This window comes from Pelophylax lessonae (assembly GCF_965119305.1).
Source record: "Pelophylax lessonae genome assembly, chromosome: 7".
Classification (NCBI taxonomy): Eukaryota; Metazoa; Chordata; class Amphibia; order Anura; family Ranidae; genus Pelophylax; species Pelophylax lessonae.
Window position 1 is genome coordinate 20,746,333 of NC_138774.1, and position 144,179 is coordinate 20,890,511.

Genomic DNA, 144,179 nt, shown 5'->3' on the forward strand with positions numbered 1-144,179 from the left:
CCTTTTTTGTCATCATTATCTACTCGGTTAAAGTGCTGCGTATTGACATTTCCCGTAATGGTTAAAGACAAATAACGTTGTAACCAGGAACGTAGCCAATTCTCAGGAAATTTAATAAACAGAAAAAAAAAGTCCATTAAATCAATAATAAAATTCTGCTAGTCTGTGAGATTACAGATTTAAATCACTTTCGGGTTTTTCGTTTGTGTCCTTATTTTAGTTGTTTTTGGATTTTTTTTTTTTTTCAAGCAGACCCAGTCCCAGTTTGGCCTACACAAGTATGTGCTTATTTTTAGAGTTAAAACATAAAAATTCTCCTGCGCTCAAGTGGTATGTGACAGAGGCGTAACTAGAACCTTCAGGGCCCCGGTGCAAGAAACCATGAAGGGCCCCCCCCCCGGACCCCTGGCCGGGGCCCTTCCCTTCAAGCCCGGGGCTCTTCCCACTGATCCTGGGGCCCTTTACTCCCCTTGCGGGGCCCTTTATTACGGTCCCACAGCGGGTCTCTTTCACAAGTTTTGCAGTGGGCCCCCTTCCTGCCATCTTGGGGCCTCCCCACGGTGGTGGAATGCCAGGGCCGGTCGCAAGTGTGACCTTTGTGATCCTGGAAGTTCACCCACTGCTGTGAGTAGTTTTTATTTTTTGGTATTTTAATTGTATTATTTTTTATTATTTTATTTTATTTTTTTACAATGTCACTGACTATGACTCTGTCCATTTAGAGAAGCAAGGAGCTGGTAAATTACATATTTACCGACCCCTTCCTGGTTCTCTATTGTGACACATCCCCTGCAGCTGCCGGCAGGAGAGGGGAGGGATCACAGTGGGGGGAGGGGGGACCAGGGGAGCACACAGGGGCCCAGAGACAGCAGAACACAAGTGAACTGGATAGGAGGAGTAGCGGGGGCAGCATACAGAGGATCCAATCTCCTCCATTTTCGTTCTGCAGCTACAGGAGGAAAAAGGAGGACAGTGATTTCTCTACATGCTGCCCCCGCCGCCCCTCCTATCCAATGCTGGGCCCCCTGGAGCATTGGGCCCGGTTGCAATTGCAACCCCTGCAACCCCTGTAGTTAAGCCCCTGGTATGTGACAAAGGGTAAATAATATTAGATGGTCTTAGTTGGCATCACTTGTGGTCTTACCGCCCCCCTCAGGACCAAGGGTATCCAAAAACACTAAAAAACAGCAACAAGAGAGGGGCGCACCGACCTTGTGCATTACCACTAAAAAGGTTTATTAACCGCTTTATGATCGCCCGCCGCAGTTATGCTGCGGCAGGCAGCCGCTCCTGGGCAATGATGTAGCTATACGTCGGTCACGTGCAGGATGATAGGGGGCGAGGACAGCGGGGAGGCGATGCATTGGCCAGGCGGCTCTGATTGCCACCTGACACCCGCGATCGCTCCCCGCTGAGAGAGAAGAACGGTCAGCTGTTGTAAACACAGCTGACCGTTCTTCTCTCTGGAATGATCATAGAGCCCCTGTGATCCTTCTATATAGGAACACAGGTCTCTATGGTCACTTCACAAGCCACACCCCCATACAGTTAGAATCACTCCCCTAGGCTCACATTTAACCCCCTTGATCACCCACAATGTTAACCCCTTCCCTGCCAGTGTCATTATTACAGTAACAGTGCATATTTTTAGCACTGATTACTATAGTAATGTCACTGGTGCCCCCAAAAGTGTAAAAAACGTCAGGTAGGAGTTCGATCTGTCCGCCGCAATGTCGCAGTCCCGCAAAAAATCGCAGATCGCCGCCATTACTAGCAACAAATAAAAATAAATAAAAATGAAATAAACCTTTCCCCTAGTTAGTAGACACAATAACCTTTGTGCAAAGCAATAAAAATACGTTTATTGCGATTTTTTTTACCAAAAATATGCAGTAGAATACAAATTGGCCTAAGAGGATGGAAAAACGTTTTTATTTTTTTTTTTTTTTTGGGAATGTTATATAGCAGAAAGTGAAAAGAATTGTTTTTTTTTTTCAGAAAAATCGCAGATTGCCGCCATTACTCGTTAAAAAAAAAACACCAAAAATGACAAAAATCTTTCCCTTTGTTAGTAAATGCGATAACTTTTGCGCAAACCAATCAAAATACGCTTTTTGCGATTTTTTTTACCAAACATATGCAGCATAAAACAAATTGGCCGAAAATGTAAAAAAATTTTGATTTTTACATTATTTTTTTGGGGAATTTCATATAAAAAAATATGAAAAATATTGTTATTTTTGCAAAATTTACGCTCTTTTTGGTTTTTTAGCGCAAAATAAAAAAATTGCACAGGTGATCAAATACCCCCAAAAGAAAGCTCTATTTGTGGGGAAAAAAAGGACATAAATTTTATTTAGGTACATCGTCGCACGACCGCGCAATTGACAGTTAAAGTAACGCAGTGCCGAATCGCAAAAAATAGCCTGGTCATTAACCAGTTTACGACCGCCCGCCACAGATGTACATATATGACCCCAAAAGTGTCAAAAATGTCAGTTAGGGGTCCGATCTGTCCGCCGCAATCCCACAAAACATCGCAGATCGCCGCAATTACTAGTAAAAAACAAAACAATAAAAATGAGATAAATCTTTCCCTTAGTTTGTAGACGCGATAACTTTTGTGCAAACCAATTAAAATGCGCTTATTGCGATTTTTTTTTTACCAAAAATATGTAGCAGAAGACAAATTGGCATAAATGTAAAAAAAATTTAGATTTTTACATTTTTTTTTGGGGGGGGGGGATGTTATATAGCATGAAAAGTGAAAAAAGTGTGCGCTAACCTAAATAATAATGCAGAAGCACTAAAAATGATATTTGATCATGGAAAAGTGAAATTAGAGCGCTTAGCTAAAAAATCGAATACATAAAAGTATAAATAAGGCAAACATACAAACATATGTAATAAACAATACACCTCACAAAAGTAATCAGATGAACAATCCCCCAAAGGAATGCGTGGATGTGCTTAAAACTCAAATAATCAAAAGTCTATGAATAAAAACGGAGTGTCTTCAGATTTGGCCACTATAATGGCACTTTTCCACTGCAAGTACCGGCTCGTACTGGCTCGGCTCTACTCGGCCCGGTTTGCTTTTCCACTGCTGGTACCGCATGGTACGGTGTCGGAACGGTTCGGTATGGTACGGTATAGGTTTGCTTTTCCACTAAAGTAGTGCTAAAGTTAAGTGGGTGGGATAACAACGGGGTGGGTGGGATTCTCTGACCAATCAGTGGCTAGTAGTGACTGCATGCAAAGGATTGTGGGATATGGTACCAGTTTGGTACCTGTTGGAACCACAATCGAGTAGGTACTGTTTTTTCAGAGCCGTACCGTACCGTTCGGTTCCATGCAGTGGAAAAGCAAACCTATACCGTACCGTACCGTACCATTCCGACCCTATACCATGCGGTACCAGCAGTGGAAAAGCACAAAAGCGTGCCGAACCGGTACGGTTCCATGCAGTGGAAAAGCGCCATAAGACAACATATTCGTGACCCACAAACTGGTGAAGTGACCCCTTACCAAATGGCAACAGGAATCGGATGTAATGTGATCACAACCTCCACTCGTGAAGAAATGAATGCATATCTGGTGTCACCCAAGTGATATTACAAACTTCTTACCAGAATGGCTTTTTAAGCAACACCCATCTTCTGCTGAGCTTCAGCTGGTAGACAGATGGCCTTAAGTTCTCCCGCAAAATGTCTTGATAAACTTGGGAATTCATTTTTCCTTTGATAAAAGCAATCCGTCCAGGCCCTGACGCAGCAAAGCAGCCCCAAACCATGATGCCCCCACCACCATACTTCACAGTTGGGATGAGGTTTTGATGTTGGTGTGCTGTGCCTCTTTTTCGCCACACATAGTGTTGTGTGTTTCTTCCAAACAACTCAACTTTGGTTTCATCTGATCACAGAATATTTTGCCAGTATTGCTGTGGAACATCCAGGTGCTCTTTGCAAACTGTAAACGTGCGGCAATGTTTTGTTTGGACAGCAGTGGCTTCCTCTGTGGTATCCTCCCATGAAATCCATTCTTGTTTAGTGTTTTACCTATTGTAGATTCGCTAACAGGGATGTGTGACTTTTGTAAGTCTTTAGCTGACACTCTAGGATTCTTCTTCACCTCATTGAGCAGTCTGCGCTGTGCTCTTGCAGTCATCTTTACAGGACGGCCACTCCTAGGGAGAGTAGCAGCAGTGCTGAACTTTCTCCATTTATAGACAATTTGTCTTACTGTGGACTGATGAACAGCAAGGCTTTTGGAGATACTTTTATAACTCTTTCCAGCTTTATGCAAGTCAACAATTCTTAATTGTAGGTCTTCTGAGAGCTCTTTTGTGTGAGGCATCATTCACATCAGGCAATGCTTCTTGTGAAAAGCAAACCCAGAACTGGTGTGTGTTTTTTATAGGGCAGGGCAGCTGTAACCAACACCTCCAATCTCATCTCATTGATTGGACTCCAGTTGGCTGACATCTCACTCCAATTAGCTCTTGGAGATGTCATTAGTCTAGGCCAGTGATGGCGAACCTTGGCACCCCAGATGTTTTGGAACTACATTTCCTATGATGCTCATGCATTCTGCAGTGTAGTTGAGCATCATGGGTAATGTAGTTCCAAAACATCTGGGGTGCCAAGGTTCGCCATCACTGGTCTAGGGGTTCACATACTTTTTCCACCTGCACTGTGAATGTTTACATGGTGTGTTCAATAAAAACATGGCAAAATTTCATTCTTTAGGTGTTATTAGTTTAAGCAGACTGATTGTCTATTGTTGTGACTTAGAAGATGATCAGATCACATTTTATGACCAATTTGTGCAGAAATCCATATCATTCCAAAGGGTTCACATACTTTTTCTTGCAGCTGTATATACAGCAACCATGATCAACTCCAAAACGTGAAAGTAGAGATTTCCTTCCCTTCACTGACAGTGTCAAGTCACATATGAAGCTTAAGATGGCTGTCCCTTGTATAGCTCCCCAAAGATGAAATAAAAATGGCAATAGTGCATTACCCTTGATAAACACTTTATTAACCACTTTACCACCGGAGGATTTTGCTGTCTTATGTCCAGGCCACTTTTTGCGATTCGGCACTGTGCGACTTTAACTGACAATTGCACGGTCGTGCAACGCCGCACCCAAACGAAATTTACGTACTTTTTTCCCACAAACAGAGCTTTCTTTTGGGGGTATTTGATCACCTGTGCAATTTTTACTTTTTGTGCTATAAACAAAAAAAGAGCGACAATTTTGAAAAAATAACAATATTTCTCACATTTTTTTATATGAAATCCCCCCCCAAAAAATGTAAAAATCAAAATTTTTTAAAATTTTTGGCCAATTTGTTTTATGCTACCTATGGTTGGTAAAAAAAAAATCGCAATAAGCGTATTTTGATTGGTTTGCGCAAAATTTATTGCGTTTACTAACTAAGGGAAAGATTTCTGTCATTTTTGGTGGGGTTTTTTTGGCGGCGATCTGCGTTTTTTTTTTGCGGGACAGCGACATAGCGGCGGAAAGATCGGACCCTTGACTGACATTTTTGACACTTTTGGGGGTACCAGTGACATTACTACAGTAATCAGTGCTATAAATATGCACTGTTACTGTAAAAATGACACTGGCAGGGAAGGGGTTAATTTTTATTGGTGATCAAGGGGTTAATGTATGCCTGGTGCTTACTGACGTGTGTGGGGGGAGGGGACTATGTGACACAAGGACAGATTGCAGGTTCAGCTATGCTGAACCCTGCAATCTGACCCTGTCTGTCACTTAGGAGATCCGCCCGCTTTGTTTACACAAGCAGGCGGATCTCCACACTCGATTCCCCGACGATCGGGGAAGAGCAGCGGCGATCGCCGCCTCTCCTCCCCTGGCCCGACTCCCGCTGTGACTGAGTACAGCGGGAGCGAGCCTCAGGCGGCGCGCGCGCGCCGCCGAGGGAAGGGAATGTCTGTTGACGTAGGTCTACGTTGCCAGACGTTATCGAGCCACTTTGCTGCAGTAGAGCTCTAGTGAGCAGTGCGGAAGTGGTTAAAACAAGATGAAACACTTACATAGCATCAGATGGAAAATATACAAACAGTGGTTCCTGTTAGGAAAGCGTGGCCGCCTTCAGTGCAGTCCACGTGGCGTGACGGCGTGGCAGCTCCCCCCTGGTCATAAAGGGGGCAAATCATTTCGGTCCAGGAGTAGTTAAAAGCCAAAGTGTAAGCAGGTTTGTCCCTTTATGTTCCTCGGAGGCAGGGCCAAAAATTAAAACATTTTCTACATTTTAAAATGCTGTGGATAAACTATTCAAATTAATAATGATTTTTTTTTTTTTTTTTTTTAATTGGTCTCACATATTCAGTTCCTGACACCTCAAAGCTGCTTGTTTGAATTTATTAATATTTATTTAGAAGATGGGAAAAACAAGAAAAAAAAAACTCATCAGACCAGCACTTGTCAATTGCTGAAAAACACAGGGTTTCTGGAGAGCCCCGTTCTTTGTAAATGTCATGCTAAATGCAAGTTCTGAGAGCATTTATTTGTCTCTGAGAGTTCCAAAAACCTTTCTTGTCACATAATTACACACTGCAGCATCCGGGGGATTCGCAACTCGGGAATATTGTTATGCCAACTGTTTGAGATGGGAAATTTCAGCCAGCTTTGCTTTTTAAGAGATATGAAAAAATAAATGTTTATTTGCCGTCGAGGTGCGGTAACTATTGTGTGCTGAGAGTTTTATGTGAAAATTGGTATTGAGCTATTTTTTATTTATTTTTTTAAAAACCATAAAGCAATGTATGACCTTTGAACTTTTACCAGCGGGTTTAGTAGGGCTAATAATGGGGTTAAATCAGTCTCTCATTATAAAAAGGAGAACAACCAGCAACCATGGGGGTCAATTCACTGAGAGTTAACCACTTCCAGCCCAAACCAATTCTAGCACTCCTCTCTTACATGTAAAAACCTTCATTTTTTGGGGGGTTTTATAAAATTACTCAGAACCCCCCCCCCAACAATATATATATATATATATATATATATATATATATATATACATACATATATATATATATAAATATACATATATATACATATAAATATACATATATATATATATATATATATATATATATATATACATATACATATATATATATACACACACACATATATATATATATATATACACACACACATATAAACATATACATGTAAAAATCTGCATTTTTTTTAAAGTTACTCAGAACCCCCAAACAATATATATATATATATATATATATATATATATATATATATATATATATATATATATATATATATATATATACACATCTACATATATATATATATATATATATATATATATATATATATGGTTATATGTGTGTATATATATATATGTATATGTATATGTATATATATATATATATATATATATATATTGTTGGGGGGGGGGTTCTGAGTAATTTTATAAAACCCCCCAAAAAATGCAGATTTTTACATGTAAGATATATATATATATATATATATATATATATATATATATATATATATATATATATATATATATACAGGGCTTTTTTCAGCAGGAACGCGGGGAAAAACGCAGTTCCGGCACCTCCAGGGCTGACTGTATGTAATGGCAAAGGGTGGTGGGGTGTGCTGCAGGGTCTATTGATAATAACTGCTGGGGGATCTATTCTAACTGGAAGGGATATCATTTTTGCAGGGGGGTCTGTTGTTACTGAGGTCTATTGTTGCTGCTGTGGGATCTATTGTTGCTGGGTGTGGGTCTTATGTTGCTGGGGGGTCAGCTGTTGCTGGGAGAGATCTACTGTTGAGGGAGGGGCCTATTGATGCTGGCTGTAGGGAGATATGTTGTTGTTGCTGCTGGGAGTCTATTGTTGTTGAGGGGGAAATTTTGTTGCGGGTGGTCCATTGTTGTTAGAGGGATCTATCATTGCTGGCTGCAGGGGATTTTTTTTACTGCTTTTCTTGTTATCATTCCCAAATTCCATACACATTACTTAACACCACAAAATGATACGTGGTTCTGTATTATCTTAAAGGGCAGTAATGGGAGGTGGGTAAGGGATGGAACCAAGGAACGGTGCTTTGAGGTGGGCGGAAAAAAGAGGTACCTCTAAAAGAGGGAGTTCCTGCACCTATTCTCTGAGAAAAAAAGCCCTGTATATATATATATATATATATATATATATATATATATATATATATATATATACATATCTTTTTTTTTTTTTAAGCAGAGACCCTAGGGAATAAAATGGTGATTGTTGCAATTTTTATGTCACACAGTATTTGCGCAGCAGTTTTTTAAACGCCATTTTCTTGGAAAATTTATAAAAAATAAAAAAAAAACTAAGGTTAGCACAGTTTTTTTTTTGCATAATGTGAAATGTTACACCAAGGAAATAGATACTTAACACGTCAAACTTTAAAATTGCACACACTCGTGGAATGGCGCCAAGCTTCGGTACTTAAAAATCTCCATAGGCTACACTTTAACCACTTCATTTTCCCCCTTAATGACGAGGCCATTTTTTGCAATTATTTGCATTCATTTAATAGACAATTGCGCAACCGTTCTACCTAAATAATATTGATGTCCTTTTTTTTCCCCACAAATAGAGCTTCCTTTTGGTGGTATTCTCCTATGCGATTTTTATTTTTTGCACGGTAAACAAAAAAAGAGCGACAATTTTGAAAAAAAAAAATATATATATATATATTTTTTACTTTCTGCTATATAACATTCCCAATAAAAAAAAAAAAACATTAAAATCTATTTTTTTTCATAATTGTAGGCCAATTTGTATTCTGTTACATATTTTTGGTAAAAAAAATTCCCAATAAGCGTATTTTGATTGGTTTGCGCAAAAGTTATTGCGTCTACAAACTAGGGGAAAAATTGATGTCATTTTTATTTATTTATTTATTTTTTCTAGTAATGGTGGCAATAAGCAATTTTTAGTGGGACTGCGACATTGCGGCGGACAGATCGGACCCCTAACTGACATTTTTGACACTTTTGGGGGGACCAGTGACATTACTACAGTAATTAGTGCTAAAAATATGCATTGTTACTGTAATAATGACACTGGCAGGGATGGGGGTTAACCCAGAGGTGATCAAAGCGTTAGGTGTGAGCCTAGGGGGTGTTTTCTAACTGTGGGGGGTGGGCTTGTAATATCAACACAGAAATCTGTGTTCCTAAATAGCAGGAACACAGGGGCTCTGTGTTTATAGCAGAGAGAACAACGGTCTGCTGTGTTTACAACAGCAGACTGCCATTCTCTCTTCACAGGGAGTGATCACTGGTGCCTATCATCAATGGTGGCCCCTGCGCCTCGGCTTCCCCACTGGTGAGTGGGCACGGGCGCGCACCCACAGGATTTTTTTTCAGTTTATGCCAATTTGTATTCTTCTGCATATTTTTGGTAAAAACAATTCCCAAAAAGCGTATTTTAATTGGTTTGCGCAAAAGTTATAGCATTTACAAACTAGATAGATGTTTGGACTTTTTATATATATATATATATATATATATATATATTTATTAGTAATGACGGTGATCTGCGATTTTTAGCAGGACTGCGACATTGCGGCCGACATTTCGGACCCCTAACTGACATTGTTGAAACTTTTTGGGGACCAGTGACACTAATACAGTAATCAGTGCTAAATAATATGCACTGTTACTGTATAAATGACACTTGCAGGGAAGGGGTTAATACTGGGGGTGAGCAAAGGGGTTAAATGTATGCCTAAAGTGCTTACTTACTGTGTGGGGGCAAGGGTTCTGTGACAGGCATAGAGAGATCGGGGTTGTAGCTTAGCTGAAACTGCTGATCTCTCCCTTGCCTGTATGACAGAAGACTCGCCTGCTTTGTTTACATAAGCAGGCGGGTCTTCTGTCAGTTTCTCGGACGATCATGGGAGGACAGCGGCAATCGCAGCCACTCCTCCCATGGCCCGCCTCCCGCTGTGTCTAAACACTGCGGGAGCGGGGCTCCGGCAGCGCATGCACCGCCGAAACCACATGCACTCCAGTCACGTAGTACTACATGACTGGACGCAGCCAAACTGCCCTGCTGCAGTAAAAAGGCAGCGGGCAGTCGGCAAGTGGTTAAAAGGATTATAAACATCCCTTGTAATAGGAATAGGGCATGACAGGGCCTCTTTACAGAGAGATCTGGGGTCTAAAAGGCCCCACATCTCTCCTCTAGACTCAAAATCCTGAGATAAAAAAAAGCAAAAAAAATGTCATCTGTTAGAGCCAGAAGTAACGTCATTATGTCACATCCAGCCTCCAAAGGTCATAGAGATGGCCGGCTACCATCTGGTCCTCAGTCAGCTTTATGGTAAACGGCCGCCGGCGGCTGATTTATTCTAGGGCTCGCTGATCGCACAGATGAGCTGCTAGAAGCACTTGAGGGGGGTGGGAGGGGGAAGTCCCTTCCTGCCGCCTGTAAAAACAATCAAGCAGCTGAACAGTCGCTATGATTGTTACATTGCAGGGAGTCGCTTGCAGCTGCAGGCATTATTCTATTCAACCACTTAACCACTTCCATACCGGGCCTATTCTGGCACTCCTCTTCTACATGTAAAAATCATAATTTTTTTGTAAGAAAATTACTCAGAACCCCCAAACATTATATATGTTTTTTTTTTTAGCAGAGATCCCCTAGGGAATAAAAGTTGCCAGCCCGCCCGCCCGAAAAATAGAAAAAAAAAAAAAAAAAGGAAGCTCCTGCTTCTACAGACTCTTCCCACGCTCTAAGCTGTTATGAGTTTGACAGCTCTTCTATAGGGACCTGACATCACAAGCCTCCCCACAATGCACTGCTCAGGTGTAGTGAATAAATTACTGACATCATATAATTTATTCACTGCACCTGAGCAGTGCATTGTGGGGAGGCTTGTGATGTCAGGTCCCAATAAAAGAGCTGTCAAACTCAAAACAGCTCAGAGCGCGGGACGCATCCGTAGAAGCAGGAGCTTCTTTTTTTTTTTCTATTGTTCAGGCAGACGGGCGACTGATCATTGGGGGACACTATTTTTTTTATTTTTTAATAATGGACTTTTCCAAAACTAGCTTTTGTCTTTATTTTTTTTGTACACTTTTTTGGGTGAATGGGTAGGGGTACGATGTACCCGATATCCATTCACATAGGGGGGGCGGGATCTGGGGCCCCTCATGTTAAAGGGGGCTTCCAGATTCCGATAAGCCTCCCACCCACAGAGCCCACGGTTGTCGGGAAGAGACCCCTGTCTCCATCAACATGGGCAAGGTGTTTTTCTTTTGGGGGTCAGCGTTGTGCCGAAAGAAAGAGAAGGTGTCGATAATGGCTGACAAAAACGCCCATGATTTTGCAGCAATTTTACTGCAATTTTTTCCAAGCTTATGGTGTGTTTTTCATAGGTCATGTGTGTGACGGTGGCGGGTATCAGACCCCTGGCCTTCTCATCCAACTCGTGACCAAAGACCAGGCAATCTCACACCCTGCCGTCACTTGCGTAACAATGCCACTCTCAGGTGCACCCAGCACACAGATTGTCCAGCTTGCGGGACCACAATCTAGATGCCAGCAGGCTGAGAGCGATTGTCACCGGGCTAATTAAGCAATTAACCCTTTCTCTGCCACCACCGCTACGTTAGGATGAGCCCAGCGGATGCTCGTAATTTTAGAAATACCAATTATGACTTTAGAATAATCATCCGTAACACACACTGTCACAGCCGACAGGAATGTCCGGAGGATTTATCCTAAATAGTAGCGCTCTTCCAAGAGGCAGGTTTTTTGGTTAGCTTGCGTTTAAGCGCTTAGAGACAAAATTAACACTTTTCAAAATAAGGTTTAATTATAAAAAGGTTAAAATTGGTGCAAAAAAAAAATATTTACAGAAAAATGGGTTACATAGAAATAGAGACACAATTTCAGCAATTTAAAAGAATAGATAAAGAATTAAAAATGGAAATACTTGCATTCAAAAGTCCTGGGTGTTTCAGAGTTTCAGAAGCTGAACATATGTGATCGGTTCTTCAGCGATGTTACTGCTTGATGTTAAAATTTTCTCTGACCCCCAGGGGGTGTCACCAGAAGTACTTGACCAATTAAACACTGGGCCATGGGTGGCCCCGGAAGCTTAGCAAAATGCCAAGACACCTCCCGCTTAGACAGATTACTAACAGAATTCATATCTCGAAATATGTAATGGTTACATTCTTGAAACTGATATTTTATTGTCCGGCATTAAATTTATAATCCACAGACACTAAACATGGGTTATCTCGGAATAACCTCTGACCCGTAAGGCATCTGATCGCTAGCTTGTCTTTTCTAGGATCGAATGTGATCATGTGTGATCTTAATTTGATCGGTATTTTATTTGCCATTCAAATATATACTTTCTAGAGACATGTCATGTTTGGGTAAAAAGTTATGAATCGGGTATGGAGTTGTGAGATGTAGGTGTTACCTTTTAATTAACAACTGGGCTTGTGGAATTTACAAGACAGCCTCACTGGCCATCTGCTCAGACCTCGGTCTGCGTTTGAGATAAGATCTGCTCGTTTATGACCCCATGCTGTTCTTGAAGACACAACTTCTGCTAGAATGTGCAGATAAGGCTTTTGCTTGAAGCTGGTATGCTGATTAGGGGAAGGTGGGGGCTACTTTAGCTCGAGTGAGAGAGGGGGGGAAAGGAAAATCTAAACGAACTGGTCGCCTGTGTCACTGGACAACATGGATGCCGTGATGACAAAATGGTGTCCTAACGCACGACACCATTACAATGTGACTCAAAAAATTCATCAAAAATGCGGTACGGGTGCATTTTTGATGCATTCTTTCTGCATTTTCAGTGCATTTCAATGGGGAGGTTCATTTTTGGTTTGTTTTAATTTTTTTTACTGCCCAAATATGCACCAAAATTGCAGCAAACAGTACGAAAACGAAGCTAATATTAAAAGAAAAAAAATGAATTGCTTTTCTAATCTCAAGGAGACATTAACATATTAATGTAATTTTAAAAATCACTTTTAATCTTTTTAAATCTGCAACTTTTCTTAAAATAATCAACACTTGTCACCGATGTGGAAAATAATGAATGGACACTGATGGAATATGGATTTTTTTACATAGTTTACATTAATAAATTGGATTTATTTAGAACGTATGAATTTGCATTAAACGTATATTGATTTATGTTTTTTTCATTATTTATTGATTTCATAAGTTTTGAGAGATTCTAAATTGATTATTGATTAGTGGATTGGGTATCATTGCAATTTTGTGTGCTATCTTTTATTATATTAATAGAATAATGATACAATGTAAAAATAAAAGCAGTTGTACCCACCGAGAAATCCCCTGCAACTGTGTAATGAATGTAGATAGGGAAAGGGTTGATTTACTAAAACTGGAGAGTGCAACATCTGGTGCAGCTCTGCATGGTAGCCAATCAGCTTCTAAATGCAGGTTGTTTACTCAGGCTTTGACAAAAAAAAAATTGGAAGCTGATTGGTTTATTTTCAGAGCCGCATTAGATGTTGCACTCTCCAGTTTAGTATGTCAACCTCAAAGTGTCTGCAAAGTGGATGGGGGAAGGGAAAAATAGAAGAGAAAGAAGGAGAGGGGCAGAAGAAGAAGAGATAAGGATAAGAAGGCAACAAAGGGCAGGGAGGGTGAGAGAGAGAGGAACCAAAAAATTGGTTCAAATAATTACCGTAATTTTTCTTTCCTGCTGTCTATCTATGGCAGCCGAGTAGAGCATTTTTTTGTGGTATTTAATCATCACTGGGTTTTTTATTTTTTGCAATATAAGTGAAAAAAGAGCGAACATTTTGAAAAAAAAAAAAAAAACTTTGATTTTAGCTTCTATTGTAAAATTTTGCAAATGAGTAATTTTTGTTCATAAATTTGGGCCAAAATGTATACTGCTACATATTTTTTGGTAAAAATATAACCTAAATTAGTAGATACTATTTAGACTGTGTGATAGGCACCAAGAAAGGAAAAGTGGAAATACTGAAGGTCTCCCTTTCTTTTTATAGAAATAAACTGGTCCTGTAGATAGAGATAGGGATGGGAATCAATCATAAGTATGCTGGACGTCTTCAGAAGCTCAGGGAGGGGCGAAACGCATCAAGCGGGGAGAGACTAGTGACGTTAATATGAGAGTTGGAACGCAAGCCATGGCGGCGATCCCTAACCACACACATGCTGGAACTTGTATACCTTTTTTTAAGTGTATTTGCTTTAAATATTTTAAAGAATTAAATCGGTATCATGCTATGGATATCTCTATTTTCATTGGATCACACACCATAATTATTCTGAAAGTCTGTTAACCGAAGGAAAAGGAAGGAGTCATAATCATCTATTTGAGAAGGACACATACCATGCTGTTTTGAATCATATCGCTGGTAAGTGGGGAACTCAGGAGGGGAGCATGGAATGGCACCTTGGATTTTCACCACAAAGAGTCTTCAACGTTAGCACTTTATTTGCACTGATGGACTTTTTTAAAAAATGCCCTAGCACTTTTTATGCATAAATGCACACATTTCAAATATAGTGTTTAATAAGTGAAAGCAGCACTGAGTTACATTTTTGTGGATAGCTTATGAGGTCAATTGACTTTTCATTTTAGCAGCAGCGTCATTCACATTTATATTTGTAATTATAGCTTATGTTTTGGATTTGTATCTTTGTTTTTGTAGAACAGATGCACTGTTAAGATTAGAGCATATAAAACATAGCCATTGTGCGAGTATACTCACTTTTATACAATCCTCTCCAGAGCTGCATCATGGACCACGCAAGCGTCTGGTCTGGCCACGCCGTATATGGGGGGACTTTGTGGTGAAACAGCATCTTGTTATATTTTCTATCTTTATCTGTCATTACTTTTAATAAATGTTATACTTTTAAGTGTTTGTGTGATCTCTCTTTGCACATATCGAACATAACTAAAAAAACGTGACTAAACATCCATTCACACTTGTATGACTCCAAAATTGCAAAGACTGGATGGGTGCGATTTGGATGTGACTTTGGCTTTGACCAGTGATAATGGACAACTGTTGCACAACTGTTGCATTGTATAACATTCAGGTATGATTTTCATGCAACTTTTAAGAGTGAACATTGAAGTCTATGGCCCTCAAGTTGCATGAAAGTCAGACCAAAGTCTTGCATGAACTACTTTGAAGCCGCTTCAACTTTAAGTCACACATATACAGTATATGAATGGTTATCACTGAAAAACATGATGTTCAAATTTGCATGACAAATCGCACAAGTGTGAATGGAGCCTTTCTCTCTTTATAGATTTAAACTGATCTTAAAGTTAGGGACAGAGCTCTATCCTTACTACAGTGCCCTTGAAAAAGTATTCATACCCCTTTTCCACATTTTGTCACGTTACAACCAAAAACCTAAATGTATGAAGGCTTCAGAGAACAGCTGTATTTATACTGAGATTAAACTACACACAGTCTATTTACTAATTAGGTGACTTCTAAAGGCAATTGGTTCACTAGATTTTAGTTAGGGGTATCAGAGTAAAGGGGGCTGAATAAAAATGCCCCCCACACTTTTCACATATTTATTTGTAAAAAAAAAAAAGTGAAAACTGTAATGGAACCGCGACCCACACTGTGTTTGTGGGCTTCCGCCAGTATACCGCTTCCTCTAGTCTGAAATAGATATCAGATATTTTAGCAGTACCCCATACAAAACTAGATGGAACTTAGTTTTTATAGAGCTGGAACCAACAAATTTATTGAACAGTCCCACACACAATATATACAGCACAGGGAAACATCCCCCTCCTGATCAAATTACCACACCAGGTCAGGTGCCTGATTACATTATCATATGCAGATGAAATTGTGTACAGAAATATAGTTAATACATCTAAAGAACAACCAACCCAAACAGTATTCTACTTTCCCACCAGTAACTAATAGATGACAGTGATTCAATCAACCTGAGCCAATTACTAGCAGACTGTCATCCTCGAGCTCCAGAAGTACAATACACATTATCATAAGTGTAAACACAGAACCCAAGGTAGATAACAGGTGAGTAAATCAGCATATTCAACAATGTCTGAAAGACAGATGATTGAGCTGATGACATTAGCATCTGCTATGAGTCTGACTGTGTGAAGCAGTCTCTTATTGGCAATAGGCAGCTAAGCCTTAATATGAATCCTAGAGTCTTCATATGTTCCTTGAGATATATTGTTAACAAATATTACTGTCCCATTTGAATAATTCAAACCATATTCTCAGTGTTCTTTATTTTCTTGGTAAACCTGTGCCCCTAATAGACACGGGGTGACTTACACATAACAGGGGCCAGGGGGAAGCTGGACAAAGAGTTTCTCCACCTCTCATTGAGTTAGTGACTATATGTAGCCCTGTCCTTCTCCCTTACCAATAGCTTATGAAGCTCCGCCCAGTGGGACGTAACACGTGTGAAGGGGGAGGGGGCGGTGACGTCACCCGCCATCCATTGCGGTCGAGACCGCTGTGTGTAATACGATCTGCTCATCACATGCACTTGTATAGTGCTTTACAAGGTAATTTTATGATTTTATGCTATGTTCAATAAAGTCATTTATTGCGGTAATGCACTATGTCCGGACCTTTGTTTTCCTATGGACCTGTGACCCGCTTTATGGACCTGTGATCTGTTACCTGTGAGCCTTATTTTGTGATGAAGAGGAATACTGATCTGATCTATATTGGTGATATCCTTGGAGAAAGTTTATGTCTTACTAGCCTGTCTGGTGACACAGGGGCTAAGTGTGAGGTGAGAGGCTAATAAGACTGGGTGGAGGATTACCAGCACATTGAAGAGCACTGAACGTTTATATCTTGTGCATGCTTCACCATAATTTGCACCTGGGGACTGCTCTCCTCAATATCATCTTCATAATCCATATTTGATAGCGCTGCACTTTTTGTTGTATATTTGTTATTGGGACTTTTGGTTTATTGAACCTTTAGTGCAGGGGTGGGGAACCTTTTTTTCTGCCAAGGGCCATTTGGATATTTATAACATCATTCAGGGGCCGTACAAAATTATAAACTTAAAAATTAGCCTGTAATATTTGGTCAAACAATTAATTCACCCCTAATGTGATGGCTGGAACTGCGTCTCTTTGGTGAGGAGTGTGATGTTAGCAGGTATGCTGCTACTCCCAACTGGTTTTCCAGGTTTGTGTAGGTCAGTCTGGTGCGCAGTCAACTCTTTGTGGTGGTAAGTTTTGAAAAGAACTGTTGGTGGGTACTGCTGACTGAAACTGTTGGTGGGTAAAGCTGGCTGGTTGTAATGTTCTGGTACCTTTGGGTACCCTAATTACTCTTTCATAAGTGTATGCGCCCCACCATTCTCTTTTGGTAAGGTGCGCATACACCTTTAAGACTGATGCTGTCATCACTGAGCGCCGGACTGGATGGCTATTAAGATCGCCGGCTCTCACTCACATGTGTTCGTTCAAACTGCTTTGTGCCTTGATGCTAACCTGTCTTGAAGCTCTCATGCTTGCAAGCATACCTCGCTGTCGGAACCACGCTGCGCTGATCCCTGTATCCTGCTACCGGATCATCCGCTCTTGCCGAACCTCTCCTCTGCTACATTGCTATTAGTGATAAGTACCCCACAGGGGAAACCTCTATAACTTTCATACTAAAGCTTACACTATCTAGCTCTGCATACTAAGGACTATTACTACATCTGCATTATCTAAGATTGCTAGCTCTTGAGCCTACTACCACCTGTTCTTGCACTGGGTTGATCTCTCTTGTATGTCCACCTGCTACTCTGTCATCTGCTACCATACATGATTGCTAAACCTATCTGCATCCCATCTGCTACTATCTTACTTTCAAGAACATTTCCTTTCAAGTGTCTGTCATCTACCATCTCTACCCAACCTGTATCTTCAGCCTATCATCACTGTGTTACTATATACATAAGTCACTCTAGGAAACATCTTATTGAGTGTGTGTATTTACTTGCTGAATTGAGATCATCCACACATGATGAGTCATTGAGAGTTGGGAATGGTGTCTCAGCGTTTCTCTACATGACTACTGAAGTGAAATATTTCTGCAGCTGAAAATCCACATCATACATAAAACGCAGGAGCGTTACACTGGTACTGCTGGTACTGCTCTGGATACTGCTGGCTCAGGCTGGTACTGCTGGCGGTAAATGCTGGCGTGAGACTCAGGAGCAGCGCCGTGCTGGAGGAAGATAGATGCAATGCTTCCTGTATTGGTCACAGGTGGAGTGCATTTGAAATTACTCTGTCTGTGACTCTGACTGTCAGGACGGAGCCCGAACTATACAGGAAATATCGTCTCCATTCTGACAGCTCAGCTGAGAGACACAGACTCAGTGGCAGCCTGGGGGGCCGGACCAAATTATTTCGCAGGGCCGCATACGGCCCTTGAGCCATAGGTTCCCCACCCCTGCTTTAGTGCATAGCAGCTTTCTATTATTATTTTATACAGTTGCGCTGATTTTTTTATTTATTATTACAAGACAGCCGACCATTGGCTATGGATGCCGGTACCGGGCTGATGCCTCTAGCTGCAGGCATCACTCCAGTACAGCACTTTCCTGAAATATCGGCAATATCAGTAACCTCAGGGGCTGATTCCGATATATAGGGTAAAGTGCAGATCGGCCCTAGATATATCGGCATTGCCGATAATTGGTCGATCCCTACTTAGAATATGCTACAGTATATTGTCAAGTTGCTGCTATAGGTAACCCAGGGGAATCCATAACCAGCAGTTACCATAGGAGTAGTGCTACAAATACATTTACATTTTTGGTTGTAACATGGCAAAATGTGGACAATTTCAGGGGGTATGAATACTTTTTCAAGACACTTTATGCCTATACGTAGAGAAAAAAAAGGGAAAGAACAAGAGTGAGCGTAAATTGAAAAGAGGAAGAAGTGGAGATTGAAAAAAAAAGAAAAAAGGAAGACAGAAAAACACAAGAGACCAGAATTAAAAATATATATATTTTACGCACATTATTACATGAAGCTCATTTCATCCATCCACTCTAAATGCAGTATCAGGGTATGTAACCTGCTTCTAATGCAATCAATGTGACACATTACTGTACAACCACACTACATTCCGGGAGGATGAGAAGACAATAGGGCAACGGTTAGAAGGAGCCTGCAGCCAGCTAAGGGAACCACGGACGCTTCCACCTAATTAAATAAGACTTGATCAATCCGCATCCACCGCCTTTTCCGTTCCTCTAATGTGAGAAGCATTAAAACTTGCCTGCTGACAGATTATTCAGAAAAGATTCTTCTGGGGATATCTCCAAGTATCCTTCTTTTTAAAAAAAAAAACGAAAAAAAAACAAAGCTATATTGCTTTGTGTCAGGCAAATCCCTATCAAACGACATGCCTCTAATTACATTGTATGCAACTTTCTTTTTTTTTTTCTCCTCCTCTCCCTCCTTTAATTCGATCGCTCCCATTTGATATTTCAGAACACTGTGTTGATTGAGCATGTTGGGTTGTTCACTGGATGTTTAAATTTTAATCCTTGTCTGCTCCAGAGAATTTCATTCTCTCTCTATCTGTCAGCAATTTTTTACGACGCTCTATGGGGAGTTTTCTGCAAGTTCAGTTGAAACCCATCTGTTTTGTTCATTACGCCAATCAGGAAGTCACTTCCAATGGCACGAAGACAGTTACACGACAATTTTAGGTCACTTGGTGCTGGAAACAAATGAAGACTAAAGTGTGTGTGTGTGTGTGTGTGTGTGTGTGTGTGTGTGTATATGTATGTGTGTGTGTGTGCATGTATGTGTTTGAATGGCTCCATAGCAGCTAAGCCTTACTCTTTTGAACACAAGTCCATCTGTCCATATTTGTCTACAAGTGTCCCTCTATTACATGTGATGTATGTATTTCTATAATTAAATATAAGATTTATAACTGAAGCTTAACCACTTCTGGACTGGAAGGATTTGCCCCCCCCCCCCCCCCCAGGCCATTTTTTTGCGATTCGGCACTGCGTTAATTTAGCAGGCAATTGCGCGGTCGTGCGATGCTGTACCCAAATAAAATTGATGTCCTTTTTTTCCACAAATAGAGCTTTCTTATGGTGGCATTTGAGCAACTGTGCTATTTAATTTTTTTGCGCTATAAATAAAAGTGGTGTGTACTGATAAACTGCACTGATGGGCACTAATGAGGCAGCAACGATAAGGCAGCACTGATATGCTGCCCTAATGGGCACTGATGAGGCTGCACTGATGGGCACTAATGAGGCAGCAATGATAAGGCAGCACCGATATGCTGCACTAATGTGCACTGATGAGGCTGCACTGATGGGCACTAATGAGGCAGCAATGATAAGGCAGCACCGATATGCTGCACTGATGGGCACTGATGAGGCTGCACTGATGGGCATGAGGTGGTATTGATAAGTTTTACTGATGGAGCTGCACTGATATGCTGCCCTGATAGGCACTGATATGTTTCATTGATGGGCACACTGATGGCCAGTAATGTGGCTGCGCTGATGGCCTCTGATGAGATGGCACCGATAAGCTGCACTAATAAGGCCGCACTGATAGGCACTGATATGATGCACTGGTGGCCGCTGATGGGGCTGTACTGATGGCCTCTGATGAGGCCCCACTGATACGCAGCACTGGTAAGGCTGCACTGATGGGCAGTAATGAGGCTGCACTGATGGGCGCTGATGAGGCTGAACTTATGGGCACTGATAGACTGTGGTTGTGGTATGCGGTTTACAGATGACAGGAAGGACAGGAAGGGTCATAAACAGGAAGGGGTGTGGCCTTTACATGAAGGGGTGGGTTATATTTAATTTAGGGGGTGCCCAAGTTTAGTCAGGCTTAGGGCAGCACAAAACCTAAACACACCACTGGTTTGGGGTCATTATCCTGTTGCAATACTGCCCTGCGGCCCAGTCTCCGCAGGGAGGGGATCATGTTCTGCTTCAGTATGTCACAGTACATGTTGGCATTCATGGTTCCCTCAGTGATCTGCAGCAATGCTGGAAGCACTCAAACGTCTGTTTCCCAAAGACAACCTCTGAATATGATGCTGAGCACGTGCACTCAACTTCTTTGGTCGACGATGGCCTGAGTGGAACCTGTCCTGTTAAACCGCTGTATGGTCTTGGCTACGTGCTGCAGCTCAGTTTCAGGGTCTTGGCAATCTTCTTGTAGCCTAGGCCATCTTTATGTAGAGCAACAATTCTTTTTTTCAGATCCTCAGAGAGTTCTTTGCCATGAGGTGCCATGTTGAACTTTCAGTGACCAGTATGAGAGAGTGAGAGCGATAACACCAAATTTACCACATCTGCTCCCCATTCACACCTGAGACTTTGTAACACTAACGAGTCACATGACACCGGGGAGGGAAAATGGACAATTGGGCCCAATTTGGACATTTTCACTTAGACCCCTAGTACTCACTTTTTTTGCCAACGGTTTAGACATTGATGGCTGTGTGTTGAGTTATTTTGAGGGGGACAACAAATTTACACTGTTATACAAGCTGTACACTCACTACTTTACATTGTAGCAAAGTTTCATTTCTTCAGTGTTGTCACATGAAAAGATATGATAAAATATTTACAAAAATGTGAGGGGCGTACTCACTTTTGTGAGATACTGTATATACCCTGTTTATGTACTGTGCAAATGATGAGAGTTAAGATGGAAGTGTTTGATGGGTAGGAAGCCCCCTCGAAAGTCAGCCAATACTGGGGTCTCTTGTAGCATGGCCTATGCTCGGATGTAAGTCAGTTTTAAGTCTGTTGCCCAATCTGTCTCCACTCCTCATGCCGTCCCTCTCCTCCACAGGAGTCACAAACATGGGCATTGTATCTAATTGTAGGAGACCCTTGTACCAGGGGATCAATCACAGTCCGAGTAGAAAAACCATTCCCCTGTTAGCTTGGAGCAGGGAAGGACCCTTACTCCAGCAGTGTTCTCTCTGAAGAGGTCCACCATGTCCCTCACTAAGAGGTAGAGCTCTTCATTGAGCAAGGAACATGTATTTTGCTGATTGGAGAGCTCTGAATATCAACATGCGGCAAAGTCATGCAAAATCATGCGAAGGTCCTTCAAGTGTCATTTCTTCGGTGTTGTCAAATGAAAAGATATAATAAAATATTTACAAAAATGTGAGGGGTGTACTCACTTTTGTGAGATACTGTATGTTACAATGTTACTCAACCCCAACGTATCTTTTTGGGAAAGGACAGAGAGGGAATGGTGATATGTAAGGTTCTGTAGTCCAGAAGATAGGGCTAACAACAATGATGACATTTCACCCTTTTGCTGCCAGAGCCATTTGTGCGTTTTTTTGCAAACATGTTTAAAAAATAATTTTTGGCCTGAAGATTATCCGTTGAGAATACTAGGCAGTTGAGAAACTCTAAATATACATGTTGGCTTTACACACAGGTTAACTGCTTCCTGACCGCCGCACGACTATTTACGGCGGCGGTCAGCCCCTCACAGGCAAAGCGATGTAGGGCTACGTTGCTAGCCTGTGAGGCTCTAGAGAGCGAGCAAACGCCGCCGGAGGCGCACTCCCACTCCCACACGGTCACGGACTCTCTCGCGCGTGTGCCCGGTGTCCGCCGGTCACTCGCGATCTTCCGTTACACCGGGAGAAAGGCAGGCGGCTAATGTAAACAAAGCCGCCTGTCATTCTCCCATGTGTAAGAATGGTGATCATACGGTTCTACATTGTAGGACCGTTGATCACTGTTCTTACACATCAAGCCACAGCCAATCACAGTTAGAAACACGCCCCTAGGGACACACTTAACCCCTCCCTCTCAAAAAAGTTAACCCCTTCACTGCCAATGTCTTTTTTACAGTAACAGTGCATATGTATAGCACTGATTACTGTAGTAATGTCACTGGTAACCCCAAAAGTGTCAAGAATGTCAGTCAAGGGTCCGATCTGTCTGCCGCAATGTCACAGTACCGCAAAAAAAATCACAGATCGCCGCCATTACGCGTTAAAAAAAACAACAAAAATGACAAAAATCTTTCCCTTTGTTAGTAAACGCAATAACTTTTGCGCAAACCAATCAGAATACGCTTTTTGCAATTTTTTTACCAAGCATATGGTAAAAAAAAAATTGGCCTTAAATGTTTTTTTGGGGGGAATTTCATATAAAAAAATTTGAAAAATATTGTTATTTTTGCAAAATTGACGCTCTTTTTTTGTTTATAGGGCATGATCAAAAAATCGCACAGGTGATCAAATACCCCCAAAAGAAAGCTCTGTTTGTGGGAAAAAAAAGGACGTCAAATTTGTTTAGGTACAGCGTCGCACGACCGCGCAATTGTCCGTTAAACTCACGCAGTGCCGAATCGCAAAATAGGCCCTGGTCAGGAAGGGGGTAAAATTTTCCGGGGCTTAAGTGGTTAATGTGTGTTACCTTTCTTTTTATTTTTTTCCCTATGAGAGACAATATGGAGAACTGGAAAAAAAAATTTCAAAATGCAAATTTAATTTCATGAATAATTATGCAACTCTTGTCAACTTAAGCTTTTAACTTTTAATTAGTTATCGTAAACAAAATGCCAACTTTTGCTGTGTTGGGGAGGGGATGGGTATTTCTGTTACTGATATGTCAATTAAGAAGAAGACGTTTATTCCATTAAAGTGGGGACTAATTTAATTCCACCGCATGGTGCCTGGGTTATTTAAAGCCTGATTGGCTTAAAAATGGCTTAAAAAAATAGCGACCTGCCTCTTTAATTACAAACCACTTGTTTGCCATTATTGCTTATTGCCTGGCATTGATTTATTAATTAAATTTTGTTTTTTTGCCTTGACGAAGAAGAATACTCCGTGTGCATAAATTGATTTCATTTACATCAGGAAACAAAATAATTAACAGCTTGTTAAGTGTTGCTAAACATAAAGCCGTGGTTGAGTTATTAAGCTCCGCCATTAAAAAGTAACCAGAGGGTAGAGTCTGCAGATTGCTAGTTTTGGTAAACATCCAGCACCGGATAATAAAGAAACAATGCATCGAATATGCTGCCGTAGACACTTTTCATGTGCTCTTCTTAAAAACCTTAAAGGGAAAATTCAGACAGACAGTTAAAGAGGTAGAGTTTTAAATATTTATCGCCAGCAAAGCTCTTTAGGAGGCTTCAGACTTGGCTGGGGAAGAAAGTTATCTCAATGCTTTTTCTTAAATCCAATTGCTGGAGTGTAGCAGACACAACTCATCTTATTAAGGGAAATTCCAGTTTATTTTATTGGCTTGTTTTATAACCACACAAAGAAGTGAAAGCAGCCATGTTTTATAGAAATATATATATATATATACTGCATTTATACACACATTACTGTGCAGATGTGAAGAAAGGCTGGAAATCTGAGTTTCTCAAACTTTTTACCTTTGGGGAACCCTTGGCAAAAAGTCTGAGAGCTCGGGAAAACCCTGATATAATGTTCAGATCTACAGCTCACGGAACATCGGTGTGATCAGCGAGCTGTGATATAACAACAATTATTCTAAGGAGGAAGGGAGACCCATGGGACCTCATCAATTGCATTGATCTGGAGAGTCTCCTGGATCTCCCTCCTTCCCCTTCTGAACATGCCCATGTCCAGACATTTAAAGAGGAAATAAACCCTCCTCTGCAACTTTTACCTATAGGTAAGCCTATGATAAGGCTTACCTATAGCTACTGTAAATATCTCCTAAACATGTACCGTTTAGGAGATATTTACCTTACATGCAGCCAGTGACCTCACTGGCGCATGCTCTCTGAAGGAACGGCCGCTGGTGCCATTCCTTCAGAGCCCCGTACCGTGACCGTCGGCTCCCGCGCGTGTGCGCGGGAGTGACGTCACCGCGGCTCCGGCCAATCAGATGGCCGGATGCCGCGATCCTGGAAGATGGGCGACTGAACATGTCGCCCGTCATAGAGGTAAGCGGGCGACATGGCGGGGGGCTCGTTCTAAGGTAAGTATTTCATAATGAGCTAGTATGCAATGTGATTATGTGTTTCTCTTTCAGGTTAAAAAAAAATAGAAAATGTTTGGGTTTACAACCTCTTTAAGAAAAAGTCACAAAAATTTCCATCAGTATATTCCAATCCTAATCTGGCTGCATTTCTTCAATGCACCACCAGGGCCATAGAGTCGTTCCAGATTTCCCCTCTATGCGACACCAATTTGTCGCCGTAACATTGCAGAGCATTAGACTCTTTGGCCAGAGATAGGTCAATAGTTATAAAACCAGCGGATAAGGGGGGAAACACCGTAGTCATGGATGCCGATCAATAAAGGACTATGTGCCTAAAGAGCTTGAACAATCAGGAATGGTACTGTCCCATCAGCACTGATCTTATTACAAATTTTTATAAGAAATTCTACAAAATAGTGTAACAGTGTAAATTTGCTGTCCCCTCAAAATAACTCAACACAGCCATTAATGTCTAAACCGCTGGCAACAAAAGTGAGTACACCCCTAAGTGAAACTGTCCAGATTGGGCCCAGTTAGCCATTTTCCCTCCCCGGTTTCATGAGACTTGTTAGTGTTACAAGGTCTCAGATGTGAATGGGGAGCAGGTATGTTAAATTTGGTGTTATCGCTCTCACTCTCTCTTACTGGTCACTGGAAGTTCAACATGGCACCTCATGTCAAATAACTCTCTGAGGATCTGAAAAAAAGAATTGTTGCTCTACATAAAGATGGCCTAGGCTATACGTAGGTTGCCAAGACCCTGAAACTGAGCTGTAGCAAGGTGGCCAAGACCATACAGCGATTTAACAGGACAGGTTCCACTCAGAACAGGCCTCACTATGGTTGACCAAAGAAGTTGAGTGCTCAGCGTCATATCCAGAGGTTGTCTTTGGGAAATAGACGTATGATTGCTGCCAGCATTGCTGCAGAGGTTGAAGGGGTGGGGGGTCAGCCTGTCAGTGCTCAGACCATACGCCGCACACTGCATCAAATTGGTCTGCATGATAGTCGTCCCAGAAGGAAGCCTCTTCTAAAGATGATGCACAAGAAAGTCCACAAAAAGTTTGCTGAATACAAGCAGACTATTACTGGAACCCTGTCCTGTGGTCTGATGAGACCAAGATAAACTAATTTTGTTTAGATGGTGTCAAGCGTGTGTGGCAGCAACCAGGTGAGGAGTACAAAGACAAGTGTGTGTTGCCTACAGTCAAGCATGGTGGTGGGATGTCATGGTCTGTGGCTGCATGAGTGCTGCCGGCACTGGGGAGCTACAGTTCATTGAGGGAACCATGAATGCCAGCATATACTGTGACATACTGAAGCAGAACATGATCCCCTCCCTTCAGAGACTGGGCTGCAGGGCAGTATTACAACATGATAACGACCCCAAACACCTCCAAGACGACCATTGCCTTGCTAAAGAAGCTGAGTAAATACATGTATCTTGGTGATGGACTGGCCAAGCATATCTCCAGACCTAAACCCTATTGAGTATCTGTGGGACATCCTCAAATGGAAGGTGAAGGAGCACAAAGTCTTTAACATCCACATCCACCAGCTCCGTGATGTCGTCATGGAGGAGTGGAAAAGGACTCCAGTGGCAACCTGTGAATCTCTGGTGAACTCCATGAGGTTAAGGCAGTGCTGGAAAAATAATAGTGGCCACACAAAATATTGAGACTTTGGGCCCAATTTGGACATTTTAACTTATAGGTGTACTCACTTTAGTTGCCAGCGGTTAGACATTAATTGCTGTGTGTTGAGTTATTTTGAGGGGACAGCAAATTTACACTGTTATACAAGCTGTACACTCACTACTTTACATTGTAGCAAAGTGTCATTTCTTCAGTGTTGTCACATGAAAAGATATAATAAAATATGTACAAAAATGTGAGGGGTGTACTTATTTTTGTGAGATACTGTATGTAACCTAACCCCAATGTATCTTTTTGGGAAAGGACAGAGAGGGAATGGGGATACGTAAGGTTCTGTAGTCCAGAAGGTAGGGCTAACAACAATGATGACATTTCACCCTTTTGCTACCAGACCCATTTTTGCTTTTTTTTTGCACACATGTTTAAAAAATAATTTTTGGCCTGAAGATTACACACAACCCTCAAATATTATATAATATCTGAAGGCAGACACCCTAGAGAATAAATTACTGGTAGTTCCAATTTTTTAAATTGCGTTATTACCGGGAATGCAACATTTCAGTAACAAACACACTAAAGTGAATTTTAGGGCCAACAGACGCAATAAACTACCCACATTTTTGTAAAATTATAAAAGACGATTAAATAGATACCCAACCTGTTCAACCTTAAATTTTTGTGCTTCTGTGAAATGGCGACAAAGTTCAGTATCCTATATTTTCTATTGGTAACGTTTCAAAAGCCCCCTATAGGTATCAGTTTAGTGTTACGGAGGAAATCTTGTGATAAAATTATTGCTCTCCCTCTGGTGTGCGCGGTGATATGTAACATGTGTATTGCAATCAACGTTTTCACGCTTAGGCGCCCCCGACGCATGCGTTTGCGCTCGTATGTGCGTATATGTGGGCAATCAGTAAAATCCCACGAGCAACCAGGATAAGATTAATTGCTGCAAGCACTCCACTATCTCACAAGTGCAATCACAATATATCTAAAAATGCTATGCAATTAATAGTGAACCAACCAGTGGTCAAATGCAAATGTGGATTAATAAATTAATAAATATAATAAAAGTGAAGAAGTTGTGATAATAATAAAAATAATAATAATATTAATAATAATAATAATAATATTTTTTAAATAATTTTTATTACAACTTCTTCACTTTTATGATATTTATTCATTTATTGATTCACATTTGCATTTGACCACTGGTTGGTTCACTATTAATTGCGCAGCGTATATGTGGGGGTGGGGGGGCCCTAAAAGTTTTGGGGTGATTTTATGTGCTTGGGTGTAACTTATTTTTTTTGCAAAAAAAAATATATTTTTTTTTATGTAACTTTTTTTTTTTTTCATTACAAAGGGGACAAAAAGCCCCCTATGTGATGATTTTTCACCATGTACTCTTTAACCACCTGCGCAGTTATACGTCGCTACTTTGAAGTTAAATACTGGGGTTATGGCAGCAGATAGCAAATAGCTGCCATAACCCCGGTATTTTTTTACTGGGCGGGCGGTCCTCTTTCTCATAAAAGTGGTCCCAGCCACGGATTCACTACGGGATCACTTTTATGGGCGGTTTACAACAGCAGACCGCGGTTCTCTCTTCACAGGACACGATCGTAGGTGCCCAGTGGCAATCGCGGCCCCCCGGCCCGGTGGATCAGTTTCCCCGCTGGCAAGTGGACGTGCCCCCAGGATCGCTCCCGCTGTACAGGTATGGGGATTCGCAGGAACCTGCCGACCACAGTGGCTGGTTCGCAAGTGGTTAACAGACACTGGAATATATCAGCATTTTATTGCATGCTCTCACTCTGCAGATGGTATTAAACGATTTCTCAACTATGCATTCTTTGGGTGATGGTGTGCTTTTAGTGCCCTTGAAGTCACCCCCCACCCCCCATGACGGGGTTATTAATTGTCCTCCCTATCATCAGTGAGTGAACCTCAATATAATGTTAAAAATCACACTTTACACTTTATTCTTGAAAGACGTACGCTGCATTACATCAGGAAGATTAATAGCTTGTAACTTGCTGGCCAGTCTACGGGAATGAGAGATGCATTTCTGGGTTAACTGCCAACTGGAAATGATTCCTTTGGTCATACAATACGCTTATTGTAAAGGTTCAGCCACTTTTCTCAAACATTGCTATAGGATAAAAATGCTTTCTTTTTTTTTTTCCCATAAACTATAAAAGGTAACAATTTGTCAAAAGGGAACATTCTATAAGCAGCAAGTACAGTCAATGTTCTCATGTTGGCATTAAAGTTACACTTTAGATATTTGCTCTGGCTTGGATTCTTTTTATCGGACATCAGAGTTACCTTTGAGACTTTTAAAACAGCAAAAACACAGAATACCATAAAAAAAAGGTTAGTACCTTTGTCATGTACAGCTGTAGCCTTGTAAAAATAAAAGTTATATCCTTAAAGTGATACCAAAGTCTCATTTTTTTTCTTAAAAAATAACAAACATATTATACTTACCTCCTATGTGCAGTTGGATTTGCACACAGTGGCCCAGATTCTCCTTTTCTGGGGTCCCTCTTCAGCTGTAAAAGAGTTAAATCTGATAGCTACATTTGTTTTATTTTTTTAAGGATTTGTTTTCCTTTATTTTCTCCTGCTAGTAACATAATTTCTCTATTGTCCATTGACAGATGCAGCTCCATATCTTCTTAGACCATTGGGTTATGCTCCTCCCTTCAGGAATAGGACACTAGGCAGGAAAAAGCTTTACCACGACTATGGGGCTGTCCCTGCTGGCATAACTTGGAAAAATAAAAGTTTTATTCTTAAAGTGATACCAAAGTCTCAGTGTTTTCTTCTTTAAAAATAACAAACATATTATACTTACCTCCTATGTGCAGTTGGATTTGCACACAGTGGCCCAGATCCTCCTTTTCTGGGGTCCCTCTTTGGTAGTAAAAGAGTTAAATGTGATAGCTAAATTCGTATTATTTTTTGAAGGATTTGTTTTCCTTTATTTTCTCCTGCCAGTAACACAATTTCTCTATCGTCCATTGACAGACGCAGCTCCATATCTTTTTAGACCATTGGGTTATGCTCCTCCCTTCAGGAATAGGACACTAGGCAGGATAAAGCTTTAACACGCCTATGGGGCTGTCCCTGGAGGCATAACTTTGAAAAATGAAAGTTATATTCTAAAAGTGATACTAAAGTCTCAGTGTTTTTTTTTATTTAAAAATAACAAACATATTATACTTACCGCCTACGCACAGTTGGATTGGCACACAGTGGGCCAGATCCTTCTTTTCTGGGGTCCCCCTTCGGCAGTAAAAGAGTTTAATTTGATAGCTACATTCGTTTTATTTTTTTTTAAGGATTTGTTTTCCTTTAATTTCTCCTACTAGTACCATAATTTCTCTATCGTCCAGTGACAGACGCAGCTCCATATCTTCTTAGACCATTGGGTTATGCTCCTCCCTTCAGGAATAGGACACTAGGCAGGAAAACGCTTTACCACGTCTATGGGGCTTTCCCTGCAGGCATAACAGTGGACTTAACGCTTACAAGAACAGGCGTTAAGTTGTCACTGAGGCTTTGGCAAATCTGCACGGTGAAAAACGGACACTGCTATGCGACCCAAAGTTGTCGCTGAATACAGCACAGCAGATGTATGTGACACACAGTAGCAAAGCCTTTTGCACAGTGGACTTAACACTTAAAAGAACAGGTTTTAAGTTGTCACTGAGGCTTTGGCAAATCTGCGCGGTGAAAAATGCACACTGCTATGCGACCCAAAGTTATCGCTGAATACAGCACAGCAGATGTGTGTGACGCACAGTAGCAAAGCCTTTTGCACAGTAGACTTAACACTTACAAGAACAGGCTTTAAGTTGGGACTGAGGCTTTGGCAAATCTGCGCGGTGAAATTAACCTGCAAAACGCACACTGCTATGCGACCCAAAGTTGTCGCTAACTACAGCAGATGTGTGTATCGCTGCAATGTATTTTACTGACTAGCAAGCACGTATACCTGCTGTAGATATATCAGCAGTGCAACGTGCTCACTAGACGGAACCCTGACACTTTTACTATCCCTACAAAAACTAGATTATTGAATCTAACTATAGTGGTATATAGTACCCTAACTACACTGCATATCCCTTTCCTCACACTTAAAGAACAGCTCCATACAGCAGAAGACAATTTCTAACTGACACTGTCCCTTTTAATTTTTTTTTTTTCTAACTCAAACAAACAGCACAATCGCTGTATTTCTAACTACACTGACTGTCTGTAAGCTGAATGCTCTTCTGCTGATATGGAGCTTTAGAAGCACTCGGCTATGCACCAAACGTTGTGTAACAAAGTAGGAGTAAGAGAAATGCTTCCACTCTCTTCCACAGACTCTGTATCACTGTGCTACCGTAGAAGTTAGGCGGGGCTATGTTATATACTGGGGCGCGTATTCACTCCTGATTGGCCTCTGGTCCCCAAAGTCACTCCAATCACATTCCTAGCAGATTCCTGCCCCCTCATTGGCTTTTGCTGACGTTTCTGGGCCAATCACTGGCTTTTAAAGCCCACTTCCTGTCCCTTTGCATTTTGGACAGTTCTGGTGGCCGAATACCGAACTTTTACCGCAAAAAGTTCGGAATTCGGCCGAATTTTGAACACCCAATGTTCGGGTCGAACCGATGGTCGACCCGAACCGTTTGATCATCCCTACTTGAGAGGAGTGTAATAAACTGCAGACCTGCTGAGTCCTGAGGTGCCACAGATTGGGCACCAGGGGTCTAGAGGGGGGGAATATTTATTTACACGATTCTCTGCTCCCCCCCTGCAACTAGACCAATCCCATCAGTGTCTTCTCCCCAATGCTCCAGCGGTCTAATGTAATCAAGACCAAAGCAGCGTCCACAGCCCTTTTTTGATGGCGAGAGGCAGTCCACCTCCAGAGAATGTGGGGTTGCCAACTGGCAGGGGAGTAGAGGATCAGGTACTTCGGTTTGGGGTAATTTTCTGAAGTATGCAATTTAGGTGGCTACCTAAGGTGCCACCAACTGGAGAGGCCATCAGGGAAGAATAAAAAATAGGATCTGAGGTCAGGTAATATTGTACTGAATCAATTAAATCTCAACTCTGGGCAACTAAAAGAGTATTTAATAAGTAGCCATACTCCCTGCAGCTACCACCAATTGTGGCAGAGAATTCCACATTCTCACCGCCCTTACAGTAAAGAACCCCTTACACAGCTTAAGTTTAAACCGCCTCTCCTCTAATCTCATTGTGTGACCATGTGTCCTCTTGCACTCCTTGAGACTATATTGTTTTTTTCCTATGCTGGGATCACCATTGAGGCATTTGTAAATCGCTATCATGTCCCATCTCAGTCGTCTCCTCTCTAAGGAAAATAAATTAAGCGGTTGTAATCGCTCCTCATAATTAAGGTCCTCCAATCCCCTAATTAGTTTAGTTGCCCTTCTTTGGACTCTTTCCAGTTTCAACACATCCTTTCTGAGGACTGGCGACCAGAACTGGACAGAGTACTCCAGATGTGGCCAGACCAGGGCTTTGTAAAGTGGAAGGATTATACTTGTATCTCTGGAATATATCCCCTTCCTTATATATATGCAAATATTTTGCTGGCTTTGACAGCTGCGGCTAGACATTGCATGCTATTGCTAAGTCTATCTTCTACTAGAACCCCCAAATCCTTCTCCATACTGGATTGCCCCAAAGGTTCCCCCCCTAGAGCATAATTTGCGTTTATGCTTTTTTCCCCCAAGTGCAATACCTGACATTTCTCTACATTAAATCTCATTTGCGATGGTTCCTGAAAGGATTGATGCCAGGACTGACCGGAGGCATAAATATTTGTAAAAGTCCCTGGTAGGGATGTTATATACCTTACATAAAGTTGCAAAAGGGAGCAGTGAGGTGTATTCATTTTTTGATGTCGTGCTTTTTGATTGGGATACATTGTTGTAATTTATAAGGGGGAAATTTTTGGTGTCTCAAGCCAAAAGGAAGGGTGGGACTTTTACGGGCAAGTAGGTTAGAATACAATTTTGTAAAGAAATAATCAAATTTATTTAAGGGAAAGAAAATAAGTATATAACAGTTCCCATTTAGGGATATAAACAATTCCCATTTAGGGTACACTTAGTATATATAATCCGTGCACAGGTGTTTGGGTTATAGACCCAAGGTGTGATTAAAGAAAGAAAGAAAAGGTTTTGGAATATATCCGTGACATAAGTGATAAGGTGACTTTTATCTATTGGACAGTGTTCTCTGTTTTTCCAGGCTGGTTGCTAGGAAAAAATCCAGAGATCAAGCTGTTGGTCCAAAGCGTTTTATCCGACGCGTTTCGGCTACAAGGTAGCCTTTTTCAAGGATTTTAGGGTGTCACCAGTTCTGTGGAGATAGTAGTAGGTATTATTGGTTTTTACTGTACGTTTTTACACAATAACATTTTCATTGTTATTAGTTCGATATATACATACTTTTTGGTCTATTCATGTAGAGCCTCTTTTTGTCTGAGCGGACACGCGTCAGGAACCACTGTGGTGCAACCTAGAGGGTATATATATATATATATATATATATATATATATATATATACACATTATATATTTTGTATTCAGTAGATTTGAATAGTTTTTTGTGAGGAGTTTTGAAGATATGACAACTTACTGTGAGGTTGTCTTTCAATTCTGGGTGTTCTTGTGTATGATCCTATTCTTGTAGTGAATGGATCTGTGGGTACATATATTGTTTTGTTAATGACTGTGCAAGATGTTAGGCATAGGTTTTTTACTGTATATAGAGAGACTTACAGTATATGTAGTCTTGTTCACCTTCAATATAGGATATGTTTTTGGAGGTTTTTCAGTATTTGTCAGGCTGTAAGAAATCCCAGTTTAAGATATTAATTGTAGGTTCATATATTTATGAGTATATGTATATATACTAATATATATATAGGTTCTAATTGTGGGAGTGTAAACTTACTGTATTATAGTCAGAAAAAACAACCCGTTCCTCTTGCACAGTCATGGATGGTAGCAGGGGGTAAATAGGAATCATACATTCGGTCCTTTGGAAAAATGTGCAAATGCACTACAGGGGACTCCTCCTATATCCACTTGATGGTGGACACTGATTGAGTACAGGTGTATGTGGGGGGTGGGGAGGGCTGCTCAACCACGATAATCTGGTCAGACCGAATACATAATAAACAGGCAAAAAATTTGGGGGAGCATACCCATGTATTTCCAAAGCTGCTGCAGCTATGAACCAAAAGACATTGGTTGAGCTGCCCTCCCCACCCCCACATACACCTGTACTCAATCAGTGTCCACCATCAAGTAGATATAGGAGGAGTCCCCTGTAGTGCATTTGCACATTTTTCCCAGCAAGGAGTATTATCTCCAAGGGTTAGAAAGGCTGGATTCATCTCTTTTTCATGGATAGTGTAGGACCCACTGATAATGGGGTACTTTGACGCAGTAGTGGGCTTGAGCACGATATGGCCATATGGTGGGACCAAACCCCCATTTTTATTGATGGACTCTCTTCAGATTTGGTAGTAATTTCTTTTGCATTTGCGCGCTATTCTTTTTTAATATACATGTCTTTTGGTTCATAGCTGCAGCAGCTTTGGAAATACATGGGTATGCTCCCCCAAATTTAAGGTCCTTTATTGCTCGGAGTTTGGCTGCTGTTAGATTAGCTGGTTGTTCTGTAGTTGTAGGTTTGCTATACATAGCTTTGAACAGGAGATTCCTGGCAAATAGATTAATGTCTTTGATTATTTCAAACTTGTCTGATATTCTGTTGGGACAAAAGGATAAACCTAATGTCAAAACTTCCATTTGTGCTTGGGTTGGTATATGGGATGATAGGTTTATGATGGTTAAACCGCCTTGGTTTATGGTCTCGAGTGTTGTGATGTCTTGGTTTGTGTTTTGGGATTTGGTACCCCTAAAAAAACCTTAGGTGGTTTTAGTTGGTCTTTTTTTAATCTTGTAAATATCTCATGTTGTTTGGGGGGTGGCCTTGTATCTTCTTCATTTGGTTCTGCTGTTGGACTGTGAGTTCCTTCTTCTTTATCTTCTATTTCAAGTGGTGTTGGGGTTGGTTTTTCTCTTCTTTGGTCCATTCTATATTGTTCTGTTCCTGATGCATGTGATGATGAGTCCGATGAGTAGTATGGTCCTGTATTGGGGTTTTGTCTGTAGTTGGTTCTTCTGTTTTGTCTAGTATTTGACCATTTATAGGCTCTATTCTGACTGAATGAGTTTTTGTCTCTCCAGTACTTTTTTTCTTTTTTCTTTAGGATTTCTTTACTGTAGTCTTCTATATGTTGTTTTAGCCTTTTTTCCTGTTCGCTGTAAAGGGTGATGTTTTTGAGGGGTGTAAGTTTTTCATAGATGAGTTTGATGTCATTCTCTAGAGCTTTAATTTAGCGTAGGTATTCGGCTTGTAAAATTATCATTAAGTTTCTAGAACATTCGTTCAGGGCATCTTCCCATTCTTTTTTCCATGGTTTTGGGTTAGGTAGTTCCACTTCTAGCGCTGCAAAATTGTGGTTTATATTTATATTATAGCTTTCATTTAGGATAACTATTTCTGATATGTATTGCAGACCTCTGCCTATACATATTTGCATATTTATCCACACATTGTGACGTATTGTGTGGGTCAATATCTGCATTACAAATCAACAGGGGCATATACCGCACTAGACATAGGTACTCCTGAGTGCACCGCCTATCTCTGTCCAGCTTCGGCAGTTGCCCGCTTCTCATAGAGTTTGGCAGGCTGCTGACAGCGGGGCTGGGCAGTGCACCTGTGCCCTCCACCCGTGGTTAAATGCTGGTCACCGTCACTAAATTCCAAGTGTCCATGGGGCCCTAATCTGGCTTTTGAGTGCATTGTAATCATTCATATATATTGAGCTAAAACCACCTGTGAAAAAAGGTCCTTTCACAATATCCGCACCATCCACCACCTTAAAGTGTGTGATCCTTGAACTATCACCTCCCCCATAAAAAGTGCTCGCTTACCAGCTTACACAGACCTCCTATCATGGAAGGTCAGTGACACTTGTGGCTATAAACCAAGCCAAGGCCTTCATCATACAAGGAACCTCTTAGGGCATGAAGATCCACTTGACGTTTCCCCGGTGGTCTGTTGTCCATAATATTATGTGCTGATATTAGAGCTGAGCTGTGAGTATATTGGATGGGGACAATCCAAATTGGGATTGTTACTAGGGATGATCGAACGGTTCGGGTCGACCATCGGTTCGACCCGAACATTGGATGTTCGATATTCGGCCGAATACCGAACTTTTTGCGGCAAAAGTTCGGTATTCGGCCACCAGAACCGCCCAAAATGCACTGGGACAGGAACTGGGCTTTAAAAGCCCGTGATTGGCCCAGAAACGTCTGCAAAAGCCAATGAGGGGGCAGGAGTCTCCTAGGAACGTGATTGGAGTGACTACGGGGACCAGAGGCCAATCAGGAGTGAATACGCCCCACACTATATAAGATGGCCCCGCCTAACCCCTAGCACAGTTATCCAGAGCCTGTTGAAGAGAGTTGAAGCAGTTCTGTCTGACTCCTGCTTGCTACACTACATTTCCTACATATCGAGTGGTTCTAAAGCTCCATATAGCAGAATTGTATTTAGCTTACAGCCAGTGTAGTTAGATACAGCGATTGTGCTGGTTCTTAGAGTTAAAAAAAAAAAAAAAAAAACTTAAGGGACAGTGTCAGTCTTCTGCTGTATGGAGCTTTCTATTTAGTGGAAAGGGATATCTAGTGTAGTTAGGGAACTTTGTACTACATTAGTTAGATTTGAAAATTTAGTTTCTGTAGGGAAAGTGTGAGGGTTCTGTTTAGTGAGCACGTGGCACAGTGCTGCTGTATCACAGCAGGTATACGTGCTTGCTAGGCAGCAAAATACAGTGACAACTTAACGCCTGTTGTTCAAAGCGTTAGGTGCACTGTACAAAAGCCTTTGCAACTGTGCGTGACACGCAACTGCTGTGCTGTATCCAGCGACAACTGTGGGTCGCATAGCAGTGTGCGTTTTTCACCGCACACAGTTGCCAACGCATCAGTGACAACTTAACGCCTGTTGTTCAAAGCGTTAGGTGCACTGTACAAAAGCCTTTGCAACTGTGCGTGACACGCAACTGCTGTGCTGTATCCAGCGACAACTGTGGGTCGCATAGCAGTGTGCGTTTTTCACCGCACACAGTTGCCAACGCATCAGTGACAACCTAACGCCTGTTGTTCAAAGCGTTAGGTCCACTGTGCAAAAGGCTTTGCTACTGTGCGTGAACCGCAACTGCTGTGCTGTATCCAGCGACAACTGTGGGTCGCATAGCAGTGTGCGTTTTTCACCGCACACAGTTGCCAACGCATCAGTGACAAATATGCCTGGTAGACCAAGAAAAGGCATACGTGGCCCTGCTGCGGAAAGGGGCACAGCTTCTAGGGTGTCTAGAGGCAGGGGTGGACGTGGTGGTCAGTCCTCAGCCAGGCCACCATTTGGATTGTTCTCCGGCAGTGGCCAAGCTATACGTCCACAGTATGTACAGGAGGTGGTGGACTATATGAACAAACCCTCATCATCGGCATCATCTGCAACTACAGTGACCCAGGCAGAGAAAAGTGGTCAGTCTTCTGCAGTTGTCAGAACAAATACAGATGAGTCCATGTCCACCTCATGTCCTCCCTTAGACCCAATTTCAGACATGGCAGAGGAGTCAGCTGAGCTGTTTGACCACAGTGTCGGCCATCTACTCCAGCCTGATGCTCAGTCCTTTATGGAGTCTGATGTTGGGTCTGAGTTTGAGGAGGAGGCAGAGCAAACAAGAGGGGAGAGCAGACGGCCCGCTCCATCTAAGGCCGCACCTGTTGTCTCCCAGGCCAGGCCTGATGCTCAGTCTTTGATAGAATCAGATGTTGGGTCTGAGGTTGAGGAGGAGGCAGAGCAAACAAGAGGGGAGAGCAGACGGCCCGCTCCATCTAAGGCCGCACCTGTTGTCTCCCAGGCCAGGCCTGATGCTCAGTCTTTGATGGAGTCAGATGTTGGGTCTGAGGTTGAGGAGGAGGCAGAGCAAGCAAGAGGGGAGAGCAGACGGCCTACTCCATCTAAGGCCGCACCTGTTGTCTCCCGGGCCACTATACACACCTCATCTTGCTGGGCCTTTTTTGAGACATCCCATGCAGATAAAACAGTTGCGATCTGCAAGATTTGTAAGAAGGGTATAAAACGTGGCAAAAATGTCAACCACCTGGGTACAAGCTGCCTAAACAGGCATTTGACAACCCACCACTCGGCCCGTTGGCAGGAGCATTTAAAGAACCCACAAAAGGGCCAAAGATTGGTCAGTCGGCCTCCTAGTTCTCCTCGCGCTCCTCCTCATGCTCCATCTGCTCCACCTGCTCCACCTGCACATCAGTCTGTTCCTGGCCCTGCTATAGTCACTCGTCACCTGTTGGCAGCCTCCACTGGCAGGGATGATGATATAGCAGGCAGTGTCGCATCTACCTCCAGCACACCACCAGCTGTATCATCTAGACGCCAAATTTCGATTCCACACATGCTGGAACGAAAAAAAATGTATACTCCCCGCCACCCACATGCCCAGCGTCTAAACAGTAGTTTGGCTAAACTACTGGCTCTGCAACTATTACCATTTAACCTGGTAGAGTCTGCTCCCTTCCGTGACTTCGCAAAATGTGCAGTTCCACAGTGGCAGGTGCCAAGTCGGCATTACTTTTCCCGTAAGGCCCTGCCATCCCTATACCAACATGTGGAAGGCAATGTAGTGTCATCCCTGGCCAAGTCAGTCAGCCGTAAGATACACTTGACGGCTGACACTTGGTCAAGCAAACATGGGCAGGGACGGTACATTTCTGTCACTGCTCACTGGGTGACACTGCTTGCCAGTGGAAGGGATTGTAGCCAGGGCTCGGTGCTGCAGCCAGTGTTGCCCCCACGTCTGCAAACAGCTGGTGGTGTCGCTGATCCGGGTAGATCGATCACTTCTACCCCCTCCTGCTCCTCCTCCTCTACCTCCTCCATGCCCTCCTCTGCAGAATGGTCCTTTGAATATGATGAGATACCACGTAAACGTTCAAAGGGCTATTCTATGTCTCAGGCCAAAAGGTGTCACGCAGTGCTGCAGCTTGTGTGTCTAGGGGACAGGCAGCACACTGCCCCTCAGATTCTTGGGGCTCTGCAGGCACAGGCCCAGAGGTGGTTGACACCACGCCAGCTGCAGCCAGGGATGGTGGTTACTGATAATGGGTCAAACCTCCTGGCCGCCCTTCGTCAGGGAAAGTTAACCCATGTGCCATGCCTGGCGCATGTCCTGAATCTCGTGGTACAGCGGTTTTTGAACTCGTACCCGGGAATGCAGGATGTGCTAAGGATGGCAAGAAGGGTGTGCAGTCACTTCAGGCGGTCGTACAGTGCCACTGCACGTTTGGCCGAAGTGCAGCGCGCATTTCACCTGCCGGTACACCGCCTCATCTGTGACATGCCCACCCGCTGGAACTCCACCTTGGCTATGCTGCAGCGCCTGTACACGCAGCAGAGGGCCCTCAATGAATACCTATGCGAGTACGGCACCAGCACTGGCTCTGCGCGCCTGGGCTTCTTTTCACCACGGCAGTGGCTTTTGATTAAGGATGCATGCGCTGTCCTCTCGCCATTTGAGGAGGCCACAAGGATGGTCAGCCGGGACAGCGCATGCATCAGTGACACCCTACCGGTACTGTTTTTGTTGGAGCACACTCTGCGTGGCATTATGGACAGGGCACTGGAGGCAGAGCAGCAGGAGGAAGAGGAGGACTTCCTTGCCTCTCAAGGCCCCCTTTATCCTGAGAATCCTGACCCCATTATGCCTAGCTCCCAGAGGCCCGAGCAGGATCCAGGGGTGGAAGAGGAGGAGGAGGACGATTCTGCGGGAACTTTTGCAGGGTTTGAGGAGGAGGAGGAGGAAGACATGCGGCAATCTGCAAGGTCTAGTTTGACTCCCTCGGGACACTTTGGAGTAGTACGTGGCTGGGAGGAGGAGGAGCCCGTTGAAGATAATGTCGTTATGAGTGACCCCGAGGAGTCAGCTTCTCAGGCCTTCGCTAATTTGCGACGCATGGGAAACATCATGCTCCAGAGCCTGCGAAAGGACCCCAGAATCAAGGCCATTAAAGAGACTAACCACTATTGGTTGGCCACCCTACTTGACCCCCGGTACAAGTGTAAAGTCTCGGAGCTTTTCCCATCCACCCATAGAGTCCACAGGATCAAATCCCTTGAGGACAGTCTCAAGAGGAATCTGGTGAACATGTTCCCCGACTCCCGTAGGGTGCAGGGGCGGGGACAACCTACCATGGATTCTACTGGTGGTCACGAGAGGAGCGTTGGAGAAGGCGTGCGGTTGACGGATGCCTTTCGGTCTTTTTTTAGTCCTCACCGCCCAGGCCTCTCAGCTGCCACATCGCATCGACAGCGTCTGCATCACATGGTGGACGATTACGTGAGGGCACAAAGTGACACAGAGGGCTTTTCATGTGACGAATCCGATCCACTGGCATACTGGGTCTTAAGATTAGACCACTGGCCAGAACTGGCCCAGTATGCCATGGAGTTGTTGGCCTGCCCTGCTTCCAGTGTCCTATCGGAACGGGCATTCAGCGCAGCAGGAGGATTCGTCACAGACCATCGAACTAGACTCTCCACCGACTCAGTCGACCGTTTGACATTCATTAAGATGAATCAGTCGTGGATATCAAGCTTTGATGCACCTGATGCAGACCTTGTAGACTAGGCTATCGTTGTGATGTGGCAGTTGAGCCTCAGTTTAAGCCTGGACCATGGTGCCACCCTCAAACCCTCCTCTCATTCTCTTTACGTTCACAGAACCTCATTTTGGTTATGACAAAAACGACAATGTTTGCGCACCTGTTCCACAGGTGCACACCTTTACAATTTTTGGGCCTCCTTCAACACCAGCTCTTTGGGGTTAAGGTGGGGAGGCTATGCTAAAACAAAAACGACAATGTTTGCGCACCTGTTCCACAGGTGCACACCTTTACAATTTTTGGGCCTCCTTCAACACCAGCTCTTTGGGGTTAAGGTGGGGAGGCTATGCTAAAACAAAAACGACAATGTTTGCGCACCTGTTCCACAGGTGCACACCTTTACAATTTTTGGGCCTCCTTCAACACCAGCTCTTTGGGGTTAAGGTGGGGAGGCTATGCTAAAACAAAAACGACAATGTTTGCGCACCTGTTCCACAGGTGCACACCTTTACAATTTTTGGGCCTCCTTCAACACCAGCTCTTTGGGGTTAAGGTGGGGAGGCTATGCTAAAACAAAAACGACAATGTTTGCGCACCTGTTCCACAGGTGCACACCTTTACAATTTTTGGGCCTCCTTCAACGCCAGCTCTTTGGGGTTAAGGTGGGGAGGCTATGCTAAAACAAAAACGACAATGTTTGCGCACCTGTTCCACAGGTGCACACCTTTACAATTTTTGGGCCTCCTTCAACACCAGCTCTTTGGGGTTAAGGTGGGGAGGCTATGCTAAAACAAAAACGACAATGTTTGCGCACCTGTTCCACAGGTGCACACCTTTACAATTTTTGGGCCTCCTTCAACACCAGCTCTTTGGGGTTAAGGTGGGGAGGCTATGCTAAAACAAAAACGACAATGTTTGCGCACCTGTTCCACAGGTGCACACCTTTACAATTTTTGGGCCTCCTTCAACACCAGCTCTTTGGGGTTAAGGTGGGGAGGCTATGCTAAAACAAAAACGACAATGTTTGCGCACCTGTTCCACAGGTGCACACCTTTACAATTTTTGGGCCTCCTTCAACGCCAGCTCTTTGGGGTTAAGGTGGGGAGGCTATGCTAAAACAAAAACGACAATGTTTGCGCACCTGTTCCACAGGTGCACACCTTTACAATTTTTGGGCCTCCTTCAACACCAGCTCTTTGGGGTTAAGGTGGGGAGGCTATGCTAAACAAAAACGACAATGTTTGCGCACCTGTTCCACAGGTGCACACCTTTACAATTTTTGGGCCTCCTTCAACACCAGCTCTTTGGGGTTAAGGTGGGGAGGCTATGCTAAACAAAAACTACCATGTTTGCGAACCTGTTCCACAGGTGCACACCTTTACAATTTTTGGGCCTCCTTCAACACCAGCTCTTTGGGGTTAAGGTGGGGAGGCTATGCTAAAACAAAAACGACAATGTTTGCGCACCTGTTCCACAGGTGCACACCTTTACAATTTTTGGGCCTCCTTCAACACCAGCTCTTTGGGGTTAAGGTGGGGAGGCTATGCTAAACAAAAACTACCATGTTTGCGAACCTGTTCCACAGGTGCACACCTTTACAATTTTTGGGCCTCCTTCAACACCAGCTCTTTGGGGTTAAGGTGGGGAGGCTATGCTAAACAAAAACTACCATGTTTGCGAACCTGTTCCACAGGTGCACACCTTTACAATTTTTGGGCCTCCTTCAACACCAGCTCTTTGGGGTTAAGGTGGGGAGGCTATGCTAAACAAAAACTACCATGTTTGCGAACCTGTTCCACAGGTGCACACCTTTACAATTTTTGGGCCTCCTTCAACACCAGCTCTTTGGGGTTAAGGTGGGGAGGCTATGCTAAACAAAAACTACCATGTTTGCGAACCTGTTCCACAGGTGCACACCTTTACAATTTTTGGGCCTCCTTCAACACCAGCTCTTTGGGGTTAAGGTGGGGAGGCTATGCTAAAACAAAAACTACCATGTTTGCGAACCTGTTCCACAGGTGCACACCTTTACAATTTTTGGGCCTCCTTCAACACCAGCTCTTTGGGGTTAAGGTGGGGAGGCTATGCTAAAACAAAAACGACAATGTTTGCGCACCTGTTCCACAGGTGCACACCTTTACAATTTTTGGGCCTCCTTCAACACCAGCTCTTTGGGGTTAAGGTGGGGAGGCTATGCTAAACAAAAACTACCATGTTTGCGAACCTGTTCCACAGGTGCACACCTTTACAATTTTTGGGCCTCCTTCAACACCAGCTCTTTGGGGTTAAGGTGGGGAGGCTATGCTAAACAAAAACTACCATGTTTGCGAACCTGTTCCACAGGTGCACACCTTTACAATTTTTGGGCCTCCTTCAACACCAGCTCTTTGGGGTTAAGGTGGGGAGGCTATGCTAAACAAAAACTACCATGTTTGTGAACCTGTTCCACAGGTGCACACCTTTACAATTTTTGGGCCTCCTTCAACACCAGCTCTTTGGGGTTAAGGTGGGGAGGCTATGCTAAACAAAAACTACCATGTTTGCGAACCTGTTCCACAGGTGCACACCTTTACAATTTTTGGGCCTCCTTCAACACCAGCTCTTTGGGGTTAAGGTGGGGAGGCTATGCTAAACAAAAACTACCATGTTTGCGAACCTGTTCCACAGGTGCACACCTTTACAATTTTTGGGCCTCCTTCAAAGCCAGCTCTTTGGGGTTATGGTGGGGAGGCTCCGCCAACACCAAAACTACCATGTTTGCGCACCTGTTCCACAGGTGCACACCTTCATAATTTTTACGCCTTCTTCAACACCAGCTCTTTGGGCTTACAGTGGTATGGCTCCGCCAACACCCAAACAACAATTTTTGCGCACCTGTCACACAGATGCATATCATTGTAATTTTTTTCCTTACAAAGGCAATTATTGCTTTCATTACCAGCACTTTCATAGGGATATGGTGTCAAGGCATCGTCCGCACCACCAAATGCCCAATTTTTAAGCATCCTTTACTTCTATTCAAAGTCAAGAGACAACAGTATTCATCCAAAACATCTCTAATCTTGTTCACTCTGCACTACATTGTGGCCCCTACCCCTAACCCTCAATGTATCCGTGCATATATGTCTGTTTCTTGTGAGATTTCAAGTTAAAGTGCACCAAACACCATTTTACATGAAATAAAGTGCAATTACATACATCTTTGGACTTCTTGAAACATTTGGTAATAAAAGCCCCATTGTGGAAATACACCCGTTAATTATATGCACATTTAAAGAGACAGCACCTTTTTCCAAAAAAACCTCTAATCTTGTTCCCAGTGCACTGCATTATGTCCCCATCATACACATTGGCTGAGCCGTTGATTAGGAGCAAAAGAAAGGTGCGGTTAAGCAAAAAAGTCATTTTTGAAGGTTTGGTATGCTGTAATTCTGGTTCTGGACATGCTACAGAGCTGAAACTTCACAGGTACAACTTTTAGACCCCCCAGACACTAAATCCAAAGAAATCTCTTTTTTTTTTTTTTTTTTTATTTTTTCAATAATTGGCTATCTATCAAAAACGACAATTTTTAAGAACTTTTTTTTGTGTGATTAATAGTCCCTGGGGCATGACCCAGAACCCTAGGCACTTTTTAGGGGCATTTATTGGGTTTTAGGGCTTAAAAATGGTGTTTTTTGATTACAGAAGTTCGGGTCCCATTGATTTCAATGGGGTTCTGAAATCCGAACCGAACTTTCGTGAAGTTCGGGTGTTCTGGTCGAACCGAACTTTTCAAAAGTTCGATCATCCCTAATTGTTACACCCTTCCCTCACTTTTCTATACATATTATTATTTTTACTCCATTGTTGTCTGTAATTTTTTTCTCTTTTACAGTGGCATATGATGCATTCGCTCCTAAAGAAGTGGAACATATTCAATTAAACGCGTACAGCGTGTTTCTGATGCATTTTTTACTTTATCATATGTTTGATTTTTCATATGAAATTTTGGTACCTATTGCTTCATCCCAGTATATGTCTAGTCAGCTCTTATTTATATGACATGTTATTTTTTAACTGCACCATTGACCCATTTATCACTTGTATGTATCAATGCCATTGTGTATTCTTGTATGTGTCGATGACATTTGTCAATTAAATTGTTCTTTACAATGTTATCATGTTGTGGACCCGCCTGTATATATTTAGATACTTATCACGTCATATTATGTGCCAATCGCCCTGACGCACCTCATGTAAAGTCCCAATCCCCCCCCCTTTTTTTTTTCTTTTTTTCCCTTTAGGGATGGAAGCAATTGGCCATTTTTTATAATGTTAATAAGTTGTGGGCCCGCCTATATATTATTCAATTTTTCCTACGCTATATTATGTGCAAATTGTCCTCACGTACCTATTTTAACCACTTCCCGCCCGCCCTATAGACAAATGACGGCGGGAATGTGGTTGTGTTATCCTGACCGGATGTCATATGACGGCGGCAGGATAACACAGCTCTGGGCGCCCCCCGGGGGCGCGCAGAGCGGCGATCGGTGATGCGAGGTGTCAGTCTGACACCCTGCATCTCCGATCTCGGTAAAGAGCCTCTGACGGAGGCTCTTTACCATGTGATCAGCCGTGTCCAATCACGGCTGGTCACATAGTAAATAGGAACAGCCGTTGATTGGCTTTCCTTAGTTCGTGCCTGACAGGCACGAGTAAAGGAGCGCCGATCGGCGGCTCCCCTGACAGGGGGGGGGTCGGCACTGGTAATCAGATCATCGATTACCAGTGCAGACCCTCGGGGGGGGGATGTCACTAGATCCACCAGGGATGCCCACTATGACCCCAGGGATGCCCACTATGACCCCAGGGATGCCCCCTATGGCCACCAGGGATGGCAATCAGGGCTCAGGGAGCCCCCCATTGCCCTCCCCATCAGTGCTGCCCACCAGTGCCCTCCCTATCAGTGCTTCCCACAAGTGCCCATCATTGCCATCCTTTAGTGTCGCCCACCAGTGCCCATTATTGCCCACCGGTGCTGCCTATCAGTGCCCATTAGTGCCCATCAAAGCCGCCCGTCAGTGCCGATCAGTGCCGCCCATCAGTGCCCACCAGTGCCGCCTATCAGTGCCCATTAGTGCCCGTCAGTGCCACCTATCAGTGCCCGTAAGTGCCACCTATCAGTGCCCATCAATGCCGCCTATCAGTGCCCAGCAGTGCCGCCTATCAGTGCCCACCAATGCTGCATATCAGTGCTACCTATCAGTGCCACATATCAGTGCCTATCAGTGCCGCATATCAGTGCCGCCTATCAGTGCCACCCCATCAGTGCCACCCCATCAGTGCCTCCTCATCAGTGCCTGTCAGTGCAGTCTCATCAGTGCTCATCAGTGCAGGAAAAAACTTATTTATTTACAAAATTGTATAACATAAACAGAAAAACTTTTTTTTTTTCCAAACTTTTCGGTCTTTTTTTATTTGTTTAGCAAAAAGGAAAAAACCCAGAGGTGATCAAATACCACCAAAAGAAAGCTCTATTTGTGGGGGGAAAATGACATAAATTTGGTGTAGGTACAGTGTTGCATGACCGCACAATTGTCATTCAAAATGCAACAGCGCTAAAAGGGGAAAATTGGCCTGGGCGGGAAGGGAGGGAAGTGCCCTGTATTAAAGTGGTTAAGTTCCAATTCCCCTCCCCCCCCACTTTTTCCTTATTAATAGGGATGGAGACATTTAGCCCTAGATGGGCACTGCCTCATTTAAAGTCCCAAAACTTTTCTTTTTCGCATGAAGATCCACCATCAAGGTAATGTTGTCTCAGGAGATCCCCAAAGTACGAAAAGGCTCGTCATAGTGTGAAATCTTTAAAAGCTTAATTCATAACATTAGATAATTGCACTTACATTAAGGAGAGTTTAAAATTGCATTGCTATCAAAAATCAAATCTGAATCACAACAGCCTGTCCTTCTGGGATTCAATAAGCGCAGTGACATCAGCATGTCACTCCGCCCAACGCATCTCGTCAAAAGATGACGTTCTCCGGGCCCTGGGGGAGGGGATAGTTCAAGGATCACACATTTTAAGGTGGCGGATTGTGCGGATGTCGTTAAAGGACCTCTTTTCTCATCACATTTGGATGTTTTTTCACTGGTGTTTTTACTGGTGAGTCAACTCTATATATGGATGCTTACCTAGGACTGTGCTATATCTCACAGTAGAGTTTTCTGCTTTCTAATGTCTACATTCAATTCGATTTTTAGCGCAGTTTTTCACCCTTTTTAACATTTTGAGTGCATTGGCCACACGATACCCGAAAGATTTGGAACACTGTGACAGTAAGCCAAGATTACTAATAATTTCAAGTAAAAAATATTTTCTAATTAATAAAAGGTTTATTACCTCATCATAGTGGCATTTTCTAAATTAATTTTTTTTCCGGCCAATGTTTGCAAAAGTCAGAAAAATAAATCCTTTTAAATAAATGTCTAAATGCATCCTTTTACTTAATTAACTTTTTATTTGCACTTTGAAACATCTAAATATTTTTATTTAACTTTTATTGGTTTCTTTTTCTCTGCCTTTAAAAACACAGATTGATAGAGTGACTTTTAATAGATCTAACCCCAATCACTAAATTCTCCTAGAATGGTTAACATGCTAATGTCATTTCAAAAACAGGTTTTAATCTTTTTAAAAGTGCAGCTTTCATTAAAAGGATACCCGGTGAAGGTTCTTGTTTAGACACTTCCGGTTTTTGGGGTTGTGCTGTTCCCACTTCCAGACCAAGGATGTCCAGACCAAGGATGTCCAGACCAAGGACGTCCAGACCAAGGATGTCCAGACCAAGGATGTCCAGACCAAGGACGCCCAGACCAAGGATGTCCAGACCAAGGGCATCCAGACCAAGGATGTCCAGACCAAGGACGTCCAGACCAAGGATGTCCAGACCAAGAACGTCCAGACCAAGGATGTCCAGACCAAGGACGTCCAGACCAAGGATGTCCAGACCAAGGACATCCAGACCAAGGACGTCCTGTACTTTGAGTGGGGATATCTGAATGATGGGCGCAGCTGCAGGCATCAGATATCATCCTTTGCAGCCGGCAATTCCCTGCACCATAAGAACAATCATAGCGGCATTTCAACTGCTTGATCGTTTTTAGAGAGACCCCCCCCCTGCCTCCTGCCCCACCCTCCGGTGCTTCTACCTGCTTGCTCGTGCGATCGGAAGTTCCTAATAGAGAATACAGAGGACAAGATGGTCCCTGGCAGTCTCTATGACTCTCTGAGGGCCCGTGCGCAACGTTATGACTTCATGTCTGGCCTGGCAGTTGTAAATACTGCCGAGATCTTGGCTGACACTTTTTTTTTTCTTTTTTTTCTTTTTTTTTTATCTCAGTCTTTGCTGCCTAGAGGAGAGATGTAGGGACTAAGGCCTCATGCACACTGGACGTTTTTGGAGCTGCTGTTAGCAGCGTCAGACGTTTTTTTTTTGCAGCTGCAGAACACCCATCCATGTTATTCTATGGCCTCATGCACACATAGAGCTTTTAGAAGCTCTAAGTGGCATAGGCGTTTTACAGCTCCAAAAAAAAAACAGGAACTGTGCATTCTGGAGCTTCAGCATCAAGCTGTAAAAACGTCTGACACTGCTAAAGGCTGAATAACGTTGCTTAACGTGCGTTTAGCCACGTTATACGTTCTTTTTCTTCCATTAAAAATCAATGGTTCCCTATGGGAGCCTATTGATTTGAATGGAAGGCGCACCGCAAGTTAGATCAGGATGATCCGACTTGCGGTGCGACTTGCGCTGTGAGAATCTTGAGGGGGAACTCCACGCCAAAATGGGGAAAAAAACGGCGTGGAGTCTTTGGGTCTGGTATGGAATTTGAGGGTAGCCCCACGGCGTGGGGTCCCCCCCAAAATCCATACCAGACCCTTATCCGAGCATGCAGCCCGGCAGCCCAGGAAAGGGGAGGGGATGAGTGAGTGGCCCCACCCACCCTGGACCATACCAGGCCACACGCCCTCAACATGGGGGGGTGTGGGTGCTTTGGGGCAGGGGGGGTTCTGCACCCCCCCCACCTTATAGCACCTTGCCCCATGTGGATGAGGACAAGGGCCTCATCCCCACAACCCTGGCCGGGGTTGTGGGGGTCTGCGGGCAGGGGGCTCATCGGAATCTGGAAGCCCCCTTTAACAAGGGTGGCCCCCCAGATCCCGGACCCCCTCCCTATGTGAATGGGTATGGGGTACATTGTACCCCTACCCATTCACCCCATAAAAGGCAGTGTATGTAAATAATGACAGGAGACGTTTTGAAAAGTTTATTAAAAATCTTCATCCAGTCTTCTCCGCTCCGGGCTTCTCCTCTCCGCTCTTCTCCCCTCCGCTCTTCTGCTCTTTTATTCATGAAACCATTTTTTTCCCCAAAAAAAACATGTTAAAAAAATGCTGCGTAAATACCGTGTGACAAAAAAAAAGTTGTACTGATTTTATTCTATAGGGTCTCTGAAAAACATATATATAATGTTTGGGGGTTCTGAGTAATTTTCGAGCAAAAAAATTATGATATTTATATGTAGGAGAGAAGTGCCAGAATAGGCCCGGTATGGAAGTGGTTAAATAACTCCTAAGACCTTCTAGATGCAATGAATAAATCCACCTTAACAAAACATAAAATAATGTGAATAAAGTTAAAAACACAAAAAAAACTCGCAATATAAAGTTCATTCAGTAACTACTGTGCTCGCAAATGTATAATAAAATGTCAAATGTGATGACTCTGCTCCGGGAAACAATATGCACTTTAATAAATTTACAAAAAAAAAAAAAGACAGCCCAATTCTGGTAGTGGATAGGGAAGAAGTCTTTCCTAAGGGTGAAGATCCACTTTAACCACTTCAGCCCCGGAAGGTTTACCCCCCTTCATGACCAGTCCATTTTTTGCAATATGGCACTGTGTTACTTTTACTGACAATTACGAGGCCATGCGACGCTGTACCCAAAAAAAAAAATCTTTTTTTTCTCCCGCAAATAGAACTTCTTTTGGTGGTATTTGATCACTTCTGTGTTTTTTGTTTTTTTTTTGCGCTAAAAACTAAATAATGGCCAACAATTAAAAAAAAAATTTATATATATATATATATATATATATATATATATATATACATATACACACACATATATATATAATATATATATATATATATATATATATACATATATATATATATTATATATATATATTATATATATATATATATATATATATATATATATATATATATATATATATATATATATATATATATATATATATATGCTATAAAACATATCTAATCAACAAATGCAAAAAATCAAATTTTTTCATCAATTTAGACCAATATGTATTCTGCTACATGTTTTTGGTAAAAACAAAATCCCAAAAAGTGTATATTGATTGGTTTGGGCAAAAGTTATCGCGTCTACAAACTATGGGATATTTTTATGGAATTTGTATTTATTTATTTTTTAGTAATGGCGACGATCTGCATTTTTTGGCGGGACTGCGACCTTGCGGCGGACAAATCTGACACCTAACTGACACATCTGACACCATTTTGGGGACCAGTGACACTAAGACAGTGATCAGTGCTAAAGAATATATGCACTGTCACTGTACTAATGCCTCTGGCAGGGAAGGGGTTAACATCAGGGGCGATCAAAGGGTTAAATGTGCTCCTAGGGGGTGCTTTCTAACTGTGGGGGAGATACTTTGACTGGGGAAGATAGAGATCCATGTTCCTGCTTAGCAGAAACACAAGATGTCCATCTTCCCTTCTCACAGAACGGCGGGCTGCCTTGTTTACATAGGCAGACCACTATTCTGACTCTCATGAGAACTATCCGCTGTACCTAATGATCAGGCCATTTTTTGCGATTCGGCACTACGTTACTTTAACGGAAGCTTGTGCAGTCGTGCGACGCTGTACCCAAATAAAATTGATGTCCTTTTTTTCCCACAAATAGAGCTTTCTTTTGGGGGAATTTAAAAAAAGGACTTCAATTGTATTTGAGTACAGCGTTGCACGACCGAGCAATTTTCAGTTAAAGTAACGCAGTGCTGAATTGCAAAAAAATGGCCTGCTCATTAAGGGGGAAAATTTTCCGGTCCAGAAGTGGTTAAAGTTTAGGTCCTATTTTTCCCACAAATAGAGCTTTCCTTTGGTGATATTTGATCACCTGTGCGATTTTTTTTTTTTTTTTTGCGCTATAAACAAAAAAAAAAGTGGCAATTTTGAAAAAAAAAAAAAAACTATATTTTTTACAATCTGCTATATAACATTCCCAAAAAAAAAAGATGTAAAAATCAAATGTTTTCATCATTTTAGGCCAATTTGAATTCTGCGACATATTTTTGGTAAAAAAAAATCTCAATAAGCTACAAACTACGGGAAAGATTTATGTCACTTTTATTTATTTATTTATTTTTTACTAGTAATGGCGTCGATCAGTTATTTTTAGCGGGACTGCGACATTGCGGTGGACAGTTCGGATCCCTGACTGACATTTTTGACACTTTTGGGGGCAACAGTGACATTACTACAGTAATCAGTGATAAAAATATGCACTGTTACTGTAATAATGACACTGGCAGGGAAGGGGTTAACCCAGGGGCCATCAAAGGGTTAAGTGTGAGCCTAGGGGGTGTTTTTCTAACTGTGAGTGGGATGGGCTTGTAATATCAACACAGAGACCTGTGATCCTAAATAGAAGGAACACAGGGGGCTCTGTGTTGATAGCAGAGAGAACAACGGTCTGCTGTGCTTACAACAGCAGACCGCCGTTTTCTCTTCAGAGGGGAGCGATTGCGAGTGCTGGACGGCAATCGCGGCCGACGGCCCTGCGCCTTAGCTTTCCTGCTGGTGAGTGGGTGTGGGCGAGCGGCGTCAGCGGCGTGGGTGAAAGGCGTGGTTGGCATGGGCAAGCAGCGTCAGCAGCATGGGTGAGCGTCGGATTGGGCGAGTTGCGTGGGTGGCATGGGCGAGCGGTGGCAGCAGCATGGGCGAGCGGCGTCGGCGGCGTGGGCGAGCGATGTCGGCAGACCGCCATTTTCTCTTCAGAGGGGAGCGATTGCGAGTGGTGGACGGAAATCGCGGCCGCTGGCCCTGCGCCTTAGCTTTACTGCTGGTGAGTGGGTGTGGGCAAGCGGTGTCAGCGACGTGGGTGAGCGGCGTGGGCAGCATGGGGGAGCGGCGTCAGCAGCATGGGCAAGCGGCGTGGGTGATTTTCGTGGGCAGCATGGGCAAGCAGTGTCAGCAGCATGGGCAAGCGGCGTCGGCGGCATGGGCAAGCAGCGTCTGTGGCGTGGGCGAGCGGCGTCCGTGGCGCTCGAGCACCCACAGGATTGCTCCTGAGAACTGCCGTACAGGTACGGCAATTCACGGGAACCTGCCGACCTGCCACCGTATAACTGCGGCAGTTGGTTGGCAAATAGTTAATTTGGTACAACGTCACACAACCGCGCATTTGTTAGTTAAAATAACGCAGTGCCCTATCACAAAAATGGCCTGGTCAGGAGGGGGGGGGGGGTAAACCTTCCGGAGCTGAAGTGGTTAAGCAAGTGCACCTATCTTTTTACCAAAAGAACAATGGCAGGTATGGAAAAAGATTTTGCTCAAATCCTAGCATTGCATACAGCTGGGGTGATTATTTCATCTGTATAAACCTGAAATTTCACATAATAAGAATAATACATTTCCTAAAAATATAGGCCAGCTGTAGTAGCATTCAGAGAAGCATTAGGGAAAAGCAAAAGGTCATTTGCAGGCTTCTATGCGATTTTCATTCAGAAAAGGTTGCACCAGTTACAGTATAATTTATAAACCAGGCACTGCTGAATTCACAAGAGGTTCAACCTCACCAATATATGACTGGACTACCCCGAGGTCCTATCTGACGCATTGCTCTGAACAGGCCAGAGCTGCTTAAGGGAATAATATTTCAAATGTCAGATCGGATTTTATTCTCCTCTATCTTTCTAGGAAACAGAGAAGAAAACAGAAAATAAAACACACTTATGTATATAAGATGCTCTCATTCTTCAAAGCAATAGAATTACTTGAAAATAGAATAAAAAAAAAAATAGCATATAAATTTAGAGATCCATTTATTAAAGACAGAAGGGGTCACTAAGAATAGAGAACTTTGACATGTGGGAAGTTGGATAAGGGAAGATCTTTAGCTGTGTTCTACAGAGATTTATAGAAATGATTTCAGATATTAGAGAGCTGCACATAATACCGTCATGAGTGATGTTCAGGATGGGCAGCCTGGCAGCTTTTTAGAAGGAGAGGCTCTATATAGAATTTCAAGCCCGGGAAATAATGATGACAGAGGCCAACAACAAAGTTTGATCTTCAATGAGATGTCAACCAGAAGGCCTTCATACTTCTACAACCAACCAGCAGGCCATTATAATTATGTAATCAACCCAGAGGTGTAACTAGAACTTTCAGGGCCAACCTGCAAGAAACCATGAAGGGCTCCCCAGACCCCTGGTCAGAGCCCTTCCCTACAAGCCTGGGGCTCTTCCCACTGACCCTGGGGCCCTTTACTCTCGTTGTGGGGGGGGGGGGCCTTTATTACGGTCCTGCAGTGGTTCTGCAGTGGGCTCCCTTCCTGCCATCTTGGGGCCTCCCCACGGTGGTGGAATGCCAGGGCCCGGTTGCAAGTGTGACCGTTGCAATACTGGAAGTTCACCCACTGGTGTCAGTAGTTTTTATTTTTTGGTATTTTATTTGTATTATTTTTTTAGCATTTTATTTTTTTTTTACCAAGTCACTGACTATGACTCTGTCCATTCTGAAAAGGAAGGAGCTGGTAAATTACATGTTTACCGACCCCTTCCTGGTTTTCTATTGTGACACATCCCCTGCAGCAGCAGGAGAGGGGAGGGAGCACAGTGGGGGGGGGGGGGCAGCACAGTAGGAGGGGAGGGAGCACAGTGGGGAGGGGGGCGCACAGTAGGGGGGGCAGGGGAGCACACAGGGGCCCAGAGACAGCAGAACACAAGTGAACTGGATAGGAGGAGTGGCGGGGGCAGCATACAGAGGAACCAATCTCCTCCATTTTTCTCCTGAAGCTACAGGAGGAAAAAGGAGGACAGTGATTTCTCTACATGCTGCCCCCTGCCGCCCCTCCTCTCCAGGTGTACAGGGGAGCCACACAGGCATGGGGCCTGGTTGCAATTCCAACCCATACAACCCCTGTAGTTACACCCCTGAATCAACCAGAAGGCTCCTATATTTTTACAACCAACCAGAAGGTCCTTATCCCTTTCATGGCCAGCTAGAAGGCCCTTATACTTCCAAAACCAACCAGTAGGCCCTTATGTAATCAACCGGAAGGCTTTTTTGCTTACACAATCAACAAAAGACCCTCCTTATACCCACAATCAAACAGAAGAAACTTGTACCTTCACAACCAACTAAAAAGACCCTATACATTGACAGCAAAGCACAAGGTTCTTATATTTCTAACCCAGTGGTGTAATTTTGAAGAAGAGGGGTGCCAGTGTAGATCACAGATAGACATGGGTACCTACGTCCTATAGAAAGGGGGGGGGGATGTATTGAGGCTAATGTGGAGTTTCATGGTACCATCACAACCACTGCAGCCACTGATCCAATCCCCCCACCACTCTAAGTGGACTGATCTCTTCCCCTTCACCGTCACTGATCTCATCCAACCACTGCCACTGATCCCATCCCACCACTGCCACTGATCTTGACATATTCATTGAGTAAAATTAGACTTAAAATCATGCTAAAACATATACAGTACTTATCTAAAAAATAGACACAAGACACTGTGTCTTCAACATTTGGCTTTATAAAATCAAATCACAGATGGGGGTGACCTTGGAAAAATAACCATTGTCAGTTTTAGTAGGTACCATCTGAGTGTTGGGCGCTCAATGTGTTTCGCGGGGAGACCACCGCTTCTTCAGGAACTCATAGCACAATATTTTAGGGCAATAATCACATTTAATGCTGTAATGTAATATGAAATGTTCATATCTTTCACCCTCCCTATATCTACTCTATAACGTAAAGTTTGGATATATTAACACTCCTTGGGAGTTTTTGAGTGTATCAGTGACAATTATTATCAAGCATCTTATTTATGGATGTTTTTCATCTTATTTTGGCAGTATACTGCTATTATAGTAAGAAAACCTCCTGGCACGATTTATATCCAGCCTTGAGAGGATCTGGCTCAATTGTTCAGCACTTGTTATCACGGTTCGTTATAAGAAACATATATTTATATAGGCAATTATCTTATTAGAGATTTTTTCTGTTTCAATTTACCACCCCTATTACTTTTTTGCTAGATAAGGGACTTTGTGCCCCCTATTGGGGGGGGGGGATTCCCGCATTTGCTGGGGAAGACTTGTGCCTCTTTTTTCCCTCACTTTGGGTAAGAGCATGCATGGGTTTGCACCACAATGTAATCCTAGTCTTACAATTTGTTTATAATTTTAACAAATTATTGTTATTATTTTACATTACAACATTAAAGCGGAGTTCTACCCCCCCCCTCCCCTCCCCTCCCCTCCCCTCCCCTCCAAAAATTAAAAGACAGCAGCTACACATACAGTAACTGCTGACTTTTAATATTAGAACACTTACCTGTCCTGGAGTCCAGCGATGTTGCTACCGCAGCCAATGTTTCCATTGGTTGTCGGGTGCTGCCGCCGCCACTGCCGGTAAGGGAACCCGACAGTGAAGCCTTGCAGCTTCATGGCCAGGACCCTACTGCGCAAGCGCGAAGCGGGCTGTGCTCTGTAATTGTCCAGGAAGCAGAGGGAAGAGTAGAGGGCCGAACTTCTTACGAACCAATGGAAGTAGGGACATGGTACATGTCAAAAACAGGTACCTGCTCCCCCCTGAAAGGTGCCAAATGGGGGGGGGGGGGGGAGGAAACAGATAAGTGGAATTTCCGCTTTTAAGAGGAACTCCGCCTTAAATGTGATTATTACTCTATAATACTGTGCTATAAGCTCCTGAAGAAGCGGTGTACTCCCCGCAAAACATGTTGAGCGCCCCGACACTCAGATGGTACCTACTTAAACTGACAATGGTTATTTTTCCAAGGTCACCTCATCTGCGATTTGATTTTATGTAGCAAAATGTTGAATACACAGTGTCTGGTGTCTATTTTTTGGATATGTATATGTTTTAATATGATTTTGAATAAAGTCTAATTTTACTCAATGAATATGTCAAGTCTTTGTATGGTACCATGAAAGTCCACATTAGCCTTAATACATTCCTCCCCCCAGTGGTGGAAATAATCAGGGTCGCGGCAGTCACACTTGCAACCAGGACCTGGAGTTCCATCATTGTGTGGGCCCGTCTGCCCATTCTGCCACTGTGGGGGGGCGCCCATCCATTCCGCCACTGTAGGGGGCCCATCTGTTTGTTCACAACTGTAGGGGGCCTGTCCATCTGTTCCGCTACTGTGCCCTCTCGCTGCTGAGGGGAGGCTGAGCACTGTCACAGAGAACCATCCCACCTATCCTTTCCACCAATTGCTGCTGCAGAGAGAATCCAAGTAGGGAGGTGGAAACTGAAGGACAAAGTCAGCTGATGACCGATAGAGTTAAGGGGAGATCTCTGCGAGGAGACCCGTGCCAGCAGAGCCATCACTGGAGGAATGGGAAAAGATAAACTGAGGGGGAATCCATCAACTTAGAAAGTGAGTGAGTAATTGCTAGTGAAATTGTTCTCTTCTTCCACCACTGTTCCACTGTTGCCTTGTACTAATCCCATCCCCCTGCCCACACGCCAAAGGTCTCACTCCTATCCCCCCCATCACCACTGCCACTGATCTCATCCCTCCCCCCCATCACCTCTGGGGCAGAGGTGATAGGGGGATAGGGATGAGATCAGTGGCAGTGGTGATGTGGGGGGGGGTGAGATCTTTGTTGGTGGTGATGGAGGGGGAATAGGGATGAGATCTGTGGTGGTAGGGGGAATGGGATCAGTAAGAGGCAGTTCTTATCCCCCCCTTCACCTCTGCCACTGATCCCACCCCCCTCACCACCACCGCTGCCACTGTTCCTACCCCCCACCACCACTGCTGCCACTGATTTCATCCACCGCTACCACTGATCCCACCCACATATACAACTTTCTCTTCTCCTCTATCTTCCCCCACAGTTTATTATCTTTTGTATCTGTTTGATTGTAAGCCCTAATGGGCAGTGCCTTCTGATTTCTCCTGTATTGAATTGGATTGTAACTGTACTGTCTGCCCTCATGTTGTAAAGCACTGCATTGTTTTTTCACGTTTTTGGGTTTGTGTTCGAAATGTGCAAAGAGAGATCACATGAATACCTAAAAGTATACCATTTATTAAAAGTAATGACAGATACAGATAAAGATAAAGAAACTATATCAAGAATACTTTTACTATTACTACTAATGCTGTTTCCCGCCATGGAGTCTAGTTTGCTGTTACGCAACATTGCACAGGCAATCAGGACCAGACACTTGCCTCATGGCTGTTCTGGGTGAGACTAACCCACATGTTCTAGCTAGGATATATAGGTCTTGTATGTAGGAAATGGTCAAGCCCACCTTCAGAGCAAAATGACCTTCTAAGGAAAATGGCAAATTCCTGAAGGAGAGGGGTCTGGCTTGTCCATATAGGCAGTTCACATTCCAATAGGATGAGTCATTCAAGGCAACCAGAATAACCAGGATATTAGAGGCTTTCTGAGATAATTGTGAGGCCAACCTTAATACGGAAATTAAATCTGCAATATCTCTGTTATGCGCAAACTGTTGGCGCTATATAAATCCTGTATACTAACAATCTGAAAGTGTTAACAAACAATATGGGGCTATAACAGAGATAATTGTCTGTAAATTCAGGAGGCCATTTGTCCATTTGAATATACTGTATATACCAGTCAACCACTGCCCCCCCCCCCAAAATTAGGAGAAAAGAGAGGAAACAACTAACAGTGAATGAACTATGGAAGCTTGGGAATCAAGAGTCAAAACTATTCCCATAAACATATCCCCTTATTGTAAAGATAGGGTTCGGTCATTTTTTGCAGAAATGGAAGAAGTTAACTTACATAGCCATTCAAAAATATAAGAATGGGAGCACCAAACTCCATAACATAAGTCTATAAATGGAGGTTCGGTTAGGTTCTAGAGAGAGGGAATAGGAAAGAAGAGGTAGGAAGTAGTGATCGATTTTTTTATTGCCGATACCGATATTTTGGTCATCGCATATCTGTATCGGCCGATATTGGCCGATATTTTCGTACATTAAAAATGTTTTGGGACGGGTACTCTTGTGGAGGGATCTGGGGGTCTAAAAGACTCCAAACCCCTCATCTGCACTTAACCGCCTTAGCGGTATTCCCGAGCGTGACTCGGGGTAGGAATTTTCTGCTATTAACGGTATCCCCGAGTCACGCTCGGGGTCAATGGGCAGAGTGTGCAGACAGCACAGCGGAGCTTCTCTTACCTTATCCTGGCGATCCAGCGATGAGCTCTCATTGCTGTGACCGCCAGTGAGATCTCCGCTGCTCGTCTGTCGGTAGGAGGACTTCCTAGTTCCGTTCCCTGCAGCAGCAATGCTGCATGGGAGCGGAACTAGGGAGGGAAATTCAAAAAAAAAAAAAAAAAAAACGTTGCACAAAACACATAACACATTTTATATATATATATATATGCAAATATATATACCTATATACACACACACACATGTATATGTATATATATAAAATTATATTATTGATTCGATTATAATTCATGCGTATATATATATACACACACACATATATATATATATATACACACACATATATATATATATAATATATATAATATATAACGCATGAATTATAATCTAATCAATAATATAATTTTATTATATATATTATATATTAAATAATAAAATTATATTATTGATTCGATTATAATTCACTTGTTTGTGTTTCAAATTTATCACATCTGGGATGTCTACTAGAGTCTTGTTTTGGTCAGGTTTAAGTCAGTAATTACTAAGAATTGTAGGCCTATAATACATAACGCCAAATTTCCATGAAAAGAATTGTACCGCTTTTGGAACAGAATTCCTGACAGAATCATACCGCCAGGGAGGTTAAAAGCATTCAAAACGCCAAGTTTGGCTGTTTTGAATGCTGTAATTATTTTGAATTTGGCGCCGAGTACCCGGAAGTGATGTCATGACATCGCTTCTGGGTTTTTACATGGAGACCTGATCAGAGCCTAATGCGACTTTGATCGGGTCTTCTCTTCGGTGGACATGCAGGCTGGTTGCCCGGGTCTCCTGGTGGGATTGGAGACCCGGGCGAGCCACAGAAGGCGGCGGGAGGGGGGGGCATCCCCTCCCGCTCCTTGTAATGACAGCCGAGCAGCTTCTCAGCCTCATTGGTTGTCATTACAAGACAGCCGACCGTCGGCTATGGACGCCGATACCATGGTGATGCCTCTAGCTGCAGGCATCACTCCGGTACAAGCACTTTCCCAAAATATCGGTAATATCAATAACCTCAGGGGCCGATTCCGATATATCAGGGAAAGTGCATATCGGCCCTCGATATATCTGCTTTGCTGATATTTGGTCGATCCCTAGTAGGAAGAAATCTGAAAATTAGGAAATAAGGAAGAAAAAGGGAGAAAAACACACCCATCCGGGAGCCCGATCCCGTACGGCCACACACCCATCACTAGTCCAAAGGTAATTGTAAATATGAGAACCAGGGATTCCAGACTTTGTCAAAGAGTGAATGTTTATCCTGTAGCACACTAACTATCTTTTCAGTAAGCATGATCCAAGTGAGTTTACACTTTTGCAATGATAAGTCAATCATAGGACTCTTCCAGGCCGTTGTGATTGATATCATAGCTGCCAGCAATGTGAAATGGATCAAACGTTGGGTATGTTTAGGAGTATTTTCAACTGGCTCATTTAGAAGGGCAACCCAGGCATTCTTGGGGATATTTACCATAGTTACTGAGTATATTATCAAGTTATGGACTGACCTTCGGGCACGTCCACCACATGTAGTATAGTTCCCACCTGGCCACATCTTCGAAAGCATAGAGAAGATGTTCCAGGTTACTTTTAAAAGCCGTTCAGAGACTAAATACCACCTAGAACACAGCTAATAACCAGCTTCTCTTTTTACACTTGTTGATGCATTTTCATAAGAATCAAACCATGGGCCCTATAAACTGGAGGGCTCCCATCTGATAAACCCCTATATCAGACAGCATTCCCAATTGATACATTGACCTATTCCCAGTGTACTATACCAGCGTTCCACAGTTCAACCTCCCTACTAAGCTGGCAATAAAAACCTGATAGAGGTTCTGTGCCTTCTGCTCTCCATCCAAAATAAAATAAATATTTGGCTAGGTTGGGCTTTAAACAATGAGAAGACTGCAATGAATTATTGCCAAGCCAAGCAGAAGACAGATTTCAATACTGTTCAAGCCAAAATCTGATCTCTTCTCTGGTTTATTATACTTTGCCTGGCCATCAAAATTGTTCTGTTTAGCTGTGTTTCTTTTTGAAATTTAGGATATTTTTCTTTTCTGTTTTGTGTTACTGTGACTTTCCAGACGCTTGTCCTGATGTTCTCGTTACCAATGTACAGTAAGCCTAGCTATTGATTAGCGTTATTAATAATTTTACTTTTATTGCAACAGGACTGCATTAGTATATTTTAATGATGCTTAATATTGTATGACATTGATCCGCCTTCCCATTAAGATCATTGTAATTTTATCTAATGCAGCAAATTAGAGCAGGGATACTCAAGTACTAATTATAATACTTATATTATATTATATTATACTTATATTAAAATTCTATTTTAAAGGCATGAATACGGCAGTTTTTTTTTTTTTTTTTTTTTTATTAGAATAGCTGTACTTTCTTTTTTTTTTTTTTTCTTTTTTTTAATTATCAGCCTAGAAATAGTTAAAGTATTTTCTGTAAACCTATATATGCAAAGCTAGAGCTTCAATGCAGGGAACTTCCATTTTAGAATTGCCCAGAAAGTACTGCATTTCCTGAACAGAGGGGAGCAGAATAATTTGGGTTAAAAATAAATGGCACCACAAAATTGTTGTTCTTCCAGTTGCTAATATTTTTCCTAATTTAGAGGGTGTGTTTTTTGGGTATATTTAGAATAATTTAGTCAATTTAATTAATTTATTTATACATGTTTTTACGTAAGATTCACACAACTTCCACCCAGGATGCATACCTTTCCAATTGAATCCAATTAGAAAAAAAATAGGGAATCTCCTGTGGAAGTTGCTCTTACAATTGCTAACATTTTTCTTAATTTAGAGTGTGCATTTTAGTCTATTTTATTTATTATTATTATTATTATTATTATTATTATTATTATTATTATTATTATTATTATTATACATGATTGATCTATTTATCTATTTATATTTATCTATTTATACATGTTTTCATGCAAACATCACACAGCTTTCACCCTGGATTCACACATTTCCAATTGAATCCAATTAGAAAAAAATAGTGAATCTCCAGTGAAAGTTGGTATTTTTACAATTGCTAACATTTTTCCTAATTTAGAGGGTGCATTTCTGGGGTATATTTTTAGTCTATATGATTTATTATTATTATTATAATACAGGATTAATCTATTTATTTATTTATATTTATCTATTTATACATGTTTTCATGCAAACATCAACCAGTTTTCATCCTGGATTCACACATTTCCAACTGTATCCAATTAGAAAAAAATAATAAATCTAATGTGAACATTTATGAATCTTGTGTGAAAATAAAAATTATAAATAGACCCTGTGTTTTTTTTCCCTTTTGTTTTCATTTCTTTTTTTTTTTTTCCTTTTTTTTTTTTAACTGCTTTTTTTTTCTTGCTGTACAATAAAATTTAACTAAAGGCAACACTGTTTTTTTTTTTTATTTTGGAAAGAGTGGAGAGATGTCAGTTTTTAGATTGCTGTCTGTGCCCCCGTTTGGGAGATCCACCCAATTGTCATGTTTATCGGTATCATGAAAAGTGAAAATAAGAGAAAATCACAAATTTTGGGTTGTCCCTAGAACAGTAATAGAGGGGAATTCTTTCAATGAGGACACTAGTTCTGGTGACCTGAGGGGCCCAAATCCCTAACTTTTGCAGGGATTTCCTTTCACTTCCTGTTTTGGCTATGGGACCCTGTCACCCTTTAGGAGTGACACTTATAAAGCTCACTTTATTGTTTCCCTTCCCCCATTGATACCAAAGCATTTCACCAAAATTGTAAAATTTTGCCAAAACCTCCGAATTTTTTTTATTTATTTTTTTTACTTTCAATATTTTTATCATTTATACATGTTTTTATGTAAGATTTACACAACTTCCACCCAGGATGCATACCTTTCCAATTAAATCCAATTAGAAAAAAATAGTGAATCTCCTGTGAACATTGCTATTACAATTGCTAACATTTTTCTTAATTTAGAGGGTGCATTTTTGGGGTATATATTTAGTCAATTTAATTTATTATTAGTAGTATTATTATTATAATTATTATTATTGTTGTTATTATTATTATTACTATTATTATGAAGATAAATATGATCGAGTCTGTCCAATGAATCCACTTCACATCCCTGTAGTCATATCAATTGTTTGGAAAGACAAAATGATTGGTCCCAGTATCCAACCTGTGTCTTTGAATTATAAAGTCCCATAATTCAAAGACACAGGTTGGATACTGGGACCAATCATCTTGTCTTCCCAAACAATTGATACTATTATTATTATCATTATTATTATTATTATTTTACAGGATCGATCTATTTATCTATTTAAACCTCCAAATTTTTTTTACTTTCAATATTTTTATTTACATTTTAGGAAAAAAAAAATGTAAAAATACAGTTGAGGCTTGGATTATATATTGTTTAGCCTCTATAATATTTAATGGTTTTATAAAAAAGTAAATGAAATGTCCCATTTTTACATATAACTACTCCTCAAGCCATTCTGCACCTCTGCCTTAAGTCTTCAGTTGATATTTGGGGAGGTGGCAGTATGTACGATTGGCTCGTAGAGAATAATCTGAAAATTTGCCCCTTTTTTAGTTTTTTTTTTCAGTTTCGCAAGGCAGTGCAAACAGGAGCCATGAGATCATTTTAGAAGAACGCTTACGAAACAAAAATTGCAAGGCCCACTCAACAGGGTTTTTGTTGCATACGTTTGTAAATTTTTGTGAAGCCACACTGGCATGTGAACACACCTCTACAAAGTGTAACCTGAAATCCAAACTATCTAAGCTCTTAGGCCCCTTTCACACAACAGACCGTTCAGATCCGCCTGTCCATTTTTTTGGCGGATCTGAACGGATGCCCCATGCATCTCTATGGGGCATCGGATGTCATTGGAGACATGTCCGCTGACATCCGATTCGATTCGTCAAACCCTATTTTCCATCTGTCCAGCGGATCGGTTCAGATGAGAACGGACAGATGGTCCATTCCCATCCGATTCCCCCATAGAGAACAGCGGGATCTGACAGCTCTGTCTCAGCACACACAGTGCGGAGACACAGCTGCCATCCGCCTTCTCAGCGGGGGATCGGCGGAATGATCCCCCGCTGAGAAAAACAGAGTCCGCCTGATGGACTCCCTGTGTAAAAGGGGCCTAATGCTGTTTCTTTTCTAGGAGTGAAAAATGTTGACTCACTGCTGCAGTCAGGGTCTGCCGCTAGCTGGTCCTGTTAACACCCCTTGTGGTTATGTCAACTTGTTTTTGCTGGAGTCTTCAGGACCCTGTAAGAACCCTCACAATAGACCCAATAGGTAGAACCCTTATCACACACCCAAAAAGTGGTCATATGAAAAAGTATCCTATTACTTTGCAGTAAAAAAAAAAAAAAAACTTTGGAGCCAAGGGGTCACATGGATTAGGCTTTTTTTTACGGGGGTAGGGCGGGAGGAAAAGTGGAAGAGCCTTTTTATTTATCAAACATTTAGGTTTTTTAGGCAGATATGTTGCATGTATAATATATTTAGAAGACATATGGTCCAACTTCCTGTATTAACTTTTTCTGTATGAGAACAACATTTTCACACCCCTTTGTTTGCAAGATTGCTTTATCTGCCCTGTTCATTTGTTTTCTTAAAGCGGTGTTCAAGCCTCAGCCCCTCCAAAAATTAAAAGTCAGCAGCTACACACATTGTACAAATACTGTAGCTGCTGACTTTTAATATCAGGACACTTACCTGTCCTGGAGTCCAGCGATGTCGGCACCGCAGCCGATGTTTCCATCCACTGTCGGGTGCTGCCGCCGCTATTGCCAGTCAGGAAAATCGGCAGCGAAGCCTTGTGGCTTCACGGGCGGGCCCCTAATGCACATGCGTGAAGCGCGCTGCACATTCGGATTGGCTCGTCGGCGGGGGAAGGAGGAGGGAGCCAAACTTCCATGTAACAGCACTGTCTTTCAGAAGTGGGGAAGGGTAGCTATCAAAAACAGGTACCCGTTCCCCCCTCCCCCCTGAAAGGTGCCAAATGTGGCATCGGAGGGGGGGGAGGAAGCAAATGAGCGGAAGTTCCACTTTTGGGTGGAACTCCGCTTTAAGGAACTACTGGAAGTAACATGGCTGTGTGAATGTCCAGGACCATCTCAATGAATCCCACCAGATACACAGAAGGAACTTCAAAGAAAATAAGAAACTTCCCACCCATCTTAGGACATATATACTGTGTTAGATTTCCAAGCTGGTTAGAGCAATACTCTTGAATCCAACACTATGCATGGCGCTGCTCTCCATGCATGTAGGACTAACTACATGCTTGTATAATAAATACATCTACTTTTCAATTTGGTATCAACAGTCAAAATGTTACGGAAACCCATGAGTTTTGGGTTTCCCTATCATAGGGGTTAATGTTTAGTTGGGGGTATAACCTTGACCAGAGATGCACTCTAAGGGTAGAGCAACATTCCACAAGCCCAGACTCGCTCAAGGCAACTGAAGAACTCTAGGATGTATCCAGCAAACACATATGGCAAACTGTAAAAAATCCAAAAAAGGTAAGCGCTAGAAAAAATTATGTGTATGGCAGCTGGAACAAGAAAAAGGAGAATATACAACCTTCAAAAGACAATATTGAAAAAAGTATGTTCAGCACTAATAATTTAGTGCCTAAACAAGTTTAAATATCCAAACAGTAGAGCTAAAGTGGGGTACACACTAGTAGAAAATCTGCCGAAAATTCCCGCCTGATGTGAAATCATCAGATTTTCGGCTAGTGTGTACACAGCTTTCAGCAGCCGATCCCGACATTTTCAACAAAAATAAAAAATGGAGGGACAGCCCCCAAATTGTGATCAAAAGTACAATAGCTTTTAGTAAAAGAAGTCCAAATGGTGAACATAAACAAATAATTAGCAGTCAGATAACAGTTGGGTTATCCAGTAAATCCAAAGAACTCCTCCAATGGTAAGTATGGAGTGTCAGAACACTCACCAGACATCAATCAAGTATCAGCATTGAAAAAGGGGGTCAATACACCCAAAGTGTTGTTAGTTGCTTCTCCACAATGAGATTCCCTCCACCAATCTGTGCACTCACCGGAAGATGAACCAAGATGAGCCTTGTATTGCTGTTAGGCGGTATGGTGATAATGTAGTCCACTGTGCTGGTTCTGCGATCAATTCCAGTAGGATATATCTTGTGTAACCACTTGCCGACTTCCGCACGACTATTTACGTCGGCAGTCAGCCCCTCACAGGCAGAGCGACGTAGGGCTACGTCGCTAGCCTGTGAGGGTCTAGGGAGCGAGCGCGCGCCGCCGGAGGCGCGCTTCCGCGCAGTCACGGACCCCCCCCCCGCGTGTGACCGGCGGACCCGATGTCCGCCGGTCACTCGCAAACGTCAGGTGGAGAGGGAGAAAGGCAGGCGGCTAATGTAAACAAGCCGCCTGTCCTTCTCCCCTGTGTATGAATGGTGATCATACGGTTCTGCTATGTAGGACCGTTGATCACTGTTCATACAGCTCAAGCCACAGCCAATCACAGTAGAAAGCACGCCCCTAGGGACACACATAACCCCTCCCTCTCAAAAAAAGTTAACCCCTTCACTGCCAGTGTCATTTTACAGTAACAGTGCATATATATAGCACTGATTACTGCAGTAATGTCACTGGTAACCCCAAAATTGTCAAAAATGTCAGTCAAGGGTCCGATCCGTCCGCCCCAATGTTGCAGTCCCGCAAAAAAAAAACCCCGCAGATCGCCGCCATTACGCGTTTAAAAAAAACAACAAAAATGACAAAAATCTTTCCCTTAGTTAGTAAACGCAATAACTTTTGCGCAAACCAATCAAAATATGCTTTTTGCAATTTTTTTTACCAAACATATGTAGCAGAAAACAAATTGGCCTAAAATGTTTTGATTTTTACATTTTTTTGGGGGGAATTTCATTTAAAAAAATGTGAAAAATATTGTTATTTTTGCAAAATTGACGCTCTTTTTTTGTTTAAAGCGCAAAAAGTAAAAATCACACAGGTTATCAAATACCACCAAAAGAAAGCTCTGTTTGTGGGAAAAAGAGGACGTCAAATTCGTTTGGGTACAGCGTCGCACGACCGCGCAATTGTCCGTTAAAATCACGCAGTGCCGAATAGCAAAATAGGCCCTGGGCAGGAAGGGGGTAAAATCTTCCGGGGCTTAAGTGGGTAAAGGAGCTTACCAACGGGAGCCAAAGTAGTGCTCATATAGTGTATGTACAGTATGTAATAAATAAAAGAAAGGTAGATGTACATACGCATAAAAATGGCCATAAAAACGTACAGAGAAAGCCTCTGCTCCTACCACGAGGACGCGGCGATGGCGACGTCAGCGCTTAGGCCCCTCCCTGACAAACTGCTTTAATTAATTCATAATTTGCCATAGAGAAGGTAAATATGGGTGAGGCAAGTCACAATCCAAAAATTCCTCAAAACTCATCATTTCAGTTTCCTGTCCAAGTTGAGTTTTCTCTGCTATGGATCCAACAAAGTGCGACCAAATTCACTGTACTTTTATAAATGTAAAAATGAGACAGTTATTAGGATGGAAAGGTTTTAGCATTTATGGTTATAGACAGTTTTCTCACAGATATTCTTGTTCCTTTGCTGATAATCTTGAAAATCCTAAACAATTGAATTGACCTTTTATTGTGCTAACATCCGTAAATCAGAATTAAAATCATATCAGAAATATTTTTGCTACAATTTGTCACAGTATCAATTTCAGATAAAAATTTCAGCATCGATTATGTTAAGCTCAAGCTGGGGAAAGCAGATGGAGTATAATTGCTTCTGAGACAAAGGCCATTCTGTAAAAGCAGTTAACTACTTAAGCCCCGGAAGATTTTACCCCCTTCCTGACCAGGGTTTTTTTTGCGATTTTTTACTGCGTGACTTTAACGGACAATTGCGCGGTCGTGCGACGCTTTACCTAAACGAATTTGACGTCCTTTTTTTCCCACAAACAGAGCTTTCTTTTGGTGGTATTTGATCCCCTGTGCGATTTTTTGATCATGCGCTATAAACAAAAAAAGAGCGTACATTTTGCAAAAATAACAATATTTTTTAAATTGTTTTAATATATGAAATTCCCCCCCAAAAAAAAATGTAAAAATCAAATTTTTTTAACATTTTCGGCCAATTTGTTTTATGCTACATATGTTTGGTAAAAAAAAAATCGCAAAAAGCGTATTTTGATTGGTTTGCGCAAAAGTTATCGAGTTTACTAACAAAGGGAAAGATTTTTGTCATTTTGGTGTTTTTTTTTTTTAACGAGTAATGGCGGCGATCTGCAATTTATTTTGCGGGACTGCGACATTGCGACAGACAGATCGGACCCTTGACTGACATTTTTGACACTTTTGGGGTTACCAGTGACATTACTGCAGTAATCAGTGCTATACATATGCACTGTTACTGTAAAAATGACACTGGCAGGGAAGGGGTTAACTGTATTGAAGAGGGAGGAGTTAAGTGTGTCCTAGGGGCGTGCTTCTAACTGTGATTGGACATGGCTACTAGTGTAAAAACAGAGATCAATGGTCCTACATAGTAGAACTGTCTGATCTCCATTTTTACACAGGGGAGAATGACAGGCGGCTTGTTTACATTAGCCGCCTGCCTTTCTCCCTCTCCACCGACGATCGGCGAGTGACTGGCGGACATCGGGTCTGCCGGTCACACGCATGGACTTCTTAGGGAACGAGCCAGGGCGGGCGCGCGCCTCAGCGGGCGCGCGCTTGCCCTCTATTGGCTCACAAGCCGGTGACAGGCTAGTGACGTATATATACGTCACTTTGCCTGGCCGGGGCTGACCGCCGCAGTATATGTACTTGCGGCGGTTGGCAAGTGGCTAAAAGGGCAATTTTAGGAAACAAGTTTCAGCTTTCCCCGAACTGCTGATTGTGTCCAGCAAACACTGCAACCAAGTCAAAAATGGTCACACGCTGGAACTTAAAGCGGTAGTATCTGAGTATACTTAACTGTTACCTACAGGTAAGCCTATAATAAGACCTATAATAAGGCTTACCTGTAGGTAAAAATTAATATCTCCTATACCTACATTGTTTAGGAGATATTCGCCCTGCATGTAGCCGCTGACACCAGCGGTGCATGCGCTCCGAAGGTCCGGCGGACCTTCAGAACTCCTTGCTGGCTCCTTGCCGGAAAGTGACCTCCTGAGGCACATGCGCGGGAGTGACGTCATCGTGGCTCCGGCCACTCACAGCGCCGGAGCCGATGAACCCGGAAGAGACGCCGAGGGAACATGACGGCTCCCTCAGCGGTGTCCAGGCGACCGTGTGGGGGCTTCGTTCTAAGGTAAGTATTTCATAATGAACTAGTATGCGATGCATACTAGCACTTTATGCCTTTGTCTTGCAGGGTTTGTTTTTTTTTTTTATTTGTGAGGATACAACCGCTTTAACTGTTTCTGAGTACCACAAACTAAAAATGTTATTTAATTCATTTTTATTACTCAAAGCAACATTTTTGAGAAATCACTTTGGACCTCCCCCCAAAAAAAATGTTTTCTAGCTTCAGCCATCTTGATGAATAAATTAGCATTTACTTACTGAAATTAATCTGCCCTGAGCTCAGGCATGCAGGAAGGAGGGTGTGCTTAGCTGACAAAGCTCCCCTCCCATGAAGACTCCAGGGATGTATTACATCATTTTGGCCTAGGCCAGGAAGTAACTAAATAAATGTAAAAAAAAAAAAGTAAAAAAAAAAATAAAAACAAGTAAATACAGGTACATCTCGTAAAATTAGAATATCATCAAAAATTCAATTCAGAAAGTGGAACTCATATATTTTATATAGATGAGTTACATACAGAGTGATATATTTCAAGCATTTCTTACTTTTAATTTTAATGATTATAGCTTACAGCTGTGGTGACACCCCAAAATTCAGTATCTTTGAAAATTAGAATATTACATTAAACTAATAAAAAAAAAAAAAAGGATTTTTAAAACAGAAATGATGGCTTACTGAAAAGTCTGTCCATGTACAATATAGTATGCACTCAATACTTGGTCGGAGCTCCTTTTGTATGAATTACTGCATCAATATGGCGTGGCATGGAGGCGATCAGCCTGTGGCACTGCTGAGGTGTTATGGAAGCCCAGGTTGCTTTGATAGCGGCCTTCAGCTCATCTGCATTGTTGGGTCTGGTGTTTCTCATCTTCCTCTTGACAATAACCCACAGAGTCTCTAGAGGGTTTAGGTCAGGCGAGTTTGCTGGCCAATCGAGCACAGTGATACCATGATCATTAAACCAGGTATTGGTACTTTCGCCAGCATGGGCAGGTTCCAAGTCCTGCTGGAAAATGAAATCAGCGTCTCCATAAAGCTGGTCAGCAAAGGGAAGCATGAAGTGCTCTAGAATTTCCTGGTAGAGGGCTGCGCTGACTTTGGACTTGATAAAACACCATGGGCCAACACCAGCAGATGACATGGCTCCCCAAATCATCACTGAGTATGGAAACTTTACACTGGACGTCATGCAACTTGGATTCCGTGTCTCTCCACTCTTCCTCCAGACTCTGGGACCTTCATTTCCAAATGAAATGCAAAATGTTCCACAGACCGTGATGATTTGGGGAGTCATGGCATCTGGTGTTGGTCCACTGTGTTTTATCAAGTGCAAAGTTAGTGTAGCCCTCTAGCAGGACATTTTAGAGCACTACATACTTCCTTCTGCTGATCAACTTTATGGAGATGCTGATTTCATTTTCCAGCAGGACTTGGCACCGCCCACACTGCCAAAAGTACCAATACCTGGTCACATGATCATGGGATCACTGTGCTTGATTGGCCAACAAACTCGCCTGACCTAAACCCCATAGAGAATCTGCGGTGTCTTGTCAAGAGGAAGATGAGACACCAGACCCAACAATGCAGATGAGCTGAAGGCCACTATCAAAGCAACCTGGGCTTCCATACCACCTCAGCAGTGCCACAGGCTGATCGTCTCCATGTCATGCCACATTGATGCAGTAATTCATGCAAACGAGCCCCAGCCAAGTATTGAGTGCATACTATATTGCGGGGGCAGTTGATTTTAACTAGTTCTTCCCCAATGAGTGTAGAGGCTGCCTGTCCATACAATCAACAGTCCATTCACATTGACTCTAATGAGCAGTCCTTGGGATATCTTTTTAAGGTTTACGGCTTGAAAGAACTTGCACCAGGAATGGGGTCAGGGCATTGGGTACTTTAAAATGCTTAGCAGTAGCTAGTACTTAGAGGACAAACTCTTCTAGTAGCTGTAGTAGCTAATGGTGAATAATCTAAGGCCCCACAGCTGAAGACCTTGTGGCAAAATGTGGGCATCTGGTTACCTAGTGCTCAACTAGTGGTATCCAGTGCAGCTTCCAGCACACAGTCTCATGGGTCAACTTAAGGTCACTACTCACAAGTCCCCAGTACAGCTTCCTCCTTGCAGCTTTCTCTGGACACAATCTAGTGAGTAATGTTGCACCTCTCAGGACCAGGTCCCTGGTGATGTGCTTTTGCAATCAGCTCTGAGCAAAGTTAATTTAAGTCCTCAGTCCTGGCACCTATGAGGCCTCTGAAGCAGTTGTACAGTCCATGGGCTGCCTGAAAGCTGAAGCCCCTGCAACTCTGTAACCCACCTGGGGAGAAGGAACCCTGCTCCTCAGTGCCTCAGACCATTTATCTACATTCCTGCCCTCTTCTAGATACTTCCCCTCCAGGGAATGGCCAGAAACTAATAAATATTCAGCCTGGTCAATTTTAATCTCCTGCCCTAAGCTCCAGAAGCTTCTTCCAGAGGCAGGGGGAAGTAATCCTATGAGACCCTGAGCAGGTCAAAACAACCATTTACTGTACCTCTCACTTGATTACAGAAGGAGCAAAAGCTAAATTTACCGAACATCTTACGCTAGGAGGGTGCTACATCTTTATGGATTTTGACAAACAAAATGACTGCTTCTCCTTACACTCCCTCCTAGCCTTCTGTGCGCTGGTCTGTTTTTGTTTTTTGGTTGGGAGTATCCACGGATAGCAACCGCAAATGGTTCATAATTTTGTAAGTAAACTTTTGATAGATAACAAATATAAATACGTACATTAACCACTTTACCACTAGAGGATTTTGCTGTCTTACGTCTGGGCCACTTTTTGCAATTCGGCGCTGTGCGATTTTAACGGACAATTGCGCGGTCGTGCGACGCTGTACCCAAACAACATTTGCGTCCCTTTTTTCCCACAAACAGAGCTTTCTTTTGGTGGTATTTGATCACCTGTGCAATTTTTACTTTTTGCGCTATAAGCAAAAAAAGAGCGTTTATTTTGAAAAATTAACAATATTTTTAACATTTTTTTATATGAAATTCCCCCCCAAAAAATGTAAAAATCAAAATTTTTTTACATTTTTGCCCAATTTGTTTTCTGCTACCTATGTTTGGTAAAAAAAATCACAATAATATTTTGATTGGTTTGCGCAAAAGTTATTGCGTTTACTAACTAAGGGAAAGATTTCTGTCATTTTTGGTGTTTTTTTTTTTTAAATGAGTAATGGCGGCGATCTGAGATTTTTTTTGCGGGACTGCGACATTACGGCGGACAGATTGGACCCTTGACTGACATTTTTGACACTTTTGGGGGTACCAGTGACATTACTACAGTAATCAGTGCTATATATATGCACTGTTACTGTAAAAATTACACTGGCAGTGAAGGGGTTAACTTTTTTTGAGAGGGAGGGGTTGTGTGTGTCCCTAGGGGCGTGATTCTAACTGTGATTGGTTGTGGCTTGAGCTGTAGGAACAGTGATCAACGGTCCTACATAGTAGAACCGTATGATCACTATTTCTACACAGGGGAGAATGACTGGCGGCTTGTTTACATTAGCCACCTGCCTTTCTCCCTCTCCACCGACGATCGCCGAGTGACCGGCGGACATCGGGTCCGTCGGTCACACGCGCGGGGGGGGGGGGTCCGTGACCACGCGGGAGCGGGAGCGTGCCTCCGGGGGTGCGCGCTTGCTCCCTAGACCCTCACAGGCTAGCGACGTAGATCTACGTCACTCTGCCTGTGAGGGGCTGACTGCCGACGTAAATCGTCGTGCGGCAGTCGGCAAGTGATTAATAAAAATGAGGAGTGCCTAATGATTAATGTTTTAATGTATGCAATTATCCTGTGTATTCTTTCCTTACTTGTATCTTTATATGCAGCATGTTGTATGTTGATATTCAAAACCAATAAAAATTATATTGGAAAGAAAAAAATATATAAAAAAAATGGGCCAGAACCTGGATGGTAAATACTCCTGGGCAATGTATTTAATATTTTTTGTTTATCCTGGAATTGAACAACTGTTCTTGCAATCGGCTGTTACCCTCTTCTTATAAGATTAAAATATTACATTTGTTTTAAACACTAGTCTAAAATGTTATCTCTACTGCAAACTGACGAGAAAGCATCTTCCTTGTGAGTCTTGTAAACGTCGTGTTTCCAGACAGGTGAAAATATTTGTGTATTAAGCAAAGCTCAGTATGATCCCGGGTTCACGCTGTTTTGTCTGTCTCAACTTAAATTACTTTCACTGCCATATGTAAATATATTTTATAGAACATGGGTCACAAGTGGCATTTTATGGATATATTTCATCAGACCAAAACAATTTGTATTTTATTTTTTGATCGTTATGTTTTATTATTATTTCAGTTAATTGCAATACAGATGCAGATTGCGAAGCTTATGTAATTTTAATTTGAAAGAGGAAAACAAAATTGTCTCCATCATTCTTTCTTATTTCCTTTCCTTTTTTTCCTGAGAGGTTGCCTAGACCATCTTACCGAATGGGCACGCTGGGAAGTTGCCCGGGGGCCCCACCTGCCCAGTGACCCAGCCCCAGCCAAGCATTAGTCCAGATTTCCTTGTGCATCCCGCAGCCGAAATTAGCAGGTGGCAAGCGCCTGTCGGCCCTGTCCTGCTGTGAGGCCACTTGGGCCATAAAGGGGGAGCCCACAACTACAGGTATGCCTGACCGTCTCCGCGGGAACAGGCACACACAGGACAGTCTAGTCTGACTCCCGTCCGTGTGTGTGTTCACTGGAACCAAGCTGTCATTAGCCTGGCACTGCTGTACCAATAAATATCGCCTTATCGATAAATTGCATTTTTATTCTCGTGGGTGATTGTGTGGGCGGGGCCCCAGTGCACTGCATTGCCCGGGGCCCTTTATTGCTCGTAAGATGGCACTGTAGACCTGCACTACAAAAAGGGGTGTAGGGGGTTAATCATCAATTTTTAAAGCTTTTTTAAAGCGGAATTTGGCAGCTAAATAAGGTCAGGCGCTGGATGGAGAACAAACGTGTTGCGATTGGGTATGTAGATAATCACCCTCAACCAATAGGAACGTATTTCTACTATCGTACACAAAGGATCCATAGATGTCACGATCCAGGAGAACAATTATAAGACTTTAACTCAATGGTATCAAACACTAGTTCTGCTCAACAAATATACCCCTGAACATCTAACTGATGCTGGACATGTTCCAATGAACCGGGAACGCTCTAACATATATGGTGGACATGCCCATTACTGCAAACATTCTGGTCCCAAGTACATGAAATAACAACACAGATATCTTCATACATTCTTTGGAGCATACTCCAGCCCAGTTCCCACTTTATCATTCCACCACATCTCTACAGGCATACCGCATATCACTAGCTATACACATGATCAACTTGGCCAAACTCTGTATTCCTATACACTGGGCCTCACCTCATATCCTTACTATATCCGAATGGCTTAAACATATATGTAAAAATTCAGAGATGGAAGAATTAATTTGTATATCACGAGATACCTCTTCCAAATTCTCACATATATGGGCCGGCTGGACTAATTTCCAAACCACAGACTGATAAACGATTCTGATTGGACTGGGCCCTGCTAGCTCCCCAAACTGAATGTTGACTTTAACCTTCCTAGAGTGTGGCTCGGGGGTTAAATTTCAGTGCCAAAAGCAGTAACCCCAAGCCACACTCAGGGTACCGCTAAGAAGATCGATGGATCCTGGTAGAGAGGGTACTCACCTTGTCCCCGGGATCCAGCGATGTATCCCGGCGGTGTGCGGCGGCGGATCTTCCTCCCGATGCTCTGTGTGCCCCGGCTTCCGTCTCCTGCGACGTGATGCTCGCAGGGGGGTTGAACCGGCAGCAAATTCAAAAGTAAAACACACCAAACACACTTATACAATGCAAAATAAAAGAAATTTACATTAGTTTGCCCCCCAGTGCCCTTTCCTGCAGTTTTACTGTACTTTTTATGTATATATGTAGAGTTGGCCCACCCTTTGTATTCATACCAGCTTCAACTTGCTGGGAAAGCAGTTCACAAGGTTTAGGAGTGTATCTATGGGAATGTTTGACCATTCTTCCAGAAGCGCATTTCTGAAGTCAGGCGCTGATGTTGAACAAGAAGGCCTGGCTCGCAGCCTTCGCTCTAATTCATCCCAAAGGTGTTCTATCGGGTTGAGGTCAGTCAAGTTCCTTCACCCCAAACTCGCTCATCCATGTCTTTATGGACCTTGCTTTGTGCACTGGTCCAAATCATTGGAGGGGGGGATTATGGTGTGGGGTTGTTTTTCAGGGGTTGGGCTTAGCCCCTAAGTTTCAGTGAAGGGAACTCTTAAGGCGTCAGCATACCAAGGCATTTTGGGCAATTTCATACTTCCAACTTTGTGGGAACAGTTTGGGGATGGTCCCTTCCTGTTCCAACATGACTGCACACCAGTGCACAAAGCAAGGTCCATAAAGACATGGATGAGCGAGTTTGGGGTGGAGGAACTTAACTGGCCTGCACTGGAGAGGAGGGGGGATTATGATGTGGGGTGGTTTTCCAGGGGTTGGGCTTGGCCCCTTAGTTCCAGTGAAAGGAACTCTTAAGGCGTCAGCATACCAAGACATTTTGGACAATTTCATGCTCCCAACTTTGTGGGAATAATTTGGGGATGGCCCCTTCCTGTTCCAACATGACTGCACACCAGTGAACAAAGCAAGGTCCATAAAGACGTGAATGAGCGAGTTTGGTGTGGAGGAACTTGACTGGCCTGCACAGAGTCCTGGCACAAAGAACTGGAAAAGCACAGGCAGGGCACTGGAAAAGTCACCAGGTGAAATCCTGTGGTGAAATGGGATGATACAGTGTAATCCGTTAGGATCACAGCTTTCTATCATGTCATTTGGTGTATTTACATTTTTGAATTTGCAGCCGGTTCCACTAACCCCCCTCCCCCCAAGTCGCATCGCTCGTAGGGAAGGGAACCAGAAGACAGGTGCCGGCATCGGCCTAGTACACAGCGGGAGGACAGCGGGAGGATGGCGGGGAGGACAGCGGGAGGACAGCGGGGGGATGACTGGAGGACGGCAGGGGAGGACGGTGGGGGAGGATGGCGGGGGATCGCAGGGGAAGGTGAGTTTTAAAATATAAAACAACAGATTTCCATGCAAAATAATGTATCGCTTTTAAGAAAAGAAATCCGGACATAATCAGACTGCCAGGGAGGTTAAGGGCAGGGACTGATGTAAATGTACAATATATATGTAAAGCACTGCATAAATTGTCAGTGCTATATAAGTTCCGGTAATAATAAATAGATAATTGACTTTCTTTCATAAATTCCATCACTTGACATTGAGCATGAATTCCTATTGAGTTTCACCTGAGAAGACTGCAATGCTAGGAAGCTTGGGATAAAAAAGGAGACAAGGTTGGCAGAGACTAAGGTAGAAAAACCGCATTACCATAACCATAAATAAACACACAAGAGAAACAAGTATGTAGAATAAGTAGAGACTGTCAACTAGCAAGCACTCAGGGAAACAGCTGCTGACAAGTTGGCCTGGTGTGTGATTGACACGAAGATCATGAAAAAGCCACTCAATCGAAAAATATGATAATGCTTATTCAGAGGTGTAGACACATTAAGACAAAATACACCCAAAAACATGCAAGAGGAATCATTTTAGTCAATAGGTCTTGGCAAAAGTCAAACCTACAGTATATAAAGGTCTTTCCATTAAAGATTTTCTTTACTGTGTAGGCACAAATCTGTGTCAAACAGTTTACAAAAACAATGTGCTAAAGTGGTTGTACACCTCAGATATGAAATATGAATAAAGCATATCCCTCTTTTGTGTGTACTTGTCTCAGTCAATTGCACTAAGGGTTGAGGTCCACAATATAGAAGTAGTCTGCTCTATAATTCATCCCTAAGGTGTTTCTATTGGGTTGAGGTCAGGACTCTGTGCAGGCCAGTCAAGTTCCTCCACCCCAAACTCGCTCATCCATGTCTTTATGGACCTTGCTTTGTGCACTGGTCCAAATCATTTGGTGGAGGGGGGATTATGATGTGGGGTTGTTTTTCAGGGGTTGGGCCCCTTAATTCCAGTAAAGGGAACTCTTAAGGTGTCAGCATACCAAGACATTTTGGACAATTTCATACTTCCAACTTTGTGGGAACAGTTTGGGGATGGCCACTTCCTGTTCCAACATGACTGCGCAACAGTGAACAAAGCAAGGTCCATAAAGACGTGGATGAGCGAGTTTGAGGAACTTGACTGGCCTGCACTGGAGGCAATGGGGGATTATGGTGTGGGGTTGTTTTCCAGGGGTTGGGCTTGGCCCCTAAGTTTCAGTGAAGGGAACTTTTAAGGTGTCAGCATACCAAGACATTTTGGACAATTTCATGCTCCCAACTTTGTGGGAACAGTTTGGGGATGGCCACTTCCTGTTCCAACATGACTGCGCAACAGTGCACAAAGCAAGGTCCATGAAGACATGGATGAGTGAGTTTGAGGTGGAGGAACTTGACTGGCCTGCATTGGAGGGGAGGGGGGATTATGGTTTGGGGTTGCTTTCCAAGGGTTGGGCTTGGCCTCTTAGTTCCAGTGAAGGGACCTTTTAAGGCCTCAGCATAGCAAGACATTTTGGACAATTTCATGCTCCCAACTTTGTAGGAACAGTTTGGGGATGGCTCCTTCCTGTTCCAACATGACTGCACACCAGTACATAAAAGAAAGGTCCATAAAGACATGGGTGAGCCAGTTTGGGGTGGAGGAATTTGACTGGCCTGCACAGAGTCCTGATCTCTAGAACACTTTTAGGGATGACTTGGAGTAGAACACCTTTGGGTTGAATGTTATAGCTGCAAAGAGCGGGTTAACTCAATATTGAACCCTGCATTGAAGGGGAGGGGGTATTATGGTGCGGGGGTGTTTTCCAGGGGTTGGGCTTGGCCTCTTAGTTCCAGTGAAGGGAACTCTTAAGGCGTCAGCATACCAATACATTTTGGCCAATTTCATGCTCCCAACTTTGTGGGAACAGTTTGGGGATGGCCCCTTCCTGTGCCAACATGACTGCACACCAGTGCACAAAGCAAGGTCCATAAATACATGGGTGAGCCAGTTTGGGGTGGAGGAACTTGACTGGCCTGCACTGGAGGGGAGGGGGGATTATGGTGTGGAGTTGTTTTGCAGGGGTTGGGTTTGGCCTCTTAGTTCCAGTGATGGGAACTCTTAAGGCGTCAGCATACCAAGACATTTTGGACAATTTCATGCTTCCAACTTTGCACTGGAGGGGAGGGGGGATTATGGTGCTGGGTTGTTTTCCAGGGGTTGGGCTTGGGCCCTTAGTTCCAGTGAAGGGAACTCTTAAGGTGTCAGCATACCAAGACATTTTGGACAATTTCATGCTCCCAACTTTGTGGGAACAGTCTGGGGGTGGCCCCTTCCTGTTCCAACATGACTGCACATCAGTGCACAAAGCAAGGTCCATAAATACATGGGTGAGCCAGTTTGGGGTGGAGGAACTTGACTGGCCTGCACTGGAGGGGAGGGGGGATTATGGTGTGGAGTTGTTTTGCAGGGGTTGGGTTTGGCCTCTTAGTTCCAGTGATGGGAACTCTTAAGGCGTCAGCATACCAAGACATTTTGGATAATTTCATGCTTCCAACTTTGCACTGGAGGGGAGGGGGGATTATGGTGCTGGGTTGTTTTCCAGGGGTTGGGCTTGGGCCCTTAGTTCTAGTGAAGGGAACTCTTAAGGTGTCAGCATACCAAGACATTTTGGACAATTTCATGCTCCCAACTTTGTGGGAACAGTCTGGGGGTGGCCCCTTCCTGTTCCAACATGACTGGGCACCAGTGCACAAAGCAAGGTCCATAATCACACACAATTGCCGATTTGTGGGGGTGCCAATGCCATTAACAATGGCATGTCTACTAAAGAGCAACACATTTCTGTGCATGCCAGCAGCATGTTCCCAACATGCATACATGTGAACCAAACCTTACTCTTTGAAGTAACATCTACAATAAACCTTTTTCACTTTACATCTCTGAAATTCTTTTTTTTTTTTTTTTTCACATTATTGGGAACCATCTCAGTGTCAAGCATCTTCACAACGGTTTTACAGGTTAACTTTTATCTGTTGTGTGTGTTTACCTATTTGCAGCAGGATTTAGAACTACTGGAAAAGTAATTAAGTCTATATTAAATATTGAAGAAACTGCTAAAACTGATAATGCAGATGGTTGCATGGTTCGCTGCCTCTACTATATCCTAATAACGGATCCAAGACGAGACGAAAAGGATTATGGACAATGTTTTCTAGGCAGCCAAGCTGGGGGGACTTAAAAAAGCAGATAGAAAGTAATTCTGAGATTAATATTCCCCCTTAAAACATCTTTAGGACTGTTGTTAATAGCCGGCTTGTCCTTGAGTATTTAGATGGTTCAGAGAAAAAAAAAAAACTGGAATGCATTGCTGTAAGGGAATAAAAGATGATACAGAATTCACATGAAAAGAGGCTTCTCGGATTGGAAAGACGTTTTCTTGGGTGTTGCAGCCTGAGGTTTCAGCGTATATAAAGCCAAAACTTTTTTTTTTATTTTTCTAGTTTTGGATAGAGTAGGGAAGAATTTGAACCCCCGGAACGGGTTTTTGTTGCTGTAAAAAAAAGAGGTAAGGTTTTCTTTTTTTTTTCTCTACAGATGCCTCTATATTACAAAAGAAAAAAAAATATATAAATATGTAATGAGCAACTGGAGCATACCTTGACTTCAAAATGCAATATTTATATGGAACTCAACTTGAAAAAAAAAAACTTAAAGCAGTATTAACCACTTCTGGACCGGAAGGATTTGCCCCCTTAACCGCTTGCCGACCGCCGCACGGCTATTTACTGCGGCGGTCAGCCCCTCACAGGCAAAGTGACGTATGGGTACGTCGTTAGCCTGCGAGGCTCTAGGGAGCGAGCGCATGCCGCCGGAGGTGCGCTCCCGCGCAGTCACAGACCCCCCGCGTGTGCCCGGTGGACCCGATGTCCACCGAGGCACTCGCGATCTTCCGTTACACCGGAAGAAAGGCAGGCGGCTAATGTAAACAAAGCCGCCTGTCATTCTTCCCTGTGTAAGAATGGAGATCACACGGTTCTACTATGTAGGACCGTTGATCTCTGTTCTTACACTAGTAGCCACAGCCAATCACAGTTAGAAACACGCCCCTAGGGACACACTTAACCCCTCCCTCTCTAATAAAGTTAACTCATTTTTACAGTAACAGTGCATATGTATAGCAATGATTACTGCAGTAATGTCACTGGTAACCCCAAAAGTGTCAAAAATGTCAGTCAAGGGTTCGATCTGTCCGCCGCAATGTCGCAGTCCCGCAAAAAAAAAAAATTGCAGGTCGTCGCCATTACTCGTTAAAAAAAAAAACAACAAAAATTACAAAAATCTTTCCCTTAGTTAGTAAACGCAATAACTTTTGCGCAAACCAATCAAAATACGCAAAAAACAAATTGGCCTAAAATGTTAAAAAAATTTTGATTTTTACCATTTTTTTTTGGGGGGGGGGGGAATTTCATATAAAAAAATGTGAAAAATATTGTTATTTTTGCAAAATTGACGCTCTTTTTTTGTTTATAGCGCATGATCAAAAAATCGCACAGGTGATCAAATACCACCAAAAGAAAGCTCTGTTTGTGGGAAAAAAAGGACGTCAAATTCGTTTGGGTACAGCGTTGCACGACCGCGCAATTGTCCGTTAAAGTCACGCAGTGCCGAATCGCAAAATAGGCCCTGGTCAGGAAGGGGGTAAAATCTTCCGGGGCTTAAGTGGTTAAAGCGGAGTTCCAGCTACAAAGACATTTTTTAGAAAAAAATACTCCCCTAATCCTAAGCTAACGCCAATTACACTAACACTAACCCCACCTTCCAGTACAGGACAGTAATTGAATTAAGATAAAATCTTACCTTTAAATTGATTGCAGAGCACGGCCATCTCCGGTGTGGGCATCTGAAGCCGCTGTGTCCCCCGCTGTGACCTTCTTCCTGGTTTCTGGATCCCAGAATGCCAATCGCAATCTCACACATGCGCTGTAGATTGCAATCGGCAATGAGAGTAGCGGCCGACCATTCCCATTGCCTCCTGGGATTGATGACCAAAATGCAATGGTTCAGGAAATGGGCTTTAAAAGCCCGTGATTGGACCAGAACCATCAGTAAAAGCCAATTGAGGGGCAGGAGAATGCTAGGAATGTGATTGGAGTGACTAGGGGGTCCATAGTCCAATCATTAGTGAATACGCCCCCCAGTATATAAGATAGCCCCCGCCAAATTCCTAGCATTCTCATACAGGGACATGAAAGAGAAGGGAATGCTGTTCTGTTACTTCTATTACAATGTGTTACAAAGTGTCATTTAGAAATTTTTAGTGTGAGGAAAGGGATATCTAGTGTAGTTAGGGTGCTATTTTTCACTATAGTTAGCTTTAATTTATTCAGTTTCTGTAGGGAAAGTGTTAAGTGTAAGGGGACCGTAGTGTAGTGTAGGGTTAACTGACTCTGACTGCTATGGCAGGGTGACAAAACCCTTCCATAGCAGGGTGACCGCTATAGAGAAAAGATTGTTTCTCTTGTGTCACTTCAGAGCAGGAATATGGCTTCGCTCCCGTCAGCATTCTTTATGCTGCAGGGGTTGCTAGTGCTTTTTTGAGGACATGTTTGGAGTCAGACATGACATCTGAACATGTCTATAAGGGTATATATATACAAACACCCATGTCTGTATATATACTACACCTGCACATATATAGGTGTTAAAGGAGCAGAACACTATACTTTTGCTAATGAAATCATTTGCACTAATATGGTTACGCTCCCAACACCTATATATGTGTAAGTGTAATATACATATCAGTGTGTGTGTATATATATATATATACCCCTATACAGAAGTTCAGATGTTTTGCCTGCCTCCAAAGAACCCCAAAAAAATGCCAAAAAAATGCCAGCGCCCAAAAAAAAATGCCCAGGTTTGTTCTTGCAGGCATTTTTTTGGGCATTTTTTTGGGTTCTTTGGAGGCAGGCAAAACATCTGAACTTCTGTATAGGGGTATATATATATATATATATATATATATATATATATACACACACACTGATATGTATTTTACATTTACACATATATAGGTGTTAGGAGCCTAGCCATATTAGTTCAAATTATTTCATTAGCAAAAGTATAGTGTTCTGCTCCTTTAACACCTATATATGTGCAGGTGTAGTATATATACAGACATGGGTGTTTGTATATATATATACCCCTATAGACATGTTCAGATGTCATGCCTGACTCCAAACATGTCCTCAAAAAAGCACTATTAACGCCTGCAGCAAAAAAAGATGCTGATGGGAGCGGAGCCATATTGGTGCTCTGAAAGTGACAAAATACAAACAATCTCTTTTTTTCTGGTTCTGGACATGCTACAGAGCTGAAACTTCACAGATACACTTTTTAGACCCCCCAGATACTAAATCCAAAGTCAAAATCAGAAAATCTCTTTTTTTTAATTTATTTTTTTTTTCAATAATTGTCTCTCTATCAAAAATTACATTTTTTAAGAACTTTTTTGTGTGATTAATAGCCCCTGGGGCATGACCCAGAACCCTAGGCACTTTTTAGGGGCATTTATTGGATTTTAGGGCTTTAAAATTGTGTTTTTTGATTACCGAAGTTCGGGTCCCATTGATTTCAATGGGGTTCTGAAATCCGGGCCGAACTTTCGGGTAGTTCGGATGTTCTGGCCGAACCGAACTTTTCAAAAGTTCGATCATCCCTACTCCAGATAACACTTAATAACCAGTTACAGCAAACCATTTTTTTTCCTTTTTGGGATAAAGGTTTTACCCCTCGATCACACTGAACTCGGGTTTGAAATTCTGCGAGTTCAGCTGAACTCAGCTCAACTCTCACTGACTGGGCACACTGGGCAGTTGCCCGGGTGCCCCACTTGCCCGGGGGGGGGGGGGGCACCTGCCCAGGGACCCAAGCCCCAGCCAAGCATTATTCCTGATTCCCGTCTGCATCCCACTGCTGAACCTAGCAGGTAGCAAGCGCCTGTTGGCCCTGCGCTGCTGTCAGGCCACTTGGCTGTAGAGGGGGAGCCCACAACTGCAGGAATGCCTGCACGCCTCCACAGTAACAGGCACACACAGGACAGTCGAGTCTGACTCCCGTCCCTGTGTGTGATCACCGGACCCAGCTGCCGAACTTGGAAGCTGTCATTAGCCTAGCACTGCTGTACCAATAAATATCGCCTTATCGATAATTTGCATTTTTATTCTCATGGGTGATTGTGTAGGCAGGGCCCCAGTGCACTGCATTGCCCCGGGGACCTTTAATGCTCTTAAAATGGCACTGGCTGAACTCGCAAGATTTCAAACCTGCATTTAAATGCGAGTTTGAGGGCGATTTGAATGACATACTTACATAGTTAGTCAGGTTGAAAGAAGACACAAGTCTCTGGCTCTGCTCTGCAGTAACCAATTCCCTACCCCAGACACGGTGAAGAATGGAAAAGGTCATTAGCTATATGTAAGTACTGACAAACACCGCTATGGGGCTCATAACTGATGGATTTGGCAGCGAATAGCTCAATGGAGGAGCATAGACAAGTATGTATCAGTAGGAGGTCGGTGAATTGCAAAAGAACCTGTCATTTTGATTTGAAAAGTTGTCCAACTGCATCTGCCATTGACTAGGTTGACCTAAAGGTCATCGGCCCATAACAAGGGAGGTTTCCAATCAAGATCTAGCTTTGGCTTACAATTGACCATTGGGCACTCAAGAGCACACACTTAGAACTTATTCTGACCAAAATTATGTTTTAATGATCAAGCGATGAAATGCTTTGAATTGAATAATGCCCATTCAATTGAACACACCGCAACAGACCTAAAAACAACCATGCACCATTTTCGATAATGGAGCACACCACAATGCATGGTAGTGTGTTACCACACTTTGCAGTGCAGCACACTGCAGTTGCCTTTCTTTAGCTGAAAGATATAGATGAATCGGAGCCTCACACCAAAGGTCTCATCCTTCTAAGTATTTTTTATTGAACTTCAGGGGATACTTATACATTTTCCCAGAGTTGGGATTTAACTCTGGGGAACATTTCCTTGCAAAGCGCAACTTCCCTTGCAAAATCAACAGCTTAACCACTTGCCGACCGCCCGCCGCAGATATACTGCGGCAGGCTGCCTCGGCTTCGCGGGAGTGCTCCTGATTGCCGCTGGGTACCCGCGATCGCTCCCCGTGGATAGAGAATGACTGTCTGCTGTTGTAAACACAGCAGACCGTAGTTCTCTCTGGAATGAACACGGAGCGCCTGTGATCCTTCTATTTAGTATCACAGGTCTCTGTGTTAATTCCACAAGTCCCCCCCTCACAGTTAGAAAACACTCCCTAGGCTCACACTCAGTGGCGACTGGTGCATATGGGGTGCAGGGGCGCCACCCCCCCTATCTATGCGTCTGGCCCCCTAATCCACATGCGGGGCGCCAGACGCATAGAGTTTAATGGGGCTTTTCCTTTTTTTTTAACCATGTGACTAGAGCCAGAGGCTCTCACAGGCTAAAAAAAAGGGTGAGCTCGGGGCGCAGAGCACTACACCCCGAGCCCACCCAGTTGTGTGACAATAGCGAATGAAAATTCGCTATTGTCACATGGATCCTCCTCCTGGCCAATCAGGAAGCGGGTCTTGAGACCGTTTCCCAATTGGCCGAAAAAGAGAAGCCATGCCATTGGGCATGAAGGAGGAGGGAGGAGACGCAGAAGACAGGGGGAAGAATATACAGGCATATATGCTGAAGATATACAGGCAGGGTGAGTGAGTGAGCGGAGGTCCTGTCCTGTGTGGCCCCCCCGGCCCATAAAGCATCAGCCGCCACTGCTCACACTTAACCCTTTGATCGTCCCCGAGATAACCCCTTCCTGCCAGTGTCATTATTACAGTAACAGTGCATATTTGTAGCATTGATTATTGTAGTAATGTCACTGGTCCCCTCAAAAGTGTCACAAATGTCAGTTAGGGGTCCGCTCTGTCGGCTGAAATGTCGCAGTTCCGCTAAAAATCGCAGATCGTCGCCATTACTCGTAAAAATAAATAAATAAATAAAAATGACATAAATCTTTCCCCTAGTTTGTAGACGCAATAACTTTTTTACCAAAATATGTAGCAGAATACAAATTGGCCTAAAATGATGAAAACATTTGATTTCAATTTTTTTTTTTTTTTGGGGGGGGGGGGGGGGATGTTATATAGCAGAAAGTGAAAAATATTGTTTTTTTTTTTTTTTTTTTTAGAATTGTCGCTCTTTTTTTGTTTATAGAGAAAAAAATCGCACAGATGATCAAATACCACCAAAAGAAAGCTCTATTTGTGAGAAAAAAAGGACATGCACGACCATGCAATTGTCCGTTAACGCAGTGCCGAATCTCATAAAATGGCCTGGTCATTAAGGTGGCAAATCCTTCCGGTCCAGAAGTGGTTAAAAAAGATATTTGACAATAGCCACACTTTGTGAAGATTACCCAATCACGTGCATGGAAAAGAAAAAACAAACAATATTTGTGCTTGCACATGTCGCACCCTCCCATATAGGTTGCTAGTTGATTTAGGCACATTTAATTTTTTCTGCTTCTCCTGTAATCAATAGAGCAGCTTGTGATTGCTTTGGTCTGTTCTGGGCTCTGCAGGCTGCAGGTTTGATTGATTCCTACTGTCTTCTGGAGACTTCCAGAATATAGTGGGTGGGGGGAGTCAAATGAGCAGCCTGAATATTTATGCAGTGCCAGCCAATTCCTGGGGGAGGATGCCCTGATGGTGGCTGGGGAGTGCATAAATAGTTTGAAGCCTGAGAGAGCAGGGTTCTACCCCGGGAGAAGAGGTTCACAGCCAGAAGGGCTACTGCCCTTCTAGGCAGTCAAGCTGAAAATTCTGCCTGTCTCATCGAGATCCCTGTTGTGCATAGCTGGGGGGTCTATACTTCTGAGAATTCTTTTGAAGCTGAGAGAGGGATTTTACTCAGGACCTGTTCTGGAAGATTCACTGAGGAGTCTTTCTGCCTGAGTCTAAAGGGAGGCATCCAGATATCCAGGCACACTGTGAGTACAGACCTGGGTGAGGGATCCTAAAGACTGTGGCTGCTGTTAATCCATGGTGCACTAATACTGAGGTTTGCCTGGCCTGGAGCATTGCTAATGGTCTGCCAGTGCTGTCCAGTTTTGTCATATAGCTGAAGGGACTGTGTTGGAAAAAAGCTGGAAAGCAAAGAGTGTCCTCTCAATGTCACTTACTGTTCTGTGGTATCTCTCAGCTTTCTTGAGCCCCATCCATGTTATCTTGCAATAAATGTTAAAAAGGCAATCCCTAGACCAGGGGAGTCAAACTCAGTGTTTTCACGGGCTGCATCAGCATTTTGGTTGCCCTCAAAGGGCTGGTTAAGTCTGTAAGACTAGATGCCCAGAGCACCCTACCTCTCCTCACATTCACATGTCAAGAGCCGTGGCCGGGAGAAGGGGATGGCAGAAGGGGAGACTGCCCTGGGTGCAATGGTTTATTGCAGGCATTTGGGGGCCCTGACCCTAACTCTAAGGGAAGGGGGGTGGGGCGCAGTCTTACATCTTTGCCCTGGGCACTGGATGACCTTGTCCTGTCACTGTCAAGAGCCCCCCCCCCCCAACATCAGAAGTCAAGAGTCCCCCACCATCCCTAAGATCACAGTGCATCCCCCTTACCTTGTGCTGCTGCCGGGAAGGAGCTGAGAAGCAGAAACTGCAGGACCAGAGGAAGGCTGAAATCAGCTGCCAAAGTCTGCTGAATGCTGAGACCAGGGGAGGCAGAGGCAAAGGGGTGCTGTAGATGCGCAGATAGGTACAGGATATGGCAGAGGAATTCCATCCCCCTCTCTTCTACCAACTGCTGAGGTGGCAGGGGCAGAGATGAGGAAGATGCTGCCGCTGCAGAAGAGGTGCTAGGGCCACATGAAATGGCCTGGCGGGCCGGATTTGGACCACAGGCCTTGTTTTTGACACACACTCTAGAGAAGGGGTCTCAAACTGGTGGCTCTCCAGATTTTGCAGAACTACAATGAGGCATTGCAAGGCTGACAGTTACAAGAATGACTCCCATAGGCAGAGGCAAGATGTGAATTGTAGTTCCACAACAGCTGGAGGGCTGCCAGTTTGAGACCCCTGCTCTAGACTGTTTACTGAGCCAAAGGAGTGAATGTTACTGTTTGTCTGGCTGTTCCTGCACTAGTGGGAAAAGAACATGGGACACGACTCAGCGGCCCTTGCAGGGATTAGAGCTACACACAAAATTGGATGATGGAACTAAGAAGAGCATCACCTCAATTACTAAGCTAAGGAAAAAATCCCACCCAAAGTAAAGCCTACTTGCCTTTGGTAAACAGACCCCATAGAGGAGGATGCGAATGCCAAACATTTATGGCACTTTTTATTTCTTCAATGTTCTCTCTCTTTTATTAAAATAATAAAGTACTAGATAGCGAAAGAGAATTTTTGCTTCTTCCAGCAGATATAACCAAGAGGTATTAAAACAAGTTATATATTCAAAGACAAGAGAGTTTTATCCCAAACAAGAGCTTTTTGACAGTGTCCTTTAAGGATGTTGGTGCGCTCCATGAAACTTTAATAATGCCACATTCAGAATTGAATATGGAAAGTTCTAGAAGATTAACTTTATAGCAGGAACTGACCTATTAGAAATAAAGTCTAGTAATTTATTTTATAGCTCAGAGCTTTGTCAGCTGAAACAATACAGTCTTATCTAAGCTCTTTAACTTTGAAATCATTGGCTCTAGGGTACTTTTTATTGCCGTGGTGTTATCAGTGCCAATTCTGTACACAAGTGATAGCTTCCTGTACATTTTGTACATTTGCTAACACACAAAGTAGAGGGAGGGCGAAGATTTTATTTTTTTTTTCTACGGCGCGTAGCAGAAAAGAAACAAAGAACTGGAAAACAGGATCTATTTTTGTATTTGTATTTTTCATACGTTGATGTTTCTGCTTGACCTGTTCAAGACAAGTCCAACTGCAAAGGGAAAAGCTAAGAACATACAGCAGGAATTATTATTTCCTAGCAGATTTGAAAGTTGGTAAAGCTCTATATGCAGTACAGAGCATGTTTATTGCCGAAAAGGCTGACTAATAATGCCTGGAGTAGTCAAAAGGGGCTAAAGGTCTTCTCCTTGCAAAGGGCCATCAAAGCAACCAATACTCCATGGACACATTAGTGAGTTGCAATTTCATTTATTTCAACATCTGACTGGAAAGGTTGGAAATTCTAAGTGTGTTATTTAAGGTACCCAAACAGGCCAGTTAAAAGCCAAAAAGGTTCTTGCATTGCAGTGCCACAAATTTCAAATGACATTCTAAAGCACTAAAGAAAGGCAATGGTTTAAACCTTGTCCTGCTATGGCTATTTTAGTGATTTTTATAGCAAAATATGGAAAAACATTTTAAGACCATGTAATGTTTAGACGCTAAGATTCCCCCTAGCCATTTACTAATTAACCTGTTAGACTGGTTCATGAGCTCAGAGCAGCTGCTACTGGAAGAAGGGGAAGGAAAAAGCAGGCTTTAACAACCATATGAGTGATCCCAATTATTTGGATTGATGTCCTACATGGACGCTACAGATATCTAGTTTTGTTGTCATTCAGTTCTATGTTATGCAGTGGGCTGTGTTCCGGTGTCTCCGTCCTGGATGGGCGGGGATATCACACTTTCAGCCAATCATAGTCTAGTGCCACGGGCCAGCTCGGCCTTAAATTGTGTTTTGCGTATGCAGAATCCACCCCTATTGAAGAAGTCACCGCCTAGCGCGCAGACGCAATGTGTATAGGGGCGGAGCCTGTCACATCCCCTCATACTATTTGCGGAACAGTTGTCATTTATGCACTATTGAGTGCTTTTCCTGCAAGTGCATTATTTTAATAAAATACTTGAAGTTACCTAGCGGAGACCCTTAGATTTCTTATGTCTTCTCCTTCCATACCTGGGATCTCCTCCTGTAGATGAGCGATTCCTGGCCCTGGGAGACCCTCTGTTGTCCTGTACACGATCCCTCCTACCATCTTTTGACCCCTGTGGGGTAAAGCTGCTTCTGACCCTGGTTGATTCTTGGGTTAGAGATTGAGGTGAGAGGCTTTAATTTGTGGTGGTGGTGAATTGAAGCACGTTCACAGAGGTGCAGAATATGTGAATATTTTGTATATTTTTAGTACTTTGTAGGTATCTATTGAACATTTATGTTTATTGCACATTTATGTTCTGGCGCAGCACTGTCTTGGGTATTTATTTGAACAACCATTTGCTCAAGACAGAGAAGCAGAACTGGTTGTTTGTGCTACAGACAAAGGAAGAGACGTTTTTGCAGAACTCTGAGAAGCAAGAAGCAATCCGGAGTATCCTGGTTAAAAGGAAGAAGACTCCATCACCAGAAAGGACCAAGTTAAATAACTGTTTAGTGTATGCTTATCACATACGTTTCATCACCTGAAAGGACAAATTTAAGTAACTGTTTAGTGTATGCTTATCACATACGTACTTTCACCAGAAAGGACAAAGTTAGGTAACTGTTTAGCGTATGCTTATCACGTACGTTGTACATGCTTTTTGTCTAGTGTCACATACCTTACTGTGGAGCCCGAGATGACGAAGTTGGCCTCTTGCACATTTCTCATCCAAGCACCCCTGGTAGTGGAGACAAGGACTGCAAGGGCAGTGAAAGGGCTCAGGTGCCAGGAAGCTGAAGTAGTGAGCTGAAGCTTGGAGACACAGGAGTCCTTTCAGTGGTAGTATGAAGTCTGGTCACAAGCCTTGTTCAGCTGCAGCCAGGCAGACAGGTGCACGGTCGGGATCAGGTTTAAGGTCAGGAACAGGAAGAAGTCAGTAATGTGCTGGCAGCTGGGTACCAAATCAGGAAGCGGAGACGTAGTCAGGAATCCAAGCCAAGGTCGGTAACACAAGCAAGCAGCAGTCATAACAGGCAGGGGTGATCCAAGAGAGGTGTCAGACATAGCCGGGTCAGGAACAAGGTTAGCAGACTTTCAAAAATAATGAACACAGGAACCAGAGCTGAAGACAATCCAGCAGTGAGGCCAGGAAGACTATCAGTTTAAGTGAACTGCTGGGTGCCACAATATGTGGATGCATGCGCAAGCCTACATGTACGCTCATGTGCCTGCATGTATGCGCCATTGCCCATTCTAGACCTTTCTTGTTAGGCTTCTATGCTCACAGTTCTACACATGCACATGTTCTACAATGCACATACCAATTTATAAATACCTCAACGGTGATATCAACATAGAAAAAAAAACGATTTAGTTGCAAGGAATGCATGAGGACACGAGGCCATACAATGCGATTAGAGGAAAGGCATTTTAACCTCAGGCTACGCAGTGGGTTCTTTACTGTATGGGCTGCTAGACTGTGGAATTCTCTACCACAAATGGTAGTTACTGCGGGAGTATGGCTACTTTTAAAAGACTCTTGGATGTACACCTCAAGGATCAAAACATTCAGGGGTATGGGAGGTGATTACGGTCACACACACCTACACAAGTTGAACTGGATGGACTATTGTCTTTATTCAACCTCACCTACTATGTAACTATGTAATGAGCACCTACTGCATGGGAATGAGCACCTGCTGCACAAGATCACTGACAGCTAGGAAGGATAGATAGCTTGTGCATGCTGTAGGCTTATCTTGTAATACCTTGTATGCCATTAATTCCCTTGCAAAGTGAACAGTTTAATTGTCTTTAGTAAATCAGCCCCCTATGTCTGTTCCTTAGCTCCTTGATATCCCATCTTTGTATCGTTTTGGAGGAATATTCTGAGTATTGTTCTGAGGGAAAAAAAGATATTTGACAATATCCACACTTTGCAAAGTCTACCCAATCACGTGCATGGAAAAGAAAAATAATAAAACCAATATTTGTGCTTGCACATGTAGCACCCTCACAGATAGGTTCATAGTCAGGGGACAGGGGGGCAATTGCCGCTCTGATTCCCCGTAAAAAGGCTGCACCACTTCTGCCACAGACAGGCCTAAAGGATTCCTGGTGAAAAGAAGTCAAGAGTCCCTGCCGCTGACCTACTGAGTGCGGGTTGAAGACAAGGACAACGCAGGCCTCCCCCCCCCAGCATGGATGGTGTAAACTGTGTCTGAGCAGAGGCCGGTTCCATGCCCCACTGGAGACTCTTCTGCCCCGGCCAACTCCAACTGAGCTGTCCCAGCTCCCCACAACCTCCCCCTGCTGGCCAGGTCGGGAACCCGGATTCAGCCAGTAAGTAGAGAGTATCTGGAGCAGGGTTTCTGCTTGGAATGGGGGTCAGGAGGAGGATTGGGAGAGTGGGAGGGGGGCTGAGTCACCGCACCATGGACCTCTGGTTTGTTCTTGCCCCCTGGCCCGAAAGTTGCCAGTCTGCCCCTGTTCATAGTTAAGTTAGGAAAATTTTGTTTTTGTGGCAATCCTGTAATTAGTAGTGGGGGCTAAGAATATGCATGCATCATACATATAAGAGTGAGTAGACCTGGGGGAATCCAGGAAGAAGGATCTGGGTGTTCTGGTAGATCCTAAGCCTAATAATAGCATGCAATGCCAAGCTGCATTTTCCAAAGCAAGCAAAGACTTTTCTTGTATTAACAGGGGCATGGACTCCAGAGAGAGAGATATAATTTTGCCCCTGTACAAATCATTAGTAATATCTCATCCGGAATATGCTGTTCAGTTTTGGGCACCAGTTCTAAAAAAGGATATTAGGGGAACTGGAGAAAGTGCAGAGAAGGGCAACCAAACTGATAAGAGGCATGGAGGAGCTCAGCTATGAGGAAAGATTGGAGGAACTAAATTTATTCTCTGAGAAGAGGGGATGAAGGGGGGGGTATGATCACCATGTATAAATACATAAGGGGTCCATATAGTGAACTTGGTGTTGAGTTATTCACTTTAAGGTCAACGCAGAGGACAAGGGGGCAGTCTTTACGTTTAGAGGAAAACATATTTCCAAATACGGAAAGTTTTCTTCACCGTAAGAGCTGTGAATATGTGGAATAGTGTCCCCCCAGAGGTGGTTCTGGCTAGCTCAGTAGATTGCTTTAAAAAAGGCCTGAATTCTTTCCTAGGTGTACATAATATACAGTAAATGGGTACTAATATTTATAGGTAAAGTTGATCCAGGGAATATCCGATTGCCTCTCGGGGGATCAGGAAGGATTTTTTTTCCCCTGCTGTAGCAAATTGGACCATGCTTTGCTGGGGTTTTTTCACCTTCCTCTGGATCAACTGCAAGTATAGGATTGTGTATATGTGATTGTATGGTCGGGTTTTCTTTACTGTTTTTTGTTTTTTATTGGTTGAGCCAGATGGACTTGTGTCTTTTTTCAACCTGACTAAATAACTTTATTTTGTAATACCTTGTATGCTATGAATTGTTTTTCCTACAAGTGTGCGTGCAGCGTTTTTTTGTTTAGTAAAGCATTAATACATTACAAAAAGTTTTTTTTTCTTTTAATTCTTCCATGGTTTACCACAAAGAACTTTAAAAGACAAAGGAAAACAAACCTCCACAGATACAGCACTGCTCGAGACTTGTACCTAATGCAATTTCTGTGGACATCTTGAGTGCTGGCTCAAAAAGCCCCTCATTGCTTGCCATTAAAGGATATACAGTAGATCAATAGGAGCCACAAAGCAAAAGTCTCTTGCTTCTAAGTGTTCTCTAATGAACCATCCATAATGTGGCTGCTTCCATGATGTCCCTGCTCAAGGATCACAATGCCTTAATGTGTTTCACCAAAATGACTTGATCACAAGGGAATCTATGGGAGCTATATTATAGATGGTTCAATAAAGAATACTTATGTAGCAAGGTTTCCAGGCCTATGGCCTAATGTGGGTCTGCCATTAGTACCGGAATCCTCTCCAGCCCATGTGAGCTGAGTCGCTGGGTGTGACAACTGAAGCAGCGACAACTCCGGCATCTTTGTTTGTGGTTTTTATTATAAATTAAGGGGGTGGGAGAAGGGAATGAGTGGGATACTCCTTTTGGCTTAAACTAATTACAATTGGGACTTTGATCCGGAAAATGCCCGTTGGCGCTCCCTTGACGCCAGCCGGCGCCAGCCAACGCTCACTAACTCTGAGAACACTCTGTATAACAGAAGAAGTGTTGAATCCCCAACCTATAGTCCAGTAGATCCAAGACTAAAAACTGTAGAACTCCTGACACTACTTCACTGTATAAGTCTCTGAATGCTTTCCCCCTGCCTGGCACAGCTTGAGGTAGTATTTTGTTGAACTCTGAATAACTATCACTGTAACTGACACACACAATACAATTCAGGGCCCAAAATGCAAGTGCCCCCTTTACTCCTTGAACTCTTCAGGGTCCACTGACTATGTACCCCCTTTACAACTTCAGGGTCCTCACCCTAGATACCCCCTTTACAGCTAGCTGACACTGGATCCCAGAACCTCTTCCGGAGTGGTCCCCTCTGACTCTAGGCAGACCCCCAGGGGCGATCCTCAGTACTCACAACCTGTGTAGGCTTTCCTGGGACTGGACCCCTCTCTCTCTCTGCAGGCTCTCGGCACACCGGATCCCCTCAGCTCAACTCAGCACTCTCTGGACTCTCAGACGACAACCCGAGATATCCACCTTCCTCAGACAGGAGGAGAGACAGCCACACTCTCCTTCCTGGGACTCTGCTCCCACCAAAGACACCGTGCCACGCACTTCCCCTCAAACTTATACCCACTCCCAGAATCCCTTGCAGCATAATCTGCCTTCTGGGGTAGTTACATACAGGGATGTGTCCCCTGATTGGGCTTCCCACACTGCCCTATGAGAAGCCTCCCACAGGAACCAGTGGGGACACTTCTGCCTTCAGCAGGCACATCTGGAAGCCATGACACCCTACCTAGATAAATCACAGCCCTGCTGTTAGGCAGACAAGGCCCTCTATAGTTTTACCTAGCTCCTACCTAAAGGGTGCTACACTTAGAAGGACGAGACCTTTGGTGTGAGGCTCCTATTCATCTTTATCTTTCAGCTAAAGAAAGGCAACTGCATTGTGCCACACCGCAAAGTGTGGTAATTGTGGTGTGCTCCATTATCAAAACTGGTTCATGGTTGTTTTTAGATCTGTTGCGGTGTGTTCAATTAAATGGGCTGTCTCAATTCAAAGCATTTTATCACTTGTGTATTAAAACATCAGAACAAAAAAGTTCCTGTGTTTGTTTGGCCATCACCCCTATATAGAGCAAAAATATACAACAAAGAAAAAAAGTGGGGCTTTTGGAAAGGCCAGTGTGAAAGGGAGGATCACAATTAAAACACAATATTTCGTAAAATGGGACATATTTATGAATTCAAAAATATAAAACTAACATTACAGACACATAGTAAAAACATATGTAGAAATATGCTCCCTGTGGGAGCGCTGATACATCTATACCAATTGGTAACAGTGGTCTCTGTTCAAGCGCAGTCTAGAGGTCCCCAGCAAGCCGATGTGTTTTGCACTAAGGCTTCCTCAGGGCCAGAGAGACCAGAAAGACCGATATTTCCACGAAGTCAAAGGCAAAGCAAACATATGTCCCTGGGGCAGGCGTCGGGACCCAGTATAGCAGAGGCAGTTAAAACATTGAATGACTGTATCCAAGATGAACCCACCATAGCGCCTCAGCTAGACTCTGAAGAACTGATAACCTGATAATAGGTCACTCAAAGAGGCAATAGGGTAATCATCCAGAGGAACTTATCCTTTAAAGGTATGTTGTTTGTGAAGACCCCAGTATCACCAATTGGCCTCCCAGGGCAGGCGGTAGGTATTATACGAATACATCCCAGAGTACCACAAAGGTACAGGGCTCCCCTTGCATCCACGTCTTCCAAGAAGACATCATGATTTTGGTCAGAATAAGTTCTAAGTGTGTGCTCTTGAGTGGCCAACGGCCAGTTGTAAGCCAAAGCTAGATCTTTATTGGAAACCTGCCTTGGTATGGGATGATGACCTTCAAGTCAACCTAGTCAATGGCAGATGCAGTTGGACAACTTTTCAAATGAAAATGACAGGTTCTTTTGAAATCTGCCCACCTCCTACTGATACATACCGGTCTATGCTCCTCCATTGAGCTGTTCGCTGCCAAATCCATCAGTTATAACCCCATAGAGGTGTTTGTCAGTACTTACATATGGCTAATGACCTTTTCCATTCTTCACCGTATCTGGGGTAGGCAATTGGTTACTGCAGAGCAAAGCACTGGAGGAAAGAGAAAAGATCAAGGTCTCCTGCAAATGGTGAGGGAATACAGAGAAGGTTTTAGTGGAATAGGTAAAAATAGTACTAATGCCCCATTTTTTTTACAGAATTAGATCTGTCTTTGCCAGATGAGATGCACACAATAACAGTTTAATTATAGAAAGTAAAGAAACTATGACGATTAGCTGTGTTTACAAGTGTAGCCTCCAAGTTTCCCAGCACTGCTTCCCCTGTATATCTGGTCAATGAGTGCACAATTTCACTTTCATTCAAATTCTCTTGATCCCCCTAATTGGGACTACAGGTCCCATGATGCCAAATACCACGGCAAATGTGCGTTCCATCAAGAACTATCTGGCGGCCTGTGCATATTGGCACAGGCAGCATCCTAATGTAAGCTTAGAGAGTCCCTCTTCTAGGCTTGAGCACAAAAGACAGCACAGTGACTAAGTGGTTAGCACTTCCACCTGGCAGCACTAGGGTTGTCAGTTCGAGTTCCAACCAGGGCACTACCTGCCTGGAGTTTGCACGTTCTCCCGATGCCTGTGTGGTTTTTCCTCTGGGTACTTTGATTTCCTCCCACACTCCAAAGACATGCTGGTAGATTAATTGGGACAATGAAGAGGGGGGAAGCCGCTCAGGTGTATGTTCCAAACCGGTGCAGGTCAGATCCGTCATCCGAGAATAGAAGAAACCCAAGTTTGAGACCGCACTCAGGGTATTATGATGAAATCAAAAGTTCTTTATTCCTCATAAATAAAGTAGACAGACAGTGTGCAAACAGACGTGTCGGGTTGACGTGTTTCACAACGCTGTAGGTCGCTTACTCATAACCATGGTAAATTGGGAATGTTATATAGCTGAAATTGAAAAATATTGTTTTTTTTTTTTTTGTTTTTTTCAGAATTGTCACTCTTTTTTGTCTATAGCACAAAAAAGAAAAATCTCACAGGTGATCAAATATGATCAAATACCACAAAAAGAAAGCTCTATTTATGGGGAAAAAAGGACATTCATTTTATTTGGGTACAGCGTTGCACTGCCGCACAATTGTCCGTTAAAGTAACGCAGTGCCATTTCGCAAAAAACGGCCTGGTCATTAACCTCCCTAGCAGTATGATTATTTCAGATTTTAGGTGCTGAAAGCGATACCATTATTTTGCATGGAAATCTGTTCTGTACATTTTAAAACTCACCTTCCCCTGCAATCTCCCGTCATCCTCCCGCCGTCCTCCCGCTATCCTCCCCCACCGTCCTCCAAACATCCTTCCGCTGTCCTCCTGCTATGTGCTTGGCCGATGCCGACACCTGTCTTCCGGTTCCCTTCCCTGCGAGCGTTGTGATGCAGAGGGGTGGAACCGGCGGCAATTTAAAAAATGTAAATACACCAAATGAGATGATAGAAAGCTGTGAACGGATTACATTGTATCATCCCATTTCACCACAGGATTTCACCTGGTGACTTTTCCAGTGCCCTGCTTGTGCTTTTCCAGTTTTTTGTGCCTGGAAAATAGAGAACGACCATGGCGTCCAAAAAGCATTCTTTTTGCGCAAAAGCGCTTTCAGACGAACTGGAAAACTGCGACAGCGAAACTAAGTTACTTGAAGAACTGAGCGATAGCGATTCGTGGGAAAATTCGTCATCAGGTACAGAAAGTGAGGACAGCGACGATTCTGATGTCTCTTTCTGGCACATCGCTCCGTTGGAAATTCTGAAGAATCATTTGATATATTTCCCAAATTTCACAAGCGATGTGCCAGAAAGAGACATCAGAATCGTTGCTGATGTCACTTTCCGTACCTGATAACGAATTTTCCCACTAATCGCTATCGCTCAGTTCTTCAAGTAACTCCGTTTTGCTGTCGTTGTTTTCAAGTTCGTCTAAAAGCGCTTTTGCGCAAAAAAAAAATGCTTTTTGGAAGCAATGGTCGTTCTCTATTTTCCAGGCACAAAGAACTGGAAAAGCACAGGCAGGGCACTGGAAAAGTCACCAGGTGAAATCCTGTGGTGAAATGGGATGATACAGTGTAATCCGTTAGGATCACAGCTTTGTATCATCTCATTTGGTGTTTTTACACTTTTGAATTTGCCACCGGTTCCTCCCCTCTGCGTCCCAGCGCTCGCAGGAGGGAACTGGAAGACAGGCACCGGCATCGGCCGTGCCCAGAGAGGGGAGAGACTGTCAGGATGCCGGGGAGGATGGCGGGGGGAGAACGGCGGGGGATCGCAGGGAAGATGAGTAACATTCTGGGGTAATCCCGAGTGTGGATCGGGGTTACTGCTTTTGGTACTGAAAATTAGCCCCGAGCCACACTCGAGAATACCACTAGGAAGGTTAAGGGGTAAAAACTGATGAAATACTGTTGAGCACTGATGAAAAACTGATGATAACTGATGAAAAACTGATGATAACTGATGAAAACTGATGACCACTGATGAAAAATTGATGAGAACTGATGACCACTGTTGAAAAACTGATGACCACTGTTGAAAAACTGATGACCACTGATGAAAAACCGATGACCACTGACGAAAAATTGATGAGAACTGATGAAAAACTGATGACCACTGATGAAAAACTGATGAGCACTGATGAAAAACTGGTGAATACTTCATTCATTTTGATGTGACAGAACTGATGAAATGAGGCCCCTTTCACCCGGGCGGTGCGCTTGGCGGACTCCATTTTTCTCAGCGGGGATCAATCCGCCGATCCCCGCTGAGCAGTCAGATGACAGCTTACTGTGCAGAGACAGACCTGTCAGATCTCCGCTTTCCTCTATGGGGAAATGGAATGAAAACGGACCACCTGTCCTATTTCATCTGATCCTTTCCAATCCGATCCTTCAGACGGATGGAAAATAGGGTCACCCTCCCTCTGGATTTCAAGGACAGGAGCAAATCGGATAGCAGCGGGTGCCAGTGGAGATGTCTCCACTGACATCTGCTGCTCCATAGGGCTGCATGGAGCATTCGATCAGGTCCGCCTGAAAAATTTACAGGCGGACCGGATCGGAAATCTGTGTGAAAGGGGCCAAAAACTGATGACCACTGATGAAAGACTGATGAATACTTCATCCATTTTGACGTGACAGAACTGATGAAATGAACGGTCCGCATGTGTGAAAGGGGCCTAAGAAAAGTGTAAATTGATTGGGAAACCCATCATTCATGGCTTTATATATTAATACGCAACCCCAAGATAGACCAGATAAATATGTTATTATATACACCAAGTGGAATTAGGACATGGCTCACAAAACTTGTGATAATATGGATTACTATGTTGCTGAAAAATTCCTCACCATTAAAATTGTACAATGTATCACTGGCTTAGACTGGCACAATAATTAACACTTACCCCCTATAGTATATTTGATGTCTTTTTTGTTAGCAGGGCAACATATTTTATCCTTCTGTAAATATACACATGCCATAAAATTAGACTTAATTATAGTGATCGTACGTTCCTCTTCTGCTACCGTTTACTAATCTGCCAAGAATTAGCGCCGGCACCGACTGAGGAAACAATTTTCAGCAAATCTTTATGTTTACAGCATGATTCCAGCTGTTTATGTTCTATAAGTCAGTGATTACTCAGCCTTGAGGCTTATCTTAATGAAGAGTAATCAGTTTATCTTCCTGATAAAGATGACAGATCTCAGTTTTGGGGAGAACTGAAACTAAGTACATGACGGGACACCACTCGATATAAAGACATTTTATCTGGAAATGTACAGGGTGCAACTAAGGTATATACTGTAAATATAACCATAAGTTTCCCATCAAACATGCCTTTATATTTTTTATTTTAGTTCAGTATACTGTTATATTATAGATATACATTGTGGTTGTGGAGGGGGAGAAATTGGCTTTTCTAATCATTAATAGTAAATTGGCACCTTCCCCATTGTAAAAATTGTGTAAAGAAGGGGGGGGGGGTTTACAACCCTGTCCAAAAAGGGCAGAGGTAGAACCGACGGGGATTTAAATGTGCCACTGATGCAATAATTTTTTCCAAATTCAGTCCATATTTAAAAGTTAATAAAAAAGTTTTTATTCAATATATATTAAAAACAAATAGACATACATATTCATTACAGTTAGATTTGTACAATATATTTATATCTAACTGTAAGAGCCACATCCCACATCCACATCCCTGCAAATAATTTCATTAGCGCAGGCATAGGGTTCCGCTACTTTCACACCTATATGTGTGTATGTGTATATATACCCCTACACAGAAGTTCAGATGTCATGCCTGCCTCCAAAGACGTCCACAAAAAAGCCCAATAAACGCCTGCAACAGAAACGCCCAGGTGTGAAAGTAGCGGAGCCCTATCCCTGCTCTACTGCAATTCTATGGCGGTCACCCTGACATGGAAGGGTTTGGTCACCCTGCCATAGCAGTCAGAGTCAGTTCACCCTACACTACACTACGGTCACCCTGACACTTAACACTTTCCCTACAGAAACTAGATTATTGAATCTAACTATAGTGGAATATAGTACCCTAACTACACTAGATATCCCTTTCCTCACACTAATAATTGCTAAATGACACTTTTGAAGCAGGAGTAACAGAACTGCTTCCACTCTCTTCCACAGCCCCTGTATTACAGTGCTAGAGATTTGGCGGGGCTATGTTATATACTGGGGGGCGTATTCACTACTGATTGGCCTCTGGACCCCCTAGTCACTCCAATCACATTCCTAGCATCCTCCTGCCCCCTTAATTGGCTTTTACTAATGTTTCTGGTCCTATCACGGGCTTTTGAAGCCCAGTTCCTGTCCCATTGCATTTTGGTCGGTTCTGGCTCCGCAAAAAGTTCGGAATTCGGACGAATTTCGAACAGTCAATGTTCAGGTCGAAAACGATGGTCGACCCGAACCGTTCGATCATCCCTACTTGTTACCCAGTTGCTAACTCAGCTTGCTTTTGACCTGAACTTGGATCCTGCTTCTGCTCTGTTGCCAGTTCCTGACCCGACTCCGTTCTCGACTACATCTCTGTTTTATGTCTTGGTACCTCGCTGCCCACCTTCTGCTGACCTTGGCCATTCCTGTTCCGGTCTCTGCTCTCACATCTGGTTCAAGTACCCATCTGGCTGTCATCTGTATCAGCTCTGTTCATCCCATCTAGTTCCTGTTTTAATGCAAAAAGACAAAGAGATTTCCAGTCACAACTTACCAACCAGCCAGCGACCAACCGAATTGACCTGTCTAACAGTATGCGTTAAAAACAGGGGTTTGGTTGCACACATTTACAAATGCATGCGTAAGCTGCAGGCCCCGACAAGGCACCCTGTGACCTGCAGTCCCTAACTCTACAATTTAAAGAGTCTCTACAATGAGAGCATATGCATTTAATGGGATAGCTGGAGGACAGGTGACTAGAGGGAGCCCACCCCCCCTAAAGGCACAGGGTCACACTGAACACCCAGCACATTCAAGTCTCCCCCACATATGTAAACGATTTTCAAACCACACATGTGAGGTACCACCGCGATCGTTAGAGCGAGAGCCCTAGACCTCCTCTGTAACTCTAAGCTGGTAACCTGTGGAAATTTTCGCTATTGTCACTCAATATTCATTCGCTATTGTCGCAAAACTGGGTGGGCTCGGGGCGCAGTGCTCTGCGCCCCGAGCCAACCCTTTTTTGAAGCCTATTAGAGCCTCTGGCTCTATCCACATACTTAAAAAAAAAAAACATTGAAATCAATACTTCCGGCGCCCTGCATGTAAATTAGGGGGCCGGATGGACGCATGGATTGGGGGGGTGGCGCCCCTGCGCCCCCAAGGGATGGGCTGCCACTGCCTAGACTGTTTATTGGAGAGAATGCAACAATAATTCCAAAAACAGTATCTCACCTGCGCTCAAGTGGTATGTGGGAAGGTGAATGTTCTGAATGGTCTTTTTAGCACAGATAAGGTGGTCTTGCTGCCCCCTCAGGACCACGGGTATCCAAAGACACTGTAAGACAAGAACAAGAACAAGAAAAAGAACAAGAACAAAAACAAGAAGATTGGTGCGCCCTTCTCTTCTTGTTATTGGAGAGAATGGGCTACTGCTTGGGTGACTGGTGGCCTCTGTACTGTTTGGAATAGAACCAGTTAATATCTACTGCCCTGCAGAGGTAGTGCTGCTACATATGGGACTGTTGTTCAGTGATCCTTGGGACTCCCTATATAGTTTTTGATATAACATATCTATGTGCTTGAGTATTGTAGGTGGAATGGGCAAATGTTTCTTTTAATTCTTGGCCAAGAGTTGTATCTGCCTTTGCACTTATTGTTTATTTTCTGTTAATAAAGTGTACTGTGCATTTGCTTAGGAATTTGGCACAGTGGTGTGTATTTTTATAGATTGATTTTTGTCAATTTATTGGTGTCAGAACCAGGTTTTTATTTAAGGGTATTTAGTATTATTTATTATTATTATTATTATTATTATTATTATTATTATTATTATTATTATTATTATTATTATTATTATTATTATAAAAATTAATAATATTATTATTATTATTATTATTATTATTATTATTATTATTATTATTATTATTATTAATACATATTATTTATTTAGTATTATTAGTATTATTTAAGGATATTTAGTAAATTACATTTTAGGTATTGGGTTTGGATACACCTTAAGGCTTCCATTTTCAAGGGGTTCCAGCGCTGCACATTAATTATAAGCTGACATCAATGGTAAGTATGCCCATCAGAGAGATCAGCTCAGCGGAACTGCTTGCTAAATTAACAGTCTTACTGGGGTACAATAAAAGAGATGAAATACTTACCTTTCCTGGGGAAAATGCTAATGCACAACCCCTCCAGTGCTGGTTGCATGACCAAAATCCCAGGCATTTGGTCACATTAGCGCTGCTGATAGAGAGGATAAGCATTCAAGTTGTCAGTACGTCTTAACAGATTCCATGTGATCAATGTCCTAGGCCAGCACTGAAGGGAGCCTGAAGCAACATTTTCTCCAGAAAGGGTAATTACTTACCAGCTCTTCTGTTACTGTATATCCATTCACCCCAAGAAGACCGGGAACACAGCTTTCAGATAATGTCTGAGTAAAAAATCTATCTTAACCAATTCATAGTTTCCATTGAATTGTAATATCTGCCAACTCTGTAAATCTGATGAAGTTTATTTAGCTAAGGACAGGGCAGTCTTATAAAGCAGAAAATTGATTTGTCCCCCAAAAAAAACAAATTATCTATGAAGCATTGAACAGTTTATTAAAATAGCAATTGATTTGATTCAATATCACACTTGGAATGGCTTATTTCTTATCGGCTTTCACAATCACTCGGTGACCTCCAAAACTTTTGCATTAATATTAAAAGTCACTTATTTTATTAATTTTAATATATATAGTCTAGTTCAACTCTGCTTCTGAATGGCACTAGCAATTACAGATGTATTATCACAGGCTACGCTTGGTCTTTTTACATTTAAAATAATTTTCTAGGCTATCTCTAACTTATCATACTCTTCTGTTCTGCACTTTTATATAATAATAATTGGTAAATTAACTTCCATTTTAAATAATATTAATAGTACTACTACTATTACTACTACTACTACTACTTCTACTACTACTACTACTGCCACTACTACCACCACCACCAACAACATTAATATTATTGTTATTATTCTTAATAATAATAATAATAATTATTATTATTATTTCATTGTTATTTAGTTAACTAGTAAATCATCATTAGTTATTTATCAGTAGTAGTAATTATTTATTTATTTACTTATTTAATTTACTTATTTTATTAATTTTAATATATATAGTCTAGTTCAAATCTGCTTCTGAATGGCGCTAGCAATTACAAATGTATTATCACAGGCTACGCTTGGTCTTTTTACATTTAAAATAATTTTCTAGGCTACCTCTAACTTATCATACTTTTCTGTTCTGCACTTTTATATAATAATAATTGGTAAATTAACTTCCATTTTAAATAATATTAATAGTACTACTACTATTACTACTACTTCTACTACTACTATTACTACTACTACTACCACTACTACCACCAACAACAACAACAACATTAATATTATTGTTATTATTATTATTATTAATAATAATAATTATTATTATTATTTCATTGTTATTTAGTTAACTAGTAAATCATCATTAGTTATTTGTCAGTAGTAGTAATTATTTGTTTATTTACTTATTTTATTAATTTTAATATATATATAGTCTAGTTCAAATCTGCTTCTGAATGGCACTAGCAATTACAGATGTATTATCACAGGCTACGTTTGGTCTTTTTACATTTAAAATAATTTTCTAGGCTATCTCTAACTTATCATATTCTTCTGTTCTGCACTTTTATATAATAATAATTCGTAAATTAACTTCCATTTTAAATAATATTAATAGTACTACTACTATTACTACTACTACTTCTACTACTACTACTACTACTACTACTACTGCCACTACTACCACCACCAACAACACCAACATTAATACTATTGTTATTATTATTATTAACAATAATAATAATTATTATTATTATTATTATTTCATTGTTATTTAGTTAACGAGTAAATCATCATTAGTTATTTATCAGTAGTAGTAATTATTTATTTATTTACATATTTAATTTACTTATTTTATGAATTTTAATATATATAGTCTAGTTCAAATCTGCTTCTGAATGGCGCTATCAATTACAAATGTATTATCACAGGCTACGCTTGGTCTTTTTACATTAAAAATAATTTTCTAGGCTATCTCTAACTTATCATACTCTTCTGTTGTGCACTCTTAAATAATAATAATAGGTAAATTAACTTCCATTTTAAATAATATTACTAGTACTACTACTATTACTACTACTACTACTGCCAGTACTACCACCACCACCAACAACAACATTAATAGTATTGTTATTATTATTATTATTATTATTATTATTATTATTATTATTATTATTATTATTATTATTAATAATAATAATAATAATAATAATAATAATAATAATAATAATAATAATAATAATAATAATAATAATAATAATTATTATTACTATTATTATTATTATTATTATTATTATTATTATTATTATTATTATTATTATTATTATTATTATTATTATTATTATTATTATCTCATTGTTATTTAGTTAACTAGTGAATAAGCATTAGTTATTTATCAGTAGTAGTAATTATTTATTTATTGTTAATTAATTCATTAATTAATTGTTTAGCATTGACAATATTTTAATATATAATGTAGATTGTTCAACTCTGCTTCTGAATTGCACTAACAATTACAAATGTATTATCACAGGCTACGCTTGGTCTTTTTACATTAAAAATTATTTTCTAGGCTATCTCTAACTTATCATACTCTTCTGTTGTGCACTCTTAAATAATAATAATAGGTAAATTAACTTCCATTTTAAATAATATTACTAGTACTACTACTATTACTACTACTACTACTGCCAGTACTACCACCACCAACAACAACAACATTAATAGTATTGTTATTATTATTATTATTATTATTATTATTATTATTATTAATAATAATAATAATAATAATAATAATAATAATAATAATAATAATAATAATAATAATAATAATAATAATAATAATAATAATAATTATTACTATTATTATTATTATCTCATTGTTATTTAGTTAACTAGTGAATAAGCATTAGTTATTTATCAGTAGTAGTAATTATTTATTTATTGTTAATTAATTCATTAATTAATTGTTTAGCATTGACAATATTTTAATATATAATGTAGATTGTTCAACTCTGCTTCTGAATTGCACTAACAATTATAAATGTATTATCACAGGCTATATTTGGTCTTTTCCCATCTTAAATAATTGTATAGGCTTTAGTCGATAAATGATACGAGCGACCAATTAACGATATAATTGCTGCAAACAATCCACTATCTCACACAGTGTAAATAATATATAATAAAAAATGCTGCGCAAAAATATCATAATCCCATAATGTGATCTCCAAACAATTCAAAAATAAATCAAAATCCAATGTGTATATACATAAAATAAATAAATAAAGAGTATTGAGCAATAGATAATATTGATAAACAGTCTGAACAAAAAAAAAAAAAAAAAAAATATATATATATATATATATATATATATATACATATATATATATATATATATATATATATATATATATATATATATATATATATATATATATATATATATAATGTGCCCAATCCTGACTTGAATAAATCATACTTTTTATGAAGGCAGATTGTTCTTTACTTTTTTGTTAAAATAATAATAATAATGAAAAAAAGTTTTAGCCTCTACATAGAGCGACTACCTTCAGCGCTTGCCTGAATAAATATTAAACGTGTATACTCAATATAATGCAATGAAATATACATAAAATACATATAAGTGCATTAGTGCATAAATCAACCATGACAATATTATTTTCTGTGTTCCGTGACTGTAAAAAATAAATAAATATTGAATAAATAAAAATAGTAAATAAAATGACATAAAGTCTATAAACAACCAATGAATAATCCAGTGCAAACTTGATAAATATCTTGTGCAAATTGGAAAAATTCCGTGCAAGAATAAGGTGCAGGTGCTACAAGTGATCTTCCCCACCAGCCATATGATGACTAGGCTTCATCGACAGAAAAGATCCAAAGGTGGTAATAAATGGGCCACTCACCAGAAGATGTTGGTCTTGACTGCTGTATAGCATCAAGACCATGCAGTGCTTTGGTGGTCACCCCGACCAGAAATTGTATCTTTTACATCCAATGTAGACACTCCAATCCTTTTTTTCATATACCCTTTTGACTTCAGCTGCTGCACACACATTTCAACATTTATATAGGAGATCACTGTTTAGTGCACATTGGTATTAGTGTTATCTTCCAGTGGCGTGAGGGATATACCTCTTTTTAGGCATATTTATTCCTTATAATCTTATAATAATAATAATATAAAAAAATAACAACAATAAACATAATTAAATAATAATGTTAATTTAGATTCAGAATTAAAATTCAAAACACTTTATTAACCTCAAATGGAAAGTATTATGATAGATACATTCAACAAAGACAACACAGAATCACAATAACGAACGGAAACAAGACGCAAAAACAATAATAAAATTACTTATAACAGCAAACTAATACCAAATAAAACTAAGTTAATACTATACAGTAATAAATTAGGCCACCTATTTAAAAAATACAAAGAATAAATGACACCAATTTAAAAATAATTCAAAATGAAAATATTACACAACTTTCTCTAACATTACCCCAAAATCATTACATATAGTTTTTTTTTTTTTTTTTTTAAACATTTTATTGAAAATTTTTATAGGCATACAGGTAAGGTCACATTGAATGCGCATACAAAATTTAGAGAAAACCAAAATGCAGTTTAAACAAACCTCAGTAGTTGTAGCAATAACACGTGACAAGCGGGACATAGTCAACAACAAAGAACCTATTGAAACATATAAAAGAGAAGAGGCACATGAGCTAGTCCAGAAAGTCAAGGCAATATGAGCAATAGGGAAAGCGTTTGAGTAACAAGAAGGGTTTGGACTGAATCATTACATATAGTTAACCCAATACCAACATAATATAAAATTACATAAAAATCTGGATCATAAATAATAATAATAATTCTTATTATGATTATTGTTATTATTAGTAGTAGCAATAGCAGAAGTGTATATATATATATATATATATATATATATATATATTTATTTTTTTTTTTTTGCTGTATGTGTGATAAATATATATATATATTTTTTTCTCTCAAAATGACTAAATATATTTACAGTTTTGTAGAACCTTTATATTTAAAGTAAAGAAGCCAAATAAACATACACAGCCCAGCAACAGTAAAAATCTGGAGATCTCACTTACAAAAAGATATTGAATGAGAACGACTCCAGAGACAGGTATCAAAAATGGTAAAAGGTCTGAAGGTTAAAACATATCACAAGAGACTGAGGGAACTTAATATGTACAGTTTGGAGGAAAGAAGGGAAAGAGGAGACGTGATTGCAACCCTTAAGTATATTAAGGGTGTGAATTAGGTTTAGGGGGTAAGATAAGTTAAGATCAAGAATATGGGGATACGAGCTCAAATTAGAAGGAAGAAAATTCAAGACAAACCCTTTGTAAGTATTATTTTACGGAAAGAGTAGATACTTGGAACAGACTTCCAGTAGAGGTAGCAAATCAGTCAACAGTAAAGCCCACACTACTGACAGCTAAAGTCAGAGCCGCTGTACTAACAACCCAATGTTAGTACAGTGATCTCTCCTGCTTTGCTATTGGATTCTGACCCCCCCCCATCAGAACACTCTGGTCAACGCTCTTAGTCATTGGTTGACAGCACCAACAGGGAGCCGGTCGGCAGACCCTTTTCGGTTATGCCGGCTTCTTTTGGGCTGGCTGCCGTACACACAGGCCAAATGTCAACCAATTTCTTTTTAACCTGCCAATACTGCCCAACATTTGGCTCGTGTGTTCTAGGCTTTAGTGAATTTAGCAATACGTGGAACAAACATAGATCTATACTGTGACAAATAGGTTTAAAAGAATAAAAATAAATTAAAAACCAAAAAAATAAATAAATAAATAGGGACAAACTTGATTTTTTTTTTCCTGCCACCATTCTTCTGAGCAAATTTTTTTAATTTTTGGCCATATGTTAAGATCTTTGAAAGAGAACAACACGATGAATGGGGGGGAAGGGGGGAGGAGAAAGCAATGGGACTCACTTTCAAATCGCAAAAGTGAGTCGGCGCTGGTGGGAAAAAATCTCAGAAGGGGCTCAAAAGTGAGTTCCCTATTCACATACGTGTAGTACAATCTTCTCCTGATAAAATATGGTGGGAATTATCATTTACACAATTCTGTAAAAATTGTGAGAATATATAAACACTGCTAAAATGACAAAGTAAATCCGATTGTGAAAAAGTCTAGTAAATTCCGAATCATAAAGGCTTAGTATCCGGATCCTAAAACATATGGTGTATGTATCTTCAATATAAATATACAAAAAAAAAATAAAAATAAATAGGGAAAAACTGGATTTTTTTTTTCTGTCACCATTCTTCTGAGCAAATTTTTTAAATTTTTGGCCATATATTAAGATCTTTGAAAGAGAACAACACGATGAATGGGGGAGGGGGGGAGGAGAAAGCAATGGGACTCACTTACCCGGCCTCCAATCATTGGGAATCCTATCAGAAAACCCTACTCAGATGGTACCTCACACCCTACCGTCTATCAAAAATCTACCCGGGTCATCCTCAGTTGGAGATCTTGTGGAAGTATTGGCACTATTGCACAAATCTTTTAGTTTTGCCGATCTTTAAGCTCCTTTTGGAGACAAATATTTTCTTTGATTTCCCTAAATATCACATACCCCCTCAGCCCCCACCCCCATACTAGCCTTACTACATTTCGGCATAGAGAAATTTCCTGCAAGCTCAAGGGTGATAGTAATACACCTATAACTTGTGGCAGAACTAAATATCAATAAGCTTTGGAAAACATCAGAACCTTCTAACATTTCCAATACAATCATAGACCTGAACCTTCAATGTGAGATGGAGAGACTAGTTGCTAGGAAAAATTTACGTATGGAAAAGTTTCTTTCTAAATGGTTGTCTTGGCTAATGCATCCAAAAATGCACTGTGACTATGAGATGAACTCCTCCCTTCCCTTGTTTATCCAATGTGTTCCTTTGTTTAATATAATTTAATATCTTGCTGGTGCTTCCTTTCCCTTATGTACCCCAATCCCTATCCCTCCTTACCATATCTCCCCTTCCATAAACCTTTCTTGCCCCCTGTCTGGAGTAAATACTGTTAGCTTCTATATGTCCTGCTTTCTCAAGTTTAGCCAATCTAATGACTGGCCTGCATTCTCTTATCCCCTGTTCACCATGCTCCAGTCAGAACATCAGACTTGTAACGTATGTACACCATGTTTTTCTTATATGAAAATGCAATAAATAAATATGGCACATTAAAGAGAGAGCGACGGGACGTGGAATTGTGGTGCCCGGAGGTGTGAATTGATTTAAATTTTAAACCCCAATAAACAGCCATTGGCGCAAGTGCCCCCTAAACTCAGTCTTAGTAAGCAATTTTTATATTATTCTGGCTGTTGAATGTACAGGCATTATAGACTCCTTTATTTATACAAACCCAATTTCAAAAAAATTGGGACACTGTACAAATTAGAGTAAAAAAGGAATGGACTAATTTACAAATCTCATAAACTTATATTTTATTCACAATTTAATATAGATAACATATCAAATGTTGAAAGTGAGACATTTTGAAATGCCAAATATTGGCTCATTTTGGATTTCATGAGAGCTACACATTCCAAAAAAGTTGGGACAGGTAGCAATAAGAGGCCGGAAAAGTTAAATGTACATATAAGGAACAGCTGGAGGACCAATTTGCAACTTATTCGGTCAATTGGCAACATGATTGGGTATAAAAAGAGCCTCTCAGAGTGGCAGTGTCTCTCAGAAGATGTGCAGAGGATCACCAATTCCCCCAATGCTGCGGCGAAAAATAGTGGAGCAATATCAGAGAGGAGTTTCTCAGAGAAAAATTGCAAAGAGTTTGAAGTTATCATCATCTACAGTGCATAATATCATCCAAAGTTTCACAGAATCTGGAACAATCTCTGTGTATAAGGGTCAAGGCCGAAAAGCCATATTGGATGCCCGTGATCTTCGGGCCCTTAGACGGCACTGCATCACATACAGGAATGCTACTGTAATGGAAATCACAACATGGGCTCAGGAATACTTCCAGAAAACATTGTCGGTGAACACAATCCACCGTGCCATTCGCCGTTGCCGGCTAAAACTATATAGGCCAAAAAAGAAGACAAATCTAAACATGATGCGGAAGCACAGGCATTTTCTCTGGGCCAAGGCTCATTTAAAATGGTCTGTGGCAAAGTGGAAAACTGTTCTGTGGTCAGACGAATCAAAATTTGAAGTTCTTTTTGGAAAACTGGGAAGCCATGTCATCCGGACTAAAGAGGACAAGGACAACCCAAGTTGTTATCAGCGCTGAGTTCAGAAGCCTGCATCTCTGATGGTATGGGGTTGCATGAGTGCGTGTGGCATGGGCAGCTTACACATCTGGAAAGGCACCATCAATGCTGAAGGGTTTATCTAAGTTCTAGAACAACATATGCTCCCTTCCAGACGTTGTCTCTTTCAAGGAAGACCTTGCATTTTCCAACATGACAATGCCAGACCACATACTGCATCAATTACAACATCATGGCTGCGTAGAAGAAGGATCCGGGTACTGAAATGGCCAGCCTGCAGTCCAGATCTTTCACCCATAGAAAACATTTGGCGCATCATAAAGAGGAAGATGTGACAAAGAAGACCTAAGACAGTTGAGCAACTAGAAGCCTGTATTAGACAAGAATGGGACAACATTCCTATTTCTAAACTTGGGCAACTTGTCTCCTCAGACTGTTATAAAATGAAGAGGGGAGGCCACACAGTGGTAAACATGGCCTTGTCCCAACTTTTTTGAGATGTGTTGATGCCATAAAATTTAAAATCAATTTATTTTTCCCTTAAAATAATACATTTTCTCAGTTTAAACATTTGATATCTCATCTATGTTGTATTCTGAATAAAATACTGAAATTTGAAACCTCCACATCATTGCATTCTGTTTTTATTCACAATTTGTACAGTGTCCCAACTTTTTTGGAATCGGGTTTTTATATATATGAAAACACAGAACGTATAAAAGTTCTACATTTTTTTCTTGTTTTTATTTAAATGTTTTTTTTTTCTTTTACACTTGAAACTAAAGTTTAAGTTTCCATTGCCTAGAGTCCGCACAGACCACTATACACTGGTAAGACATATCCAGAAGGAATGCCAAGTTAAGATTAAATGAACATTGATCTAATAACTAAACTTAGGAGACTTTTCTCACAGAAAATGTAAAAAAAAAATACAAAATCCACTGAGTTTGCAAAAAATAAAAAAACATAGACTATCAAGGACGCTGCATTTGTTTGGCAAACATTAAGGTGTCAAGGGGGATGCCATCGTCTTTGATTCTCACTGGCAGGTTTTGGTGTGTGAAGCCAATAAAAAAAAAAAAAAAAGAGAGATTGGGCAAAATTATTAAAAAGCAAATTAAACTAGATCAGAGTATTGCATTTAAATAATTCTAGTGGCTTTATGAAGATTATAACTGAATATTTTTTGAATGTAATTAATATGTAGAAAAGAAAATGAAGGAATATAATCTCTACTACAGATAGCATTTAAGAATATAAATTAAAATGTTCAATGTATTACTTAACTCATTAGGGGTTGTTAATTATGAAATAACTGAGTACAGTTTTATGCCTCCCATAATGTATAATAATGATCTAATAAATTCTAGTTTATCTTTGTTGTTATTTTAAAAGGCGACTCCATCCAAAATGGATTTCGTAGCAGGGGACAGACTGGGAAGAAAAGTATGAATTGGTCAAGAACTGGGAGAAGTTTATCTCTGTTGTGATTTTAAAAGGCCTTTTCCCCAACGATGTCACATATGACGAAACCTGTAGGTAATAGTCTATATCTGAACTAACCATGCCAATTTAGCTTGTATACAAGTCATTTTTATCCTGGGAATTACCATTTTAACCAATGACTTTTCACTGGATTGCTGTAAGTGTTTAGAAACCTTTTCTCAAAATAAAAGTGTTACGGTTTTACACTATGTGGACCTACTTTTTCTTCCTTATTGGTCATGTCTGAGGAACACCAGGGGTTTGTTTGGCCAGCTGTGTTACCTTCCTTTCTGGTCTAATCACTGAGGGATTCACTTTGAGAGCTGGATCATTATTTAAACACTTGTCTAGACTCCTATAACGTAGAGTCTAGAGATCTTTTAAGCTCACATCCTGTTTATTATCACAGTGGAGGTGCACCAGTGTCAGGAATCAGGCTAGAGGCTGAGGTGACGAGAGGGCTCCCCTTGTGGCTGAGTGCAGAGCACCTCTGGAGATGGTGTGTCCAAAGGTGCACGAGTTTCCTGCAGGTGTAGCTGCTTCAGGAATCGGATCTGTAGTGGATAAGGTGGTCACCACCACTGGATTACTGGAAGAGCAGGCAGGTCAGTGCGAGCAAGGTCATTAACCAGGCCGAGGGTCAAACACGGAAGGTCAATCAGAAACAGAGGCAGGTAGAGTAGCCGGGTTCAAGCTGGGGTCAAACACGAGAAGTCAGTCAGGATCAGGCAGGAGAAAGTCCGTAAAGCAAGGCGGGTTCAGAGCCAGGAGATAAGCCAGTAACAGGTAATCAAGCTGAAGTTCAAGGCACAAGGAACACAGGTACTAGCTGAAGATAATTCAGCAAGGAATGACAGTCAGTGCTGAGTTTATATAGGCAGTGAATGCTGGTAATTAGCACTAATTAGCAAGCACCGCGTCGAACGCCAATGCGCACGTTTGCGCAGCCATGTTGGCCATTGGCGTGTTTGCCAATTCTTCTTAAAGTTCTTCCCTGACAACCAGGTGGATGTTCATCTAAACAATCACATTTCTTTGGACATTACTTCAATGGACTTTCTTTTCATCTGTCACTATGCACTTTAGTGTTCAAGCACTATATGGACTTTTTTTTTAATGATTTACTTTGAACTTCATGTATTTAGCGCTGCATTTTTCATTATGTAGATTTTAAAAGGTAACTCCATCCAAAATGGATTTCTCAGCAGGTGACAGTAGGGCCTGGGAAGAACAGTATGAGTTGGTCAAGGACTGGGAGAAGTTTATCGCTGTTGTGATTTTAAAAGACGACTCCATCCAAAATGGATTTCTTAGCAGGGGATAGTAGGGCCTGGGAAGAACAGTATAAGTTGCTCAAGGACTGAGAGAAGGTAAAAAGAAAGAGTAGGATATGTTTGTGCATAGAGAAGAGAAAACTGAGCAAGAGCCTACCATTGATCATTTGAAGAAAATTTTAAATTTGAGCTGACTATAAATGGGAGTGGGGAGGGGAAGGTAATTAAGGATGGGGAAAGGGAGGTAGAGGAAGATATGATCATGGACAGGTAGAAAGGGAATAGACATTAGTAGTTAAAAGTTTTTTATTGGCGGAGATGAGTGACAGCTGATTGGGAACCAGTGGGAGAGGGTACAGCAAACGGACTCATCATTGACTTCCGGTGAAAAGAGATGAAGAAGTGTGGAATCTGTTCATGGACTAAGGGGGGGGGAGCCTGAGGATAGAAAAGGCAGAGTAGAAGAAGATCATGGCCAGAAGAGGTGGGTAGTGATGTCGCGAACCTAAAATTTGGCGTTCGCGAACGGCGAACGCGAACATCGGCAAATGTTCGCGAACCGGCGAACCGGGCGAACCGCCATAGAGTTCAATAGGCAGGCAAATTTTAAAACACACAGGGACTCTTTCTGGCCACAATAGTGATGGAAAAGTTGTTTCAAGGGGACTAACACCTGGACTGTGGCATGCCGGAGGGGGATCCATGGCAAAACTCCCATGGAAAATTACGTAGTTGACGCAGAGTCGGGTTTTGATCCATAAAGGGCATAAATCACCTAACAATCCTAAATTGTTTGGAATAACGTGCTTTAAAACATCCAGTGTGTGAATACGATCAGGTATGATGTTTTATCGGTCAAGTAGTGTAAGGGTTACGCCCGTCGCCCGCTTCACAGTGACAGACCAAACTCTGACAGACCAAACTCCCCGTTTAACAGTCAGTCAGTCCATTTGCACAACCGCAAACTCCCCATTTGCACAAGGTTGGATACCAAGCTAGCCAGTAGCCATGTCCCGTTCCTTGTCCTCACTGACATCATTGAAGGTCTCTTCCTCCACCCAGCCACGTACAACACCAAGGGTCCCCGAAAGGTGAGAACAAGCCCCCTGGGACGCCTGCTGTGGCTGGTATTCCACCTCCTCAAAGCCACCTTCCTCCTCTGACTTCTCTTCTTCAGACTCCTCTCTCTGCGTTGCCACAGGTCCAGCAATTGACAACGACAAGGCTGCTTCTGGTGGTGATGGGGAGTGGACCGCAACTCTTCCTCTTCATGCTCATCTACAGTCTGATCCAGTACTCTTCGCAGGGCACGCTCCAGAAAAAACGCATATGGGATTAGGTCGATGATGTTGCCTTGGGTTCGACTGACCACCAGGGTTGTCACCTCCGCAAAAGGACGCATGAGCCTACAGCCATTGTTCATGAGCATTCAGTAACGCGGCCAAAAAATACCCAGCTCCGCAGAAAGAATGAAAGAAAATGAATGTTTTTTCTATGAAAAATTATCCTGCGGATCGCTTTTGGTCTGTTCACAATGAAGCAACGACCTTATCATCTGGGGTGTGCCAATACACTCCTAGAGGTGATGATCGCTTCATTGTGATACGCAAGCCCCTTCACCACGACAAGGTAACGATCACGAAAGGGAATTGACACATGTATGTGCCTTTTTTTTTGTTTTTTTGCAGCCACAGAGGCCAGAAAAATTAGGCATGTACACATGCATGAAAAAGTAGGTATTGTTGCAGCCGCTGCTGTAGCAGCGGCCTGAAAAATTGAGGTTTTCAAGGCAGAAAGTGCACTAAAACATTGCGGCTTGAACCGTAGTTGGTGGCGGAGACGTCACGTAAGTCATCCGGCATGCAGAGAATGATTAAAGACAGCAGCGTGTGGACCATTTTTAGGCCAAGGCATCTCAGTCATCACCAGGCCTTTTTTAGTCAAATGCATCCCCCACTGTCAGTCCCTTCGGGATCCATGCCTCATTCATCTTAATAAACGTGAGTTAATCAAGACTTTTTTGACCTAGGCAACTTCTCTTCTCAGTGACAATACCTCCTGCTGCACTGAAGGTCCTTTCTGACAGCACACTTGAAGCGGGGCAGGCCAGAAGTTCAATGGCAAATTGGGATAGCTCAGGCCACAGGTCAAGCCTGCACACCCAGTAGTCAAGGGGTTCATCGCTCCTCAGAGTGTCGATATCTGCAGTTAAGGCAAGGTAGTCTGCTACCTGTCGGTCGAGTCGTTCTCTGAGGGTGGACCCCGAAGGGCTGTGGCGATGCATAGGACTAAAAAAGCTCCGCATGTCCTCCATCAACAAGACGTCTGTAAAGCGTCCTGTCCTTGCCGGCGTGGTTGTGGTGGTAGGAGGAGGATTACTTTCACCTCTTCCCCTGTTGGATTCCAGTTGTGCTGTGACATCACCCTTATATGCTGTGTAAAGCATACTTTTCAACTTATTTTGTAGCTGCTGCATCCTTTGCGACTGCCGGTAATTGGGTAACATATCAGAGACTTTCTGCTTATACCGGGGGTCTAGTTGCGTGGCCACCCAGTACAGGTCGTTCTCCTCCAGCCTTTTTATACGAGGGTCCCTCAACAGGCATGACAGCATGAAAGACCCCATTTGCACAAGGTTGGATGCCGAGCTACTCATGTCCAATTCCTCGTCCTCACTGATGTCATTGAAGGTGTGTTCTTCCCCCCAGCCACGTACAACACCACGGGTACCAGATAGGTGACAACGAGCACCCTGGGATGCCTGCTGTGGTTGGTGTTCCTCCTCCTCAAAGCCACATTCCTCCTCTGACTCCTCTTCCTCACACTCCTCTTCCAGTGTTGCCGCAGGTCCAGCAAGCGATGGTAAGGCTGTTTCTGGTGGGGGTGATGGTGACCACAACTCTTCCTCTTCACGCTCATCTACGGCCTGATCCAGCACTCTTCGCAGGGCACGCTCCAGGAAAAAAACATATGGGATGATGTCGCTGATGGTGCCTTCGGTGCGACTCACTAGGTTTGTCACCTCCTCAAAAGGACGCATGAGCCTACAGGCATTGCGCATGAGCGTCCAGTAACGTGGCAAAAAAATACCCAGCTCCGCAGAGGCTGTCCTAGCACCCCGGTCATACAAATACTCGTTGACCGCTTTTTCTTGTTGGAGCAGGCGGTCGGACATTAGCAGTGTTGAATTTCAACGCGTCGGGCTGTCACAAATCAAGCGCCTCACTGGCATGTTGTTTCGCCGCTGAATATCTGCAAAGTGCGCCATGGCCGTGTAGGAACGCCTGAAATGGCCACACACCTTCCTGGCCTGCTTGAGGACGTCCTGTAAGCCTGGGTACTTCTGCACAAAACGTTGCACAATCAGATTCAACACATGTGCCATGCACGGCACATGTGTCAACTTGCCCAAATTCAATGCCGCCAACAAATTGCTCCCGTTGTCACACACCACTTTGCCGATCTCCAGTTGGTGCGGGGTCAGCCACTGATCCACCTGTGCGTTCAGGGCGGACAGTAGTGCTGGTCCGGTGTGACTCTCTGCTTTCAGGCAAATCAACCCCAAGACAGCGTGACACTGTCGTATCCGGCATGTGGAATAGCCCCTGGGGAGCTGGGGGGGTGCAGTTGGTGTGGAGCAAGACGCAACAGCAGAAGAGGACTCAGCCGAGGAGGTTAGCAAAGAGGATGGAGTAGGAGGAGTAGAGGAGGTGGCAGCAGGCCTGCCTGCAAGTCGTGGCGGTGTCACCAACTCCTCTGCAGCAGAGCCACGCATTCCATGCTTGGCAGCCGCCAGCAGGTTTACCCAATGCGCAGTGTACGTTATATACCTGCCCTGACCGTGATTTGCAGACCAGCTATCAGTGGTCAGATGGACCCTTGCCCCAACACTGTGTGCCAGACGTGACATGATTTCCTTTTCCACAATAGAGTACAGGTTGGGGATTGCCTTTTGTGAAAAATAATTTCGGCCGGGTACCTTCCACTGCGGTGTCCCAATAGCGACAAATTTTTTGAAGGCCTCAGACTCCACCAGCTTGTATGGTAAAAGCTGGCGGGCTAAGAGTTCCGACAAGCCAGCTGTCAGACGCCGGGCAAGGGGGTGACTCTGTGAGATTGGCTTCTTACGCTCAAACATTTCCTTGACAGACACCTGACTGTGGGCAGGTGACGAGCAGGAACTGCTGAAGGTGAGAGGCGGAGGGGCGGGTTGTTGATAGGGGGCATGGAGGACAGCAGTGGTTGACGTGGCTGAAGATGCTGGACCAGGAGGAGGATGGTGGCTTTCAGTTTGTGTGCTGCTTTTACTCATGTGTTGATCCCATAGGCGTTTGTGATGTGAGATCATGTGCCTTCGCAAAGCAGTTGTACCTAGGTGGGTGTTGGACTTCCCACGTTTCTTTTGGCACAGGTAACAAATGGCATCGCTGATATCAGAGGCAGACACACAAAAAAAATGCCACACTGCTGAGCTTTGCAAGGATGGCATTCTGGTGGTGGCAACAGCTTGCGTTGATTGGCGTGCTGTCTGGCTGACCCCGGGTGCCGAATCTACATGCTGTCTGACTGCGCCACTAGCTCCTTGCGATGACCTCCTCCCCCTGCTTCCAACTCGTCTCCTCCTCCTCTCTGTCTCCCCATCTGAACTTTCCCCCTCTTCTTCTGCTCTTCGAGCAGGCACCCAGGTGACATCCACAGACACATCGTCATCATCAGCCGCTTCACTTGACAACTCAGCAAAGGCAGCAGCAGCAGGTACAACATCATCATCATCATCATCACAATGTACGTCCATGTGTATAATGCTGCCTGACTGAGACATATCCCTGTTATCTACATCCTCTGGCACTAATAGTTGCGCATCACTTATTTCTTCCAACTCATGTGAAAATAACTCCTCTGACGGATCAAGTGAAGCGGCTGTGGTGCTAGTGTTGGTGGTGGTGCCGGCGGGCTGGCGAGTGATAAATTGAGAGGTGCCCGAAGCTTTGCTGGAGGAGGATGGTGCATTAAGGTTCCGAGCGGAAGCTGTAGTCGATTGGGTGTCCTTTGTAAGCCAGTCAACTATGGCCTCAGAATTTTTTGAGTTCAGGGTCTGTGGTGGCCTCTGAACACTGGGCATTATTCTAGGGCCTAAGGAAATCACAGCACCACGACCACGACGGCCCTTGCGGGGTGGCCTGCCTCTGCCTGTCATTTTTTTTTTTAATGTGTTGTTACTGTTGTACTATGAGTGCAAGGTGCTGTGCCACCCCTATAGGAGTGTTGGGCAGTGGGTACAGTACACTCTGTGGACCTGACAGTCACTGGCACCCAGGCAACTGCAATTAAAAAATATATATATATTTTTTTTACTTTGCAAGCTGCTGTGCCAACTTATATATCAGTGGTGGGTGGGCAGTGGCACAGTACACTCTCTGTGGACCTGACAGCAGTCACTGGCACCCAGGCAACTGCAATTAAAAAATATATATATATTTTTTTACTTTGCAAGCTGCTGTGCCACCTTATATATCAGTGGTGGGTGGGCACACCGTGGCACTGCAGTGGGCACAGTACACTCTGTGGACCTGGCAGTCACTGGCAGCCCAGGCAACTGCAATAATAAAAAATATATTTTTTTTCAATTTATTGCAACAAGATGCTGTGCCACCGTATATATATCAGTGGTGGGCAGTGCACTGCAGTGGGTACAGTGCACTCTCCGGACCTGACACAGCACTCACTGCAATTATGACAGAGGAAAAAAAAATATTTTTTAAAATGCAAGGTACTGTGCCTGTGCCACCCGAAATGAGTGTGGTGTGCACACAGTACAGTCTGTGGTAGGTCTGTGGCCTCTCACACACAGCGGGCAGGCAACTGCAGTCACAGTGTACAATATATATATATATATATATATATATATATATATATATATAAAGAAAAAACTCTATTACCTTACCAGCCCTTAAAAGGGCTTTTGGGGACGCTAGATATATATATATGTATATATATAAATAGAAAAAAAAATCCTCAATTACCAGCCCTTAAAAGGGCTTTTGGGGACACTAGATAGAGATATATATATATATATATATATATATATATATATATATATATATAAGAAGAAACAACTCAATTACCAGCCCCTAAAAGGGCTTTTGGGGACGCTAGATATATATATATATATATATATATATATATATATATATATATAAAAATTACACAAATACCAGCCCTTAGAAGGGCTTTTTGGGGTGCTGTCCTTACAGCAGTAGTGGACCAAGAACACTGCAAGACCAGGAACACTGACTAACTGTCCCTAGCTTAACAGCAGCAGCTCTCTCCCTACTCTCACTACACACACTGCTTCAGAATGATCTAAGATGGATGCTGCCCTTGCTTATTTATAGGAGGTGGGAGGGTGTGGGAGGGAGGTATGCTGATTGGCTGGAAATGTGCCTGCTGACTGTAAAGTTCAGGGTCAAAGTTTGCCTCAATGATGTATTATGGGGGGCGGACCGAACATCGCATATGTTCGCCCGCAGCGGCGAACGCGAACATGCTAAGTTCGCCGGGAACTGTCCGCCGGCGAACAGTTCTGTACATCTCTAGAGGTGGGTTGAAGTACGAAAGAGTGGAACCTAGCACCATGAGAACATTGTGGTAGTCACAGGACAATAGCACCAGTGTTTAGAGAGTATTGTGGAAAAAGGGGAGCACACAATACCAGAGACACTGGAGCACCAAATTAGGAACAGAGTAGCACTCAGGGAGCTTCAAGGTACCAAGTTAATATGTTGTTCTGAATGTTTCAGGCCTTATTGCACAGATAGTGTTGGAGTTGCTAACAGAATACTATAGTGTGGACAACAGGGGCAGACCCATGAAAGATGCTTCTGAAGACAGTGTTGGGAGTCCTACTACATAGGCAATAATGTGTGTAGAGCTTCTATGTAGGGATACAGATCGTGTTTAACCACATTAAGACCGGAAGGATTTGCCCCCTTAATAACCAGGCCATGTTTTGCGATTCGGCACTGCGTCAATTTAACAGACAATTGCACAGTCGTGCGACGCTGTACCTAAATAAAATCGATGTCCTTTTTTTTCCCACAAACAGAGCTTTCTTTTGGTGGTATTTGATCACCTGTGCGATTTTTATTTTTTGCGCTATAAACAAAAAAAGAGTGACAACTTAAAAAAAAATATATATATATATATATATTTCACTTTCTGCTATATGACATTCTTAAAAAAATAAAATTAAAAATCTAAATTTTTTTACATTTTAGGCCAATTTGTTTTCTGCTACATATTTTTGGTAAAAAAAAAATTGCAATAAGTGTATTTTGATTGGTTTGCGCAAAAGTTATTGCGTTTTACCAACTATGGGAAAGATTTAAGTCATTTTTTTTTCTGACTAGTAATGGCAGCGATCTGCAATGTTTAGCGGGATTGCGACATTGTGGCGGACAGATCGGACCCCTAACTGACATTTTTGACACTTTTTGGGGGGGGGGGACCAGTGACATTACTACAGTAATCAGTGCTAAAAATATGCACTGTTACTGTAATAATGACACTGGCAGGGAAGGCGTTAACCCTGTGGGTGATCAATGGGTTAAATGTGAGCCTAGGGGAGTGATTCTAACTGTGGGGGGTGATTCTAACTGTGGGGGGGGGGGTGTGGCTTCTGAAATGACCATAGAGACATGTGATCCTATATAGAAGGATCACATGGGCCCTATGATCATTCCAGGGAGAAGAACAGTCAGCTGTGTTTACAACAGCCGACCGTCCTTCTCTCTCAGCGGGGAACGATCGCGGGTGTCAGGCGGCAATCGGAGCCGCCTGACCCGTGAATCGGCTTCCCTGCTGCCAAGTGGGAGCGGAACGCGCCGCTCGCCCCCTAGCTACCCGCGCGCGACCGACGTAGGTCTACGTCGGTTTGCACAGGAGAGCCACCCTGCCACAGTAAAAAGGCGGCGGGTGGTCGGGAAGCGGTTAACTATGTGGACACTGGCGACATCTGCAATATTAGGCCTCATGCACACTTGACGTTATAAAAACACCAGTAGGCTTAGCCAAAGAAAGCTATAGCTGTAGAATGAGTTTTTCAGCATTTTTGGAGTAGTGTTTTTCAAAGTTTTTTAATGTTTGCATTTTCTAGCTTTTTTTAGCAAAACTATACTCCCACAAAAGCTTATAAATGCTGAATACCCAGGATTTTTAGTGTTTTTCAGGGTTTCTTTAGAGTTAGAACATTTTTATAGCTGAAAAACTCCTCGTTAAACCCAATAGTTTTGTGTTTTTTTTTTTTTTTAAGCCATAAAACGCCTCTGCTAAAAAAAATGCTGATAACAGCCTATGTGTGCATGGACACATAGGCTAACATGCTGGAGAGTTTGGCTGCAGAAAAAACCTCCTGAAGTGAAAAACAGCAGCTGTAAAAATGTCCCATGTGCATGAAGCTTAAGAGTTTGGAGAGATTGCAGCAATAAGAACTTTGTCATGGCAAGAGTGTGTATAGTTACATAGTTACATAGTTACATAGTTTGTGAGGTTGAAAAAAGACATCCGTCCATCCAGTTCAACCTATGATGTGTGTGTGTGTTTGCTGTTAACCGTACATTGTATACCCCTGTATGTTGTGGTCTTTAAGGTGCCCATCTAATAGTTTTTTGAAACTATCGATGCTCCCTGCTGATACCACTGCTTGTGGAAGAGAATTCCACATCCTCACTGCTCTCACAGTGAAGAACCCCTTACGTATTTTAAGGTTAAACCGTTTTTCCTCTAGTTTTAGTGAATGGCCACGTGTCGTATTGTATTTCCTTTCTCTAAAAAGTTTGCTCCTTATGCTAGGGTCATCACCAGTACAGTATTTGTACATTGATATCATATCCCCCCTCAATCGTCTCTTCTCCAGAGAGAATAAGTTCAGTGTTTGTAGTCTTTCCTCATAGCTGATGCCCTCCATTCCCCTAATTATTTTTGTTGCCCTTCTCTGGACTTTCTCCAGTTCCAGCACATCCTTCCTGAGGACCGGTGCCCAGAACTGGACAGCATACTCCAGATGTGGCCGGACCAGAGTCTTGTAGAGTGGGAGAATAATCTCTTTATTTCTGGAGTGAATCCCCTTTTTTATACATCCCAGTATTCTGTTGGCTTTGCTTGCAGCGGCTTGGCATTGCATGCCACTGCCAAGCCTGTTGTCCACCAGTACCCCCAGGTCCTTCTCCATCCTAGACTCACCCAGAGGTTTCCCCCCCAGTGAGTAGCTTGCTTTCGTGTTTCATGTATATCATTGACCAGTCAGAGTTGCCATGCAAAACTGCAGATGTGGTCAGATCTGGGAGTTGGTGCCTGCACTTTCCTGCTACATTTTCTCCTGTTGGTAGAAGTCTCCAGCAGTAAAAGCAAAATTTCCATCTTTCTTAGAATAGCCATAGATGATATGTTTTTTTTTTTTTTTTTTCAATCAGCCACAGGGCTGATCAAATAAAATAAATGGATTCTCCAATCCACACAAGCAAGATGGATGGAGGAGTCCTACCAGCTGTGAAATTGTATCCTGACAGTGGGGAGTCCTCTGCTGTCAGAATACACTGATTAGGGGTTGCAACCACTGATTGAATGGAAATTTGACAACGTTCCCATTTGACAAAAGCCAAATGTTAGATCAACTTCTGTCGAGTTGGAACAGCCATAGTTGTATTACAATTCAGCTGGTCACTGCTGAACTGATTGAATTTCGATCCATCCATGGGCATCTTTATAACTCATAGGAGGAAGTATTGATGTAACGATGAGCGCTCCGGTCCCTGCTCCTGGACCGGAGCGCTCGCGGCGTTCGTCCCTGCAGAGTACCCCGGTCAGACTCTCTGACCGGGGACACTCTGTCCCTGCCTCCGCCGGGGATGCGGTCCGCGCTGCGAGGTGTCCCGGTGCGCGTCCCGCGTCCCAGGTCCACTCACCTGTGCCCGCTCCGGCTCTCTCCTCCGCTCCCCGCTCATGTGGTTCCCGGCGCGCGCGTGACCGCACCATAGGGCGCGCGCGCGCCGGCTGTTTGAAATTTAAAAGGCCAGTGCACCAGTAGTTGGGGCCTGACCCAAACCTCCCTTACTGTTTCCTATATAAGTGACCTGCCCCTTCCTGCCCTTGCCGGATCTTTGTTGCCTTGGTGCCCTAGTGAAAGCATTATTTGTGTAATCCTTTGCCTGTTGCCGAACCCTTTGCTAACGATTACCGCCTCTGAACCTGTGCTGCCTGCCCTGACCTTTGCTACGTCTGACTACGCCTCTGCCTGTCCTATCTCAGCAGTCAGTGAGGTTGAGCCGCTACCGGAGGACACGACCTGGTAGTTACCGCCGCAGCAAGACCATCCCGCTTTGCGGCGGGCTCTGGTGAAAACCAGTAACTACTTAGAACCGATCCTCCGGTACGGTCCACGCCATTCCCTCACTGACACAGCGGATTCACTCCCTGCACCGCTCCTGCTACCAGTCCGGATTCTGACAATTGAGACTCACATGTGCTGTGAACAGCTGGTCAAAGTTAATTGCTCAGAGCTGAGATCTGCTCTGTCCACTGAGCACTCTCAAGAAAAAGGAAATATAAGAGTCCTTCAGAAAGAAAACAAAATTGTAATGGCCTTTTAGATATATTTAGGAGAGTGTATGAGAACATTTTAAAGCTTTTTATTGCATCTTTCCTGCTCGTCTCCCAGCTCAAGTTTAAAACATTTATTGAATACCTAGGTCAAGTTTTCTAAACTAGGATTTCTCCAGAAGTTGGTAGGGGTTCTTTGAGAAATTAGCAATTTCTGTCTTCCAGATAAATAACCATTGAAAGCAGTGATCTTTTTAGCTGTCTGTTAGAAGGGTATCTATTTTGCTGCTCACCACAATAAATGTAGAGACCCTGTCCTAAGCTGTAGTTTCCCTTGGTAAATTCTATGCTTTGCTTTTACAGCTAGTCTGTAGTAATCCTGAGATTATTTTATTTTTTCTGGACTCTGAAAGTCCAGGGCCTTTGCCTAAACTCTGAGGCTTTACCTAAAAGTGAGCAGAAAGATGGCTGCCTGGGTGGAGTACCTTCTGCACTCAGAGTATACAGGAAGGGTCTTGGAGAAGCAAGCTGCTACTGCTGGACATTGCAAGAATAACTCACTGCTCAAAGTCAAGGCCATGGGCCTAGAGAAAGACATCCACTGAAACCTAAGAAAGGAACAGTGACTGCTGTCACAGGGTCATTGAAATGTCGGGTCGGGGAGTCGGGCGAGAGAGCGGAGGTTCCTTCTGTTGGTCCGCCGTGACCAGGATTTGACAGTACATGCATTTGGCTTGTTTGCTGGTAATTTATGCATCAAATGTGAGTGTAATGTGAGAGGAATCGTTTTTAATCATTAAAAGGTTTAAGCTGAATTACTCTCTTTTCAATAATTTTTATTGAGAATTTTAACATATAAATCAGAACAACGACATTTAAGCTGAATTACTCTATGGACACTCTTCTTTCTTTCACATACATACTCTCCTTGCTTATGTGACGGCATTGTTATTGAGAGCCTATTGCGGATCCTTTAACCCAGTCTGGGGTTATCTGCTTATTTTGCTAATATATGAAAATATCAGGCAACTTCATTTGGTGAGTTCTCAGCTGAGAGGGGGTGGTCACAATCAATCACTGGGTGTGGTGGAAGCACGTCTATACGTCGGAAGTTTATGAATTTTGCTATGGACTCATCTGACATATATTGACTCACTGTCACAGGTGTATTTTATCATAATAACTCTTATTCGTTTAAGACCCCATTCACACTAGCGCGACTTGTCAGGCGACTTGGTCGCCCTGACAAGTCGCGGTGGGTCGCTCGCCATTGATTAGCACAGGACCCGTTCTAATAGGAGCGACACAAGTCGCTCCAACTTAGAAAAAGGGTCCTGTACTACTTTGGGGCGACCTGGAGGCAACTTGCATTGACTTCAATGATATGAAGTCAGTGCAAGTCATGCCGAGGTCGCGGTGCACAGCTTCACAGGTCGCCCCAGCAAGTCGTGTCGCGCCAGTGTGAATGGGCGCTTATTGGCACTTTTTATATTGCACACTACTATCTAAATTGTTGATGTAATGTCACTTGAATAGATTTACTTTTGCTGTCACCACATCACAGGAATCTGCATTAGGTGGACTTCCCTGGAAAGACAAACAAGTATCTGTAGGACCTTGCAGGGGGAGGCTAATGTTTTACTTGAGGTATTTTACATTCCTTTATTTATCCTTATGTCTCAACTTGCCAATATACCCTTAGCTGTATGCATAGTAGTTAACAACAGGGTTTCCCTTGAGGCTTAAAAGTTATTTCATTGGTTCCCTAGTTTTGAAATGGTTGAGAAAAGTTTTGTAGGCAGGTGTAGTTTGGCCCCCCTGCAAGAGTGGCACTGTTAGGCAGCCGCTGCGCAGTAAACGGAGGACAAGGGGGAACTCATGTTCCTTTGAGGCCTCCGGAGGTGTAAACTGGGGAGCTGCTGCCATGGTTTACCTCCACGGCCATCTTAAATGTGAGCAGTGCTAAAAGCACAGTCTCCCTTTGGCTGGCGCGCATTTGGAAGTGGTCAGGTCAGAGGTAAAACCCCTGCTGGCTAGGGACAGATGGTCTATTGCAGAGCGAGGTTCCTGTGAATGAGGGACAGAATAGGGACTGTCAGCAGTCAGGGAGGCTGCTTCCTTGGCTGATATCCACAGCCATCTTTAGTGTGGGAAGTGCTAATAAATAGCACAGTCCCTCTTCGGCTTGTGTGCATTTTGCGAGTGGTCAGGTCAGGGATAAAACTCCTGCTGGCTAGGGACAGATGGTCTATCACAGAGAGAGGTTCCTGTGGATGAGGGAAAGAAAAGGGATTGTCAGAAGCCAGGTAGGCTGCTTCCTTGTCTGAACTCCACAGCCATCTTTAGTGTGGGAAGTGCTTTTTAAATAGCACAGTCCCCCTTTGGCTGGTGTGCATTTTGGGAGTGGTCAGATCAGGGATAAAACTCCCGCTGGCTAGGGACTTGTGGTCTACTGTAGGTAGAGGTTCCTCTGGAGGAGGGACGGAATAGGGACTGTTGGTGGGGTTCGGGCAGCAGCCCTGCCTTATTCAGGTGCCCCTTTGCCAGTCTGCCCTCCAGCCCCCTCCTCTGTCAGATGCGGTTGGGTGTCAACTGTGCACACAGAGATCTTCTGTATGGTTAATTGTAAGTGATTTGTCCCATTGTGGCCCTGTATTTCATCCCCTACCCTCACGTTAACATACCTTGCCGCAACAACCGGTCTCCATGTGAGTTCTCTTCCCTTGAAGTAGGGCCAGCCCTACTAGGGGTCACACTAGGTTTTTCGGACCCAGGCTGAACTTAGGGGCAGAAAACTGATGCCCAAGATTTTTTTTTTTCCAGCAGTTTTATGTGTTATCAGTTTGCAAAACGTTACGGGCGGCATTTACCCATCTTATACTTCTGCCCATAGTGCAAACTCAGGAGTATGAGGACGCAGAGGCTCTCCTCCGGGGAACGTTCCTTATGTGATTGTGGTGTGCGCAATGACGTCAGACATTCAGGCAAACAAATAATACTGGAGTTTGTGGTTTAGAATTGAACATAATGGTATGTCATATAATTGTGCATTTAGGCAAGGTGCTGTTGCATATAACTCTGACTTCCTGATAAATAAAATTTTAGTTTTAGTTAGCATGATATAAAATAAAATTGTGTGGGGCCTTTGGTGGGCGTGATTTTTTTTTTTGGAGGAGCAGCATTTCATTTTTGGACCCAGGCAGCACAATGTCTTGGGCCAGCCCTGCTTTGAAGGCAGAGGCATAACTACAGGGGTTGCAGGGGTTGCAATTGCAACCGGCCCCCATGCTCCAGGGGGCCTGTGTGGCTCCCCTGTACACCTGGATAGGAGGGGCGGAGGGGGCAGCATGTAGAGAAATCAATGTCCTCTTTTTTCCTCCCATAGCTGCAGGAGGAACATTGAGGAGATTGGTTCCTCTATATGCTGCCCCTTCCACTCCTCCTATCAAGTTGTTCTGCTGTCTCTGGGCCCCTGTGTGCTCCCCTGGTCCCCGCCCCCCCCCATTGTGCTCCCTCCCCCTCTATCCGGCTGCTGCAGGGGATGTGTCACAATAGAGAACCAAGAAGGGGTTGGTAAATATGTAATTTACCAGCTCCTTCCTTTTCTGAATGGACAGAGTCATAGTCAGTGACATTGTAAAAAAATAAAATAAAATGATAAAAAAATAATACAAATAAAATACCAAAAAATAAAAACTACTGACACCAGTGGGTGAACTTCCAGGATCGCAAAGGTCACACTTGCGACCGGGCCCTGGCAATCCACCACCGTGGGGAGGCCCCAAGATGGCAGGAAGGGGGCCCACTAAAGAACTTGTAAAAGGGTCCTGCTGCGGGAGGTTCCCGCAACGAGAGTAAAGGGCCCCAAGTGGGAAGAACCCCATGCTTGAAGGGAAGGGCCCTGGGGGGTCCGGAGGGGCTCTTCATGGTTTCTTGCACCGAGGCCCTGAAGGTTCTAGTTACGCCTCTGCTTGAAGGCATCAAGCCCTGAGCCCCGTCCACATTCTGACCTTGGTTAATGGCCAGCATTATACTGCTTGAGGACACCATAAATACTGAGAAGGTTTTGTACTAAAAAAAAAAAACATTAAAAAAATGAATAGCTAGCTGGTGCCCTTAAAGCTGTTTTCTTGTTTTGTTTTAACTAGAGTGTCTCTTTGAGAATACCGGCACTTAAAAATAAGGGCAATATACTTCTGCAATAAAGAGATAAATTCAGGTCGTAGCAACAAGAGTACATTTTAGCTATTTTTCATTCGGAGCACAAGAAAAAAAAAAAAAAAACATAACCATAACAGATACTCTGCATGTATGCAAGAGATAAATCAAGCCTTACCGTACCGTAGTACTTTAGGATATGCATTTGAAATCTGTCTAATGTAGTTAGATGACAGAATTATTACCCAAATATAAACTGTGTCATTGGCGGAAGCAATGTCAAGCTGCTTTCGAATTGGCTAAATAGCAACTTATGTCCTTAAGGATTAAAGTGCCTGATGAAGGGATAACCCTTTCCTGCCAATCTATTTAACTCGCTGACGCCTCACCATATGGGGTCACATCTCCGATTTTTCATAGATTGCCAAATGACCTAAAAAAAAAACCCTGCATGGCGGAACGCCGGATGCGAAAGGCAGATCGGGTCCAGGGTGAAAATGAAAGGAAAGATTGTAGCTGTTTACTAGCTGGCATTTCTTTTTTTTTTTGTTTTTCCTCTCTCTACCTTTTTTATTTTTTTTTCCGTTTTTTTTCTCTGTGTCCGAAGCTGTGGGATTGTCACTTGCATTCTGTAATTTTAGACCGGCTCAGCAGGCTTCAGCAAAAAAAAAAAAATTGTGTTGTTTGTTTGCTTCTGAGGGCTAAAACCGAACATTCCTATGGTTACCAAAACTGAATACAATATAATTTGTATTTGTGTGCAGGAACTGCGCGTATCAAAGCTTTTGTGAAATCCGACGAAAAAGGGCTTAACTAAAAATAAAGGGTAATCACACACAGGCACGGCGGCACTCACACCCACACAAATAAATGATATCTCCAGAAGTTAATAATCACTGACTGTAACAATAGCACAGCGTTCTTGGAGAATATTAAACTGTGCCATGCAACACAGTGTAATTGACATGCCTAATTTACCGTATTTGAGCAATAGCGGTAGTTAAAGAGAAAATACTACATATATTATGCTGCAAAGAATCGGCCTTAAAGCAGTTCTGAAGGCAGAAGTTCTGCATTCTACGCATTAAAGTAAAAAACCTTCTTTAGTGGCCGCCCCGATGGAAAGAGACACTCCGCCGCCAGAGATGTTCTCTTCCTCCTGGTGGGAGGGATGCTGTAGAGTAGAGCATGAACTGCTCTTATAAGAGCTAGTGATTTAGCGATCCAAGCAGAATAAAGAGAGAGCTGGTATATCCTTCTCCCACAACCATGAGATGAGACTCTATGTTGAGGGTAAGCAGGAACACTTTATTGAACCCACTCACACACAATATATACACTATCACAGTGATGGTGAACCTTGGCACCCCAGATGTTTTGGAACTACATTTCCCATGATGCTCAATTACACTGCAGAGCACATGAGTATCATGGGAAATGTAGTTCCAAAACATCTGGGGTGCCAAGGTTCGCCATCACTGCACTATCAGGTCAGACGAGCCTGATTACATTATCATATGCAGACGGAATTGTATACAGAAATATACTAAACTACTTAACGACCGACCACTGCAGTTTTGCTGCGACAGGCAGCCCCTCCTGCGCGAACCGACGTAACTAGGGGGCCCCCACTCGTCAGCGGGGACTCCAATGCACAGGGCAGGCGGCTCAGATTGCCGCCTGACACCCTGCGATCGTTCCCCGCTGAGAGAGAAGAACGGTCAGCTGTTGTAAACACAGCTGACCGTTTAACAGCAAACACACACATCATAGGTAGAGTTGAGCGGACACCTGGATGTCCGTGTTCGGAGGGTTCGGCCGAACTTGAAAAAAAAGTCCGGGTCCGTGACCCGGACTTTTTCCGAACTTTACCCGGACACCGAACCCCATTGAAGTCAATGGGGACCCGAACTTTTAGGCACAATATGGCTCTAAAAAAACAATGGAAAGGGCTAGAGTGCTGCAAATGGCAGCAAAATGTAGTTAAGAGCATGGCAAGTGCTCTTAAAAAAATCCCCTTTAAATTTGTAATTTTTAAATAGCAGATTAGAACTGCACTCTGTAGTAAAATATAGCTGAACGCTGCACAGAAAAGACTGATACAAATATTTTTTTTTCTCCCTCCTCCTCCTCCTCAGTGGTCTCAAGTGAGGGCAAAAAGATTGTTCACTGCACCACCCCCCACACAGCAAAATCGATGTAGATCGCTAACGGACGATTGTTCTGTCCTGTGTCTCCTAATCTCTCCCTGCCTACTCTCTCCAGCCTGTCCCTAAAATGCTCAAATATCTTTCCCTGCCTACACTCCGACCTGTCCCTGCATTCTTTTCGGGCACAATGTTGTTTTTCCCTGTCTGTCCCTAATCAACAGCAGCCAGCACCGTTATGATGTGTGCTCTCTCCCTACACTACAGCAGAATGACGTACCGCGCTGTGTCTCTCCAGCTTATAAAGACATGGGTCACATGCTTCAGATGGCCAATCACAGCTACTAATACATTAGTAGGCATGGCTGGGGTGGCTTAAGGCACACCAGTTAAACGCTTGTTGATTGGCTGTTGAAAGCCCGCCATTAAAACCGCGCCATTACATACAAGAAATAAAATTACCGAACACGGATTTTAAACATACAGTAAAGTTTTCGGGTCCGTGTCCGAGTAGCAAAAATCCAATTATCCGGTACGGACCCGAATAATACAGTCCGTGTTCGCTCAACACTAATCATAGGTTGAACTGGATGGACTGATGTCTTTTTTCAACCTCACTAACTATGTAACTATGTAGCTGACCGTTCTTCTCTCTTGAATGATCACAGAGTGCCTGTGATCCTTTTATATAGGATCTCAGGTCTCTATGGTCATTCCATAAGCCACACCCCCATACAGTTTGAAACACCCCACTAGGTACACATTTAACCCCTTGATCACCCACTGTGTTAACCCCTACCCTGCCAGTGTCATTTTTTACAGTAACAGTGCATATTTTTAGCACTGATTATTGCAGTAATTTCACTGGCCCCCCCCCAAAAGTGTCAAAAATGTCAGTTAGGGGACCGATCTGTCCACCGCAATGTTGCAGTCCTGCTAAAAATCACAGATCGCCGCCAATTATTAGTAAAAAAAAAAAAAACAATAAAAATTACATAAATCTTTCCTGTAGTTAGTAGATGGGATAACTTTTGTGCAAACCAATCAAAATACGCTTATTGCAATTTTTTTTTACCAAAAATATGTAGCAGAAAACAGATTGGCCTAAAATGTTAAAAAAATTTGATTTAAATTTTTTTTTTTATTGGAAATGTTATATAGCAGAATGTGAAAAAAATAAATATTTTTTTCAGAATTGTCGCTCTCTTTTTGTTATAGCGCAAAAAATAAAAATCGCACAGGTGATCAATATCACCAAAAGAAAGCTCTATTTGTGGGGAAAAAAAAGAGATCAATTTTATTTGGGTACAGAGTCGCATGACCGCGCAATTGTCCATTAAAATAACGCAGTGCCGAATCGCAAAATATGGCCTGGTCATTAAGGGGGCGAATCCTTCCGATCCAGAAGTGGTTAAAGTAAAAAACCTTCTGTAGCGGCCGCTTCGATGGAAAGAGGCACTCCGCCACCAGAGATGTTCTCTTCTTCCTGGTGGGAGGGATGCTGTAAAGTAGAGCATGAACCGCTCTTATAAGAGCTAGTGATTTAGTGATCCAAGCAGACAAGAGAGAGAGAACTGGTAAAGCCTTCTCTAACACAGAAAGAAACAGGCGTTCACATGATCCCCCAGAACTCAAAATAGATCTAGGGAAGGCGATCTAGGATCCCAAGATCTCTTTACGGTAGGCGTCAGTGCAGGTGAAATGCAACCAAGGCATCCACTTTTCCCCAAACTGTTCCTCAGTGTTTTGAATAGTGGCTGTCAGCTCTTCCATGTGATGTATCTCTTTGACCTTGGCATACCACAGTGCATGGGATGGTGGATGGGTTTGCCTCCACAGCGCAGGAATACACGCTTTAGCTACATTGAGGAGCTGTAACGTTAGAGATGTCTTATATTTCCGCAAGGGCCTCTCCGTCAAGTGGAGAAGACAAGCTGCTGGGTTGTCACTCACATCAAGGGAGAAGCCGTCTGACGTCATTTCCGGTCCACGACCGAGACCGGAAATCGCTGCACTGAAACGCCATACCGCTTTGCCACGCTACTGTTTTACATGCTGTTTTTCCATGAAGCTAAATGTGAGTTGATCACCGTTTGTTTTATTAAATACATTGCTTGATTTTAACATACTACACTATGAAGTCCTTCCCTTTATTTGGTGTTTGAGCCTGAAACCCATATAGGATATCCTTTCCTGTGATGCTTGATGCTGGTCACCCATAAGGATCTTTACAGTCTACCTTAAAAGGGACCAATACAGGACCGTTCACCACCCTACTGGAGATCCTGCTACCTATTGGTACAAACACTCTTAACCACTTAAGCCCCGGAAGATTTTACCCCCTTTCTAACCAGGGCCTATTTTGCGATTCGGCACTGCGTGACTTTAACGGACAATTGCGCAGTCGTGCAATGCTGTACCTAAACGAATTTGACGTCCTTTTTTTCCCACAAACAGAGCTTTTTTTTTGGTGGTATTTGATCACCTGTGCGATTTTTTGATCATGCGCTATAAACAAAAAAAGAGCGTCAATTTTGCAAAAATAACAATATTTTTCACATTTTTTATAAGAAATTCCCCCCAAAAAAATGTAAAAATCAAAATTTTTTAACATTTTCGGCCAATTTGTTTTATGCTACATATGTTTGGTAAAAAAAAAAATCGCAAAAAGCGTATTTTGATTGGTTTGCGCAAAAGTTATCGCGTTTACTAACAAAGGGAAAGATTTTTGTCATTTTTGTTGTTTTTTTTTTAACGCGTAATGGCGGCGATCTGCGATTTTTTTTTTGCGGTACTGTGACATTGCGGCAGACAGATTGGACGCTTGACTGACGTTTGGGACACTTTTGGGGTTACCAGTGACATTACAACAGTAATCAGTGCTATACATATGCACTGTTACTGTAAAATTACACCGGCAGTGAAGGGGTTAACTTTATTTGAGAGGGAGGGGCTATGTGTGTCCCTAGGGGTGTGATTCTAACTGTGATTGGCTGTGGCTTGAGCTGTAGGAACAGTGGTCAACGGTCCTACATAGTAGAACCGTATGATCACTGTTTCTACACAGGGGAGAATGACAGGCGGCTTGTTTACACTAGCCGCCTGCCTTTCTCCCTCTCCACCGACGATCGCCGAGTGACCGGCGGACATCGGGTCCGCCGGTCACACGTGCGGGGGGGATCCGTGACCACGTGGGAGCGCGCCTCTGGCTACGCGCGCTCGCTCCCCAGAGCCTCACAGGCTAGTGACGTATATATACGTCACTTTGCCTGTGAGGGGCTGACTGCCGCAGTATATGTACTTGCGGCGGTCGGCAAGTGGTTAAAGAGTGTTGTGGAGGTGAGCGGCCATTTCACTCATTTAGGATATATGCTCACCATCACCTGATAAGCAGTTTCCCACACCTTGTGATTGGTCACAGTTTTCCCGCACTTTTGGCAATTTTTGCACGTCAGCACTTTTTTTGGAATTCACATTTTTATATGAACTTATGAATTATTTATGAACATATATTCCTTTATGAGCTGTTATCTTCACTTTTTTTTTTGAGTGTTTGGGTTATCTAATTGCTTTTATTAATTCATACAGTCACAGTTCATTTATTACACAGTTTATATTGATTTTCTGTTACTGTGTATTCATTGATTATTTTCACCTCAGATCTTATCTTATTGGTGACTTTGTTTAGTCTACCATCACTTGGCACATTTATTCCACTGTCACTTTTGTATAGTGACATTTGCTTGCTATTTTTTGGTTAAAGCTCTTTGCTGCTATTTATTGGAGTCTGTTCTCACTTATTTATGCATTTTATGCACATCACTATTATTTTGATGTCACATATTTATCTTTGATATTTATTATTGATGTGTATATTTTAAGTGAGTTCTCTTATCTAGTATTATTGGGGATCAATTGAGCGCTGATTTTTTTTGCTTTTTATTTACTCACTGCCGTCAATTGTTTTATAGTCTCCGTTACTTCCCTCCAGAAGGTACCCAGGGCTGGGCAGGACCAAAAGATATGGTGCATAGTGCCCACCTCTGAACCACATCTCCAACATCTATCTGAAAGTGAGGCATCAAATTTATGTAATGCAAAGGGCACCCTGTACCACCGGGTGGGGATTTTATAGCCTACTTCCTGGTAGTGATTAGCGATGGAGGATATATGCGCCGTCGTCAACACCATATCTAGTTGTTAAGGTGAAAAATGTTTAGGTGAAAAAGTCATGTGAAGGTCAGATTCCCAGCGGCGGATGAATGACAAAGAGTCATCATGTACCATATCTGTCAAGAGGGAATACATCAGGGACAGAGTGTGCCGAATTGGGTCACCCTACCTGCAGAGACCCTCGAAAAGAGTTAGCAGATGGGGGGTGTATTGTGCTTTCTGAAAGTTCAGAAGGAAGTGTCATATCTGGCTAATACTGAATGGGTCAGGGGGGGGGGGGGGGGGCTCAGAGAGCTGAGACAAGTCTGTGAGAGAGTTCCCCCCCATGGCCAATTATCAATCAGACATGACCTCCCCTGATGACTCAATCTCCTCAAGCCTCCACCCTGGAGCCCAGGTGCAAAATCGGGGTTACCAATAACCGGGGTCAGCGGGGAGGGTAAGGGGGCTACATCGTGGAGCGAAAGACCTCCCTGACTACTGATATGGTTGCCCCAACCAACGGGTTGGGGTTTCTGTAGGGTGGCTGGCAGGTAAAGAAGCTGTGAGCCAGGGAGCAGTCAAAAGGTGGCATGTCCGTCTCCACTAGCTCCATAACTACCCACTGCTTGGAAGCCCCATTGCAATGCCAATCCATCACCCTAGAGAGATGAGCCGCCCTATAGTATTTGAGGGGATCTGGAAGACCAATACGCGAAAACTAAATGGTTGAAGTTTTTTGACGAGAAGATTTGTAAAAAAAAACATTTTTGGTGGGTATTAGGGGCATATAAATTGACTAGGGTGGTACGGTGATTGTTGATAGTTACATCTAGGATAAGAAAATGACCATTAGGATCTGATTCCATTGAAAGAAGTTGGAATGCTAGTCAGTCACAAAAAGCAATCATGACCCCTTTGCATTTAGTGTCTGCGTGAGCCAAAAAAATTGTGAGGACATGTTGGCATTTTGGTGCTTTGGAGGTAGCAAAATGCGTCTCTTGTATGCAAAAATGTCGCACTTGGAAGAAATTGCTTCTTTCCATAGCAGTGAACATTTTAAGGGACTATTAAGCCCCTTGGTGTTCAGGGATAATATTTTAATAGACATATGTTAAAAATTGGAAAATGCTCTTGAGTGCATCCATAGCAGCAAAGGAGATCATCCTGATTTGGGAAAACAAGGAGCATCCATGTAGGGTGATATTGAACAATACAACTGTCAATAACAGAATACAGTATATGCAATATGCGTACCAGCACATTTTAGGAGAGGACGGTGGAAGGAGAAAAAGAAGGATGTAATGAGTAGGGTCAAAGTGTGCATGACACACATTATTCCAGGAAGGAGAACATTTAACATCAAAGATAACATTCAAACAGAACATCTAGGCCCAAGCACAGGGGAATATATTGATAAAGGCCATTACAAGTTAGAACATCATGATGACATGAAACATCTTAGGTGTTATTAACTGTGTTCCAGGATTCAGACATGCGAGATGGAACAGAGCAGTTTGCGGAGAGGTTTGAGGAGAGGTTTTCAGGAGAGGGGGAAAGACCCCAGTTGTGGAGCTGTATAAGGTTCAGGTAGTGGAGAGAAATTTTGTTGTTGTTAAAAGAAGACGTCTCACGGTTTCTCAGCTGGGATATGAGCAGGCTTGTGAATTCTGTGAGCTTGACCTATAGTCAAGGGTGTAGGAACCCACACAAATCTGGGGGGGACAGCATTTTTACTCGCCAGGTATATGCTTTTCCGTGCCCCCATCAATGCACAGTTCAGCGCGCGAGCCCCTTTCAATGCAGAGCGCCACAGCATTGTCCCCAATCACTGCAGAGTGCCCACAGCATTGTACCCCAATGATTGCAGAGTGCCCACAGCATTGTACCCCAATGATTGCAGAGTGCCCACAGCATTGTACCCCAATGATTGCAGAGTGCCCACAGCATTGTACCCCAATGATTGCAGAGTGCCACAGCATTGTACCCCAATGATTGCAGAGTGCCACAGTCAGCATTGTACCCCATTGATTGCAGAGTGCCACAGCATTGTCCCCCAATCAATGCAGAGACCAGCGTGCGTGCTCCCTTCAACCCAATGCACTTACCTTGCGGCAGCGGCTCGGCTATCGGCGGCGGCGGGAAGGTGAGCGGCTTCTCCCTCGTCCTCTTCTGCGGCGGGAACCGGCGGGCGGCCTCTCCTCTTCTCTACGGTGGGAGCCGGCGGGAAGGTGAGCGGCGGTGAGCGGCGGTGACGGCGAGTGACTGACGCACGCACCGGCACCGCCCCCATTGCGACATCAGCGATCGGATGTCCTGGATGATGATTGGTCCAGGCTGGAGACTGGACCAATCACAGCCAGGACATCATGAAGGTGGGGGTGGCCAAGCGCTCTTTCCTGCGCCCAGGTTACGCCCCCAGAAGGCAGCCAATCTGCGCCTTTCTGGGTCGTAAACCCCACAAAACTGTGAGGGATTTCCCCATACCTGTCCCCCCGCATTATTTCCTGGGGGGGATGTTTCCCCCCCGTCCCCCACAGTTCCTACGCCCATGCCTATAGTAAGTTCCAGAGGAGAGAGAACGTTGGAACTGTGATTTTGAATAGGTGCTGTAGGTATGGAAGAAACTCTGCAGAAGAGATGGACTCAGGGATGACTCTAATTTTAAGGTTGTTCCTGTGGGAACGGTCCTCTAGATCGGCAAGTTTGGTTCCTCAGTTTTGGATTGGTGGGCATCCACTAGCTCATTGTAAGCAGTGACATACTCAGTCAGCTGCCTCTCTACAATGTCAGTGCGGTCACCTAGGTCATCTATTTGGTGCTGCATACGAGACATAGATTTGTTAAGATCTTTTTACAGATCTTTCTGAAGAGAGAGAAGCATTTGTTTCAGAGTGTTTTCTGATACAGGGTTATCAGTCGTGGAGAGATCAGCTAGGGAGGTGGTCTGTTCTTCTCCAGAATCAGGATCATCATCATCATCAACAGTTTGGTGGAAAGCTAGATGTATTTTGCTTACCGGTGCTGCATGAGAGGGAGAAGCAAAGGGAGAGCTGTGTCTGTTGTGTTCTCCATGAGGGTCTGTGCAGTCCATAGGATCCAGTGCTGGAGGAGTGGAGGCACTCTGTGAGGCTCGTAGTGCTGCAGCCTTTTTGGAGCCGGTGCCATCTTGGGAGTCCCGAGCCCGGGAGCTGCCGAAGAACTCCGTCAGCCTTATCTAGTATGGCGGGTGTTTTTTTCTTGTGGAACATGACACTCCAAGGTTCGGAGGACATAGGGATGCTCTCCGGTGAGGTATGCTGGCCTGCATTGCTTCTTCTGCGGCTACGTTTTCCCCTGTGTGGCGGAGAGAAGGAGTCAAACTGTCACCTAAGAGCACGGCCAAGCTCCACCCCCATAAATATTGTACTTTTAGAAAAATTAAATGGTACCATTAACGTTCCTTTAGCTTCCTAGTTGGGAATTTGTTTGGATATAGTAGAGTGTCATGTACCTTCATCTGAGTTTTGAATAAGGAAAGTGTTTTCTAAGCTGACCACCAATAGGAGGCAGGCAAATCAGAAGGTGGCAGAAGTTCCTGGTGAAATCACTTACATAACACATAACTGAAGAAGCGAAAAGAGATGCTCCTGCGCTTGAGGGGATGTTCATGCGTCTTGGATCGCTGGACACGACCATGGCTGGAATTGTCGTCATCCTGCCACTCATAAATGGTTAGGGAAACCAGAAGGGAACTAAAAAGAAAGAATACAGAGGACTCACCACCTAGCGCATTACCTTAAAAACAGTTTATTGTTAAAAATATATATATATCATACTCACACTCCTTTCCCTATGGATTCCACCATCCAGCCTTTCTTGCCCACAACAGTCAGGTCATGGATGACCTTAGCCCAACAAACCTCCTCCTGTGCAAGCACCAGATAAGTGCCATGGAATTTTCCCTTGTATATTGAGATACACACATTTTTTCATTCATGTAGTTATTATATCATCTTATATATATTTTTTCATCACTGATGCTTGAACTTCTGGTCCTGTTTGGCCTTCGTGCAACTTAATTCATTATATATATTATTTGTTGCTTATTATTAATTAATATTTTTTATATAATTTCAATTTTTTTTTTTTTTGGATATACTGTATGCACATTTCACGTGTACAAATATGTTGATCTTTGTATCTGCATTGTTATGTTGGGATTAACAAATTATTTAGTAAATGATGATGTGATCCGCCCAAAGGAGTCGGGCCTTTATACCATTGCCCTTGTGACCTACCATCATCATTATTATGTGTATATAAAGCCAAGTCAGTGGCACCTCAAATTAGCTCTGAGGAAGGGGGTACGCCCCTGAAACGAGTAAGCGGCATTTAGAGGTTCGACATCTCTATACGGTCTGTACCTGCATACCCAGTGGACCTCCTTGTTGGACTCACTATCTCTATTTTGTGCCTATGTTCCATTCATTTTTGTGAATATGATGTATTTTTTTTTTTTTTTAACAATAAACAGTTTTTAAGGTAGCCTGAGGGAATCTAGATGTGTAGACAAGGCTGGCCAGCAACAGGTTAGCAGCCTCAAATAAGGGAGCAGGAGATGAATTAGTAGGACAGCAAAAACAATGACTTAAGCACTGGGCTTCTCAAAAAGAGTGCTGCAAGTAGATTGGACTTCCAATCCAGCATGTTACTGTAGACAATCATGGAAGCCTGCTCTGAAGGATATTATTGCACCAGTACAGTTAATGTCAGAAGTCAGGGGTCATGACCACACATGGATGTGGGACCAGCTGTGGAGACCTGACACAAAGCTTTGACTGAGGAAGGCCTTGGATTGGGCTGTGATCACTTTTCTGGAGTCATAGAGATTAAAACAAATTTTCAGAGATCAAACGCTGTATACCTTTTCCCACACTCTGGAAAAAAAAGGTTTGTATGTTATGCATTTTTAACAGAACGTAATACCAATTAAGGTAAAGACCAGTTGCATCTTTTTGTATTCTGCAAATTCAATTATTTATCGTGAACATCATTATTTATTCATACACTGTACATGTGTACAATGATTTGATACCTCGGGAATCAAGAACAAAAAAAAGGTTTTCAAAATATTTGCTCATCTTTTTCGGTGGCTAGTTTTTTCTTTCTTTTTGTAGAAAACCGCGGCTTCCTTCGGGAGAACAAAGTCCTTAGATAGAGAGAGTCCAGATTCCTCTGGGGATATCACGAAGAGACACTTGGGTTTTTTAGTCCTCTCGGGAAACCGTATTCCACAGAAAACTCACTGTGACACATTGTAAAATGTGAGCATATCACTCTATTGTATGTTTTATAGGGATTATCGTAGTTACAACTCCAGTTGGGATTAAACAACTTCTGCAATTTTATTCCAATATATTTTTCAACAAGTGAATGGTGTTTAAACTGTATAAAATATTTTATTTTGAAATGGTGTAAACCACTTCTTCCACTGGGGTACTTATAGTGCCTATAGAGAAGACATACAAGGCTACATTTAGTGCCATTCACTTATGAGGGTATCTTAGGTGCCCGCAGACATGCAAGGGTACTTTTGGAGCCCATACACTTCTTAGGGTACTTAGGGTTCACAAAGAGATATGTAGCACTGCCCCCCAAGGGGACTGCTGGATATAACACTTTCTGGAATCCCCTGGGTTACCCTTAGCAACTGATAGCAGACAATTAGTACTTTAAGTCCTTGGCTCAGTCAATGATCAGTCCAGGGGATGTTGTTCTTGTGTTTTTATTGAGAACTTGGATAGGAGGAGGGATAAGTGGGATACTCCAACTGACAACTATTCACAATATTGAGGACAACTGACATTAGAGTGTGGCAAGGCCGCTGCTTCACCCTGCCACTAAGGTGAAGGTATTTTAAGTGTTCCTGCTTGAAATTCTCTTCAGGGTTTTAAACTTGGCACCCCCTTTCACTCTCTCTCTGTGTGCTTAATGACTCCACACTCCAGAGTGGTCCCCTTCCCGGGCAGGCCCCTGGGCAAGTTCCTCTGTACTCATGGACACTGTTTTTCCAGATTTACTTCAGCCCCAACTCCTTCAGTCAGCATCTCCAGGGCCTCTGGGTTCAGCGACACTGTCTGGTTCACCAAGCTGCCTGCCTGTGACCACCATCCATAACTACAGAAGGAGAGACAGCCATCACCCTCCTTTTGGGACCTGACTTCCCGCCAAAAGACCTCTTGCCTCATGTGCTTCTGGCTTTTATACCCTATCCCATAATGCACCACCTGTGCCAAACCCATGGGATGGTATCTGAGCCTGTGTGTCATTGGCTGGGTTTCCTCCACTGTCCAATGTACCTCTCCATTGGATACAGTGGGGACACTCCCTCAGTCCACATGAATCACACATGGAATACATGAGCAGGCCTAGCTAACGATCAGGCTCCCCTGATAAGCAGAAGGAGCAACTAGGCTTTACCTACTTAGCACCTACCTAGGAGGGTGCTACACATACAAAGTTACTTATAGTGCCCACCCATACGCTCCAAAGGGTACTGGTATGGTGTCCATAGATATGTAAGGATACTTTTGGAGCCCATAGATAATCAGTTAAATGCATGCATGATTTACACGCTCCTGGAACCATCAACTGATCCACTTGATATTGTTATTTGCAGCTTTATATTTGTCTTTGGCTACATGTCCACAACGATTCCACTTCTCCCTTCTTTTGTGTTTTTTTTTTTTTTTTTGAGGGGGGGGGGGGGGACTAGACTTTCTGTTTGCAATATTGTCTAGCTAATATTATTTTTTTCTATGCAATCTATGGACAAAACAATGTAAAAAATGTGTTTTACAAAATGTATTATTACTTTAACAAATATATACATTGTATCTTTCAATTGCATATTTTTATGTGACACTCCAAACATAACACACAAAATCAATAAAAATATTAATAACAATAACAATAATAATAATAATAATAGTAATAAAATTAATAACAATGATTAAAAAATAAAAATCTAAGAGAAGAAGGAGAGATAGGAGTTAATTTAGTGCTGATTAGGCTACCTGAGATTAATTTATTTATACATTTATTTATTCAATTATATATTTTTTTTTTACTTTTTTACTTGTTTCTTTTTGTTGTCATATGCAAATCAAAGGTCACGCCTTTGATCAACATATGAAATAAATAATAAATACAATATACCAATACATTTATTACTGTTATTCATTGACTTTTGTAGACTATCTGCAGTTGAAATTTTACACCAAAGAGGCTGCAATTTCACAGTCACTCATGCCATGTATTAAATAGCAATTTCTGGCTGTTGTTTTGACAGCCTGTTATTGTCAATGTTAGTGACAGGGAGAGTGGTGGAGGAGCTGAAATACAAAATATGTCCTAGTAACTTTGTTGATGACTTTAAAAACTCCTACATTTAAAATCCTCATATGGTTACAGTTTTCTGAATCAAGATCATTGCTGTTAATAAATGACAAGCATGGGAATGTTCACTGACCTGTAATGAGTTAAGGTCTATGTGTTTGGCACAAAGGTTCCTTAATGGTTACAATAAAGTTCTGGGATTCTGCCAGTGCTGTATCTTGGCCTAGGCCAACAAGGCCCAGGCCTAGGGCGGCACTTTGCAGGGGGGCAGCAAAAAAGCTGCACCCAGAAAAAAAAAACAGCCTTCTCCTGGCTCCTGCACAAAAAAGGTCCCCATCGGCTTGCGCTACACTTTTAGTATAGTGCCAGTCTTATTGGGCAAATTGGGCTGGAGGGCAGGGTCTAGGAGGCAAATCAGTCTTGGAGCCCCATAAAGCGGTCACACTGCAACCGGTGGGTATGATAATACCGACCTGTGAGGACATTCAGACAGACCGCAGGCCACCGACCACACTTAATACAACTGGCCTGACAGCCACCAATGCTAATAAGTGTGGCACTGCAGCATAATGTTCCGCCTACACTCCTCCACCCCCAGGTATGGCAGGCATCATGTCAATAGGCTGCACTGATGGGCAGTAACAAGGCTGCACTGATGGGCACTGATAAGGCTGCACTTATGGGAACTGATGAGGCTGCAGTGATGGGCACTGATAGTCTGTGGTTGTGGTTTACAGATGACAGGGCGGGTCATAAACAGGAAGGGGAGAGGCCTTTACAGGAAGGGGTGGGTCATATTTAAATTAGGGGGTGCCCAAGTTTAGTCAGGCCTAGGGCAGCACAAAACTTAAATACACCACTGGATTCTGCAGTGCAAACCTATGCTGGACTCTTATCACAGTCCTTAGTCTGCACTAGTATTACTGTGATAGATCATAAAAAATAACGTAAGGGTGAAATAAATAATTAGACTGATCAACCATAACATAAAGACCATCCCCTGTAATATGACCACCCAACTAATATTAAGTAGGTCCCTCTATTGCCACCAAAACAGCCCTGGCCCATCGAAGCATGGATTCCACTTGACCCCCCAAAGGTATGCTGTGGTATCTGGAACCAAGCCATTGGTAGTAGATCCTTTAAGTCCTGTAAGTTGTGAGGTGGGGCCTCCATGGACTTGTTTTTCAGCACATCCCACCGATGCTCAATTGGATTGAGATCTGGGAAATTTGGAGGCCAAGTCAACAGCTTGAAGACACCTTCTTCCATTTCTCCTTCCAGTTTTGATGGTCACGTGCCCATTGTAGGCACTTTTGGCTGTGGACATGGATCAGCATGGGCACTCTAGCCGGTCTGTAGATAAGCAGCCTCATACACAACACACTGCGATGGAGTCTGTGTCCTTGCATCTTTCTTTGAGGACCAGCATTCACTCTTTTAGTAATTTGGGCTACAGTAGCTCTTCTATTGGATCGGATTACATGGGCCAGCTTCCTCGCCCCACATGCATCAATAAGCAATGAGCCGTCCATGACCCTGTCACCGATTCACCAGTTTTTCCATCCTTTGACCACTTTTGGTCAGTCCTGACAAATGCAGACCAGTAACATCTAACAAGAGCTGCAGTTTTGGAGTTGCTCTGACCCAGTCATCTGACAATGACAATTTGGCCCTTGTCAAAGTCCCTAAAATCCTTACACTTGCCCATTGTTTCTGCTTTCACACATTAACTTTAGGGACAGCATGGTAACTTGCTGCCTAGTATATCCCACCCACTTTCATGTGCCATTGTCATGTGATAATCAATGTTATTCACTGTAACTACTTCCGGACTGCCCACTGCAGTTTTACGTTGGTACTTTGACATTAAATACCAGTGTTATGGCAGCAGGTTGTCCTCTTTCACATAAAAGTGGTCCCAGCAGTGAATTCGCCATGGGATCACTTTTTATGGGCAGCGGGAGTGGTGCCCTTCCTGGTCATTTTCCCTGCTTACCGGAGCCATCAGTAGTGGTGAAAATATTCCAGTCCTCTCAGGTGCTGTGCAGGAAGTCGAGTGAGGACAAGATGGCCCCCACTCAACTCTATGGCATTGGAGGACCAGAGCCATGTCAAATGCCGCTTCCTTCCAACGGCCTTAAAGGCCCATTACTTTTTTTTTTTTGCTTTTAAGGATAGATGTGAGATCTTTTTGACCCCAGATCTCACATTAAAGAGGTCCTGTCATGCTTATTTTTATTACAAGGGATGCTTACATTTCTTGTAAGAGGAAAAAAAAATGATCAAAAAAACATTTTTTAAAGGGACACTATAAAAAAATAAAAAATAAAAGGTAAAATAATAAAGAAAAAAAAGTTCAAAATTTAAAGCCTCCCCAGCCCTCAGGGGCTCGTGCGCAGAATCGAACGCATATGCATGTCGCGCCCAGGGCCGTCTTTTCCAATGGGCATGCCCGGCGGCTGCCCGGGGGCCCCACTTGCCAAGGGGCCCCACATGGATGGTGGCAATTACTGTCCCTGGTGGTCTAGGCCCCCCCCCCGTTTTCCGCCGGCCCGGGCCTCCCCCCCCCTTGTTGTCTGCCGGCGGTGGCCGTGGCTCGAGTCTGCATTGCACAGACACTGGTTGCTAAGGCCAGCCCGATTGACATCTAGCAACCAGTGACGTTAGCAGAGCAGACCCATGATGCACAGCGGAGGAGGATCCTCCTCCTCGTCGGCTCGTCCTCTCCTCTCTGTCTCCGCACCTAGAAGACTGGCTCCATCTCCGCCTCCACCCACCTCCTCCCATGTGCAGCCATTGTGAAAGGTAAGGCAGCCAGCCCAGCTGCCAGGCTGCTTGATATGATATTCTTTCTTTTTTTAACTCTCTCCAATCTCCATGGCATGATCGACACAAGAGACAACTACCTGTCCTGGAGGATATACCTTACTATATATTGGTCCCTGTAATATGTATATAGTAAGGTATATATCCTCTAGGTTGTAGTTGTACTTTCTTGTAGTATAGTGTTCCCTGTAATGTGTATATAGTCTATA